Genomic DNA, 144,179 nt, shown 5'->3' on the forward strand with positions numbered 1-144,179 from the left:
AGTTGCTAACGATTTCTAGCAGGTTTTTAGATGATTTTTTTGTGATTCTCTAGGTATGTCATCTGCAAAGAGTGAGAGCTTTGTCTCTTCCTTCCCAATTCTTATTCGTTCAATTTATTTTTCTTCTCTTATTGCTGAAGCTAACATTTCTAATGCAATATTGAATAGTAGTGGTGATAATGGGCCTCCTTGTTTCACCCCTGATCTTACTGGGAATGTCTATAACGTATCACCATTGCATATAATGCTTTTTTTTTTAGATTTTGACAGGCAATGGGGTTAAGTGGCTTGCCCAAGGCCACATGGCTACATATGCTTTTTGATGATTTCAGATAGATAATGAATATTATTCTAAGGAACAATCCATTTATTCCTACACTCTCTCGTGTTTTAGTATGATTACTGTATTTTGTCAAAAGCTTCTTCAGCATGCTTTGATATAATCATATTATTTCTGATAGGTTTTTTTATTGATTAATTATACAATCAGTTTTCCTAATATTGAAACAATTCTGCATTCCTGGGTCAAATCCTGTTTGATCATAGTGTATTATCCTAGGGACTACTTGCTGTAATCACATTACTAAGATTATATTTAAGATATTTATATTCATACTCATTAGGGACATTGGTCTATAATTTTCTTTCTCTGTTTTGAGTCTTCCAGGTTAAGGTACCAACACTAGAATGGTGTCATAGAAGGAGTTGGATAGAGTTCCTCCTTCACCTATTTTCCCAAAGGGGTTATATAGAAATGGAACAAATTATTCCTTAAATATTTGATAGAATTCACTTGTGAATCCATCTGGCCCTGGAGATTTTTCTTAGGAAGTTCAAGAATTACTTGTTGAATTTCTTTTTATGAGATAGGGTTGGTTAGGTATTTAATTTCCTCTTTATTTAACTTGGGCAATTTTGTATTCTTCTAAATATTCATAAATTTCACTCAGATTTTCAAATTTATTGGCATAGAATTGGGCTAAATAATCCAAAATTGTGACTTCAATCTCCTCCTTATTGGTGGTGAGTTCACTTTTTTTCATTTATAATCTAGCAATATGGTTTTCTATTTTCTTTTCGTTCAGTCAATTTTATAAGAGGTTTATCAATTTTATTGGTTCTTTTCATAAAACCAACTCTTGGTTTTATTTATTAGTTCAATAGTTTTCTTGATTACAATTTCAGTAATTTATCCTTTAATTTTTAGAACTTCTAATCTAGCACTTATCTAAGGGTTTTCAATTTGTTCTTTCTCTAACATTTTTAGTTGCATATTTATAGGTCAATGATTTCCTCTTTCTCTAACTTATTCATATAAGCATATAAAGATATAATATATCCCCTGACAGCTACCTTGAGTTAATTCCATAGGTTTTTGTATGTTGTTTCATTATTGTCACTATGTAGAATGAAATAATTAATTCTTTCTATAATTTGATGCATGATCCTATCATTTTTTAAAATGAGGTTATAAAGTTTCCAATCAGTTTTGTGTCATTATCTCCCTGTCCCAATATTGCATATGATTTTAATGCAGTAAGATCTTAGAAAGATGTATTCACTATTTCTTCCTTTGTGCAATTGATTATTAGGTTTTTATCCCCTAGTACATGGTGCCATGTACCGCAGAAAAAAGTATATTCCTTTCTATCCCCATTCAAAATTTTCTTCATAAGTCTATCATATCTAGGTTTTCTAGTAATTTATTTACCTCCTTAACTTCCTTCATGTTTATGTTATGATTACATTTATCTAAAACTCAGAGTGGGTGGTTGAGGTCTCCCACTAGTAGAGTTTTGCTGTCTATGTCTTCCTGTAGCTCTTTCAACTTCTCTAAGAATTTGGGTGCTATACCATTGGGTGCATTAATATTTAGTATTGAAATTACTTTATTATCTATGGTACCTTCATTATCTCTTTTTAATGCTATCTATTTTGCAACTGCTTTGTCTGAGATAAGGATTGCTACCCCTGCTTTTTTCACTTCAGTGGAAGCAAAATATATTTTTCACCAACCTTTTACCTTTGCTTGGTAGGTATCTCTCTGCTTCAAATGAGTTTCTTGTAAGCAGCATATTGTCGGATTCTGTTTTTTAATCCACTCTGCAACTTGCTTGTTTTAAGGGAGAGTTCATCCCATTCACATTCAAAGTTATAATTACTAACTCTTTTTTTTGCCCTCCATGATATCTTCCCTCTGTTTGTATTTTCTTGATTTTTCACTTTATCCATTTTCCACAATATTGTGTTTCTAAATACTACCACCTTCAGTGTGCTTGCCTTCTTATACCTTCACCCCTCCCCTTTCTTTCCCCTTTCCTTTTTCCCCTACTTCCTTCCCTTTCTTCTATTAGTTCCCCTTTGTCTTCCCTCTCCCCCTCCTCTTTTTCCCTTTTAATACTTGAAGGAAAAGATAAGTTTCTTAACTGACTGTGTGGGTAAATCAAATTTAAGCTAAGACTGATTTGAGGAAGATTCACCTGCTACCTTCTTCACCTCTGTTACAATAGGACTTCTGTACCTCTTAATATAATGAGATTAACCCCATTCAATCTTGTCCATCCTCTCTTCTTATTGTCCCCCTTTTTAAGAAAGTATTGCTTTTAAATCATTCTTTCTGAGGCACAGAAAAGCCATGAGTGTCCATCACTTCTGGCTAAGTATATTCTCTCTACTAGAATTTTATTTATTGAGAGTTATTAGAGTCTTTCTCTCAAGTGAGGATATAGCCAGTTTCATCTTAATGGAAAGCAGTTTCTCAAATAAGAAATGCATGTCCATCAGTTCCAACTTAATAAGTTCTCTCTAATAGAGTTACGATTCTCAAGAGTTATGAGAATCTTTCTCCTGGTTGGGGATATAGCTAATTTCATCTTATTGGATAGTAGTATTTTTCTTTACCCTTTCTTTTTTTATCTTTTCATATGTCTCTTGAGCATCCTGTTTGATGTCCAAGTTTTCTATTGAGTTCTGGTCTATTCATCAGGAATGTTGGAAGTTTCACATTTCATTAAATGTCTATCTTTGCCCGGGGAAGAGAAGCCTCAGCTTTGCTGAGTAGTGGATTCTTGTCTGCATTTCAAACTCCCTTGCTCTTTGGAATTTCTCATTCCAGGCCCTTTTATCCCTTAATGTTAATGCAGTCAGGACCTGCATAATCTTTGCAGTGGCTCCTTGTTATCTAAATTTTTTTCTTTCTGGATGCTTGCAGGATTTTCTCTTTTTTCTGATAGTTCTGGAATTTGACCACAACATTCCTTGGTGTTTTCATTTTAGGATCTCCATCCAGAGGGGACTGATGTATTATTTCAATAAATATTTTGCCCTGTTTCCATAATATCACTGCATTTTCCATCACTTAATCCTGTAATATTACATCCAGGCTTTTTTTTTCCTCTTCAATATTTTCAGGAAGACCTATAATTCCCAATTAGTCCCTTCTCAATTCACTCTTGAGGGCATTGGTTTTGCTGATGAGGCATTTTGCATTTTCTTCTACTTTTAATTTTTTGGTTTTGTTTAATAGGCTCTTGCTTTCTCATGACATCATTGGTTTTCACAGACCTCATATTTTTAGAAAAGAAATTTCTTCATTTACCTTTTACAACTCCTTTTCTAATTAATCAATTCTATTTTTAAAAGTTTTCCATTTGACCAATTGAGGTTTTGAGAGAATTATTCCCTTTTTGCATTTGTTCAATTTTATTTTTGCAAGGTTTTCTTTTTGCAAGGTGCTAATTTTCTATCCCAAATTTTCCTATTGATTTTTAAACTCCTTCCTGATTTCTTCAAGGAAGACTTTCTGTGCTAGAGACCAGATCATACTCTCCTGAGAGGTTCTAGGTCTCTCTGAGTTAGAGTCTTTTCTTTCTAGAAATTTTTCTACGGACCCTCCATTTTGCTGGCCCTTTTCATTTTCCTAAAACCTTGTGTTGGGGAGGGGCTGGTTCACAGAGGTTTGGTGTTGAGATCCCTAGAGGCTTTAATCACTGGGTTTTGTAACTCCAAGTGGACCAACCAGTGGGCTGTGTTGGTTGCTTTCTCTAGAATGTCTGTGACCTTGATTTGAAGCCCTCTCCCTTGGCCTAGAGGGAGTGGTTGAAACTGCTGCATTCTTTTATCTTTGAACAATGGTGGGCTTCACCCTAGGGCAAGGTAATTGCTCTCCCTATTCACAGCTGAGGGAGCTCTGCAGCTCACACCTGAACCTGGAGCAGAGGTGGGGTGTAATTGTGTTTGTTCTAGGAAGAGGCTTCAGCTGAAATGAAGGTATGGACTCTGAGGTCCTCTAGACCCAGAGAAACCCAGGGATTGATGCCTGCAACTCTCCCACACTATAACTCACTCTCCAGCCCTTCTGGAAAGCTCTAAACTTTCAATGCCACAACAAATGCCTCCACTCCCCAGTTGGCTCATATCTCTGCAGTTGGTCAGGCTAATCCTGCTCTCAGGCTCACAGGCTCCCACCCTGTCCTGTGTTCCTAGCAGAGTCTGTTCTCTGAGCCTGGGTTCACTCATGATTCTAGAAGACAAACTTTGAGGTAGATATTCTTCTCCTAGCTTCTCTTTCTTTGTTTTGTCAGTCAGATTTCTATTAAGAGATTTTGTTTTGTACTATATATGAGGGCGACTTTAGCAAAGTGCCTGTCTTCTCTCTGCTATCTTAACTGGAAGTTCCAACTCCATTATTGATGGAATAAATTTTTCTTGTTGATCTACAAATTTGACTTGGACTAGAAAATTGTTTCACCCAATCTTTCTGTGGATTATGCCCCTCTAAAATTTGGTTAGAGTTATGATTTTATGACTTCTGGAGTTTTTAATGTGAGAATTTCTCAGAATTCCTGCATTCTCACTTCCATCTTGCCTTTGCCCCCTTTATTGATACTTTTGAACTTTAGAAATTTGCCCTGTTCATTTAAAGGAATTGGAAGTAGTGTCAGCAACATGCTTAAAAGCATGTAGAAAATATGTGACTGTGATTTGACTTGAAACCTGATCTCTTACTCTAAAGTCAATTTTTCATCCACTATTCTATGCTACATCTCTTGTGATAGAATTGTGATGGATTTGTACAAAATATTCTGAAGACAAAGATTAATATTCTTGAAAACAATGAACAATGGAAAAAGTTTTGATGTTTATTTAAAAGTATGATCTTATTAATCAGTTTGTGCATTCCCACCTATATTCTTTGGTATTAGAAGATAATTAAATGAATATAATATGAAGGGAGTGGGGAGAACTGAGAAATACAGGGACTTCCAGGGTGGAGTCAAGATGTCAGACTGAAGCTAGGATGCTCACAGTGCTTTTCCCTACTCAACACAATATGAAGCCTCTGCACAGAAATTGCAGCTACAGATCACACCCCAAAAAGAAAAAGACTGAAAGAAGTTTTCAACTCTAGAAATTGTGGAGGATCTTCAATGCAGGTCTGTCTTTTGGGGTAAAAAGGGAAAGTAAAGCCCAGCTATACAGGAGAATGGAAATGCCAGTGGGAGGATTTTAGCCACAGTGTAATACAGGTTCCCAACAGTTTGAAACAAGCATAGGTTCCAAGAGCTATATAGCAATCCATCAGTGAGAATCCCAACCTCAAATGAAGTCTGAGCCCTGGGAACACTGGTGTAAAAGATAGGACAGAATTGGAAACAAACCACTGCATAGGTAGAACCTGGATATAAAGGATGAAACAAACCTGCAAAAGCAATGCTTAGACAGCATAAGCAACATCTTTGTCAACAACAAGCCAGGGATCAGACCCCAGTCTAATATAAAAAATTATACTCCCTATGCCATAGGCACAGAACTCAAATAATCAAGATGAGCAAAAATACTAAAAGAACTTTTGCCACAGTGAGCTACTATGCAGATAAAGATAATCAAAATCCCACTTCAGAAGAAGAAAGCAATGAAAAATTATCCACAGGTGAAGTCTCAAAATAGTCTATGAATTGGACTGAAATCCAAATGGTTATAGAAGAGCTTTAAAAGAATTTAAAAACCAAAGGATTCCTCAATTGATAAAGGATGAAAGGATATGAAGAGAGAGAGTTTTCAAATGAAGAAATAAAAACAATTTATAATATATAAAAATATACTCCAAATCATTATTGATTAGAGAAATGAACATTAAAACAACAATGAGGTATCATCTCACACCTATTAGATTAGCCAAGATGAGAAAAAGGGAAGATGATCAATGTTGGAGAGGTTCTGGGAGGACTGAGTTGCAGACATCAGTCCCTGGGTTTCTCTGGGTCTAGAGGACCTCAGAGTCCATACCTTCATTTCAGCTTAAGGCTCTTCCTAGAACAAACACAATTACAGCCCACCTCTGCCCCAGGTTCAGGTGTGAGCAGCAGAACTCCCTCAGCTGTGAATAAGGTGAGCAATTACCTTGCCCTAGGGTGAGGCCCACCATTGTTCAAAGAAAAAAGAATTCAGCAGCTTCAACCACCCCCTCTAGGCCAAGGGAGAGGGCTTCAAATCAAGGTCACAGACATTCCAGAAAAAGCAACCAACACAGCCCACTGGCTGGCCCACTTGGGGTTACTTAACCCAGTGATTAAACAGATTCAACATTTATGGAGAGCAATATGGAATTATGCCCAAAGAGCAATAAAACTTTTCATATGCTTGGACCCAGCAAATCCAATTCTAGGTCTATATCCAGAAGAAATTATAAAAAAAGAGAAATGTCCTACATGTTCCAAAATATTCCTAGCAACTCTTTTTGTTCTGACCAAGAATTGGAAAGTGGGGGGATGTCCATTAATTGGGGAATGACTATACAAGTTATGGTACATGAATACTATGGAATACTATTGTTCTATAAGAAATCATAAATGATCAGACTCTAGAGAATCATAGAATGACTTATGAGACCTGATGCTGAGGAAAGGGAGTGAAACCAAGAAAACAATGTACACATTAATAACAACATTATAAGATGAACAACCTTGATGGAAGCAGCTCCTCTCAGCAGTCCAGAAAGCTAGGACAACTGTGTTTGACTGGCTATGGACTATATTATTCCTGTGCAGAGACAGAAATACAAAACAAAACACACACAACAAAAACAACTTTTCCTAATCTGATGAACCCTTTATGAATATTATCGCTTATGAATCTCTTTCCCTTGATCCTAATTCTTCATACCAAAAAAAAAATACTAATTTTGAAATATGTTTATCAAAATATGTATGTACAATGCTAACCTGACTGTTTGCCACTGAGGGAGGGTGATGACAAGGGAGGATGGAAAGAAATTTTGCAATTTAAAAAATATATATGGGTAAATGGATGAAAATAACTAAATTTAAAAAAAGAACAAAGGTGAGAAGAGAGGAAGAAAAAATGGAAAAAAAACAAATGTGAGTCATGCAGGAAACATGAAAAAATTGATCAAACAAAATCAACTCCTTTTTAAAAAATATTTTGTTTGACAATTGTATATAATAGTAGTTTTCCATGCTATGCATTGATTGAAATTGAATGTGTTGAGAGAGAAATTGAGGAGAAAATAAAGTATTAGAGATAGGAAAATTATATAGTACATAAGGCACTTTTAAAAATATGAATGTCTTTGGTCTTTGCTCATACTCCACAGTTCATTTTCTGGATACAGATGGTATTTTCCAACACAGATACTCTAAAATTGTCCCAGATTATTGCATTTATGGAATGAACAAATTCATTAAGGTTGATTATCACCCTCATGTTGCTTTTACAGTGTAAAGTATTCCTTTGGTTCTGTACATCCTCCTCAATATCAGTTAATGAAAGTCTTTCCAGGCTTCTCTGAAATTCCATCCCTCTTGGTTTCTAATACAAAAATCATGTACTGTAACATATAATTTGTTCAGCCATTCCCCAATTGATAGACATTCACTGGATTTTCAGTTTATTGCTACCAAACAGGGCTACTATGAATATTTTTGTACAAGTAAAGTTTTACCCTTTTTCATGATCTCAGTCAGAGTGTAGACCCAGCAGTGGTATTGCTGGATCAAAGTATATGCACATTTTTATTGCCCTATGGGCATAATTCCAAATTACTCTCTTAGGAAAATATGGATGAATTCACAGCTCCACAAACAATGCATTAGTGTCCCAGAATTTCCACATCCCTTCCAACATTGAACATTGTCATTTCTGGTACTACTGGCCAATCTGATAGGTATGAGATGGTACCTCAGAGATGCTTTAATTTGCATTTCTCTAATGATAAAAAGCAGTTTTTCATATGGCAATAGATATCTTTGATTTTATTATTCGTAAATTGCCTTTGCATATCTTTTGACAGTTTGTCATTTGGGGAATGGCTTTATTTTTTATAAATTTGACTCAGTTCACTATATATTTTAGAAATGAGTCCTTTGTCAGTAATACTAGTTGTAAAAATTGTTTCCCAAATTACTACATTTCTTTTGATCCTTACAGTGTTTTTGTTAGTGCAAAAACTTTTTTAATTAATGTAATCAAAATTATTTGTTTTTAATGATGTTCTCCATCTCTTCCTTGGTCATAAACTGCTGCACTTTCCATAGGTCTGACAGGTAAACTACTCCTTGATCTCCTAGATTGCTTATAATATTGTCTTTTATGTCTAAATCCTGCACCCATTTTGATCTTACTTTGGAATAGGGTGTGAGATGTTGGCCTAATCCAAGTTTCTACATACTAAATTCTAATTTTCACAACAATTTTTATTGAAGAGAAAGTTCTTATCCCACAAGCAGAACTCTTTGGGTTTATCAAACAAATGATTACTATAATTGTTTCCTACTGTCACTATTGCACCTAATCTACTCCACTAATACACCAATACCAGTCAGTTTTTATGACTGATGCTTTCTAGTATCATTTTAGGACTGGTAAAGCTAAGTCACTTTCTTTTGAATTTTTTTTTCATTAAATCCCTAGATATTCTTGGATTTTTGTAGCCCTACATGAATTTAGTTACAATTTTATCCAGTTCATTAAAGTCATTTTTTTGGAAGTTTGATTGCTAAGGCATGACATAAGTAGTTTATTTAGGTGGAATTGTCATTTTTATTGTATTAGCTCAGCCAATCCATGAACAGTTTCTATTTGCCCATTTATTTAAATCTGATTTTCGTTGACTGAAAAGTGTTTTATAGTTGTTTTCATAGAGCTTCTGAGTCTGTTGGCAGGCAGAATCCCAAGTATTTTATATTGTCTGTAGTTATATTAAAAGGGAATTCTCTTTCTAGTTCTTGCTGCTGTATCTTGCAAGTAATATGTAGAAATGGTGAGGACTTATGTGGATTTATATTATATACTGCAACTTGGATAGAGTTGTTAATTGTTTCTATTACTGTTTAGATGATTTGTTTTTAGGATTTTCTAGGTATAACATCATGTCAGCTGCAGAGTTAGAATTTTATTTCTTCCTTCTGAATTCTAATTCTTTCTATTTCTTTTTCTTCTCTTCTTTCTGGAGCTAACATTTCTAACACAATATTGAATAGTAGTGATGATAACGGGCTTCATTTTTTTCACACCTGATTTTAATGGAAATGCCTTTAGCTTATTCCTATTGAATATAATGCTTGTTGAAGGTTTCAGATAGATAGTGGTTATCATTCTAAAGAACAATCCATGTATAGCTATGCTTTCTAGTAGGAATGGGTGCTGTATTTTGTCAAAGTCTTGTTCAGCATCTATTAAGATAATGTATGATTTCTGTTAGGTTTGTTATTGATATATTGTTATTATTAATTGATTGTCAATTATACTGACAGTTTTCCTAATAATGAACCAACCCTACAAAAATGGAATGAATTGTGCTTGATCATAGTATATTATCCGAGGAATAACTTACTGTAATTGGTTTGCTAAGATTTTATTTAAGATTTTTGCATCCATATTCATTAGGGGAATTGGTCTATAATTTTCTTTCTCTGTTTTGACTCTTCGTGGTTTAGGTATCAGCACCATAATGGTGTCATAGAAGGAGTTAAGCAGATTTCCATCTTCACCTATTTTTGCAAAGAGTTTATATAGAATTGGAACCAATTATTCCTTAAATGTTTGAGAGAATTCATCTGGCCCTGGAGATTTTTTCCTAGAGAGTTCAATGATAGCATGTTGAATCTCTTTTTCTGAGATAAAGTTTTTTATATATTTAATTTCATCTTCATTTAACATGGGAAATTTATATTTTGTAATTATTCATCCATTTCACTTAGATTATCAAATTTAGTGGCATATAGATTGACAAAATTATTCCAAGTTATTATTTTAATTTCTTCCTCATTGCTGGTGAGTTCACTTTTTTAATTTGTGGTGCTAATGATTTGGTTTTCTTCTTTCTTCTTTTTTTAAATCAAATTAACCAGAGCTTTATCAGCTTTAATGTTTTTATTTCATAAAACCAACTCTTGGATTTATTTCTCAGTTCAACAGCTTTCTTTCTTTGGATTTTATTAATATCGCTTTTAATTTATAGAATTTTTAATTTGTCATTTAATTGGGGGGTTTTAATTTGTTATTTCTCTAATTTTTTTAGTTGCATACTTAGTTCCTTGATTTTCTCTTTCTCTATTTTATTAATGTATGCAGTTGAAGATATAATACATACCATAATAACTGCCTTGGCTGTATCCCATAAGTTTTGATATGTCATCTTGTTACTGTCATTATCTAACATGAAATCATTACTTCTATTCACAATTTGTTCTTTGACCCACTCATTCTTTAATATCAGGTTATCTAGTTTCCAATTAGTTTTATATCTGTCTCTGCATGGCCCATTATTTCATGTGATTTTTATTGCATTATGATCTGAGAAGAAAGCAATCATTATTTTTGTCTTTCTGCCCTAGTACTTGGTCAATTTTTTTCTAAGTACCATGAACAAAACACATATTACTTTCTATCCACATTAAATTTTCTCCAAGAGTCTGTCATATCTAGGGTTTCCAACATTCTATTTACCTTCTTAAATACCTTCTTTTTTTATTTTATAGTTAGACTTATCTATAAGTGAGAGAGGGAGGTTAAGATCTCCCGTCAGTAGAGTTTTGCTCTCTATGTCTTCCTGTAACTCATTCAGCTTCTCCTCTAAGAAATTTGAATACCATACCACATGGTGCATTCATATTTAGTACTGAACTTACTTCATTGTCTAGGGTACCTTTTAAGAAGATAAAGTTTGCTTCCTTATCTCTTTTAATGAGATCTATTTTAGCAGCTGATCTGTCTCAAGTAAGGATTGCTACCCTTCGCTTTTTCACTTCAACTGAAGCAAAATATATTGTACTTTGATCTTTCTATACGTATCTCACTTCTTAAAATGAGTTTCTTGTAAGTAGTATGTTGTAGAATTCTGGTTTTTAATCTACTGTGCTATCTGTTTACATTTTATTGGAGAGTTCATCTCATTCACATTCAGAATTATAATTACTAACTTTTTATTGCTCTTCATGATAATTTACCTCTGTTTGTATATTCCCCTTTTCCCACTTTATCCACATTCCCCTGTATTTTACTTCTGAGTACCCCCTCCTTCAGTGTGTTTGCCCTCCTATATCCATCCACTCTGCTATCTTTCCCTTTTTCCTTTGTCCCTTCTTCTATCTCTATTTCTGTAGTTTCCTTTTTTCCTCCCTTCTCCCCTTTTCCCCTTTTAATATTTGAAAGGTAAGATAAGTTTCTTATCTTAACTGAGTATGCATAGGTTAATCCTTCACTGAGCCAAATATGATGACCGTAATATTCAGGTTCAGATTCCCTCTATTGCAATAAGTCTTTTGTACCTCTTCATGTAATGCGAATTTATCCCATTCAATCTCCTCCACCTTCTCATTTCTTTAGTGTCCCTCCCTTTTAAGGAGATATTGTTTCTAAATAATTCAATCAGAGTTATTGGCTAAATACATAAATATCTGGCTAAATACATTCTCTCTAATAGTTACAATCTTTGAGAATCATGTGAATCTCTCCCAGGTGGGAATATAGCTAGTTTCATCTTTTTGAATAGCAATTTTTTTCTTTCCACTTTTGTACTTTTCCTGTGTCTCTTGAGTCTCCTGTATGAAGGGCAATTTTTTTATTTAGCTCTGGTCTTTTTGTCAGGAAAATTTGGAAGTCTCTTATTTCATTAAGTGTCCATCTTTCCCCTTGGAGTAAAGGCTCAATTATGCAGGAGAGTGAATTCTTAGCTGCATTTCAATCTCCCTTGCTCTTCAGAATGTCATATTCTAGGTCCTTCCATCCCTTAATGTTGATTCATCCTGGTCATGTGTGATCCTTACTGTGGCTCCTTACCATTCAAATTGTTTCTTTCTGAACTACTTGCAGGATTTTCACTTTTATTGGACAGTTCTGGAATTTACAATCTACCTTGTTATTTTCATTTTTGAATCCCTTTCAGGAAGGGATCAATTAATTCTTTCAATAACTACTTTACCCATTTGGTTCAATGATATCAGGCCAATTTTCCTTCCATAGTTCCAGAAAAATTGAGTCCAGGCTTCCCCCCCCAAATATTTTTAGGAAGCCCAATGATTCTTATGTTGACTCTCCTGGATCTATTATCTAGGTCAATAGGTTTGCCAAAGAAGTATTTTATGTTTTCTTCAATTTTTTTGGTTTTGTTTAACAGTTTCCTGTTGTCTCATGAGGTCGATGGTTTCCATGAATTCCATTCTTTTATCCAACTGATAATTTATAGTTTTGAAACAGTTTTCCATTTGCCCAATTGTGGTTTTGAGAGAATAGTTTTCTTTTTGCACTTCTCCAATTGAAATTCCCAGAGTTTTGTTTATGTGTTGCAAGGTACTAACTTTCTCTTCAAGGTGTTAAATTCCTCTTTGATGTCTTTTCCAATTGCTTTTTAAACTCCTTTCTGATCTCTTCTAAGGAGCATTTCCGGACTGAAGATCAATGCATATTATCCTCAGAAGTTCTAGCTCTCTCTGAGTTACGGTCATTGTCTTGCAGGTAGTTTTCCATGGACACCGCCCCCCCCTTTCCAGTGGCCTTTCTTCATTTAACTAGGTTCTTGTGGGATAGTCTGGTACAATGACCTTTCATTTTGAAATCCCTAGTGGCTTTGCCCACTGGGCTTATTATCTCCAAGTGGGTAGGGCAGTGGGGGTGCTATGGCTTTTCTCTGGAGTGTCTATTACTTTAATTTGTATCCCACTCCCTAGGTCAGGGGGGTGCACCAGGGTCTGGATTAGCCTAGGCCAATATGGGTAAGACCCTTGGTCTATATTGTTAATCTCCTTAGTCTACTGAGAGAGATCCATTGCCTACACCAGAGTGGGAGAGGGGAGGTGGGAGGAGGGAGTCATATAGTTGTTAATGTCTGTCTTTTGGGAAGAGTCACTTTCTCCCACAGGGATTGGGGGGAGGGGACTCAACTGGAAAAATGGGGACTCTGCTGAAAATTTGGGCTTGTGGCCATGGTCTTCTAGGCCAGCAAATCTGATGAGATTAATATCTAGCCACTGCACTGGAGCTCCCCTGCCCCCTGCAATGGAACTCTCTTTCTAACCTTGCGAGAACTCTCCTGTCCACTCACAAACCAAAGCTTCCATGTCTTTTCTCAGATTTGTGCCAGATCTCACCACACTGACTCTGTGCTGACTTTTTGCTCTTTGCCCCTGGTTCATCCATGTTCCCCTGAGACAGACTTTGTTGGTAGATATTCTTCTCCTTTGTTCTTCTCTGCATTTTGTGGATCTGAATTCTGCTAAGAGGAGGGATTCATATTATTTCAGAGTGGAAAGCCAGTGCCTGGATTCTCTCTGCCATATTGGCTGGAAATTGAGATCAATCAGCTCCTTGATTCCAGTTTCTGACAGGTGGAAAAAGAATGAAACTCTTCAAAATATAAAATTGGCCTACTAGAAAAGGAAGGCAACTCAACTAAACCACATATCAGCCAATTATAAGGGGAATGTAACTCAGCAAATAGTAAAATTAACCTACTGGATAATGAAACAAAAATGCTAACTGAAGAAAATAAACCCCCCAAATTACAATTGAACACATAGAAATCAATGAATCTATGAGACTACAAGATTCCATCAAAGTGAAAAATCCTTAAAAGATTGAAGAAAAGATAAAAAACAAACAAACAAACATCCAGGAAAATAGATCCAGAAGAAATAATTTATAAACCATTGGACTACTACAAAGTCAAAATCAAAAAATATCTTTCAGGAAATTAACAGGGAAAACTGTCCAAACCCAATGACATCATGAGACAACAAGAATCTGTTCAACAAAACTAAAAAAAAATGAAGAAAAGGTAAAATATCATTTTGGCAAAACCAATGACATCCAGAAGAGATCCAGAAGAGACAGCATAAGAATCATTGGGTTTTCTAAACATATTTGGGGGGGGGGGGCGGCGGAAGCCTGGACTCAAAATTTCTGGATCTATTGAAGGAATTTGCCCTGATATCATGGAAGTAAGAAGACAAAAATAACCATTGAACAAATAAATAGAATTCCTCTAGAAAGAGATATCAAAAGCAAAATTCCAAGGGCTGTCATAATTAAACTCCAGAATTCTCAAATAAAGGAGAAAATACTACAAGCAGGAAAAATGAAACAATTTAAATACAAAAAAAATCACAATCAACCTTACATGGGACTTATTTGCTTCAACATTGAAGTACTGGAGGACCTGGGAAACCATGCCAGAATGTACTACCCTTCAAAATTAAGAAAATTATGTTGAGGAAGATTAATGTTCAACAAAATAGAGGCCCTCCAACATTTCCGGACAAGAGACCAGAACTGTACAAAGAATTCAATCTCCTAGTAAAATACCCTAGAGATGCATTAAAAAAGTAAATAAAAGGGAGGGGAAAAAACAAAAACAAATGTTAGTCAAGAACATTAAATTGTATGCAACCCTATAAGGGTGGTAAATCTTGAGAATTCTCTTAAGATAGTAAAAGAGTTGAATATGTTTGAAGTAATTGGATTTGATTGGTTCTTGTCTTTCCATTGAAGAGTACCAAGATGAATCACTATATATAAGACATACAGTCCCATTGAAAAGTTTACGTGTCTTCTCTAAAGTTATGTGTCTCAGTTTCTTTTGATTTACTTTAATTCTATCTTGCTTATAGAATTGACCACTTTCTTTGATGAGGGCATCTTATGCTGGGTATAATCAGGTATAAAGGGCTTAAGACAGACCTTCAGAGTGTCCCAGTACTTAGAGAACATAAACATTCTATAATTCAATTGGAAGAGATAGTAGGGGGGTAGATGGTGGGAACATACTTGGAAGGGTTGGCTATAAAGAGAATAGGAAGTTATCTTATCTTAACCCATAATCAGTAAACAAGGTTTTAAGTGCCATGGTTGTAGCAGAACTAAGGGGGGGGGGGATGGCAGTGTGAGAATGAAAATGCTTAGGGTGAGGGGTAGAACACAAAACATTCATAAAATGATTTGACTTTATTTGATGCTTTTGGTTCATGAGGATTACATATATATATATATATATATATATATATATATATATATATATATATATACATACATACATATTTACATTTGGTTCATGAAGAGGGAACTTGAAAAGGAGGTAATGCATAAAGTGATTATAGTCTGTTGTGATTCATGACACTTGAGTAGTATATTTATAATAATGGAGAAGAGGGGAGGGTATTTAGTGATTATGAGGCAATGTTCCCTATCAATTAGTCAAGCAATCAATCAATCAATCTCCAAATGATGGTACTTTGACTGATAGTATCTGGTAGATACTACTTTAGATAAACAACACCAGGTTAAGAGGCACATAGATCTATTATAGTAGATGGAAAAAATGGAGGGTGAGAACATTGAGTAAATCCTATTTCCAGAGAGGGAATAAGATACATATCCACTTGAGTTTAAAGGTCTTTCAAACTCTGCAGGGAAGTGTTGGGCAGTGGGGGAGGAAAGAAAAGGGAAGACTGATAAAAGGGAAGGGGAAGATATGAGTGAAAAAATTGAAAGTTAAAATTTAAAAGAAAGTTAAAGGGGAAAGGGAGTAAAACTTTTGTGAAGAAAAATAAGAGAAACGAAAAGAGAAAAATATAAATGGGGAAAGATAGCATGGAGGGAAAGAAATATAGAATTAGTAATTTTAACAGTAAATGTGGGGGGGGGTGGCTAGGTGGTGCAGTGGATAAAACACTGTCCCTGGAGTCAGGAGTACCTGGGTTCAAATCTGGTCTCAGACACTTAGTAATTACCTAGCTGTGTGGCCTTGGGCCAGCCACTTATCCCCATTGCCTTGAAAAAAACCTTAAAAAAAAAAAAAACAGTAAATGTGAATGGGATGAATTCTTTCATCAAATAAAATCAAAGAGTATAATTGATTAAAAACAGAATCCTACAATATATTGTTTAAAAGAATCATATCTGAATCTGAGAGATACACACAGAATAAAGGAAAAAGGCAGGATCAAAATATATTATGCTTCAGCTAAAGTAAAAAAAAAAAATCAACAAAAAGAAGTCTCATTATGAAGGATAAGAAAGGAAACTATCTTTTTAAAAGGCACTATAGGGTAATGAAGCTATATCATTCTTAAATATGTATGCACCTAATGGTAGAGCATCCAGAATCCTAGAGAAAAAATTGAGTGAAATTACAAAGAGACATCAACAGCAAAACATTACTAATAGGGGACCTCTAACTCACTCATAAGCAGATGAATATAACCACAAAATAAACAAGAAGAAAGTTAAGAAGATGAATAAAATACTAGAAAAATTAGATACGATAAATTTTAGGAGAAAAATGAATGGGGATAGATAAAAATATACCTTTTTCTTTCCAGTATATGGAACCTATACCAAAATTGACCATGAATTAAGGCAGGAAAACTTTCCAATTAGAAGCAGAAAGGAGAAATAATAAATGCATACTTTTTAGATCCTTATGCAATCAAGATTACATATAATGAAGGGTCATTGAAACACAAACCAAAAACAATTGGAAACTAAATTACTTAATTTTAAAAAACAAGTGGATCAAACAACAAATTATGGAAATAAACAATATTTTCATCCAAGAAAATGGTGACAATGTGACAGCATACCAAAATTTATGGAAGGCAGCCAAGGCAGTTTTTAGGAGAAAATTATATGTTCATAAGAATAAAATAGATAAATAAGAAATCAATGAATTAGGTATGTAACCAAAAAAACTAGGAAAAAAAACAAATTAAAGACCCCCCAATTAAATACCAAATCAGAAATTCTGAAAATCTGTGCAGCAAGGTGGTGTAGTGGATAGAGCACCATCCCTGGTTTCAAAAGGACCTAATTTCAAATCCAGCCTCAGAAATTTAATAATTACCTAGTTGTGACCTTGGGCAAGTCACTTAACCACACTGCTTTGCAAAAAAACAAAAAGAAAATAAAAGAAATTCTGAAAATCAATGGAGAGATTAATAAAAACAGAAAGTAAGAAAGCTATTAACCTAATAAATAAAACTATTTGGTTGATAAAAAATTAAATTGCTTAAGGAAAAAAAGAAGATAATCAAAATACAAGTATCAAAAATGAAAAGAATGAAATAAAAAACAATAAGTAGGAAATTAGTGATCCTTCAGAGACATTTTGTTGAACTCTATGCCAATAATTATGATAACCTGAGTGAAATGGATGAATAGTAACAAAAATACAAACTGTCCAGATTAACAGAAGAGGAAATAAAATGCTTATATAATCCCATTTCAGAAAAAAAAGCAATGAAGGAAACCATCAATAAACTTCCTAATAAAAACTCTCCATATTCAGACAGATTTACAAGTGAATTCTACTAAACATTTAAGGATCAATTAATTCCAATTTTTATAGACTATTTTAAAAAAACAGGAGAAGAGAGAATTCTGCCAAATTACTTTTGTGACACCAATATGGTGCTGATAAATAAACCAGGAAGAATAAAAACAAAGAAAATTATAGATCAATCTCCCTCATGAACAAGATGTAAAAATCTTAAATAAAATTTTAGCAGAGATTTCAGAAAATTTTTACTAGGCTACTAACTAAGGAATAAGATACATTCTCACTTGAGTTTAAAAATCTTTATATGATCACCATGATCAGGTAGGATCTATACCAGTTAAGTAGAGATGGCTTAATAGTAGGAAAACACTCAACATAATTGAACATATCAATAACAAAACCAACAGAAATCATATGAATATCTCAATAGATGCTGAAAATGGTTCTGACAAACCACAACATTCATTTCTAATAAAAAACTAGGATGTAGTTTTTCTTAAAATAATAACCAGTATCTATCTAAAATAATTGATAAATATTACATGTAATGGTGATAAACAAAGAACATTTCCCATAAGAACAGGTGGAAAAAAGGATGCCCATTATCACCAATACTATTCATTATAGTACTAGAAATGCTAGTTTTAGCAATAAGAAAATAAACTTAAGAAATCAGAATTGACAATGAGAAAGCATAGCTTTGACTCTCTGCAGATGAAACAATGGCATATCTACAGAACCAGAGAAAATCAACTAAAAAAATAACATGAAAAAATTAACAAACTCCTTAAAGTAGCAGGATATAAAATGAACCCACATAAATCACTAATATTTCTATATCATCCAAGAGGAAAGGATACAAAGAGGAATTTTACTTAATGAAACTGTAAGTAACATTAAAAACTTGGACTCTACCTCCCAAGACAAACCAGAAACTGAAATAACACAATTACAAAATACTTTTTTTGTTTTTATTTGTGTTTATTTGTTTTTTCTTGTGTTTTTTTATTAAAGATATTATTTGAGTTTTACAAATTTCTTCCCAATGTTACTTCCCTCAGCCACCCCCCCCACAGAAAGCAATCTGTCAGTCTTTACTTTGTTTCCATGTTGTACACTGATCCAAATTGAATGTATATACATACATCATATCCTTAAGGAAGAGAAAAGAAGTCTAAGAGGTAACAAGATCAGACAATGAGATATCTGAGCTTTTTTTCTAAATTAAAGGGAAGAGTTCTTGAACTTTGTTCAGACTCCATGGCTCTTTATCTGGATACAGATTGCACTCTCCTTTGCAGACAGCCCAAAATTGTTCCCAACTGTTGCACTGATAGAATGAGCGAGTCCTTCAAGGTTGAACATCACCCCCATGTTGCTGTTAGTGTATCCAGTGCTTTTTTTGGCTCTGCTCATCTCACTCAGCATCGGTTCATGCAAATATGTCCAGGCTTCCCTGAAATCCTGTCCCTCCTGTTTTCTAATAGAACAAGAGTGTTCCATTACATACATATACCACAGTTTGCTAAGCCATTTCCCAATTGAAGGACATTTACTTGATTTCCAATTCTTTGCCACCACAAACAGGGCTGCTATAAATATTTTTTGTACAAGTGATGTTTTTACCTTTTTTCATCATCTCTTCAGGGTACATACCCAGTAGTGGTATTGCTGGGTCAAAGGGTATGCACAATGGCTCTCCAAAAAGGTTGGATGAGTTCACAGCTCCATCAACAGTGTAATAGTGTCCCAGATTTCACACAACCCTTCCAACAATGATCATTATCCTTTCTGGTCACATTGGACAATCTGAGAGGTGTACAGTGGTACCTCAGAGAAGCTTTAATTTGCATTTCTCTAATAATTAATGATTTACTGACCAGATTTTTTCTTCCAGGGCCAGCCAGCCTTACCTTTCCCAGGTCTTCAGTACACATCCAGACACAACCAATGTGTTCTACAAAGAGAGTCACAGGCCAGAGGAGAAGCAAACAGGCAGCTTTTTTATTCTAACTTCAATGATTACATCTCTGAATCCCCTCTCCATCCCTCCTGCTCCCCATAATTATACTCTTGGCTATCAGCAAAAGCCATGTGAAATAGCAACAGTTTCCAGTCAAGGAACAGCAAACCCACATGAAATAGGAAAAGTTTTCAATATAGGAACAGCAAACAACTCATGATTCAAGCATGCGCCAATTAGAAAAATGCTCATCACTGTCCTGTTGCATGCCAGAAGAATGCAAAAGATGTTAGACCACCAAGAGGAAGACTGGAGCTCACTTCCTGAACCAAGAGCACACACCCGACAAGCCTATGTGCAGAACATGCTATACTTCCCTGTCCCTGTGTTTCAAAGCATAATGACAAAGGTCGTTTACATATCCCTCAGCAAGTCCTCAGGGTCTCATGCTATTCCAGAGGAAGTACACAGTCAGCCTCTAGTCTCCCAACATGTTCCCCTTCTTGTTTGGTGCAAAGCACAATGACAAAACTTCATAAGCACCAGCAAAATTTCATCTTGAGGGAAAGGTTTTCTGGGCGGTGAGGCATAAAGAGAAGTGAGGGTGCCCTTAACCAGATGGGCCATAAAACTACCAAACAAGGCAAGCATATACAAAGTAACATGATTACAGTACCGAAAAGAATGACAGGGAGGAATTTTTCTAAGACACCAGGTATGGGACTTTTGAAGAATGAAAGTATCTGATCAGCAACCTTATCAGGGCAAAGGTCTGAATCAGCAACCAAATCAAAGTCCTGAGCAATTTGTGCCAATCTACTTAACTCAAGTGTAATATTTTATAAATTTAACCCATGCAATTAAGTTCTAATTGACTCCCATTCCATTTGAGTTTCTTTGTATATAGCTTTGGTTAAACAATATTGATTGAACCTATAATCACTTTGCAGTTTCTGTTTTCAACTGTCCATTCAAACCCACCATATTGGAACATGTGTGACAAGTTTCCATGTAAGATGAATGGTGGCATTGTATCAGTCTTGGTTAAGACTTTTAACCAAGGAGGGTATGGAATAAAGGCCCATCTCCTCGTGTCACTGTTGGCACTAGATGCAGATGTCGAGAACAATGTTAGAAGAGTCATTAGCTTCAATATGTTCTTCATTTCTCTGCTCCTCTTGGATTTCACACTTCCTCATCATCCTCGTCTCCTCCTCCTCCTTTATTCTGGTTTCCACATTCGTGTGTGCATTGCTGGAAACCACTGGTCTCTGTTTCCTGTTGAGATAGAAAAAGAACCTAGACCCCACATTAGTACTTTATATGGACCTAACCATGCCTGTTTTGCTTCTGAGGTCCATTGATGTGGGGATGTAAAAGCAGAGTCACCTTTCAATAGTTCATATAAAGTTCTCATCAGGGTCAGAGGAATGAGGATGCAAGCCAATTTTGGAAATCATTCAAGGTTTATCTTTTGCCAATTTATCTGCAAAAGCCATTGAGTAATATGAGAAGCATTCACAATGAAGCCAAGATAGGAAAAAGGGGGTTGTGTTTGAATTTTATTAGGGGCTACGAGCAGGCCTAGTTTTTTTTTTTCAATTCTAAAATAACTGCTTTACTAATTTCTTGTAAAATTACCTAAGAGTGTGCTGCTAATATATCATCCATATAATGACAAATATATGCCTCCGGCCACATTTTTCTAGGATATTGTAATGCTTGAGCCACATACAATTGACACAAAGTAGGACTATTAGCCATTCCTTGTGGGAGAAACTTCCATTGGTATTTTAACATGGGGATATTGTTATTAAACTGAGGTACAGAAAAAGCAAATTTCTCTTTATCTTTGTCCTTCAGGGGTATGCTAAAGAAGCAGCCTTGTATGTCTATAATCCATATGGTGAGCGCCACAGGAGCACTGCGGGGAGGGGAAGACGGCCACCCAAAAGAGTCCTTTCCCCAAGCCCCACACCACATGCCCTCTCGGCAGGAGGATGCCTTTCCTCTCTGCCCTGCCCTCACTGGGTTTTTTCCCAAAGCTTTTCCCCACTATCTGCACTTTGGGGGACGGAGGGCCCCAAACATAGGCAACTGTCCTTGGCCCAGCCTGGACAGGCACTCTGACCAACCCTAAGGGTGAGCTATTTATTTTACTTTCAGTTTGGCTAGCCCATATTTCCTTCTATTCTGGTCTGAAACTAGGAATATTAATCCCCATCTTCTCACCTGACAACTGACAATGTCAGCGAGGAACTGTCAGTGTCTTCCTGCAATTATTGCAGGGTCTTGGTCCTTTCCTGCCCCTAATTCAAGTGACTGTTTGGGTGCCATTTGCCTGCATTTTTTCCTCCAGGGGCAGCCAAGCCTTACCTTTCCCAGGTCTTGTGTGCATCCGGACAAAAACGTCGTGTTCTACAAAAAGAGTCACAGGTCAGAGGAGAAGCAAACAGGCAGCTTTATTGTTCTAACTTAAATGATTACATCTACGAATCCTCTCTCCATCCCTCCAGCTCCCTGCAATTATACTCTTGGCTATCAGCAAAAGCCAGGTGAGATAGCAACAGTTTCCAATCAGGGACCAGAAAACCCACGTGAAATAGCAACAGTTTCCAGTCCAGGAACTGTTGCATGCCAGAAGAAGGCAAACAATATTAGAGCATCAAGAGGGAGATTGGAGCTCACTTCCTGAAACAAGAGCACACACTGGAGATGCCTACATGCAGAACATGCTATATTTCCCTGTCCCTGTGTTTCAAAACACAAGGAATAAGGTCATTCACATATCCCTCAACAAGTCCCCAGGGTCTTATCGTTATTCAAGAGGAACTACACAGTCAACCTCTAGTCTCCCAACAATGTAGAGCAATTTTTCATGTGGCTATGGATTGCTTTGATCTCTTCATCTGTAAATTGCCTTTGCATATCCTTTGTGGCTTTTTGTTCTGAAAATATGACTCAGTTCTCTGTATATTTTAGAAATGAGTCCTTTGTCAGAATTATTAGTTGTAAAGATTGTTTCCCACTTTGCTACATTTCTTTTGATCTTGGTTACAGTGGTTTTATCTGTGCAAAAGCTTTTCAATTTAATGTAATCAAAATCATCTAATTGGTTTGTGATGTTCTCCAACTCTTCCTGAGTCATAAATTGCTCCCCTTTCCATAGATCTGACAGGTAAACTAGTGATTGATCTTCTAATTTGATTATAGTATTGTTTTTTATGTCTAAATCCTGCAACCATTTGGATCTTATCTTGACAAAGGGTGTTAGGTGTTGGTCTAATCTAAGTTACTTCCATACTAACTTCCAATTATCCCATCAGTTTTTATCAAAGAGGGAGTTTTTATACCAATAGCTGGACTCTTTGGGTTTATCAAACAGCAGATTACTAAATCGTCTCCTGCTTTTGTACCTAGTCTATTCCACTGGTCTACCACTCTATTTTGTAGCCTATACCAAACAGTTTTGATGACTGATGCCTTATAATATAATTTTAGCTCAGGTAGGGCTAAGCCAACTTCATCTGCACTTTTTTTGCATTAAGCTCCTGGAAATTCTTGACATTTTATTTCTCCATATGGATTTACTTACAATATTTTCTAACTCATTAAAATATTTTTTTTGGAATTTTGATTGGTAGGGCACTAAACAGGTAGTTTAGTTTTGGTAGAATTGTCATTTTTATTATATTATCTCTACCTATCCAAGAGCAGTTGATATTTGCCCAGTTATTTAAATCTGATGTAATTTGTGTGAAAAGTGTTTTATAATTGTTTCCAAAAAGTTTCTCAGTCAGTCTTGGCAAATAGACTCCCAGGTATTTTATATTGACTGAGGTTACTTTGAATGGGATTTCTCTTTCTATCTATTCCTGCTGTATCTTGCTAAACATATATAGAAAAGTTGAGGATTTATGAGGGCTTATTTTATAACCTGCAACTTTGCTAAAATTGCTAATTGTTTCCAGTAGTTTTTTGGATGATTTCTTGGGATTCTCTAGGTAGACCATCATGTCATCTACAAAGAATGAGAGTTTTGTCATTTCCTTCCACATTCTAATTCCTTCAATTTCTTTTTCTTCTATGATTTCTGATGCTAACATTTCTAATACAATATTGAATAATAGTGGTGACAATGGGCACCGTTGTTTCACCCCTGATCTTATTGGAAATGCCTCTGGACTCTCCCAATTGAATATATTGCTTGTTGATGGTTTCAGATAGATACTGCTAATTATTCTGTGGAACAGTCCATTTATTCCTACACTCCCTAGTGTTTTTAGTAGGAGTGGATGCTGTATTTTGCAATAGCTTTTTCAGCATCTATTGATATGATCATATAATTTCTGATGGGCTTGTTGTTGATATAATTGAGCATACTAACAGTTTTCCTAGTATTGAACCAACCCTGCATTCCTGTGATAAATCCTACTTGCTCATAATGTATGATCCTAGTGCTAACTTGTAATCGTTTTCGTAAGATTTTCTTTAAGATTTTTGCATCTATATTCATCAGGGAGATAGGTCTATAATTTCCTTTCCCTGTTTAAACTCTTCCTGGTTTAGGTAACATCACTATATTGGTTTCATAAAAAGAGTTAGGCAGAGTTCTTTCTTTCCCTATTTTACCAAAGATTTTATATAGAATTGGATTCAATTGTTCCTTAAATGTTTGGTAGAATTCACTTGTGAATCCATCAGGCCTTGGAGAGTTTTTCTTAGGGAGTTCAGTGATGGCTTGTTGAATTTCTTTTTATGAGATAGGGTTGTTAAGGTATTTAATCTCCTCTTCATTTTACTTGGGCAACTTACATTTTTGTAAAGATTCATCTATTTCACTTAAATTATCAAATTTACTGGCATAGAGTTGGGCAAAAAAATTTTGAATTATTAGTTTAATTTCCTCCTCATTGGTGGTGAGTTCACCTTTTTCATTTATGATACTTCTTTCTTTTTTTTAATCAAATTGACCAGAGGTTTATCAATTTTATTGGTTTTTTCATAATACCAGCTTTTGGCTTTATTTATTAATTCAATTTTGTCCTTTCAATTTTATTAATTTTATTAATTCAATTTTATTAATTTCTCCTTTAATTTTTAGAATTTCTAATATGGTATTTAATTGGGAATTTTAAATTTGTTCTTTCTCTAATTTTTTTAGTTGCATGTTTAGTTCATTGATTTACTCTTTCTCCAATTTATTCAAGTAAGCATTTAAAGCTATAATATGTCCCCTGAAAGAGACACTTTGAGTAAATCTTATGGGTTTTGGTATATTGTTTCATTATTATCATTATCTAGGATAAAATGGTTAATTCTTTCTATAATTTTTTTTGGTCCACTCATTTTTAAAATGAGGCTATTCAGTTTCCAATTGGCTCTGGGTATATATCTCCTTGGCCCAATATTGTATATGCCTTTTTTTGCATTGTGATCTGAGAAAGATGTATTCACTATTTCTGCCCTTCTGCAGTTGTTCATTAGGTTTTTATGTCCTAGTACATGGTCAATTTTTGTATAAGTTCCATGTACTGCAGAGAAAAAGGTATATTCCTTTCTATCCCCATTCACTTTCCTCCATAGGTCTACCATATCTAGTTTTTCTAACAATCTATTTAGCTCCTTAACTTCTTTCTTGTTTATTTTATGATTTGATTTATCTATATCTGAGAGCAGGAGGTTGAGTTTGCCCACTAGTAGAGTGTTGCTGTCTATGTCGTACTATAGTTCTTTCAGCTTCTCCTCTAGGAATTTGGATGCTCTCCTATTGGGTGTACAAAATACTTTTCAAACAAATAAAGTCAGATCTAAATAATTGAGAAAATGTTAATTGCTCACTGTTAGGGTTAGCTAATATAATAAAAATGACAATTCTACCCAAATTAAATTATTTATTCAATGTGATACTAAACTACCAAATAACTATTTTACCAAGCTAGAAAAAAATGGAAACAAAATTCATCTGACACACAAAAGGTCAAGAATGCCAAGGGAATTGATGAAAAACAAAATGCAATGGAAGGTGTCCTAGATAAAACAGATCTACAACTATACTATAAAGTAACAGTCATCAAAATTTCCTGGTAATGTTAAGGAAATAGAGTAATGGATCAGTGGATTGTAATAAATTCAAAAGGAACAGTAGTAAATTGCTACAATAACCTGCTGTTTGGCACACTCAAAGACATTAGACTTTGGGATACTAGTTGAAAAATATTGGGCTAATGGGAAAATAGTAAGGCAAAAACTAGCCATAGACCCACATCTTACATCACATCACAAAATGAGGTCAAACTGGGAACAGGATTTAAGCATAACAAGCGACACAGTAGATAAATTAATAGACCTAAAAATACTCTATCTGTCAGATATGTATGGAACTGAGAGGAATTTAAGACAAAGCAAGAAACAGAGTACATTTATGTTGCAAAATTGATGATTTTGACTACATTAAATTTGAAAGTTTTTGCACTAATCAGACCAATGTTACCAAAATTAGAAGAAAAACAGAAACTTGGGAATCAATGTCACTTCAAGGGGTTCTCATTAAGCTCTCATTTCTAAAATTTATAGAGAATTGCATCAAATTTATAAAGTTTCAAGTCATTTCCTAACTGATAAATGATCAAACTATATGAATAGACAGTTGTCAAATGGGGAAATTAAAACTATATATATATATATATATATATATATATATATATGTGTGTGTGTGTGTGTGTGTGTGTGTGTGTGTGTGTGTGTGTGTATGTATGTATGTATTCATATGAGGACAAACTCCAAATAATCACTGATTAGAAAAATGCAAATTAACATGACTATGAAGTTGCACCTCACACATATCTGATTAGTTAAGATGACAAATAAGCACAATGATCTATGTTGGAGAGGTTGTGGGAAGATTGGGATATTAATGTATTGCTGGTGGAGTTTTAAGCTGATCCAACTACTCTGAAGAGCAATATGGAACTAGGCCAAAAGAGCAACAAAATTGATCTTACCCTTTGAAACAGCAATACCAATGTCATGTATATATCCAGAAGAAATCATAAAAATGGGGAAAATTCCACATATTCCAAAACATTCATAGCAGTTCTTTTTTGTAGTGTCAGAGAATTGGAAATATAGGGGATGAATATCAATTGGTGAATCACTGAGCAAGTTATTTTATATGAATATTATTAATACAATTGTGTTATAAATAACTATGACTGGTCAGACTCTAAAGGAGCATGGAATGAGTTACAGGAACTGAGTCTGAGTAAAGGGAGCACTGTATACATTATCAGCAACACTTTGAGTTGATTGACCATGATGAATGGAACTCCTCTCAGCATTTCAGTGATCTAGGACAACCCAAGGAAACCACCTATGGACAATGCTATCCGTATTCAAAGGATGAAAAACAAAACTAAACTAAGACAAATCTTAAATAATCTGAATGAACACCATATTCTCTTTTTAAAAACTTTCTTTTATGTATTTCTTTCCTATCTCTCATTTTTCTTACTTTTCCTTTAATCTTTATTCCTTATATCAAAAATGACTAATCTGTAAACATGTTAAACACAAATGTGTATGTATAATATCAATCTGACTGTTTGCTGCTGAGGGGAGGGGACAGGGAAGGGACAGTGGAAGGAAATTGTAATATAATTTAAAAATTTTTTAAATTTAAAAAGAGATATGAGATGGTTGAAGGAAGAAAGAATTCATTATCACAAACTCCTTTTTCTGCTATTCTCCTTTGTTGGAAGCAGTTAATCTGTCAACAAGCATTTGTTAAGGGCTTATGTTGTGCCAGATACAATGCTAAGCACTGGGGATGCAAATAAAAGCAGTCTAACACCATAGTGGAATAACTATTTAAAACATTCACAAAATGGTAGAGCTGGAAGAGATTTTAGTGTTCATATAATCCACGCTCTATGATTATTGAAATGCAGGAAGTAGAGGGCAAAGAAATAAAATTATATAATCAATATCACACAATTAACTATGGGCAAAACTGAAATCAGAAGCTACAACCCATGCCTTCCACCCCAATTTTTTTTTACTTCATTCACTTTTTCTGCTTATTTTTTCAGCATTTCAAAATATTTATGCAAATTTGAGGATTTCCTAGATAACAGGCTCCAAAATCAGGAAGTGCATTGGGCAAATAAATTAAGATAAAAGCAATTATTTGACAAGTGGTGGACATCAGATTCTTCAAGATTACAATAAACTGAGAAGTCGTTTAGACCAGAAAGATTTATCTGGGATTCTGGTCCTACTAATTGGTTTCTAATCAGTCCTCATTTTAAAATTCCATATTAGAAAATTGAGCTCTTAAAAATAATCATGAAATAAAAAAATGAATCTGAATATGTATGTGGTGTGTGAGTGCCATTTAGGTTTTAAACACTAAACAATATTATTTTTTGATATAATCAATTGAGTCAAATTGGGATAACAACAGAAATAATCCTTCCCAATGCTCCTTGATCACAAAACATCAGATGGGTTACCAAGTTTTGCCAGGGTCATGGAACAGAAAAACTTTCCTGTGGATAGTGAGGTCCTTTAGATGTTCTTGTTGGTAGGTAACATGATGCTGATATCATCAAGCCCCAGAACACTGTAGGTGCCTATAGTAGGGTTGCAATCACTCAAAGGAGTTTCACCAATCCATCTATATTTACTCTTTCATTTGTTTGCCTAAGTTTCTTCTTCTGTAAAAAGAAAATGAACACTTGTCCTTTAGAGTTATTGTGAAGATCAAATGGCACAATATCTGTAAATGTCTGACAATTAATAAATACTACCTATAAATTTTAACTAGAATTTAGCTAGAAATGTTAGGGGAAAAGAAAATGAATGAAGAAAGTCTCTTGTATTTCACCATACATTTAGATGAGCCCTCTAATTCAACAGTTACTTAGACATTTACTTTCTGTGTGACACTGGACAAGTAATTTCACCTTTGATCACTTCACTGTACTCATACAAAAATAGGGATATTAGTAGCACCAAAATTTCCAGAAGTGTTGTGAGGATAAAATGATATAATATTTACATTGTAATTTACAAACCTCAAAATATTACCTATTATCATATATTATCATTTAGAATTCCATTTTAATGTTCAAGACCTAAAATCAAAGTCTATAGTAAAAAAAATTAATTCTGATGTCAAGATAGATAATTATGTGTATATATGTATATGCATACAAACAACACACTCATTTAGATATTATAATTATTATAATTATTATTATTATTATTATTATTGACAGTAACTTTGCAAGGTAATTAAAACAGGCAATTTATACAGTAAAAAACTGAATTTAGGGAGTTTAAATTACTTCTTCAAGATCATTCATAAGTAAATTTGAGAACAAATTGAAGATAGTTCATTGCTATACCATTGACTTGTCTGCCCATCCCTTATTTAAGTTTATAACTGCACTCAGATTTTGTAACATACATTGTTTATGCTTATGCAAACACCTCCACAATATTATGTCATATAAATGACATATATATCTGTTATGTTTGTGGGACCAGGTGAAGGAGAGGGAGGAAAATAAAGGAAAAATAGACATATGAGGAAGAGGAGGAAGAAAAGTGAATGGTTGCTGAGAGGATTTTTAATCATAACTTCAACATGAGGTTCAGATCTGATGTCTGATCTATGACCTTGTGCATGTTAATCAAACTCTCTAGGCTCAATAATATTATAAAATCTTTGTCATACACATTTCACAGAGTTGTTGTAAAAATGTAATTTGGTAATATAAATGCAAGTGACCTGAAAACTATAAAATGCCTTACTAATATGAGAAGTAGGATGCAAGTACTTACTTAGTTTGGAAGAAAGGGATACATGTAGATGGGAAATGCTAAAATGAATGATGAATGAAGGAGTTGGTACTTGCCACCAAAGGAAATATATAACTTTGTATACACTCTGATGTACTTTGTTCATAATTGCTTTATTCAAAAGATTCTGGAATCTATATATCACAAAGACTAATATATTTGTAAAATGTTCCATACTCTTTGGCTATCTTCTTCAATAAAAACCCACAAACCCAGGTCTGCATGAGGTGCTCTAAATTAAACTGATTTATAGAATCTACTGTGTAAACTGTAATTATAATATTCTATGTCATTTAACTTGTTAATTTATAATCCAAAACAAGACCAAAATTACACCTATGTTCAATTCAAGTCCATAAACACCTGATATGTGCTAGGCACTGTGGTTGGTACTGATGGTAATAATGCAAAAATAAAGTTCCAATCCTCATGGAAATTAAAATCTAATGGGAGAAGGCAAGACATAAAAGGAAGTTTGGAGGGAAGCAGCAGAGGGTAATAAGTTTCTTGGTACAACTGTTTCCATTGAGCTGAAAACAAGCAGAGCTGCAAGATGTAAAGTGGAGAGTGATTAAAAATCGAAGCTGCCCTCTATAAAGGAATGTTTTAGGAGCAGTTTAGAGCTCCACCTTCCAAATCTCCAAAGAGAGGGAAGAGGAAACTTAAGGAAGTTTGACTTAGAAACATGGGGATAATATTGAGAATGGTCAACTTAACTTGGGAGGTGTATCTTATTCAGTGGAGTCTAAAGTGGGAAAAAAGGGATGTAACCCATGTGTGTGATGAATCACAAGCATGTGTTTCCTTGCATTATTTTTGTTGTAGTACATTTTTTTTATTTGGTTTATAAGATATCAATAAATTATAGTGATGTCATGGGTAGCTGTGACTTTATTTTGATTCCATGATATCTACAACTAGACTAATAAAGGTTATTATTATTTCAAAATTCTTGAAATATTAAATTTTTCAATCATATCAGAGTTCATTTAATTTTAAAATAAATAATGTATGTGTTCTTACAGAATGTGCTGATAAAAAGGGAAACCAGAAGCTCCTATTCATCTTTAACAAAGGTCAATTTTTTGTCAGCTACTATAAAGAAAATAATTTTCCCTGCTATCTTGAGAATATTTTAGGCTCTTTATTATACTTGTCAATCACTAATTTTAAACATTCATCTGTTAAGTTAACTGCATCTTGAAAGAAGTTTGAAACTGACCAAAAAGTAAAAAAGCAAATTACATTGATAATTCCATATGCAACCCAACATATCCTGAGACCAAACAGGTTTTAGATTATCATTAAGAAAGCATGGAATAGGGGTAGCTAGGTGGCATAGTGGATAAAGCACCGGCCTTGGAGTCAGGAGTACCTGGGTTCAAATCTGGTCTCAGACACTTAAAAATTACCTAGCTGTGTGGCCTTGGACAAGCCATTTAACCCCATTTGCCTGAACGAATTCTGGTAGGTATTTGATCAGAAGATTGATTTATGTCCCTTGATAATGTTCTAAGCTGTCCCTAGTCAGGGCAAGTAACTAATTTTTTTCTCAGGCTGTGTCAATGCTTTTGCACTTAAGTTTGAACTTTTTCATAATACAGAAATTTTTGAAGGTTGAAGGGTAGTTTATGGAAATAGATGACCATAATTATTTCCAGTTACGTAAGTAATTTATAAAAATTTAAAAGAGAAAAAATATAATAGCTTGAAGTCAGCATGGCTTCACCAACAAAAAATACATATTACTTATATTAATGGTTTTGATGACAGAGTTGCTAAACTAGAAATCTACCAAATTCACAGATACAGCATGTCTAGATTTATTAAACTATCTCTTAATATCCTTTTGGACAATAGAAATGTGTTCTAGATTTATAAATGTTTGAATAAACAATATGGAAGTTGGGCAACTTAGGTAATGTAGTGCTTAGAGTACTGGACCTGAAGTCAGAAGGACTCACCTTTCTGAGTTCAAATCCAGTCTCAGAGACTTAATACCTGTGTGAACCTGGACAAAATCATAACCTCATCTGTAAAATTAATTGGAGAAGGAAATGGCAAATAATGCTCCTGTATTTACCAAGAAAATGAGCTCATGAATGTTCAGAGATTAATAAAATGAATGAACATTTATCAGATTCCTTTGACGTCTGACTGTCAGGATCCTACATAACTGATACAGGCATCTAAAAAAGGATGTTTACACCTTATCAATGTTATTAAGAATCAAGATTCTGTCCATTTAGATACATTTTTAATCATAAACTTTTCTCTGTAGGAGATATATATGCCCAACTCAAATGCAACAAACAGCACAATCATAGATAAGCGTAATATCTTTGAAAGACATATACTGCTACTCCCCCCAACTTCCACTCTCAGGGAGGTAGTCAACAGAACACAATTTAAATGAGAAAATGAACTCAACACCCCAAAGTTTATTCTAAAATATTTTATCTAGTTCATCCTTTGATTCATTAATTTACACAAGTTTGCTAATAAAGAAATAAATAGGCCAACTTTTTCAAAACACAGCAGTCCCACAATGCAAATGTAATCTACCCTATTCCCTTCCCTTAAATAACCTGGTATCTAAAATCCAGGGGGAGGAAGATGCCAAATAAATAAAACGGAAAATATACTTCAAACCCTGTTGTCTGACATCCTAAAATAGAAATATCTGATACTATTTTTCATTTCATAGAACCTATTATAGTTCTCCCATCTTATTCATCCACTGTGCTTCTCTGTAACACTTCAATGACTGTATTTTGGTAAACAGCACTAGGATGTAAAATTAACTTGCTTGTCTAAAATATTAACCTGAAAACAACAGGTTACAATTAAGTATGGGGAAACACAAATCTTACATTTAAATTTGGGAGGGAAAATGTTCTAATTGCAGAATAGGACTGACCTTTCATGTGAGAAACTCCTGGGTTGGCAGAAGTTGGTTAACTAAAATGTTGAATGTGACATTGTTAAATAAATCAATTAAATCCAAGCTGGTATTAATAGACAATGTTGTCTAGTTCCAGGAATGTAAAGGTAGATCTGGCCTGCTCTGCAATTCTTCCCCATGTGGAATATTGTGTTCAATTATGAGTACAAGACATTGAAAAGGTAACATTTAATCAAACTTGAGTATCCAAAGAAAGAATATTAGAGAAGAAAGGATATAGAAATTGTCATATAAAGAAGAATTAATTAGGGATCTACGAATGCTCAAACCTGAAGAAGATAAATGAAACATACCTATGTATATAAATACATAAAGATATCTTGTGGAAGGCTAAAAGATTTATGGTGGATGATGTCAATAGGAAAAATTAGATTTAATGAATAGAAGTTATTTCAGGTAGAAAATTTCAGTACCGGTAAGGAAATATTTGCTAATAACGATCAAAAACATGAAACAATTGATCATCATTTGGATAAGATGACATAGAAATTAGGAAAACATCTGTCAAAAATTTTGTAATAATCATTACAAGTGACTGACCAAGTTCGCAGAGTAAAGCCAGGAACTGTTATAAGATCTACTGGCTTTCCCTCAGAACTAACATGAACTAAGCCTCTTAACAGATTTTGTATCCACAGAATTCAGAGAAGAAGCAAGGGGAGCATCTTTCAGCAAGTTCTGTCATAGGGCAGTGTGGGCATGCTGGGTGCAGTGAGCAGAGACCCAGTACAGGGAAGGCAGGCTGAGACCAGAAGCTAACCTAAGAACAGCAACATAAGGTTTTGCTCTTTGTATGGCAGGAGGCAGAGCTCCAGCTCAGTGGCCAGGCATATATCCAGTCAATTTGGCTGATCTGGAAGACTCAGTTTACAATACCCTGTGCTTTCAGATGAGCCCTACCACCCCCTTGATCCTGTGGAAAGCCTTGACTTTCTCCACAACAAACATTGTAACACACTAGATGTTAGCACCCTGACCCCAATACCAAGTATGTGCAGTGGTGATTGCTGATTAAGTTGATTAATATTCTAGGTGGGGGGCTCAGTCCAGAATGTGCTGGACAGATACTGCCTCAGGTTTAAGGAGTTGGTCATTAAACAGCAACACAGACAATCCACAGAAAGCTTCTGGCATCCCTTATTTGCTGCACTACTGAGGAACCCCCAGAGTTTCTAACCCTAGGGAGCAAGGCCTCTAGGAATCTCAAAACCAAGGGTCTGTGACCCAGATCCTCCCCAACAAAATACCCTAGGGAAAGTACTCAAAAATAAAGGCCAATGCAAAGTAGAGTCCATTGAATGTTACCTTGAAGTAAGGATACCAGCTCAGGGGAGAATATGAATTGGTGGCCAACCCAAAAAGATTTCCTAGAAGAGATCAGAATGGAGTATAAATATCAAATGGAAAAATTGAGAAAGGAAAAACAAAATAAAATGAACACTATGCAAGAGAAAATTAGCATCTTACAGCAAGAAAACAAATCTTTTGAAAACCCAATTATGCAACTGAAAAATATAAAAATTCCTTCAAAAATAGAATTGACCAATTGGAAAAGGAGATGCAAAAAGACAAATGAAGAAAACTCTTCTCTAAAAAAAATAAATGAATCTCTGGAAACTAATGACTTCATGAAATAGCATGTTAAACAATTTTTTTTTAAAAATGGAAGAAATAGAAGAAAATGTAAAATCTCAGTAGCAAAGCAATTGAATGGGAAAATCAATCCAGGGTAGGCAGTTTAAGAATCATAGGACTTCTAGAAAACCTTGAAGAAAAAAAAAACCTGGTTCCATACTTCAGGATAGAGTGAACGAGAAATGCCCTATCCTGGAACCAGAGAGCAAAGTGGTCATTGAAAGAATATAATCATCCCCCTCCTGAAAAGGATCCCACAATGAAAACATCAAGGAATATTATGACCAAACCACATAAATAACAGATCAAGGAGAAAATCCTGAAAGCAGTCAGAAAGAAATAATTGAAATATCAATTAGTAATAATCAGGCTGCATCAACATTAAGGGATTGAAGGGCCTAGAATATGATATTATATGGAACAAGGGAACTTAGAATGCATTCAGGAATTAACTATCTAGAAAAACAGTCTTCTCTTTCAGGGGAAAAGATGGACATTTAATGAAATAGGAGACTTTCAGCTTTTCCTGAAGAAAAGACCAAAGAAAAAGAGAAAATTTGGCCTTCAAACAGATGATTCAGGAGATACACGAAAAGGGAAAAAGAGGACAAGGGAAAAATCTGTTACTCAATAAGATGAAACTGGTTATATCCACACCTGGGAGAAAGATTCTCATAACTCTTGAAAAATGTAACTCTATTAGAGGGAATATACTTAGCCAGCAGTATTGGACATTAATGAGTTGTCCAAGCTTATGGAGTTAAAGAAAAATGATAACCCCTTAAAAAGGGAGGAGGATGGGCAGCTAGGTGGCACAGCAGATAGAGCATGGGCCCTGGAGTCTGGACTACCTGAGTTCAAATCCAGCCTCAGACACTTAAAAATTATCTAGCTGTGTGGACTTGGGCAAGCCACTTAACCACATTTGCCTTGCAAAAAAACTAAAAAATCAAACAAACAAAAACAAACAAAAAGGAGGAGGACAGTAAAGAGACAGGAGTAAGGAGGAGACTGAATGGGGTAAATGACATCACATGGAGAGGTTCAAAGGACCCTGCAATAGAAGGGAAGAAGGGAGGAGGTGAAAAATGCCTGAATCTTATTCTCATCAGATTTGGCTCAAAAGAGGGCTTAACACACTCACTAAGTTGAGTTTAGAAATTCAATTTCCCTTTCAAGTATTAAGAAGGATAGAGTGAGCGGGGAGGAAATGTGGGACTGACAGAAGTAAGGGAAGAAAGTAGGGGAAAGGGAAAGGGAAAATAAAGGGGAGGGGTTGGGTAGAAAGGGGTAAATAAACTGATGGAAATGATATTCAGAAGCAAAATATTGGGGAGTAGAGATAAGGTGAAAAAGGAGAAAATTCAAATGGAGGGAAGATAGCATGTAATTATAATTTATATTATATATTATATATTATTTTATATATTATATATATTATCATTGTAATTAGTAATTATAACTTTGAATGTGAATGGGATGAACTCTTCCAGAAAATTGAAACAGAAAGAAGAGTGGATTAAAAAACAGAATCCTATAAAATGTTGTTTACATGAAACACATTTGAAGTAGAGAAATAAATAGAGAGTAAAGTTAAAAGACTGGAGTTCAGTTGAAGTGAAGAAGGTAGGGATTGCAATCCTTATCTCAGACCAAGCATCTACAAAAATAGATCTCATTAAAAGAGACCAGAAAGGAAAGTATATACACCTATAAAACTTTCTATAGACTCTGAAATAATTTCAATTCTAAATACGCATGCACGAAGCAATTTAGCAACCGAATTCTTAAAGGACAAGCTGAATGAGTTACAGGAAGACACAGAAAGTAAAACTCTACTGGTAGGTGACCTCATCCTCCCTAACTCAGAATTAGATAAATCTAACCATAAAATAAACAAGAAGGAAGTAAAAGAGATAAATAGAATGTTAGTAAAACCTAAACATGATAGACCTTTAGAAAAAATTGATTTGGGATGGATAGAAATATACCCTTTTCCTGCAGTACATGGCAGCTACACAAAAATTAACCAGTACAAAGACATAAAAACTTCATAGTCAAATGTAGAAAGTCAGAAATATTAAAAGCATCATTCTCTGACCATGATGCAATAAAAGTCACAAGCAATAAAGGCCCATAGAGAGATAGGCCTAAAACTAGTTGGAAACTAGAGAACCTCATTTTAAAGAATAAGTAGATCAAATAAGAAATCATATAAAATAATAAATGATTTCATCTAAGTCAATGACAATAATGAGGCAACATAGCAAAACGTATGGGATAAAGTTGAAGCAGTTACTACAGGATATATTATATCTCTAAAGGATTAGATGAATAAAAAAGAGAAAAAAGGAAATCAAATCATTGAGCATGAACTAAAGTTGGAGAAAGATCAAATTAAAATTTTACAATTAAATACCAAATTTACACATTATAAAAATTAAAAGAGAAATTAATAAATTAGAAAGCAAGAAACCTTTTGAACTAATGAAGAAAACTAAGACTTGGTTTTATGAAAACCTAATCAAATAGATAAACCTTTGGTTAATTTGATTAAAAAAATACCAAATTGCTAATAACATAAATGAAAAAAAAGTTAATTCACCACCAATGGGGAGGAAATTAAAGCAATAATTCAGAACTATTTTGCCCAACTATATGCCAATAAATTTGATAATCTAGGTGAAATGGATGAATATTTACAAAAATATAAATTGTCCAGGTTAAATGAAGGAGAAATTTAGTATTTGAAGAATGTTATCTCAGACAAAAAAAATTCACCAAGCCAACAATGAACTCCCTAAAAAAAAATCTCCAGGGTCAGATGGATTCTATCAAACATTCAAGTAATAATTTGTTCTAATGCTCTATAAATTATTTTCAAAAAAACATGTTTAGATGTCACCCTAATTCCTTCTATGAAACTAAGATGGTGCTGATACTTAAACGCAGAAGAGTCAAAACAAAGAAGAAAAATTATAGACAAATCAATTAACGAATATGGATGCAAAAATCTTAAATGAAATATTAGCAAAGCAATTAGAGCAAATTTTCACTAGTATAATACGATAACCAAGCAGGATTCATTCTAGGAATGCAGGGTTGTTTCTGTACTATGAAAACTATCATCATACTTGACTATATCAATAGCAAACCTATCAGAAATAGTATGATGATATCAGTCATTGTTGAAAAAGTCTTTGACAAAAAGCAACATCTTTTCCTACTAAAATAGAGAAAGTAGGAATAATAAGGATTGCAATCCCTACCTTAAAATAAGTGGTACCTATCTGAAACCATAAATAGGCATTATATAAATGAGGATAAGCTAGAAGCATTGCCAATCAGATAAGGGGTGAAACAAAGATGTCCTTTATCACCAATATGTTACTTTTTTAATAGGGGCATGAAAGTTCATCCCGTATTACTGTGGCTTAAAATGAACAAGTGAAGTAGTTAGTCAATTAAATAGTAAAAATAGCTAGATCTCTTTATTTATTTATTTATTTATTTAGTATTGATTTTCATTCATATACACATGTACATTTTTAAGTTACAAAATTTTCTTCCACCCTTCCTTCCCAACCCCTTCCCCTCAGTGGTGAACAATATTGTATTACAAATGTTACCTTTAGCAATAAGAGAAGAAGAAAAAATAGAAGGAATTAGAACTGAGAAGGAAGAAAGAAAACTCTCACTCTTTGCTGATAATAGAATGGCATAACTAGAGAACCCTAAAATCATCTAAAAACTCCTTGAATCAATTAGCAACTTTAGCAAAGTTGCAGGATACAAAATAAAGCCACATAAATCCATCAATTTTATTTATTACTAACAAGATATAGCTGCAAGATTAAGAATGAGAAATCAGACAATATAAAATACTTGGAAGTCTAACTGCCATAGTAGACTCAGAAAACTATGAAAACAATTATAAAATATTTTTCACACAAAAGGAAATCTGATTTAAATAGCTGTGCACATATCAACTGTTCATGAATGTGCCAAGCTAATATAACAAAATTGGCAATTCTACCTAAATTAAACTATTAATTTAGTGTCATACCAATCAAACTTCCAAAACATTACTTTAGTGAGCTAAAAAATTGTAACTAAACTTATATGGAGAAACAGTGATGAATATCAAGGAATTTAATGGAAAAAAAAAGCAAACGAAGCTGGTTTAGCCATACCAGATCTAAAATTATAAAAGAGACACCAGTTCTCAAAATTGTCTAGCACTGGCTAAAAAATAGAGTGGTAGATCAGTGGAATAGATTAAGTGCAAAAGAGATAGAAGGAAATGATTAGTGTAATCAATTCTTTGAGAACCCCAAAGGGTCCACTTTCTGGTATAAGTACTCACTCTTTCATGTACACCAAAATTGGCCATGTACTAGGGCACAAAATCCTTATAATCAAATGCAGAAAGGCAGAAACAATAAATACAAATTCCTCAGACCATGATGAAATGAAAATTTCATGTAATAAAGGGGCATGGAAAGATAAACCAAAAACTAATTGGAAATTAATTATTTTTTTCTTAAATAATGGGTGGATCAAAGAGCCAATAATAGAAATAATCAATAATTATATCTGAGAAAATGATAATAGTGAGACAAAATACCAAAATTTTGGGGGTATACTCAAGGCAGTTTTGAGGGAAAAATTTATATCTATATAAATAAAATGAAGAAAGATATCAATGAATTGGGTATGCAAGTAAAATAGTTTGAAAAAGAACAAAGTGATGATTCCCTAATTAAAATACAAATTAGAAATTCTGAAAATCAAGGAAGATATTAATAAAATTGAAAGTAAGAAAACTATTGATCTCATAAATAAGACTTGCAATTGATTTCATGAAAAAAGCTGAGAAAAAAGACAAAACTTTGTTAAATTTGCTCAAAAGAAAGAAAGAACATAACCAAATTACCAGTATCAAAAATGAAAAGGGTTAACCACCAATTAACCACCAATGAGGAGGAAATTAAATAGATAATTTGTAGCTCCTTATGCCAATAAATTGGACAAACTGAGTGAAATGGTTGAATATTTACAAAAGTACAAACTGCCCAGATTAATAGAAGAGAAAATTAATTACTTGAATAACCACATTTTAGAGAAATGAATTGAAGAAACCATCAAGAAAGTCCCTAAGAAAAAAGTATCCAGGTTCAGATGGATTTACAAGTGAATTCTACCAAACATTTAAGGAATATGATTCCTATTATACATATATTATTTTTTTAAAATGAGAGAGGAAGGGCGTCTGCCAAACTCCTTTTATGACAACAACATCATGCTGATATCTAAACCAGGAAGAACCAGAACAAAGAAAATTATACACCAATATCCCTAATGAAAATTGATGTAAAAATCTTAAGTAAAATTATAGCAATGAGACTAGAGCAATTTATTGCTAGGATAGTACACCACGAACAGGTCAGATTTATACCAGGTAGACAGGGATGGTTCAACATTAGGAAAACACTCAACATAATTAAACATATCAATAGCAAAACCAACAGAAATCATATGATTATCTCAATAGATACTGAAAAATCCTTTGATAAAATACAACATACATTCCTTTTAAAAACACTAGAAAGTTTAGGAATAAAAGTTTTCCTTAAAATAATAAAGAGTATCTCTCATCTAGAAACATCAATGAACATTATATATAATGGGAATAAACTCAGAGCATTTATAATAAAATCAGGGATGAAACAAGGATGCCACTACCACCATTACTGCTCAATATATAGAATTAGAAATGCTAGCTATAGCCTTGAGAAGGAAAAGAAATTGAAGCAAGCAATCAAAATTGGCAATGAAGAAGCAAAATTTTTACTCTTTGCAGATGATATGAAGCTATACTTACAAAACATGAGAAAATCATCTAAAAACTCCTTGAAACAATTTACAAATTCAGCAAAGCAGCAGGATATAAAATAAATCCACATAAATCATTAGCATTTCTATATATAAACAACAAAGCCCAAGACCAAGAGATAGAAAAAGAAATGTCATTTAAAATAACCATAGACAACATAAAATATTTGGGATTCTACCTCCCAAGAAAAACCCAGAAAACTGTATGAACATAAATAAATAAAAAATAAAGCACTTCTCACTCCAATAAAGTCAGATCTAAATATTTGGGAAAATGTCAATTGTTCATGGTTAGGTCAAGCTAATATAATAAAGATGACAATTCTATCAAAATTATATTAAACTATCAAATAACTACTTTACTGAGCCAGAAAAAATAGTAACAAAATTCTTCTGGAGCAAAAAGAGGGCAAGAATAGCAAGGGAACTGATGGAAAAAAAATGTAAAGGAACATGGTCTAGATCTACCAGATCTAAATCTGGTACTGGTTATGAAATAGAGTAATGAATCAGTGGATTAGGATAGATCAAAAGAAGTTGCAATAATACAGCTATCTGACATTTGAGAAACCCAAAGGCATCAGTCTCTGTGATAAGAACTCAGTATTTGACAAATATTGTTGGAAAAACTGGAAAAATATACTGACAAAAATTAGGCATAGATTCACATCTCACACCCTATTCCAAAATAAGGCCAAAATGGCTCCAGGAAAGAGTGACACCACAGATAAATTAAGACATCAAGAAATACTCTATCTATCAGAACTATGGAAAAGGGTAAATTTATGACCAAAAAAGAATTAAAGAACATTTCAAACTGCAAAATGAATGATTTTACTATTTTAAATTAATTTTTTTCACTAATAAAAATAGTAATAAATCAATATTGCCAAAATTAGAAGAAAACGGAAAGCTAACAAACAATCTTCAAAATTTGGAATTTTGATAAAGGTATCATTTCGAAAATATATAGAGAATTGCATCAAATTTAATAGTTACAAGTCATTCCCCAATTGATAAATGGTCAAAGAATATGAACAGATTTTTAATGAAGAAATAGAAGCTAAATGTAAAATCATAGGGAAAATGCACCAAATCACTTTTGATTAGAGAGATGCAAATTAAAACAACAATGAGGTATCACCTCATACCTATCAGATTGAGCAAAATAAGAAAATGGGAAATTGATCAATATAGGAAAGGTTGTGGAAGGATTGGGGCATTGGTGTATTGCTGGTAGAATTGTGAATGGATTCAAGCTTTCAGGAGAGTAATATGGAATTATGCCCAAAGAGCAACAAAACTCTTCATACCCTTTGACCTAGCAATTCCATTGATAGGCCAATATCCAGAAGAAATTATAAAGAAAGGAGAAACTCCTACATGTTCCAAATTATTTACAGTAGCCCTTTTTGTACTGGCAAGGAATTGAAAATTGAGTGGATGTCTATCAATTGGGTAATGACTAAATAAGTTATGGTACATGAACACTGTGGAATATTATTGCTCTACAAGAAACCATAAATTGTCTGACTCCAGAGAAGCACAGAATGTCTTAGGAGATCTGATGCTGAGGGAATAGAATAGAACCAAGATAAAAATGTGTTCATCAACAACAACATTGTGAGATGAATAAACTTGATGGACACAGCTCCGCTCAGCAGGTCAGAGGACTAGGACAACTGTATTAGACCAGATATGAACTATGTTAAATCCATCCAGAGGAAGACAAACAAAACAAAACAAAAAATACACACACACACACACACACACACACACACACACACACATACATATACACAAACCTCCAACATCTGATGAACATTTTAAAAAAATTATCTGTAATGTATCTCTTTCCCTTAAATCTAATTCTTCATACTAAAAATAACTAATATTAATCTGTAAACAAGTTCATCAAAATATATATGTACAATTCTTTGTTCAATTTAATTTATTAATTTATTTTGAATTTCATACTTTTTGCCCCAATCACACTTCCCTCCCCGCCACCCCCTACAGAAGGTAGTCTCATAGTCTTTACATTGTTTCCATGGACTACAATGATCGAAAGTGAATGTGTTGACATAGAAAATATATCCTTAAGGAAAAAAATAAAGTAGAAGAGATAGCAAAATTAATTATAAGATAACAGATTTTATTAAAGATAATAGTCTTTGGTGATCTTTGTTCAAACTCTACAATTATTTCTTTGAATACAGATGGTATTCTTCATCTCAGATACCCAAAAATTGGCCCTGTTTGTTGCACTTATGGAATGAACAAGTCTATGAAGGTTGATCATCACCCCCATGTTGCTGTTAGGGTGTACAATATTCTTCTGGTTCTGCTCATCTTGCTCAGTATCATTTAAAGCAAATCCTTCCAGGTTTCCCTGAATTCCCATCCCTATTGGTTTCTAATAGAACAATAGTGATCTATAATGTACATAAACCACAATTTGTTCATCCATTCCACAATTGATGGACATTCATTCAGTTTTCAATTCTTTACCACCACAAACAAGGCTGCTATGAATATTTTTGTACAAGTAATGTTTTTACCATTTATTTTTCATGATCTCTTCAGGGTATAGACCTAGTAGTGGTATTGATGGATCAAAGGGTTTGCACAATTTTATTGCCCTTTGGATATATTTCAACATTGATCTCCAGAAAGGTTAGATGAGTTCACAGATCCACCAACAATGTATGTGTCCCAGATTTCCCACATCCCTTCCATCATTGTCCTTTCTTGTCATATTGTTCAATCTGAGAGATGTGAAGTTGTATCTCAGAGATGCTTTAATTTGCATTTGTGTAATAAGTAGTGATTTAGAACAATTTTTCATATGACTATGGATCATTTTGATTTCCTCATCTGCAAATTGCCTTTGCATATCCCTTGACATTTAGTCAATTGAAGAATGGCTTGTTTTTTAAGAAAAAATGATTCAGTTCTCTGTATATTTTAGAAATGCTTCCTTTGTCACAAATTCTAGTTATAAAAATTGTTTCCCAATTTACTACATTTTTTGTCTTGTTACAGTGGTTTTGTCTGTGCAAAATCTTTTTAATTTAATGTAATCAAAATTACCTAATTTGTTTTTAATGTTGTTCTCTTCCTTTGTCATAAACTATTTCCCTTTCCATACATCTGACAAGTAAACTATTACTTGAGCTCCTGATTTACCTATATTTTTTAATGTCTAAATTCTATATCCATTTTGATCTTATCTCGGTCTAGAGTGGGAAGAGTTGGTGTAATCCAAGTTTCTCCAATACTAACTTCTAATTTTCCCCAACAGTTTTTATCAAAGAGAAAGTTATTATCCCAAAAACTGAACTCTTTGGGTTTATGAAACAGCAAATTACCATAATCATTTCCTGCTATTGCATCTGGTCTATTCCACTGATCCACCACTCTATTTCTTAACCAGTATCACACAGTTTTGGTGACTGATGCCTTATAATATAATTTTAGATCTGGTAAGGCTAAGTCACCTTCCTTTACATTTTTTTCATTAAATCCCTGGAAATTTTTTTATTTTTTTGGTTTTCCATATTAAGTACTTACAATTTTTTCCAACTCATTAAAGTATTTTTTGACTGGTAGGGCACTAAATGTATGTACAATTCTAACCTATTTGCTGCTGAAAGGAGGAGTATGGGAAGGGAGGGTAGAAGGAAATTTTATAACTTAAAAATATATATGTGCATATGTATGAAAAACATTAATAAATTTGAAAATCTAAAATAAATGAAAATATTAATTTAAATAAAGAAATCATGAAGGATTAGATTTTAGAAAAACATGGAATGACTTGTGAGAGTTGATGCTGGATCAGATGTACAGAAACCATAGAACATTATGTAGCTTAACAACTACATGGAATGATGAACAAACTTGAATGACATGCTGACTCCATCATTACAAAAATCAGGGATAATTTTAGAGGAACTCTAATAGAGAATGCCATCTATAGCCCGAGAGGGAATTGTGAGTTTAAGCATAGACTAAAGAGTATTATCTTCAATTTTTAAAATGGTGTCTTATGATACTTGCTTTGGCAGCACATATACTAAAATTGGAATGATACAAAGAAGATTAGCATGGCCCTACACAATTATGACATACAAACTCTTGAATTGTTCCAGAAAGTTTTGTTCCAGAAATTTTTTCTATCTCCAATATTGCCTTTCTGCCTTTTAGATCTGTTCATTCTCTCAATACTGATCTATGCATATTATAGAAACAAATGTAAAAACTATATCAGATTGCTTTTTGTTGCACAGGAGGGAGTGGTAAGGAAGGGAAGGGGGAAAACTGTAAAATTCAAAACCTTGCAAAATAATTGATAGAAACTACCATAGTATATAATTGGAAAACAAATAATTATTTATATAATTTTTAAAAAGAGAGACTGAGAATAAAAACAATAAAAATAAGATCAAAATTCACAAATAATTAGGACTTTGTCCGATTTATAACTCTATAATTCATTACCTAATTGATAAATGTTCAAAGGATATAAACAGGAAGTTTTCTGATGAAGAAATCCAAATATTAAATGTCAGATAAAAATGTTCTAAATCATTGCCATTTAGAGAAATGCAGATTAAAACAACCTAAAGTTTTCATTTAATACGAGATTAACTAAAATAAAAGAAAGTAGAAAGTGACAAATTTTGTACGCAGAAAATTTTATACACTAATGCCTTTTTTGTCAAATTATAAAATGATCCAACCATTTTGGAGAGCAAACTGGAATTATATCCAAAGAGTTCTTAAACTACATCTACCCTTTGGGCATAATAAAAAGAATATTGTATACAGTAATAGCAATATTGTTTTAAGAAAAACTTTGAGTTAATAAGCTATTTTATCTATTTAAATATTTTATTTAATAAATAAATGAACTATAAAGGACATATGAAGAAAGATCGTATCTGCACCCAGAGGAAAAAAATAATAAATAGAAGTACTTATAAAACAATTTAACTTTTATACATATGTGTATGTTTATTATATTCTATATGTACGTTTGCAGATGTAAATATGTGTGTATACTCACATGCAACTATTTGTGTCTAGTGGTAGCCACCTCTGGAATGGGGGTAGAGGAAAAATTTTATTTTTAAAATTACACAAATTTTGTTGTATATTTGAAAGTAATAGCATGTTGTGCATAGAAAATTTGCAGTGTCTTTTAAATCTTCTTTTTATTGTACTGTACTATGGAAATTTTTGTTTTATTCCATAAATTAAAAATAAAAGAAGAAAAAAATCATATTAACACAAATAATTGTAATAATAGCTAACATTTTTATAGTGTCTATTATGTGTCAAGCATTGTATTAAATACATTATAAATATTATCTCATGTTATCCTAAAAAGAACCCTAGGAATTAGGTGCTATTATAACTTCTATTTTATATATGAGGGAGCTGAGAAGGAACAAGAATAAGTTTTATAATTTTATTTCATCCTTTATTGTCTCTACTGTCATCTCAGTATTTATGTCTTGTATTATCTTCCATGTTGCACATGATCCCCCATAGCACCTGTTTGACTCTACTGTCAATTCTCCGATCTTGAGCACAATGGACTTCTCTCTCTCTCTCTCTCTCTCTCTCTCTCTCTCTCTCTCTCTCTCTCTCTCTCTTCTCTTTAGGTGATTTATCTTCTGTCTGTTCATAGGATATCCCCCCCCATGAATTCAAAAAAGAATCACCATTGCACATCAAAGAACAAAATAAAAAAGTTTAAAAGAGAGATGACAGAGAATAAAGATAATTCTTAAAATGAAATATATCAATCATATTCTTTTTCCTCAGTATAACAAAGAAATTATCTTCACTATAGCTCTATTTTAGTTGGAACACTAATGATATTATATTTACCCCAGTCATTAGTAGTATTCAGAGACATCCTCCCCTAGACATAATAAAGAGATTTTGCACAGTTATAATAAGTTTGATTTGAAACAATAGTTAAGATAAGTCAGTTTAATGAGTTTTGTTACTCAAAAAAAAACATTTATTTTGGAAAAAAACTTTACAATTCGGTAAAGTATGATTTCATTTTTTTTAAATATATATATTTTAAAAAGGGATTTTTTTCTGTATTTCAAGTTTATGTTATGCTTACCATTTTGCACACAGAAGTAGGTACTGGAAGATTAGGAGGTAAAATATCAAACTGAACAAAAAATTCATATTTATAATTTGGAGTATATTTCTGTCACAAAGTTCTGAGGACAAAATCTATCATAAAAGTTGATAGATATTTTTATTTAGTGAAAATAAACAGACAGACTAGCAGATAAGATTTGGTCTTTGATTCAGAAATAACTTGGTTCATACTCTATTTCTAACACATACAAAATGATTGAACCTTGGAAAATTATTTAATCTTTTGGACCCTCAGTCTGCTTTCAAAGAATTTCACTTGAAAAACAAGTTTCAAACAAAACCATTAAAAGGAATTTCTTCACCAGGAATTCCCTCTTTTAAAAAAAATTTAAGATCCATCCCAAAGAAAAAATTGAACAATTGAAGTTTCCACTTGTATATTATATAGGATTATCCTAGACCTGTTACTGAACTTGGGAATCATATTATTCAGTCCTTTTATTTTACAGTTGATGAAACTCAGCCAAAGAGGTGCATATATATGGTTCAAAATTTTAGAATTAAATGATTTGAATAAAAACTTTCATAAACACTATCTCCCAGATAATAATGCCTTTCCCCTTAAATACTTAATATTTACTACATCTATATAAATATATATGTGAAAGTAAAGTTGCTAAAGCAGTAGATACAATTTTAATTTATGTTTATATCCTCAGTTCTTAATACAGAGTCTGTTATATGAAAGGTGCTTAATAGATGCTTGTTGATATTGATAGATATTAAATGTAAAGAAGTTGTTGAAGAAATACAAGTTATTTGAATAATATGAATTGAGTTCTCTACTATTAAAGGAACTGCTGGGGGGCAGTGAGGTGGTGCAGTGAATAGATTACCTACTCTGGTGTCAAGAGGACCTGAGTTCAAATTTGGCCTCAGACACTTAATAATTTCCTATCTGTGTGACCTTGGGCAAATCACTTAAACCCATTACCTTAAATGAATAAAATAAAAGAAATAAAAGAATTACAAGTTATAATTGTTAATCTATAGTCAGAAACATTATCAAGATTATTCAGGATGAAAGAAATATGGCACAATTGAACAAAGGCAAATGGTGTAGATTTTTTTTTTAAAAAGAGATCAAGAGAGATTAGAAAGAGTGTGCTCAAGGAAGACAATTGCCTTTTGGTTTTTTTAGAAATATTTTATTTACTTTGAGTTTTACAATTTTCCCCCTAATCTTGCTTCCCTTCCTCCACACCCACAGAAGGCAGTCTGTTAGTCTTTCCATTGTTTCATGGTATACATTGATCTAAGTTGAATGCTATGATAGAGAAATCATATCCTTAAGGAAGAAAAATAAAGTGTAAGAGATAGCAGAATTACATAATAAGATAACAGGTTTGTTCCTAAGTTAAAGGTAAAGGTAATAGTCTTTTGACTTTGTTTAAACTCCACAGTTTCCATCCTTGATAATGACCAATGAAACAACATACCAAAACCTATGGGATACACTCAAGGCTTCTGTCAGGGGATATATTATTTCTTTAAATATTTACACAAATAAATTAGACAAAGAAGAACTCAATGAATTAAATATGCAACTAAAATTAGAGAAAGAACAAATTAAAAACTCCTAATTAAATACTAAATTAGAAATTCTAAAAATTAAACAAGGAATTAATGAAATCGAAAGCAAGAGAACTTCTGAACTAATAAATAAAACCAAGAGCTGGTTTATGAAAAAAAAACAATACAATTGATAAACCTCTAGTCAATGTGATCAAAAAAAAAGAAAACTAAATGGCTAATATCATAAATGAAAAAGGTGAACTCACTACCAATGAGGAGGAAATTAAAGTAATAATTTGGAATTATTATGCTAATCTCTACCAGCAATGTCTCTGCTCCCCAGTTGCCCCACGCCCCTGAAGCAAATCAGGCAAGTTCTGTTCTCAGGCTCTCACCCTGTCCTGTGCTCCCAGCAGAGTCCACCCTTTGTGCCCAGGCTCACCCATGATCCCAGATGACAAACTTTGCGGTAGATGTTCTTCTCCTAGCTTCTTTTTCTGGGTTTTGCCTATCATATTTCTGTTAAGAGGTTTGTTTCATATCATTAATGACGGAAGATCAGGAGACTTTCTCTCTGCCATCTTGGCTGGAAGTTAGTAAGTACCTTTTTTGTGAGGACTTTTGAACCCCTTTCAGAACTGCTTTAAACCTTTGATGTCTACCTGAGCTACCTAATTCTCACCTGTGGCTCCAAGAAACTGAAGTATGCATAGAGGTCACTCTTCAGTAAACCCTTTGGGAAAATGGACTAAACCATGTTGAGGGTAACTGAGGGAAGTCTCAAACTCAACACTGAGTTGTGTGGAGGTGCCTATGCCAAACATATCAAATGTCCCACTGTTGGAATGATAGATGAGAACTATTTGTTCCAAGGACAATAAAGGCATTATGGAGAACTTAGAGCTTGATTAGACATTGAAGATGCCAAGGGCATTTGCTGCATCTAGTATCTTTACTCTGTCTTGCCAATGATCCGTGATGACTTTGAAAGAGAAAGTGAGGCTATCGACTTTGGGCAACTCTGTCTTTCTTAAATACAATTTATACAGGAATCAAAAAAACATCAATCATACAATTTTATCATCCCTATTTCAAAGTTCTATAGTAATACGTAAGTAATTAAACAATAGATGCAGATCTGTAGTGACTACAGATCAACAACCTTTAACTCAGGCAGCACAGGCCATAGGGTTGGTTGCCTCCTCACTAGAAGCAGCTGTGGGATTCAGCTGCCTGCTCAGTGTTTGGGCAGCCTTTTAAGGATTCTCTCCTCCTGGTGTGAGGAAAGGGTCTAGTATGCTTATAGAACCCTGGTCTGATTGCCACAGTAGGTGAGGATCCCTATCAGTATTGTATCACAATTTCATGATGGCATGCTTGACCAGTTTCTGGATAGTGAAAGATGCACTCATGATTTCCCAGTCATCATTGGAGTGAAACAAGACTGTGTCCATACTCCTATGTTTTTTAGCATGATGTTTTCAGTCATGTTATCAACTCCCTTTGAGGATGCACATGATATTAAGATCAGCTACCCTACTTCCAGTAAATTATTCAAACTGAAAAGGTTCCAAGTCAAGATGAAACTGGAAAGTGATGGTTCATGGGTTTCTTTTTGCAAATTATTGTGTCCTTAATGCAGTCTCTGAAGCTGAGATGCAAGGAAACATGAATTGATTCTCTGCTGCTTGTTCTAATTGTAGCTGAACAATAATCAACAAGAAATCATAAGTGCTCCATCAGTCATCATCTCATCATCCATATGTGGAACCATCAATTATGGCAATTGGAGAAGTTTTGAATCCTGAGGATAAGTTCAATTACTGTGGCAGTGTACTTTCCAGAGAGGTACACATTGATAAAGATATTGACACACCATTGCCAGACCTAGCTCAATATTTGCAAGACTCCAAAAGAAAGTATGATGGAGAAAAAGTATTAGACTGACTACCAAACTGAAGGTCTGTGGAGTCATTGTGCTCACTTCATTGCTGTTTGTTTGTATAAGCTGAACAATCTAACAGAATCTTGAACAGAAACTGAATCACTTCTATTTAAGTTTTCTTAGGAAGATTCTGATTATCAGTTGGCAGGAGAAGATGCAGACACAGGTCCTTTCTCCAACTCAGCTGCTAAGCCTTCAAACATTGCTATAGAGCTCACAACTACAATGAAATGGTCACATTATTCAAATGCCAAAAAGACTATTTTATAGAGAATTCATGCAGGGGAAGTGCTCACAGAGGGGTCAGAAGAAGTAGTACAGGGACACCATGAAGGTCTACCTTAATAAGTTTGGAATTGGTTGTGCAACATGGGAGACACTGGCACAGGATTGCCTAGCTTGGTAAGCCCTCATCAGAAATGATGTTATACTCTATGAGCAAGACAGAATTTAAGTAACTCAAAGGAAATGTGAGATAGCCAAGTTTAGAATAACTACTCCATGTGTTCATATGGCCTATTTGGGACTGGCCCATGAAAGAGTATCCCATGCTTGTGTTGATTTGATCAGCCCTAGTTGGATACACTGTAACTTGTCTCTAATATAATGGCATCATTTTGGACTTCTTCAATAACAAAGACAAGAAAAAAACTGGGCAACATAAAGTACTTTCCAAGATAAACACAGAAACTATAATAACAGAGTTACAAACCACACCCAAATAAAGTCAATTCTAAATTATTGGGAAAATATCAATTATTTAAAGGCCAAGTTAATATAATAAAAATGACAATTTTACCTAAATTAAATTCTTTATTCAGTGCAATATTAATCAGACTACCAAAAATCTTATAGTGAAAATAATAATAAAATTCATCTGGAACAAAAAGGTCAAGAATATAAGTTAATGAAAATAATAAAGTCATAACATAAAATAACAGTCATCAAAACTGTCTGGTATTGTCTTAGAAATAGAATGCAGGATCGATGGAATAGATTAGGTATAAAGGAAGCAGTAGCAAATTATTTTAGTAATCTGCTATTTGAAAAAGACAAGACATTAGTTTCTGGGATAAGAACTAACTATTTGACAAAAACTGCTAGAAAGGTGGAAAATTGTATAACAGAAACTAAGCACAGAGCAACATCTCAAACCCAATGCCCAGAAAAGATCAAAATGGGTACTGGATTTAGACATTGAGTGATACCATAAACCAGTTAGGAAATGAAGGAATAGATTAACTGTCAGATATATGGAGAGGGGAGGAGTTTATGACCAAAATGAGATAAATAACATTATAAATTGTTAAATGGATCATTTTGATTTTGTTAAATTTAAAAATTTGGAGAAATAAATCCATTGCAATTAAGATTAAAAAGACTGCAGAAAGTTGTAAAACAATTTTCATAGTTAGTATTTCTGATAAAGGACTTTTTCCTAAAATAGATAACAGAGTGAAATTTATAAGAATACAAATTATTCTCCAATTTATAGTCAAATGATATGAACAGGCAGTTTTCAGATGAAAAAATTAAAGATATATACATATACATATATATAGTCATATGAAAAATGCCCTGAATTATTATTGATAAAAAAATTAAAACAACTCTGATGTATGAATTTATACATCTCAGATTAGCTAATTTGACAAAAAAAAAAGGAAAATGATTAATATTGGAGGGAATGTGAGAAAATCAGGACACTAATGCATTGCTGGTGGAATTGCAAACTGATCCAACCATTCTGGAGAGCAATTTGGCATTATGCCCAAAGGGTTATAAAAAATTGATCCAAAAATACCACTACTAGGTCTATATCCCAAAGAGATCACATGGATAAATATATTTATGGCAGATCTTTTTGTAGTGGCAAGGAATTTGAAATTGAAGGATATACCTTGAACAAAAGGGGAGAGGAAAAGAATGGATAAAATTATCTCCTATAAAAGAGATGCATGAGAAAGTTCTTTTTATAATGAAGTGAAACTGGCAGAGGGAACCTTCATTACAAGCTCAACCTCATCTACACTGGATCCAAGTGGAAGAATATATACACACCCTTATTTTTATAAAAATCTATCTTATCCAATGTGGAATTAATGAAATTGACAGTAGTAAATGACCATAGAAATTTAGTGTTTGATAAATGCACAGTGCCAAGTATTGAAGGTCAGAACCCAACATCTAACAAAAATTACCAGAGGGAAAATACGGAAAGCAGTTTGGCAGAAACTAGGCACAGACTGATATCTCATGTCAGCTACAAAGATAAGCTCAAAATGGATTAAATTATTTATACACTAAGATTGTTATAAAAAATTAGAATAGCATAGAAAAATGTAACTGGCATATCTATGAAGAATGGAATATTTTATGACCAAAGAAGAGATAGGAATGTAATATGATATGAATTTTACATGTAAAATCATTCAAAATATATTTTCATATTACAAAATATACATGCAAAAACAAAATAATAATAAAGGTTGAAGAAGTATGCTTTAAACCATTCTCAGATTGCATTAGTCCTTTCTAGAGGTGGATAACATTAAAAATTATAGGTTCTTTGAACTATCTGGGATCCTTTTTATTATCAGAGTAGGTAGATCTTTCAGTTGATAATACCTACAATTTCGCTGTTGCTGTGTACAATGTTCTTCTGGTTCTGCTCATTTCACTTGGCATCAGTTCATGTTTTTCCAGATTTTTAAGAGAGAATTCCACTAATTATTTCTATAGTTCATTAATATTCCATTACAGTATCATACCACAACTCATTTAGTCATTCTCTAATTGATGGCTATCCCCTCAATTGCCAATTCTTTGCCACCAGAAAGAGATTGTCCTACAAGTAAGTATTTTAATCATTTTGGGGTTTTAAAATCTCTTTGAAATAGAGAACTATTAATGGTATTGCTGGCTCAAAGGGTATGCACAGTTTTATATACTTTTGTGCATAGTTTCAGATTATTCTCCAGAATAGTTGGAGATGTTTACAATTCAACCACCAGTGCATTAATGTGCATTTTCCCATATCCCATCCAACATTTTCATTTTTCTTTTCAGTCAATTATATTACCCAATCTGACAGGTGTTATGTATTATCTCAGGTTTCAATTTGGATTTCTCAATTTAAGCATGATTTAAAACATTTTTTCAATACACTATTAAAAGCTCTGATTTCTTCTCCTGAAAACTACCTGTTCATATCCACTAACCACTTGTCTATTAGAAAATAGTTTTTGTTTTAATAATTTTGGCTTAATTCCCTCAATAATTGAGAAATTAAAGCCTTTCTAGATAAACTTGCTGTAAATTCTGTCTCTAATCAATCTCCTGTTTTCCTTCTAATTTTGTTTACATTAGTTTTGTCTGAGCAAAACCTTTTTAATTTATGTAATAAAATTATCTGTTTTGATTGATATATTCCTTCCTATTTCTTCTGGTCATAAGCTATTCCATTCTTCATAGATATGCCAGTTACATTTTTCTATGGTATTGTAATTTTTTATATCAACCTTTATGTGTAAATAACTTTATTAAATTTGTGCTTATCTTTGAATCTGACATGAGATATAATAACCCTTTGCCTAGTTTCTGCCAAACTGCAATCCATATTTTCCCTGGTAATTTTTGTCAAATATTCCTTTCTTACCTTCAAAACTTGGATCTGTGGGTTTATCAAACACTAAATTGCTATGGTCATTTACTATGAGTTATTTAATCTATTCCATTAGCAGATAAGATAGATTTTTATACAAATTAGGGTGTGTATGAATTCTTCCTTTTGGAACCAATTTAAGTGATTTTGAGCTTGAAGATCTACCAAATGAAACTGAGGAATGGTCAGAAATTTAGGGTGAGAACAAGAATAGAACAGTGATCCAAAAATATATAGAGAAGAGAGAATCTATAGGAGATGAGGGTGCCAACAGTGTCAAAGGAAACAGACAAGACAGAAAGTATGAGAAACAAGAAAAGACCATTCAATTAAGAAATCATTAGGGAGAGCAATTTCAGTTGAATGATAAAGTCAGTAGCCAGAATGCAAATAGGTTCGGTGAGATTCAAAGGAGTGGAAATGAAAGGAAAGCATCAATTATATCTAATTAGGATTATTCTATCCCATGGTGAATTTTTAATCAGGAAATGTATTTCACTGAAATGTCAGCAGGTCAGATTTCACTAATTTAGAATCTGATAGAACTGTAGTACAGGATATATTGGCTCGTAGTTTTGTTTTCTGCTATGTTTGGGAAAAGAGGAGAAATTTGAATAAGCAAATTGATGGTATTAGTAAAACCTTGTGGGGGTAAATTTAAGTACTAATGAAAGCTAGATCTTCATACTCCTTTAGAAAAACAACCTTCTTCCAATTACTTTTAATTCTTCTTTATCATTGAATCAGATCACGAAAAATGAATTCTTCAAAATATTAGTAGACTAGATACCATTATTATCCATAGTCATAAAATACAATTATATGTTAATATATGCTATTTCATCAAGGTTTATAAAAATTTAATGTAGGTTATTCCATTTACTTCAAATTAATGATCTCATATAGAAAAATACTTGAAATCATCATAGCTCAATCAAATATCTTCTTTAAAAAGACTAAATTTATTTTCTACCATAAGTTTAACAAGAATAAATTGACCACACAGAAATGTATACTTTCTCTTCCATGAAGAAATCACAGACCATTTTAGTCTGGCACAAATATTCCACAGTTCTAAATTAGGCCCTCAGGTTATGACATCTGTTTCTTATACTACCACAACAAAATCATCAAAGACTGACTGTTTTGGCATGACTTTGACATCATTATTTATGTGCCTTTTTTATATGCCTTATTTTTGGAGTTTGAAATTAGCCATCATTCTGAATTATCTTTATCCATAATTTAGCAATTGACACTGTTTTTATGAAGATATAATTGAAAGGATATAGTATCAAAAGTCAGACAACACATTTTCTATTTTTTGATGTTCTTCAATTAGTATTCTTTTTTGGAGGCAGCTAGATGGCACAGTGAATAAAGCGCCAGCCCTAGAGTCAGGAAGACCTGAGTTCTAATTCGAGCTCAAACACTTAATAATTACCTAGCTGTGTGACCTTGGGCAAGCAAGTCACTTAATCCCATTTCCTTGCCAAAAAAAGCATTCTTTTTACTCTGAATTTTTATTATTTACTTAAATGCTAGAAAATCACATATTCAATTCTAGAAGAAATATTTAGAAAAGTATATATGAAACATTGTACTCTGTGTGTTAAGAAATATAAGAAATTCTTTGTTTCCTTCTCTTTCACATAATTTCTTTCATATGTGTAAAATAATGAATATAATTAGGTGAATTATGCCATTAGAACTTTATCAGATCTCCTGCCACTTATATTCCCAATTTTTAGTATTTTATTTCTTTTCAGTAATGAATGAAAAAGGAAAGATAAATGGGTTACTTACAGGACAAAATAAAAGATGACTGAAGAAAATGAACCCAAATGAAACTTATTATCCACCTTCAAAGAGAAGAAAATCAGGAAAATAAAAAGAGAATAGTTTTATATCCTTGAAGAAAGGATGAGGAACAATTCAATGTAATAAAAGTTATATGTCTGAATGTAATTTCATTGAAGGAAATCTACAGAGATATACGACCCACTAGAAATTATCACCCCCAACTATATTTCCAGTGACCATGATTAATAGATTTCTATTACTTGTTGCCAGTTAAATAGATAAATGGATAAGTGAGTAGATAAATGGATAGATAGATAGACAGACAGAACATAGATAGATAGATAGACAGAGGCAGACAGATAGGCAGGCAGGCAAAAAGACAGACAGATAGCCATTAAATAACTATTTACTATTGCTAAACCATTCTAACCGCTTGGTATGCTACCACATGCAGATAAGATAAGCATTGCTCTTGAGGTTCTATCTTTCAGCGAACTTGAATTTTTAAAGCAAAGATGGATATAGAAAGGATAGAAAACAAGGCAACCATGAAGGAAGAGGAGGAAAAGAAGCCCTGAGAGTGATTCCAGGTATTTTTGAGGTGAAGAATGTTCGGGATTCCTTCCTGAAATAGTTACCCTAGAGTGGAAGAGAGTAAGAGGAGAGGAGGGTCTCAAGGTGAAGAGTTCTCCAGAGTGAGTGAGTAGGAAGAGAAAAGAGTAAGGTCAGGGATGAAGTACTATAATAAAAAGAAGTGTAACAAAGGCAAAAATAATATTTCACATGAATTCAATCAGAAATATGACTATAAAGAGGTGTCAAATGACATGCAGACTCAGTTGAGTTTATAATAGTAATGCAGGACCAGGTTCATGTAACAAAAATACACATAAAGTTCTTGCTAAATCAATTCATACTTTTTTTGATTAATAGAGATTATGCAAGCATATGGTAGAAATTATGCAAAATATCAATACAACTGGCAAAAGTGTGGTACTAAATAAATAATAAATAAAAATAAAGTGATGTCCAGAATTATACATGATAAATTATCTACCCTTTATAAACTAACATATCACAGAACAGTACAAGAATTATAGTGCACAGTGTATGCTTGAAAATTCAACAAATTGCCATATTACATGGTCAATTTTTGTGTAAGTGCCATGGATTGTAGAAAAATAAATATATTCCTTTCTATCCCCACTCAGGTTCCTCCAAAGGTCTATCATGTCTATGTTTTCTAACAATCTATTTACCTCCTTAACTTCCTTCTTGTTTATTTTATTGTTAGATTTATCTAAGTCTGAGAGCAGGAGGTTGAGATCTCCCACCAGTAGAGTTTTAAAGTCTATGTCTTCCTGTAACTCCTTCAACTTCTCTTCTAAGAATTTGAATGCTTATATCATTTTGTGCATACATATTTAATATTGAAATTACTTTATTGCCTCTGGTGTCTTTTGGGAGGATATAATTTCCTTCCTTATCTCTTTTAAAGATATTTATTTTTTCAGCTGTTTTGCCTGAGATAAGGATTGCTACACATGTTTTTTTTTCACTTCAACTGAAGCAAAATATATTTTGTTCCAACCTTTTACCTTTCTTCTATATGTACCTCTCTGCATCAAATGAGTTTCTTGTAAGGAGCATATTGTAGGATTCTGGTTTTTCATTCACAATACTATTCACTTACCTTTTAAGGAAGAGTTTATCCCATTTACATACAAAGTTATAATTACATATAATTACAAAGTTACATTTAAAGTTATTGCCCTCCATGCTATCTTACCTCTGTTTGTATTTTCCCCTTTTATCACTTTATCCATACTCCCCAGTATTTTGTTTCTGAATACTACCACCTACAGTGTATTTGCCCTCCTATATCCAACCTCCATCCCCTTTATTTTCCTTTTTCCTTCATCTCTTTTTCCTTTCCTTCTTTCTGTTAGATCCCCTTTTCTTCTCCCTCCCTTTCCCCCCTTTTAATACTTGAAAGGTAAGATAAGTTTCTTAACTGAATGTATATATGTTAATGTCAAGCTAAAGTTCATCAGAGTAAGATTCAGGAGGTTCTCACCTACTCCATTCTTCCCCTTTATTGCAGTAAATCCTTTGTAACTTTTCATTACGTGAGATTTAACCCATTCAATCACCTCCACTGTCCCATCTTTTTACTATCCCTCTTTTTAAGGAGAAGTTGTTTTTCAGTTAAACAATCAGAATCATGGTTAAGTCATGATTATCCATAATTTTGGCTAAGTATGTTTTCTCTAATGGAGTTACAATTCTCAAGAGTTATGGGAGTCTTTCTTCCAGGTAGGAGTATAGTCAGTTTCATCTTATTGGATAGCAGTTTTTTTCTTTTACCTTTCTTTTAATATTTTCATGTGTCTCTTGCATCTCCTGTTTGAAGTGCACATTTTTTTATTATTCTCTGGTCTTTTCATCAGGAAAAGTTGGAAGTCTCCTATTTCATTAAATGTTCATCATTTCCTCTGGAAGAGAAGGCTCAGTTTTCCAGATAGTGAATTCTTGGCTGTATGCCAAGCTCCCTTGCTCTTTGGAATATCACATTCAAGGCCCTTTGATCCCTTAATGTTGAAGCAGCAGGTCCTGTGTAATGCTCAAAGTGACTCATTATTATGGAAATTGTTTCATTTTGGCAGCTTACAGGATTTTCTCTTTTATCTGATAGTTCTGTAATTTCACCACAATAATCATTGGTGTTTTCATTTGTGGGTCCCTCTCAGGAGGTGAATGATGTACTTTTTCAATAACTATTTTTTCCCTCTTGGTCCATAATGTCAGTGCTATTTTCCATCTTAAATCCTTAATATTAAGTCCAGGCTTTTTTTTTTTTTGATTCAACATTTTCAGGGAGTCCAATGATTCTTATGTTGTCTCTCATGGATCTATTCTCAAGATCAGTGGTTTTGCTGATGAGGTATTTTGAATTTTCTATTTTTTTATTTTTTTTTGGTTTGTTTAAAAAATCTTTGTTGTCTCTTAAAGCCATTAGCTTCCACAGACTCCATTCATTTTTTAATAGAAGAATTTTCTTCATTTACCTTTTGCAACTCATTTTCAAATTGGTCAATTCTATTTTTGAAGGAGTTTTTCATTTGATCAATTGAGGTTGTGAGAGGAATTATTTTCATTTTGCATTTTTCCAATTGCAGTTTCCAAGAATTACTTTTCTTGTTACAAGGTATTAATTTTCTCTCCCAAATTTTCCAATTGATTCAAACATCTTCCTGATTTCTTCAAGGAAGGCCTTTTGGGCTGAAGACCAAATCAAATTCTCCTCAGAGGTTCTAGATCTTTCTGAATTGGGTCGTTGCATTATAGGTAGCTTTCAATGATATGCCCTTTTTTGCTGGCATTTCTTTATTTTCCTAAGCTCTTGTGTTGGTGCGGGGGATGGTTCACAGAGATTCAATGGGTTTATTAACCACAGGTTGGGTGACCAGCAGAGTGTGCTGCTTACTTTCTCTGGACACCATGACTTGAGGAAATCTCCTAAGACCTGGAGGGGGTGGGAGAAACTGCTGTATACTATAATCTTTAACTATGTGGGTTGAGTCCTTGGGGAGCTAGTTAAACTCTATATTCAGCTGAGGGAGCCCTGCTGCTCACCCCTCAGGCTGGGAGGAGGTTGGCTGTTACTGTTTCTTCTGGGAAGAGGAATCAGATAGATTATGATAATAATTAAAGAACATACCAAAACTTGTGGGATACAGCCAAGGCAAGTTGCCAGGAGATATATTATATCTTTAAATGCTTACATGAATAAATTAGAGAAAGAGGAAATCAATAAACTAAACATGTAAATAAGAAAGTTAGAGAAAGAACAACTTAAAAATCTCAATTAAATTCCAAATTAGAAATTCTAAAAATTAATGGAGAAATGAATAAAATGGAATGCAAGAAAATTATTCAACTAATAAATAAAACCAAGATATGATTGTATGAAAAACCAATAAAATTGATAAACCTCTGGTTAATTTTATTAGAAAAGAGAAAGAAGAAAACTAAATTGCTAGTAGCATAAATGAAAGAGGTGAACTCACTACCAATGAAGAGAAAATTAACACAAAAATTTAGGAATTATTTTGATAAACTCTGTTCCAATAAATTTGATAATCGAAGTGAAATGAATGAATATTTACAAAAATTTAAGTTGCCCAGCTTAAATGAAGAGGAAATTAAATATCTAAATAATCCTATCTCAGAAAAAGAAATTCAACAAGACATTGTTGAACTCTTAAAGAAAAAAATCTCCAGGCAGGGCTAGATGGATTCACAAGTGAATTTTATCAAACATTTAATGAAAAATTGGCTAAAATTCCTTATAAACTCTTTGGGAAAATAAGTGAAGATGGAATTCTGCCTGACTCCTTCTATGATACCAATATGGTGCTTTCCCCAAACCAAGAAGAGTCAAAACAGAGAAATTACATGATTTTGACAAAGCTTTTGACAAAGTACAGCACCCATTCATACTGAAAATATGAAAGAGTGTAAGAATAAATGAATTGTTCCTTAGAATGATAAGCAGTATCTGTCTGAAACTATCAACAAGCATTATATGTAATCGGGATAGGCTAGAGGCATTCCCAATAAGATCACGGCAAAACAAGTATACCTACTATCACTACTACTATTCAATTATTGTATTAGAAATGTTAGCTTCAGGAATAAGAGAAGAAAAAGAAATTGAAGGAATTTGAATTGGAAAGGAAGAAACAAAACTCTCACTCTTTGAAGATTAAAAATCCCCCCAAATCATCTAAAAGGCTAGTAGATACCTCTGAAATCATCCAAACTTTCTTGAGAGCAATTTGGAATTATGCCCAAAGGGCAACAGCAATGTGAATACCTTTTGATCCAGGAATACCACTACTGTGTCTATACCCTGAATTGATTATGAAAAGGTAGAAACATCACTTGTACAAAAATATTCATAGCAGCTCTGTTTTGTGACAAAGAATTGGAAATTAAGTAAATGTCCTTCAATTGGGGAATGGTTTAACACACTGTGGTATATATCTATATGTATCTATATGGATATGTATGGATATAGATATAGATATATATATACATAGATCTATATCTCTCTCTCTCTAGATATATATACATATATATGTATATATATACATATATATGTGTGTGTGTGTGTGTGTGTGTGTGTGTGTGTGTGTGATGAAGCAATATTGTTGTAATAGAAACCAGGAAGTATGGAAATTCAGAGAAGCTTGTAAGGATTTTCATGAACTGATTCTCCATGAGATGAGCAGAACCAGAAAAACAATGTACACCATAACAGCAACATGGGATTGATTATTGACTTTAATGGACTTGCTGATTCTATCAGTGCAATTATCAGGTACAATTTTGGGGTATCTGCGATGGAGAATACCATCTGTATCCAGAGAAAGAATTGTGTAATTTGAAAAAAAGACTAAAGATTAATATAATTAACTTTTCTAAAAAGTTATATTATTAGGTATTTTTGTTATCTTTTATTCTGCATTTTTTCCCTTAAGTCTATGATTTCTCATCACATTCAACTTAGATCAGTGTATAGCATTGAAGCAATGTAAAGACTATTAGACTGTCTTCTGTGTGGGAGGGTGGAGGGAAGTGAGGGGAGGGAAATTGTAAAACTCAAAAAAATTGGAAATTAAATAAAAATACTAAATTTCATAAATACATACATCTAATAAAAAATAAAATTCAACAAACTGTACAAGAACAGGAGTCTTAAGATAGAAAAAACAGTGGTGATTGTCTAAATAAAGCATTGATCCACAAAGATTTAAGAATGATGGCTATAATAGATGTTGCCCTATAGAATGAAAAACTTTTAAAATATAGTCAGGTGTAGAGATGTAGGAATAGCATCCTGCTATTTTCAATCATATTTCATTCTTCATTACATTATCTGACCTGTTTTCAACAGAGACACTAGAGTGGTTTGCCATTACCTTCTCCAGTTTTTCTTCAAGTGAAGAAATTGAAGCAAACAAGATTAAATGACTTACCCAAAGTCAAACACTTAATGAGTGTCTGAGATCAAATTTGAGTACCTAAAGATGACTCTTCCTGACTACATGTCAAGTAGCCCATTCACTGTGCCATCTAGCTCCCATTTGAAATGGGATAAGATGCATACAATTACTGTATCCTATCTGTTCTGGATGAAATTCTTAAGATATCTATACAACATGAATTTACAGCCCCAAAAATTTACTTAAATTTTAAAGACAGATATTTATCAAATTGTTCTATTTTATCCACTGCTTTGCAGAGCACTAAATATTAAAAAGTAATAAACAAGATGTCCTAAAATAATTTTTGTATAACTACAAAGAAAAAAATGAGAATGAAATATTATTAGATCACTTCAATTTGTGTTCCTTCAAATGAAATACAGATTAAAAAAAGAACATGTCAATCCATAAGCATTTATATAGTGCCTGTTCTGTGCCACTGACACTGCTAGAAATTGAGACCATAAACACAAGGAAAGAATATCTATTTTCAAGAAGTTGGGAGTTTAATACTGGGGATAAGAAGTGCATATAGAAATATATAGATTCTGATAAGAGATTAGCTTATGATATTCACAATCCCAAAAGTGCATCCTGGTACCTTCAGCAGGAAAATAAATCCTTGAAACAGCGCTACAGACTCATCTTTGAGTGTCAGAGTCAGAACAAAGCTCCTCAGAATTTATTTGGGCTATAAGACAATCTATAATAAGGGTACATTTTTGTCTTTTATATCACATTATTGAATCCTATTTAGCTTACAGTGAACTAAACACAACATATCTCTTTTAAAGACTATATCTTATATTTTGTCTTTCCTACATTATCTGAAGTTGATTTTTTGAATCCATTAATAAACTTTATATTAACTCCTATTAAATTTATTTTTAAAGGTATGCATCCACCCTCTATAATTGGCATCTTCGAACTAAATATGATTGTTTTGAATCTTAAGTATACTTTTGCATTTATATGGAGAAATATATAAGCTGAAGTGTATTTATGTAATAACAGTAAATGCTACTTACAAGTAATTTTTCCTGGTTGTCTTTATAATCTGTACATAAGAATACATTATTAATGATAACTATGAAGGTAACCAATGTATAAAAAGTATTAGTCATTTTAAACTGTAATATTTGGAAAATTATTTATTTGACTTTAATATGTTCAAAGGAGGAAATAAAGACACAAAGAAAGAAGATATGTGAGTTATCTAGCCTAAAACTAATATCTCTAAAATATTACAAAAATCACATGAAATATAAAACTTTTTTAACAAAAAATAGAAAATTCATTTATAACATAGAAACTACATTCTGCTGCCGAATAGCCTTATAGAATAGAAACTACATTAGTAAAAATGAAGTATTTTTCTCAGTTATACAGATTCATCACAAATAACATAGCAAAATTTAAATAGATTTAGTTCTATTGGGAAAGGTCACTTTTTATGGTAATTTCACACACTAGGATAAAAAGGTATAAAACTCTATTCCAATGATCCATTTAAAAAGAGGAATGTTTATAGGTTTTGTTGGAAAGTTCCTCAAAATTTTATCATATTTTAAATGAATAAATGGGCAATATAAATGTTTTATGAAAATTCAACTTATTTGTGTTTAAAATAATCATCTTAAATATGTAGCTAGACAGTAATCTGAATATTCTTTTGTATTAGGTATATATTCCTAGATGTGGCATTCCTTTAGACAAGTAATATAATCAATTTTCTCAGATTAATATAATGATGACTGCAATTATAGTAGATGTAGCAATAACAGTAATAGTCATAATTTAATGATTCTGAAGAGGTGATTAAAATAATATAAATATCATATATATGTATATATATATATATATACATATATATAACCCCTCATCTTCAATCATCTAAGGAAGTTATACTGAGGATGCTTACATTGTACCTAGAAGATGAGTGTTTAATTTAATATTTTTTATTCAGTGACCAAATTTTAAACAATTATTTATTGAATCTGATTACAAAAACAATTGCTTTATCCATCTGAGTATGATTGATATAACATTTAATGTCAAGTAATAATATCAAAATTGTAAGTTGTCACCCAACCATTTTTACCTGAAAATCATAAAAGAAGCAGAGAAAGAAATGTTGGTCTTAGATGAAATGATCTCTCAAAATTCAACTTCTCATTCAAATCATAGGCAATGGGAAATTTAAAAAGTGAAATACCACTTGTGGCACTAAAAAGCAAAGAGTTCTAATAAACTCAGATATATGGTGGCTGTGAAAACGTGTAAAGAACTCTAATATGCTCATGAATTTGAATTAGAGAATACCACTATTCAGATTAACACTTTCTCTGTATAATGCAATTGTTTCTAAGAGTTAAAGAAATAAAATTCGCAGCTGACATTATTTAAAACATCAATGATCTGCTTATTATACCCAACAGCAAATTAATGAAGATATTGAGAATTATGGTAACATTATTAAAGCTACATCAACATATTAGACAGCCAATATCCAACCTTCTGCAAATGCCCATAAGTATGACTCTCTCGGAAAGACACAGAAAGGGTACATGTGAAATGAACTCAAAACAGCATGTCCTTCTGATACATAATTAAAGATGCACAACAACATTAGAAACATAATTCAGCAATTATCCTTTGTCAATAATATTCTAAGAACCAAGTCACAGAACAACATGTTGTCCACCAGTATTGGACAATTAAAAGAAAAAGTCCTTCATTCTTAATCCTAGATTATAAAAATAAGAGGAAAAAATTCAAGGGCTACTGAAATCTGAAGGAAAGGAAGTTGAAAATCATGTATTCAATAAAAATTTTCTTGGCACAGACTATAAACTTGTGCTACATAAAAGTGAATATGAAAACCAGTGTTAATATTTCAAATTATTTTGAAAATGAGATGGAAATACACAGGGTGAAATATTTTTGTTTTGTGTTGAACAAGTAAAATGCAACAAGAAGATCATTTATGGCAAAATAGAGAAATTCCAAAAAAGTTTGTAAATTGTATAACAAATATGAATTGGATATATTTTCTCCATTACATTTTGCAGAAAGTGTAAAAAAAAAAAACTTCAATACCTGAAGACAAAATTATATGTAGCACTTGCAGTCAATGCAAGAACCTTTGAGGAAAAATAAAACTATCAAAATGTACCCCACTAAGAATATATATCCAACATGATCATGGAAGGAGCAGTTTGTGAAAACTATTGAAGATCAATGGAAAGGCATTGAGAGAAAACATCTATATGCAGATTTTGCATGTATTAGCCAACTTAAATGCCATGTCCAGTTAAAGGCAAAAAAAATGAGAGGAAAAGAAAAGCATATCTGAAATTCTAGGTTCTCTCTTTAATCAACAATTGAAAGAAAAAATCATAGCATGAAAGACATAAAAGAAATTGAAGTATAAAGAAAATCAATTCAACATTAATCAATATCTTCATTAAAGTGTTTTATAAGGTTTAAAAATTAAAGGAAATCTCCAATGAAGGCAAATACTGAAAAGCTTTGGTCATTTATAAAATCCAAAATAACAAAAACCCAAGATAAAATGAGAAAGAGAATATTTGACTTAAATGAAAGAAAAAGTTATGTCAAGGCTGAAAACTAATACTACTTTCTCTGTAATTTTTAATTTTTTTTCATTTATTTAAGGCAATGGGGTTAAGTGACTTGTCCAAAGTCACAAAGCTAGGCAATTATTAAGTGTCTGAGGTCAGATTTGAACTCAGACTCCAGGGCCAATATTCTATCCACAGCGTCTGCCCCCTTTGTATGTAAATTTTGAAAATAAAAGAAGCACATAAGCTACATGATTATCAGCTTATGTAGAGAAAGTTTTACTAACAAATTACTTAGCTAGTTTCTTCTGAGACAAAAGTTAAAGTATCTTTTTTTAGAAAGATTTTATATAATTTGAGTTTTACAATTTCCCCCATTCTTGCTTACCTCCCCCACCCCCCATGGAAGGCATTCTGTTAGTCTTTACATTGTTTAAATGGTATACACTGATCTCAGTTTACTGTGATAAGTGAGAAATCATATCTTTAAGAAAGACAACTAAAGAATAAGAGATAGAAAAATTACATAAGATAACTTTTTTTTCCCAAAGATTGTAATTTTTTTCTAAATTTCTAAATTTATTCAAAGTCCACAATCCTTTCTCTGGATATAGACGATATTCTCCATTGCAGATAGTCCAAAATTGTCCCTGGTTGTTGTACTGATTTATTGTACTAATTATTTTAACAAAAGCAATCAGATAACTATTACCAAATTCAAGAACAGTGAGGCAATTTAATACTATTGGGGTTCAGTGTGCCCTTAAGTCACTCTCATATCTCCTCATTAACTATTTATGGCTTCTGAAATAAAGATGTACTCAAACTAAAGCATATTGTTTCACTTAATTTACACATATGACACTAAACTATGTTAGTCCACTGGGAAAATAAATATAATAAGGTAAAATATTTCTGAAACTCTGCTTCATTTTATGAAACCCAACAATATATATTGTGTGCTTATGTTTTTAGGGATTAATGTATTGCAGTGAAAGATAAATTTGAAAGGTAAAGCTATTTGAAAAATAAACTTGAATCCAGACATTAATGGAAACCACACTGAACACTTCTAGGCAAAAAATCAAATATAAAAACTTAAACTGGATTAGTTAAAAGACTTATTGGAATCCAAAAATCAATGATAAATTAAAAAAAAAATTTAAACTAGTTGATTCATGGGCAATTTACATTTTAATGGATGCCATCAGAACTGTTCAAAGGACCATTACAATTTTGAAAACTAATCTTACCATAATCTATAGAATACTAGAAAAGGACTGTCTATCATCCTAACACAACTATAAACAGATACACAATAAATGTTCAGAGGGGAAGAAAAATAATTAATATAAATTCTTAGAACATGTAATAAATAAGGCTCAAGAGACACAGGAAAAGGTTAAAAAGGGTAAAGAAAAAACTGCTATCCAAATATATATATAACCACTTGGGAGAAAGAGTCTCCTAACTCTTGAGAATTGCAGTTCTACTACAGAGAATATACTTAGCCAGAAGTGAAGAACACTCATAAATTTTCTGTGACTCAGAATGATTTAAAAGCAATATCCCCTTAAAAAGGGAACAGTAAGGAGATGGGAGGATGGGGTAGACTGAATGAGGTAAATCTCATTACATCAAGAGGTATAAAAGACCTATTGTAATTGAAGGGGAAGAAGGAAGGAGATGAGAACCACCTGAATCTTCATCAGACTTGGCTTAAAGTTAACTTAGACACATTCAGTTAAATTAAGAAACTTCCCTTGAATTTCTAGCATTAAAAGGGTGAGGAGGGAAGGGGGGAAGGGGAGGGGGAGGAAAAGGGGAACTAAAAGAAGGAAGGGAAGAAGGAGGAAAGGGAAAGGAGAAACAAAGGGGGGGTTGATATAAGAGGTCAAGCACACAGAAGGTGGTGGTATTCAGAAACAAAACACTGGGGAATATGGATAAAGAGAAAAAAGGGGAAAAATACAAAGAGGGAAGGTAGCATGGAGGGCAATAAAGAGTTAGGACTTACAACTTTGAATGTGAATGGATTGAACTCTCCCTTAAAACATAAGCGAATAGCAGCATGGATTAAAAAAACAGAATCCTACAATATGCTCCTTACAAGAAACTAATTTGAAGCAGAATGATACATATAAAGGTCAAAGGTTGGAGGAAAATATATTTTGCTTCAGCTTAAGTGAAAAAATCAAGAGTAGCAAACCTTATCTCAGACAAAGTAGATGCAAAAATAGATAGCCTTAAAAGTGATAAGGAAGGAAAATATATTCTTCTGAAAGGTAGCAGAGACAATAAAGTAATTTTAATACTAAATATGTATGCACCCAAAGCATCCAAATTCTTATAGAAGTTGAAAGAGCTACAGGAAGACATAGACAGCCAAACTCTACTAGTGAGAGACCTCAAGGTCCTGCTCTCAAATTTAGATAAATCTAACCATAAAATAAACAAGAAGTAAGTTAAGGAGGTAAATAGATTGTTAAAAAAATAGATATGATAAACCTATGGAGGAAATTGAATGGGGACAGAAAGGAATATACTTTTTTTCTGCAGGACATGGCACTTACTCCAAAACTGACCATGAGCTAAAACATAAAAACCTAATGATCAACTGCAGAAAGGCAGAAATAGTGAATACATCTTTCTCAGATCATAAAGCAATAAAAATCCTATGCAATACAGGGCCAGGGAGATATAGACCCAGAACTAACTAGAAACTTAATAACCTCATTTTAAAGATTGAGTGGATCAAACAACAAATTATAGAAAGAATTAATTATTTTATCCTAGATAATGACAATAATGAAAAAAACATACTAAAACCTATGGGTTTCCCTCAAAGCGGCTGTCAGGGGATATATTATATCTTTAAATACTTATGTGAATAAATTAGAGAAAGAGGAAATCAATGAACTAAATATGCAACTAAAAAATTAGAGAAAGAACAAATGAAAACCTCCAATTAAATATCAAATTAGAAATTTTAAAAATTAAAGGATAAATTAATAAAATCTAATGCTAGAAAATTATTGAAATAATCAATAAAACTGAGAGTGGGTTTTATGAAAATAACAATAAAATGTATAAACCTCTGCTCAATTCAAATAAAAAAAAGAAAGAAGAAAACCAAATTACTAATATCATAAAGGAAAACTGTGAACTCACCACCAATGAGGAGGAAATAGAAGTAATAATTTGCTATTATTTTGCCCAACTCTATGCCAATAAATTTGACAACATAAGTGAAATGGATGAATGTTTACAAAAATATAAGTTGCCCAGATTAAATGAAGAGGAAATTAAAAACCTAAAAAAACCTATCTCAGCAAAAGAAATCTGACAAGGCATTATTGAATTCCCTATGAAAAAATCTCCAGGGCCAGATGGATTCACAAGTGAATTCTATCAAACATTTAATGAACGATTCATTCCAGTTCTATCAAAACTATTTGGAAAAATAGGTGAAGACAAAAATCTGACTACCTCTTTCTATGACACCAATATGGTGCTGATACCTAAACCAGGAAGAGTTAAAACAGAGAAAGAAAATAATAGACCTATTTACCTGATGAATATAGATGTAAAAATCTTAAATAAAGTCTTAGAAAAATGATTACAAGTTATCACTAGAATAATACATTATGATCAAGTAGGATTTAACCCAGGAATGCAGTATTGGTTCAATATTAGGAAAACTGTTAGTATAATTAATGATATCAATTACCTAAAAGAAATCATATGTTTTTATCAATAGATGTTGAAAAAGCTTGTGAGAAATATAACACCTATTCCTACTAAAAACACTTGAGAGTGCAGGAATAAATGGATTGTTCCTCAGAATAATAACTAGTATCCATCTGAAACCATAAAAAAGCATTAGATGCAATGGGGATAGGCTAGATGTATTCCCAATAAGATCAGGGGTGAAAAAAGGATGTCCATTTTCACCACTACTGTACAATATTGTATTAGAAATATTAGCTTCAGCAATAAGAGAATAAAAAGAAATTGAAATAATTAGAATTGGAAAGGAAGAGACAAAACTCACTATTTGCAGATGATATGATGGTATAACATGGTATATCATCTAAAAAACTACTAGGAAAAATGTAACAACTTTAGCAAAGTAGCAAGACATATAATAAACCTTTATAAATCCTCAACATTTCTATATATGACTAGCAAGATACAGCAGAAAAAGCTAGAAAGAGGCAGCTAGGTGGCACATTGCATAAAGCACTGGCCCTCGAGTCAGGAGTACCTGGGTTCAAATCCAGTCTCAGACACTTAATAATTACCTAGCTGTGTGGCCTTGGGCAAGCCACTTAACCCCATAGCTTTGCAGAAACCTAAAGAAAAAGCTAGAAAGAGAAATCCCATTCAAAGTAACCTCGGACAATATAAAATAACTGGGAGTCTACCTGCCAAGGCAGACTCAAAAACTTTTTGAAAACAATTACAAAACACTTTTCACAAAAGTAAAAGCAAATTTAAATAACTGGGCAAAAATCAACTATTCATGCATAGGTTGAGATAATATAATAAAAATGATAATGTTACCAAAAATGAACTATGCATTTAGTGCCCTACAAATCAAAAAAACAAAAAAAATTAATGAGTTAGAAAAAGTTGTAAGTAAATTTATATGGGGAAACAAAAATTCTAGAATTTCCATGGATTCAATGAAAAAAAGTGCAAAAGAAGGTGTCTTAGCCTTACCAGATCTAAAATTTTTTTATAAAGCATCATTCATCAAAACTGTGTTATTGGTTAAGAAATAGTGGTGGATCAGTGGATTTGAGTAGGTGCAATAGCAGGAAATGATTATAATAATTTGCTGTTTGATAAACCCAAAGATTCCAGCCATTGGGATAAAAACTCTCTCTTCAATTAAAAAATGTTGTGAAAATTGGAAGTTAGTATTGAAGAAACAGATTAGACCAACACCTCACACCCTATACCAAGATAAAATCAAAATGGATACAGGATTAGAAATAAAAAACAATATCATAAACAAACCAGAAAATCAAAGAGTAGTTTACCTGTCACATCTTTGGAAAGGGAAGCAGTTTATGACCAAGGAAGATATGTAGAACATCATTAAAAACAAACTAGATAATTTTGATTACATTAAATAAAAAAAAAAAAACTTTTGCACAGACAAAACCACTGTAACCAAGATCAAAAGAAATGTAGTAAGTTGGGAAACATATTTTGCTAGTAGTATTTCTGACAGAGGAGTCATTTCAAAAATATACTGAGAGCTCAGTCAAATTTTCCAAAAAAAAGTCATTCCCCAATTGACAAAAGTTGAAATGATTTACAGAGACAATTTACAGCTGAGGAAATCAAAGCAAACTATTGTCATATGAAAAATTGCTCCAAATCATTACTTATTAGAGAAATGAAAATTAAAGCATATCTAAGATACCACCTCACATCTCCCTGGCTAATATGACCACAAAGGACAATGATCAGTGTTTTAAGGGACATGGGAAATCTGGGATACTAATACATTGTTGGTTGAGCTGTGAATTCATCCAACCTTTCTGGAGAACAATTTAGAATTATACCAAAAGGGCAACAAAACTTGCATTCCCTCTGATCCAACAGTGCCACTTACTAGGTCTATACCCTGAAAAGATTATGAAAAAGGGTAAAAACATCACTTGTACAAAAATATTCTTAGTGGCTCTGTTTATGATGGCAAAGTATTCAAAATTAAGTCATTGTCCTTCAATTGGGGAATGGTTTAACAAATTGTGGTATATGTATGTCATGAAACATTATTGTTCTGTTAGAAACCAGGAGGAATAGGAATTCAGGGAAGTCTGCAAGGATTTGCATGAATGGATGCTGAATGAGAAGAGCAGAACCAGAAGAACATTCTACACCCTATCAGCAACATGAGCGTGATGATCAACCCTGATGGACTTGCTCACTCCATCAGTGCAACAACCATGGACAATTTTGCCATCCACCATCTGTATCCAGAGAAAGAATTGTGAAGTTTCAACAAAGACCAAAGACTATTACCTTGAATTTAGGAAAAAATCTGCTATTTATTATGTAATTTTGTTATCTTATACTTTATTTGCTATCTCATACTTCCTTAAGTTTATGATTTCTCTCTCATCACATTGAACTGACATCAATGTATGCCATGGAAACAATGTAAAGACTAACAGAATGCCTTCTGTGGGGGTGGAGGGAGGGAAGCAAAATGGGGGGAAATTATAAAACTCAAAAATAAAATCTTTCTGAAAAATAAACAATAAAATCTACAGCAATATTTTTGGTGCAAGCAAATATCATCTCAATGAAAGGTAGTAAAAGCTGATAATATGCCACGAATTAAGTCTTTTATCTCCAGATGAAGCCCATGACATGGGGAAGTTCCAAGCAACCAAAAGACTCCCCAAAGTGACAGCCACATGAAGTCAACCAACAAAATGTTAAAAAAAAATGTTTTACAAAAGACTTAATCAAGTTAATTTGGGAGGTATTATCATGCCTATTTTGGAAAAGGTAACACATCAGAATTACTAAAGACTTATTTTTCAAAGTCAGGATTTCTTGAAGAATATATATTATAGGGGCAGCTAGGAGGCGCAATGGATAGAGCACCGGCCCTGGAGTCAGGAATACCTGAGTTCAAATTTGACCTCAGATACTTAATAATTACTTAGCTGTGTGGCCTTGGGCAAGCCACTCTACCCCACTGACTTGCAAAAAAAAGACCTAAAAAAACCCCAATACATATTATACAAAAGAAATGGAAAACACGCTAAGACACATCAATTAAATTGTCTAAATTTAACATCTGCTTAATACCTAATTGGAAATTCTCTGACAACTAGAATTAAATATCAAATGTTTTTGATTTTTTAAGGATTGAAGATGATGACACATTCCTATCTTACTTATGTGGAGTTCAAAATATTCTTCAGAAATCAGTCAATAAGCAGTTTTGAAATTATACCATAATAACAAACCGAGCATTCATCCATGTTATTCAGATTCAAAACCGATCATCAGAAAAAAAAACACATTTTAATCAATATAACAATACAAAAATTCATATTCTCCAAGGAACAGGGAATGAAAGAAAACCTTTGAAAAAGGCAGACCTTTTAGAGGAGAATCAAGATCTGTAAGAGAAGGACAAAAAAAATAGCATTTCTTTGTCCTAAATGCTACTGAAGTTTTACCAAAGATATTTTAAGTTCAATAATGGAAGATTAATTTATATGAGACAAATTTTTTTAGCTTCACAAAAAGTCAGTATATCCACTTTTATACTAAATAATAGAACATTAAATTAAAAAAAATAGTGGAATATTTTCCCCATAACTTTCTAGCTGTACCTTTTGGAGAAGATAAGAACAATAAGTAAAAAAATTATCTAATATTTATATAATACTTTAATATTTAAATCACAGTTTCATAATTTCATTATTCTCTGGAACATGTTATACTTATATCCCCATTATACATATAAGAAAAGTCAAACTGAATAAGTTTAAATGCCTTTCACAGGGTTACACAGAAAATATTCAAATTCAGACTTGAACCAAGATTTTCCTAACTATGAGTTTGGCAATCTATCTAACATGACCTATTTTATATTAATAGTACCTTTTGAGAATATTGTACACATTTTTTTCCTATTGCATATGATTTGTGAGAGTTCAAGAAAATCCAAACGGTATTTGTGGATCCAAAAATTTCTTTTATATAATAAGAATCATATCTTTGTAACATTTAGGAAGTACATGTACATAATGTAATAATCAGTTATTTGTTAAAATATTAGATTGTAGGAAAATTGGTCCAGTTTTATTTGTGAATAACAAATGTCCTTCAAAATCATCTACATTTATCAAGTATTTTTATTTTGCTAAACAATGGAAACCAGAAGGGATATACGCATGATGAGAAAACAATTTATTCTTATTTTCATTGCTACACATTGGTCACAAAAGGTTCAATTTGTTCTTGGTGGATCCATAATTTTGTAATAAAATAGTAAAGGAACTGTTGCCATAAATCAACAGTAGAAGTACAAGCACAACAGTGGGCATATTTTTCTATTTGCATGTATAGTAATAGAGTGATGGGCAGTTTATACTGATGAATAGGTATAGAATGGAAAAAAATCAAGCTTTTCAAAACCAAAGGCAACATTTTGCTATTCATTTGTTGAATACTTTTTCCCCAAAAAGAATAAAGTAGAAGTCAAATCTAAAGCTCCTTTGTTCTGCAGAGACCAGTCTCATTTAATCACAGCCCATATGATATGGTATCCACAGTATTTTAGGCCTATTGGAAACTGAGAGAAATATTTGATTGGCAAATAAGATGGGATTTCATTTGAAAACCAGAACACAAACAGGCTTTATGAGACAATTAGTTTCTCCCAATTCTTATTTACATTTTACCTTCATTTATTATCCATGCTATTAAAATTGGAGTCCTCTGCAAATTTTATGATTTTGTTCTATAGACGTTTTTGGCAGGTAATATTAGCCATGTCACACCTGGCTAATTACTGCAAACATTTGGAATTTTTGCAATCAATTTTTGATTTACATGTTCATTTTTCCCAGCCCTATGTTTCTCAGGCCAGATATAAAACCTGTTATCCTTTTCCCCATATAATCCCATTTTTCCTATACTGTTCCAATTCTTTAATGATATTCACAGTTTCCAATAGTACTTTGAGAATTGCTATGTCTCTGAACTCTAAAGTTGATCTTAGTTTTGGTAATGTGAGGTTCCTTTTTTCTGGTATTACTGTCCAATGAATTAAAAGAAATCACAATTAGCAGCACTCTTCTGGAAAAAATATGAAATAGAAGCCAAACTTAAACAGATTTTATATAAGAAATAATTTTTATATGTCAGAAACTTCTTTTTGTTAAATCCTCAGCTGGTTGTTCAGTTCATTTACAACTTTATTTCTTCTATGCAACATTTCTTTTTGTAAAAATATTTGTTTGAATCAAAAAAATCTACAATCTGCATTTTCCTAGGTCAGTCAGTTTTCTGGTGCCATTATCTCACCTGTCATTACAAAGCCTTGGGTGAGAATTTGTTCAGCAAAGGAACTAATTACATTTTCTTTTGCCCTTTTGAAAGTATTTACATTTCATCTTTATTCAAAGGATAAGAGTAATTTATAGAATAATAAATTTTAATTCATTGTTATCCTCATGCAGACCTATTATAAATTCTTTGCCCAATATTTTATGAACCCGTATGACAACATGAGAGGTAACATTGTCAGTCATTTATTGTTTAGATAGAGGAAACTAGGGTTTGTGAGGAGAGGGTAGGAATCAACATTTTTCCAAAGGACAGGAATAATAATAAAATAAATGTCAGAATACATGAAGGAATATTGAAAATGGCTGGGAGAGAAGAATAAATCAGGATAAATTGCTCCCAATAATTGCTCCTGATATTGACTTTATTAGCTCAGTTTCATAATAAAACTTCCCCTTTACCCTAAGCCTTGCCTTTATGAAATTTGTTTTTTTCTAATTTCTAGGGAACTAGATCTCTGGCAGTTATGATCAACAATTTTAGTAGCTTTGTTACAGCTAGAATACTAAAATTCTATAAATCTCACAACTGGTTTTTTTTTACCAGCTTTCTGACTATGTTTCTCTTCCATTTCTCTGAAACTTGTTTCTCCTTGATCTCAGGAATTTAGGATTTTTACTGAGTTCTGAGTCCAATTCAATAAGAATTTACTAAAACTTTACCCTAAGGTTATAGATTAAAAAAATGTTATTTCCTTTGAGGAGTTTACATTCTCCTAGGGTATTATAGTATATCAACAATTATATCCATTGCACTTTGATAAGGGTGGGACAACCAATAGCTAGGGATCAATAAATTAGGGGGAAAATTATTTAGTGTTTATCATGTGGAAAGTATTATACTAATTGGTATTCAAAGTCAACATTAAAACTAATGTTTGTATTCAAAGAGTTTGTATTCTAAATATCAGTGAGGCAACATAAATACAGATATATGTAAATATATCTGTATATATAAATGACACATGCAAAATTTTAGGAAGGGATTAAACTGGAAGAAGAGAATATGAAGAACAATTATTTTAGGAGGCAGCTCATAAGTAAAATATTTAAGGAAGCTAGGGTTGAAAGAGACTGAAGTAGGGAAGTGGCGCAGTGGATAGAGCACCTGCCCTGGGCCCTGGAGTCAGGAATACCTAAGTTCAAATCCAGCCTCAGACACTTAATAATTACCTAGCTGTGTGGCTTTTGGCAAATCACTTACCCCCATTTTCCTTGCAAAAACCTAAAAGAAGAGAGACTGAAGTAAGAAGGTAGTATATTTCAGGCATTGAAGACAACATGGAAAGATACAGAAAAGGTGAAATACCAATTTTGAAAAACAAAATATAGATCATAGTGTTAGGTGAATTTTTTTCTATTATCTCTATCTATAAACTACTTTTTCTGAATGGTCATTATATTCATTCTTAATCCTGTGGTCATACACTTCAATGGTTCCCTACTATTTAATTCTGAACCCTGGTTACCAGTTTGATTTTTTATTATTTCCAACCCAAGTAGTTACTCATTAATTTATTTTTCCTCCACATGTCTATTTGAACTGACATTAAGAGAAATTTTTTGGAGGCAAGAGATGAATGAAAGAATTTCCATAGGGCAAGGAGGGTCTAAATTACTCAATATTATATACCAGTTTTAGAAATTACCAGTTTTCTGAAAGGGCCAGAAAAATACTTCTGCATTCTTAAAAAGGAAAGAAACAAGCATGGGAAGGATTTAAGGCAATGTGACTTTTAGAAATGGAAATTTGGGGGGCTGAAGGAGGTAAATAAAAGTTATTTTTAATTAAAAACTGCAAAAATCTCTAAAGAAGAATACAATTTTCAAAGAAGACATAAGTAGCATGACTTTGAAAAGGGGCAGAAAATGGACTTTCATATAAAAATATTTAAATCATCTTATAATTAATATAAAATGATAAACAGTTTTATTTATTAAAAAGATTAAAATGAAAGTGAAAAGAATTACTTTTGAAGTCAAGGAATGTTAAAGCTACAAAATGTCTGACATGAGGGCATTATGTTTTTTTACCCTTGTGAATATAATTTTTTTAGACTTGAGAGACTAAAAACTCACAAAGTTATTGCTTGGAAATTAGGAGGTGATGAACTTTTGTTTTAATAATTAGTGAAAAAGAGGAGTTTGTGAGTTTGTGCATAATTAAGGAAAGTAAGCCTCTGAGAAGTAGGAGACCGATCTGACTAATTAAAAAGAGTGAAGAACCTCCCTGAAATGGTTAAGAACACTTCAGAGAGAACAACAGAGTAGAGACTCAAATTGGATTGGAAAATCTATATCTAATAAATCTGCTTGAAACAATCAGAAGTATAAGGTGAATCAATCATCAGGAAAACTCTGGAAGACAGTGGTGTGAAGCTTAAAAGTTCCCAGAGCTATTCTTGAAACAACTTTAAATAAGGCTTCTACAAAAACCCTAAAGCTACAGATCCCACCAAAAAAAAAAGAAAAAAGGAAAAGAATGAAATAAATTATCAACTGAGGATATCATGAAAGAAACTCAGTACAAGTCTGTCTCTTATAGATGAAGAGGGATTATAACTCAGCATAGGCAATAGAGATGAAAAGCTGGTGGTAGACAAATCCACAGTGCAACTCAGGTTCCAGTTCATTAAGCAAGCCTAGCAGATCAGAAGTAAGGATCTGAATCCCAACTCAGAGGACTTAGTTTAATACCCTGGAAGGACTGGTGCAAAAGACAAGACTAGGTTGGGCTACCCTAACACAGGTAGCTAACTGATGCATAAGTGATGACTTGGTAAGTGGGAAACAAAGGATACTCTAAAGGAGTCAATAGCATAGGTAATGCCTAGGCAACAAAAAAGCCAGGGCCATCTTAAAGGAGAGAACAAACCTCTCTGCTTAGGCACCACCTTGGCAAGCAATATGCTAGGAACAAGATCACAAACCCATTCAAAAAAGTTTGGGACTATACTTGCTGTGCCCCAGAAGCAGAGTTCAAATATTAAAATGAACAAAAATAATCAAATTAAAAAAAAAAAACACCAGCCATATCTAGATTAAAAAATCCTGAAAAGGATGAGAAAAACTTCATCTCAAAAGAGGAAAGCCATGATAAAATGTCGATAGAAAAAGAGACAGAGAGATAGAAAGATGAATAGCTAGCTAGCTAGCTAGCTAGCTAGATAGATAGATAGATAGATGATAGATAGATAGATAGATAGACATATAGATTATGTAGGCACACACACACATATTTATATCCTCAGAGGAGCTCATGAATTGGCCTCAAATACAAAAAGACCTCTTAGGAGAACTCAAAAACATTTTTAAAAACCAAAGGAGAGAAAGAAAAGAAATGAGAGAAATTGATAAATTGAAGAAATCAACTCCTTTAAAAGTAAAATTGACCAATTAGAGAAAGAGTGAAAATCTTCAAACAGTAAAACTGACCAACTGTAAAAGTAATATAACTCAACAAAAAGTAAAATTAATCAAACAGAACGGGAAAACAACTCATCTGAAAGCAAAATTAATCAAGTGGAAAAGTAAACACAAAAAGCTAAGCGAAGGAAACAAAGCTCTAAACATTAGAGTTAGATCAATGAAAACCAAAGACTTTACGAGATGCAATGATCCCATCAAAAAACGATCAAAACAGTAGAAGAAAATGTAAAGTACCTATTAGGAAAAACAACCAAACTGGAAACTATATCCAAGAGAGATAATCTATTCATTATTGGTCTACCTGAAATCCTTTATCAAAAAAGAGCCTGGAAAATATATTTCAGGAAATTATCACAGAAGGTTTTCTAATATCCTGGAAGAAGGAAAAAGACACACTAACCTTTGAAAGAATCAATCACCTCCAGAAAGAGATTTCAGAATAAAAAACTACAAAGAATATTATAGCCAAATTTCAGAATTCTGAGGTAAAGGAGAAAATACTGTAAGCAGCCAAAATGAAGCAATTTAAATCCCAAGGAACTACAATCAGGATTATGGAAAATTTATCAGTTTCAAAATTAAATAAACCAAGTGTTTAGAAAATGATATCACAAAGGACAAAGGAGCATAGATTACAATCAATAACCAACGGTCCTTCAAAATTCAGCATTTTACTTCAGTGGAAAATATGAACTTTCAATGAAATAGAGGGATTTCAGAATAATCTGATAAAAAGACTAGAACTAAACAGAAAATTTGATTTTCAAATGCAAGATTCAAGAGATGGTTAAAAAGGTAAACTGGAAGGGGAAAAAATTAGTCAATAACATTAAACTGTATACAACCCTACCTGGGAAAACAATATTTGTAACTATTGAGAATTATATTTCTCTTAGGATAGTTTAAAAAAACCAAACTCAGAGAAAGGGTATGGGTATAAATAGATCATGAAAATGAAGATGATTTAATTGATGTTTTAGCTCATAAGGATTGAATATAGTGAGAGGGAGGGTACTTAGAGGCTGTGAGAATAAATAGATCTTGAAGTAAATTTTCATTACATGATACTTTAGTTCATGAGGGTTGGATTTCTATTGGGACAGAGAGAGGGGAAGTGTATTTAGAGGGTCAATAGATAAATATACCATGAAGTGATTTTGCTTTAATTGATGTGTTAGTTTCAATTGGAAGGGGTATACTTGGAGGGGATGGGTATAAATGGTTCATTAAGGAACACTATACTTGATACTTTAAATAATGAAGATTGCATTTCTTCAAAGGGTATTTGGAAAGGGTGCAGTAAAAGTTGACAATAATTTGATGATATTTATGGCCCTTGGAAATTTAATATCTTTATTTATTTAGTTAGTTAGTTGTTTGTTTATTTATTTATTTAGAATTTTACAATTTTCCCCTTAACCTTGCTTCCCTCTCCCCACCCCACACAGAAGGCAGTCTGTTAGTCTTTACATCATTTCCATGGTATACATTGATCTAATCTGAATGTGATCAGAGAGAGAAATCATATCCTTAAGGAAGAAAAATAAGGTATTAGAGATAGTGAAATTACATAATAATAAAACAGTTTTTTTTTAAAATTAAAGGTAATAGCTTTTGGTCTTTGTTAAAACTCCACATTTCTTTGTCTGGATACAGATGGTAAACTCCATTGCAGATCCAAAAATAGTTACAATGACGGAATGAGCAATGTTTGCAATGACAGAATGAGCAAGTCAATTAAGGTTGATGATCATTCCCATGTTGCTGTTAGGGTGGACATTGTTCTTCCAGTTCTACTCATCTCACTCAGCATTGGTTCATACAAATACTTCTAGGCTTCCCTGAATTCCTAACCCATTTCTATTAGAACAATAATGTTGCATCACATACATATAACACAGTTTATTAAACAATTCCCCAACTGTTGGACATTCACTCAATTTCTAATTCTTTGCCACCACAAACAGGGCTGCTATGAATAAGTTTTTACAAGTGATATTTTTACCCCTTTCCATGATCACTTCAGGGTATAGATCCTGTAGTGATATAGCTGGATCAAAGGGTATGGACAGTTTTTTTTGCCCTTTGGGCATAATTCTGAATAGCTCTCCAGAAAGATTGGATGAGTTCAAAGCTCCACCAACATTATATTAGTGTCTCAGATTTATGACATCCCTTCCAACATTGATCATTGTCCTTTCTGGTCATATTGATCAGTCTGAGAGGTGTGAGGTGGTACTTCAGAGATGCTTTAGTTTGCATCTCTCTAATAAGTAATTATTTAAAACAATTTTTCAAATGACTATGAATTGCTTTGATTTTCTCATTTGTAAATTGCCTTTCCATATGCTTTGACTATTTTTCAATTGGAGGATGGCTTGGATCTTTTCAATAAATTTGACACAGTTCTCCATATATTTAGAAATGAGTCCTTTGTCAGAAATACTAGTTGCAAAAATTGTTTCCCAATTTACTATATTTCTTTTGATCTTGGTTATAGTGGTTTAGTCTGTGTAAAAGCCTTTTAATTTAATGTAATGGAAATTATCTAGTTTGTTTTAATGATGTTCTCTGTGTCTTCCTTGGTAATAAACTCTTCCCTTTTCTATACATCTGACAAGCAAACTACTCCTTGATCTTCTAGTACATTTTATAATATTATTTTTTATGTCTAAATCCTGTATCCATTTTGATCTTATCTTGGTATAGGGTGTGGGGTGTCTGTATAATCCAAGTTTCTGCCTTACTAATTTCAAATTTTCCCAATAGTTTTTATCAAAGAGAGAGTTATTATCCCTCAAGCTGAACTCTTTGTGTTTATCAAACAGCAGATTACTATAACCATCTCTTGCTATTGCACCTAATCTATTCCACTGATTCACCACTCTATTTCTTAGCCAATACCAGTTTTTTTTTAGTTTTTTTAGCAGGCAATGGGGTTAAGTGGCTTGCCCAAGGCCACACAGCTACCTCATTATTAAGTGTCTGAGGCCAAATTTGAACTCAGGTACTCCTGACTCCAGGGCCGGTGCTCTATCCATTGCTACCTAGCCGCTCCCCAATAGCAGTGTTGGTGACAGATGCTTTTCATATAATTTTAGATCTGGTGAAGTTATGTCACTTTCTTTTGGACTTTTTTACCTTTACTTATGAGTATTTCTCTACTTCAAAAGAGTTTCTTGTTAGCAGTATATTGTAGAATTCTAGTTTTTAATCTACTCTGTTATTCCCTTAATTTTCAAGGGAGAGTTCAATCTATTCACATCCAAAGTTATAAATACTAACTATTGCCCTTCATATTATCTTCCCTCTGTTTGTATTTCCCCCATTTTCCCCTTTATCCATATTGCCAAGTATTTTTTTTCTGAATACCTCCACCTTTAGTGTGTTTGCTCTGCTATATCCAAACTCCCTCCCCTTTCTTTACCCTTTCTCTATGCCAATTCTTTCTTCTGTTGGCTCCCCTTTTCCTTCCCCCTCCCCTTTTCCCCTTTTAATACTTCAAAGGTAAGATAAGTTTCTTAAATTAACTATATGTTAACTTTCAGCCAAATCTGATGAAAGTAAGATTTAGGTGGTTCTCACCTCCTCCCTTCTTCCCATCTATTGGGATAGGTACTTTTTTACATCTTCATATAATGTGATTTATGCAATTCAATTTCCTCCATCCACATGAGTGTCCATCATTTCTGGTTAAGTATATGCTCTCTAATAGTTACAATTCTCAAGAGTTATTAAAGTCTTTCTCCCAAGTAGGAATATAGGCAGTTTAAACTTAGAAGCAGTATTTTTTTCCTTTACTCCTTTTTATTTTACCTTTTCATGTGTCCCTTGAGTCTCCTGTTTGAAGTCTCTGGCCTTTCATCAGGAAAAGTTGGAAGTCTCCTATTTCATTAAATGTTCATCATTTCCCCTGGAAGAGAAGGCTCAGTTTTGCTGGATAGTGAATTCTTGGCTGCATTTCAATCTTCCTTGTTTTTTCAGAATATCACATTCCAGGTACTTTGATCCTTTTATGTTGATGCAGCCAACTCCTGTATAATCCTTACTGTGATTCCTTTCTTTCTGACTGCTGGAAAGATTTTTTCTTTTATCTGATAGTTCTAGAATTTTGCCACAATATACCTTTCATTTTCATTTTGGGATCCCTTTCTGGAGGTGTTAGATATATTATTTCAATAACTCTGTTGTCTTCTGGTTCCATGATGTCAGGGGAATTTTCCATCACTAATATTTTCCATCACTTAATATTAAATCCAGACTTTTTTTTTCTCTTCAATATTTTCAGGGAGACCAATGATTCTTAAGTTGGCTCTGCTACTTCTATTCTCTAGGTCAGTAGTTTTTTCAATGAGGTATTTTTCATTTTCTTCTATTTTTTCAATTTTTGGTTTTAACAGATTTTTGTTGTCTCATGAAGTCATTAGTTTCCACAGACTCCATTCTTTTTTTTAGAGAAGAATTTTCTTGATTTACCTTTTGCAACTTCTTTTTTAATTGGTCAATTCTATTTTTGAAAGAGTTTTCCATTTGAGCAATTGATGTTTTGAGAGAAGTATTTTCTTTTTATATTTGTCCAATTGTATTTTCCAAGGATTTGTTTTCTTGTTGCAAGGTATTAATTTTCTTTCCGAAAGTTTCCAATTGATTTTTAACCTCCTTCCTGATTTCTCCAAGGATTTTTTTCTGGGATAAAGACCAAAGCATATTGTCTTGAGAGGCTCTAGATCTCTCTGAGTTAGAGTATTTACTTCTAGATATTTTTCTAGGAATCCCCACTTTCTTCTGGCCTTTCTTCATTTTCCTAAGAACTTAGTTGTGGGAGGGGCTGATTCATAGAGGTTTAGAGTTGGGATCCCTAGTGGTTTTGCTCCTTTGACTTAGTAGCTCCAAGTGGGCTGGCCAGTAGGGACTGCTCATTGCTTTCTCTATATTGCCTTTGACCTTTCACTTGGCCTGGAGGGGGTGGATGGGGCTATACTACTGGATACAATTATCCTTGAACAATGTGGACTGCACATTGGGGCAAGGTAATTACTATCTCAATGCATAGTTGAAGGAATTCTACTGCTCACACCTAAGCTTGCAGGTGGGGTGGGTTGTTTCTGTGTTTGTTCTGGGAAGAGCATTCAGCTGAAGTGAAGGTATAGAATCTGCTGTCCTCCAGACCAGAGAAGCCCAGATATTGATGTCTGCAACTCTCCACACTGGAACTCACCCTCCAGCCCTGCCGGAGTACCCCAGACCATCAGTCACACAGTCAAAGGCACCAAGCCCCAGTCAGCTCTTGGACTGTAGCTTCCATGGTCAAAGCCTCCACAACTGAACCTAGCTTAGTCTAGCTTTCTGTTCTTTGTGTCTGGCTCACCCATAATCCCTGAAGAAAAACTTTGATGTAGATGTTCTTTTCCTTGCTTCTTTTTTCTGGGTTTTTTTTTTTTATCAAATTTCTGTTAGGAAGTTGGTTTCATATTATATATGTATAGAGATAGAGATAGAGATAGATTGATAGATTGATAGATAGATAGATAGATAGATAGATAGATAGATAGATAGATATGAGGGAAGATAAGGAGACCTTAACACAGTACCTGTCTTCTCTATATCATCTTGGCCAGAAGTCCAGGAATTTAATTTCTAATTGGACAGTTGAAAGGATGTGTACTTGGACAGAGGCTGTGGGTATGAAGTGATTACAAGGTAATGATACTTATAAATCAATCAGTTTTTGATAATTATACTTCTATCTTGAAAGATAAGAGGAATATATATATATATATATATATATATTGACAGAGGTTGTGAATACAAATCAGTTTTAAAATAATTTGACAGGGCAGCTAGGTGGCGCAGTGGGGCAGCTAGGTGGTGCAACAGAAAGAGCACTGGCCCTGGAGTCAGGAGTACCTGAGTTCAAATCCAGCTTCAGACACTTAATAATTACCTAACTGTGTGGCCTTGGGTAAGCCACTTAACCCCATTTGCCTTGCAAAAAAATCCTAAAACAAAAACACAATTTGACATGAAATGGTTTGTTCTAGGAGATAAGACATTAGAGGATAAATAGCAATACATAAAGCAACACAATGTCCTATCATAGTAGAATGAAAAAAGGTAGGGTGTGAGTACTGAGTAAATTTTACATTTAACTGATTTGACTCAAAGAAGGAATAACATATTCCCAATTATGTTTGTTTACAAGACAAATGGGGTTAAGTGGCTTGCCCAGGGCCACACAGCTAGGTAATCATTAAGTGTCTGAGACCGGATTTGAACCCAGGTACTCCTGACTCCAAGGCCAGTGCTTTATCCACTACACCACCTAACCACTCCCCCAATTATGTTTAAAAAAAAAATTGTCCTACCCTGAGATTTCCATCCAAGATGGTAGAGAAAAGCCAGGAAATTATTTAAATTCTCCTGGGTTTCCCCTCACAAACAACATTATTCAAATCACAGATATTGTAGTGGCAGCACCCACACAAGAACAGAGTAAAACATCTTCTAGCAAAGTCTGTCATGGCAAGGTTGGGGAGATGCATGAGGGTACTTAGCACAAGGAAGGGAAAATCATAAAGGGTATGGAGTGATTCAGGGACTAACTGAAAGTCTTACCTGTGGGAAAGATGTCCAGAAGAAATCCTTGAAATGTAGACTTGGTAAGTCAATGACACATCAGGCAAGTGTGAGAAACATAACATTCAGGTGCCCTGGACCCCATTTCATTCATTGAGACTGAACTGCATGATACAACTCAAAGGGCTAACCCTTAGCATTCCCCACCTGGATGTCCAGAGAGTAAGCTACTGGAATTTCTGCACAGTCCAGAGAACGAACCACGAGCTTTTCCACCATTCCCAATGGGAACAGCATAGGAAGTAAGCAGCTGACATCCCCAAAGCAAAAAGTCCAGATAGCAAGTGCTGATAGTACTAATGAATAGGTCCAATGAGCAACAATTTGTAATTCCTAATGTCAGTGTCTTCAGGCCAGTGAGCAAGACTCTAGGATTCTTAAAACTGAAGGTCTACAATCCCCTTCCCCAAAACAAGAACTGAGATAGTGCTCAATAACAAAACTCATAGTGAGTAAGAAAGGTGAGAGCAGGGTCTCAGAAAAGGATGACAGAAGGGATATTACATGTGAAGCTGCAAAGAAATTATGAATTGTCTCCAATTCAGAAAGATGTCTTAGAAGAACTCAGGATTTTTTAAAATTGAGTCGAAAAATTAGGGAAAGAAATGCAAGAGAAATTCAACATCTTGAGAAAGTAAACACAAAACAAAGAATAAAACAAATGCTATAAAAATACAATTGAGCAAATGAAAGATGAAATGTATCAATGGAAAAGAGATGCAAAAGCTAACTGAAGAAAATAATTACTTGAAGAATATTTGACTGAGTCTAGTGGACTCTAGTGATTTATTGAGACATCAAAAAGCAGTTAAACTACATTTAAAAAATGAAAAACTAGACTTCCAGTCCAGATGGTGAAGAGGAGCCAGGCACTGTTCTAAGGTCTCCTGGATTTCCCTCAGAATCAATATGAATTAAGCCAATTAACAGAATTCAAATCCACAGAATCCAGAAAGAGCGAAGGAGAAGAACATCTTCCAACAAGGTTTGTTGCAAGGGAGTGTGGGTGATTTGGGGGGGGCAGAGAGTAGAGAGCCAGCCCAGAGGTGGCAGGCTGAGACTCAGGATTAAAGGTCAAAATTTATGTAAAAATAAAGATAAGAGGAAGAACCAATGGCTTTTATTATTTACTAAGTCCTATCACAAGAGTTTTAAAATTATTTTATTATTTGATACAGCAACACTGAGAGGTAGTTGCTATTTTTTTTTTAGATTTTTGCAAGGCAAGTGCTAGGTAATTATTAAGTGTCTGAGACCAGATTTGAACCCAGGTGCTCCTGACTCCAGGGCTGGTGCTTTATCCACTGTGCCACCTAGCCACCCAGGTAGTTGCTATTATTATCCAAACTACAGTTGGAAAAACTGAAGCAGACTATTGTCAATTTGCACAGGGTCATATAGCAAGGAAGTGTTTGAGGACATATTTGAATTCAGGTTTTTCTAATTCCAGGTCCAGTGGTTTATGTATTGTGCCAACGTGATTTACATGATCATACATCTTTCAAACATCTGGTAGATATCAGATTCAAGTGACCTAAAGTCATAAAGTTCTTGCCTCTTCAGTAAATTAGGTGTTTCATTTGCAGTCTGAGCTACTTAGGTATCACCTTTCAGTAATTTCTTCTGGCAATGATCTGATTCTGGATCACAATAAATCCTTCTGTTTCTATAAACAAATGTCCATGACTCAGCTATTTGTTTGATGCTTTTGTTAATATATATTTAATCAATTTCAAAAGGATTTTACCTATGTAGTGAATTTTGATTCTAGCATATGATCTTAGTTATTTCATAGACTCCCTCTGGAATTAAAACATGTTTGGTTGCAGTCAATAACTTTATTAATTTTGTCAGTACTAGCTAATGTTTCATTAATAAAGGTCAGTTTCTTGTAAAATTATTTTTGTAGGTTTTCACCTGTTATTGTATGTTGTGAGAGCATAGATCAGTCTTTTTTATTTTGATATGAAGATGATAATTAATCTTTTTGTAACTCTTTTCTCTTGGTAAGTCCCATATTTCATTAGCATTGAAAAGTTCTTGATTAGATATATTTTAGCTTCAGTCATCAATTTTTCCTTGTCAAATATGTTTTAACATTAGCATTTCAATTAAGTTAATGGTTTCAAATGTGCAATTCCCATTAATTTTTCCTTTATGCTGACAGTCAATACTCTAATATAGATAGATTCAACTTTCTCCTTTGGCCATATTTTTGATGTATATCACTTAGAGTAGACCCTAAATCCCTAAATATTGCAATGAACTTTTGGTTCAAATTGAATTCTGAATTCAAACCTAGGAGGTGGAACAGAATAAAGGAAGTACTAATCAGAGCTCTCTCCCAAAATGCATCCAAATACCTTTAAATTATGACTCTATACAAATTCTAGGGTGGCATATTGATGCTTGTCCTTCATATTCAAAGACATGACATCAGGGAGGTGATGCCATGACAATCACATGAATTGGATTTGAGCAAGGGGGTACTGTTCTTAAGTCCCTCAGACTTACTTTCTCCTCCAGAGTCATTTGGGTTCAGTGCCCAGAAATAAATTAAGCAGGACTACAGGAGATGGTCCTGGATGTGAGGCCATCAGGGCTAAATGACTTGCCCAAGGTCACACAGCTAGTAAGAGTCAAGTGTCTGAGGTAAGATTTAAACTTCTGTCCTCTTGCTTCCAAAGTCAGTGCTCTGTCCCCTGTGCCACAAAATAATGGAGTGAAAATTTTTCCAGTCCTAAACTACTTAAAAGGTTATCAGGAAAGGTCTGCTGCACCAGAGTGAGAGTGGAATGCAATTCCACCCAGGCCTCAATAGCTCAGACCCAATCCTAGTAAATCAGGAACAATGGAAATCACTGAATAAGCAACTACAGTAGCTGCTTCCAGAACTATCAGTCTGCAGATGGTAAGGAGGTCAAACAATTGGTCAGAAGGAGATTACAAGGGTCTCTTGGCTATCCCTGAGGCAGGACTCTGTTATTTCTTAAAATTGATCTGAAATATATATAGTTATATCATTTAGAATGGACAATATCATTGATAAAAATCAACCATTTCTTGAATGTCTAAATTCTCATCTAGAACTGGTAATTTCAGTTTCCAAATCTATTATGACATAGCAGAGGCAGATTATAAAAACATACAAATCTTTAATTTGAGTTGATGATACACCCATTTTAGTGCTAAGTACAATTTGCAGGAAGCATACTTAGTAAGATTTCAATATTTTGACGTTTTTTGCTTTTTTAAACTGTATTTTGCCGTCTTATCTCATGAGAACACAAAGAAATGTTATTTGTTTTGATATTCTTATGTAAAGCTGCTTATGTAAGAATTTTGAAGGTCTGTGTGTATATCCTAACTCTTACATCTATTTCTTGTTTTACAATGTTAACATAATTGACAATTTCATCAAAACTCAATCAGGTTTAGATACATTATATCCCTTTTACTAAGTAAGGAAGTTTCCTCCCCCCCTAAAACTACAAATAATTAATACACAAAAGTTTATTCAAATATTCTCTGAAAAGTATGATCAATCATAGATAATAATCTGACTGCTGCTTCAATTTAGGAATAGGAGTTTCATAATTACTTTGTTGTATTTGTTAGATAACATTTAGCAAGATCATTGATCATATATTCATATGAAAAATAAAATCTATTCTTGAAGTCAATTTGACTGAAATTATCCTTTTCTTTTGGCAAAACACAGAAAGTTACAGAATTTCTGAATCGATGCAAAATAAAAATTCACCATAAATAAAATCTAATTAAGGGCTCAGTTGCATACCTAGTCAGTTGCAAAAAGTCTCTCAAGTGTACCTGTTATGCTTTGTAATATATGATCTTTTCTTTATAAAATGATTAATCAAAATAAAATGTCAAAGTACAGAGAACATAGTGGACTTAATCCTGTTCTACGCATAGGAACGTTAATCATTAAGTGCCAAATTAAATTAGATGTTTTTTAACTAATTCATATACATGTAATTATTTCAGTTCCACTTTAGGACATTTCATTATCCCTGACTTTGTATTTCCATACCCTAGCACTGTGCCTGCTATATAGTAACTGCTTAATAAGTTGCATTAGTGGTTTGAAATAAAATGTTGAAGCTATTATTTATAGCTGTCACTCACCTCTTATAACTCAACCCAAAAGTTTGGATGTGGATCAAGGGTAAATGGAAGCAGAACCACCATCTAGTTGGTACTCCTTTTCCCCTCTCTAGGTTTTATCATAATATCACATGTGATATTATGGAAAACTACCAAGAAAACTTTTAACCCTTCCTTGGAATAGAATATAGAAAGAAAAAGTGGAAGTCAAATTAAGCAAGGGGATAGAAACTAAGTGTAGAAGAAAAAGTAGAAGCCATAACAAACAGATGGAAGGGCCCAGGTAACTGTGTGGAGTTCTGCCCAAAGGGATAAAAAAATAATGCAATCATCACAAGTCCTAAAAGACTGCTCCAGTCCAGGATAAATTGTTTACCTTTATCCTATCCTCCCTGTGGAGACTACATACTATATTTGAGAATACTGGTTACTTTGTTTCTAATGGAAAGATTGAGAAAAGAGGAAAGACATCTGGAAGGAAATCATATTTAATGTTTAGGTTTCATGAACCTAAAATGGCTTTTGCCACTGCAAACTAACTAGTGGTTCAAAGTGCAATTTTAATTACTGTGCATTAGAAGAAAGAGATATTCAGAGCCAGATTTCCACAGAAAATTAAGGAAGCAATTAAGGTTGTTCCCTTTCTTATCAAGGATGCCTAGCAGGAACCCTTCATTCAGATGGACCTTAAAAACAGGTCATGTTCTTCCCCAAAAAGGAAGAGGAAGTGACTTTCACAAGAAAGATTAGTTGTAGCTTTTCTATATTAGTCTAGGTGGTTCAGCTTGCTTTGCTCACTAGAACCACCTGATTACATAAATTAAACAAATAAAAACAAATAAAGTATTCAGAGGGTTATCTAATTAAACTTTTTTTATTCTCTCTTATACCTTGCTACAAGGGTCATAATTATTGCATAACAGAAAAGAGAAAGGAGTATTTTGAAATTGAAGATGATACAATAATAAAACATATCAATAAATAGTTTTTAAAAACTAAGCTTGACCAATCAAATCAATAATCCAGAGGCAAATTTCTACTTGCTGTATCACAATGCATGTGACTGAGTCACTTTGTGAGACTAATTCCCATACATCCCATACATTCCCATACAAGAATTCTCTCTTTTCAGTATTTCATAGAAAGATGTCTATTTATATCACAGAGGCAGCCAGGGCCCTTCGCTCAATAAGTTAGGCATAACTTTGTATATGATTAACTGTGTCTTTGTTATATCTCTTCCACCCTCAGACACCCCACACTCCAAATAATTTCCTTGAAGGCAAGTATAAAGATCTTCTAAATCTCCCAAAGTGACTAGTATAAAAAGTGCATAATTAATCATTGTTGAGTTTTCAGATATGGTGAAACACAGAGATTCTGATATGTGTTTAATTCTATTCAGAGACAAAAGTTGGGCTGAGCAACCATAACTTTGTCCAAAAGTATGAATTTAGAAGTTATTCCTAGCATTTTAATCCTTTTAGTGGTATAAAATAAGCTCAAGTGAACGCTTTCCCAAAACAGTCCCATCCTAGTCTTCCTTCAAATGACTCTGTTTTGAGGTCTCTGTCATTCTCCTTCTTGTCTTCACTAAATATATTTTTGAATGTTCTTTTGAGGGTGTATTTCCTGCTGCTTGTCCTGGATATATTTTGTGAGGTGTGTGTACACAAAGGCAAAAATTTCTAATTATGACTCTATCTATAGCAAAATCTCAGAGAAAACTTTCTAGATACCTGAAATCAAATATTTTGATGATGTGTTCATGTATTTTCATCCTATTCAGGCCATAAATAAAGCCAGAGACCTAGAAACATAATAGTTGGAAAAAAGGAAAGTAGAAAGCTCAGCATTGAGACTATTGCCTTATCCCAGTCTCAGTTTCTTCATTTACAAAATGAAAGTATTGTCATAGTGAATGTCTAAGGTCCCTCAGAGCATTACATTTTTGTGTTTCTCTGATTCCAATTCTGGGCACGTCAAAAGAAAGTCTGAGACTAGTCCCAAGGACAAGAAAATGTCAGTTTTCTCTATTTTGAAAGTCAGGTCACCCAACTTCTGATGAATAATTAGGTTGTTCAGGCTACTATTATTCAATATTTGCTCTTTAGCCATATATAATTTCCTTAGTTTCACCATTCATTTTGCAATGGCAAGTGTGTAATCACAGAAAAATCCATTTTTTGACAGTCCATGGGATTATAGCACTCTATAGTGGTGACATGATATATTTTCCACATTACTATGAGGGCTTACAGTTCAAGTTTTTAGAAAGAAAATATGATTTTTCAAAAAAGTTATAATAAATCAATACATTACTTACTGTCTTGAGACACAGCATGGCATAGAGAAAAAGTCTCTCTTTTTGGAATAAGATGACCTACATTCACATTTTGACTTGTTTACTATCTGTATGACCTTGGGCAAATAATTTCTCTATAGTTCAGTTTCCTTGCCTGCAAAAAAACAGAAACTGGATTAAAGACTTCTAAGGTTTCTCCTAGCTCTTTAGAGCACCTGTCAAAGATGACATGCTTCCATGATTTACCAGAATTAAAACACTGTTTTATATCATTTTAAATGACCCAGTCAATTTACATTTCAGTAATTCAAACCCATGTTCAGTAAGTTAACAAAATGTTCTTACCATCTAGTACTGCAATCCATCATTGCTAGGCACAATAAAAAAGTAATCAAGTTTCAAATGACAATGTTCATATTTTGCAATAGAATCAGTAAGGAAGCAAAAGATGATATTTAGGTCCAAGAATCTCAAAAGAAAGCTATCATATTCAAAATAAAAATACAAGTAATAATTGTTTAGAAACAGAAATTAAATATGCTATGTTATTTTCGATGTTTAAGTTGCTGAAGTTACACTGTAAAGCCACCATATGTACTAATATGTGTAGAACTGAAAATTCTGGAGATGCCCCTCAGTATGTGAATGGTAGAACAAGTTGTGGCATACAATTATGATGGAATACTACTATTCTGTAAGAAATATAAGCTCAAATATTTTAGTAAAATATGAAACGAATGAATGAATGAAAGACTGAAGAGAGAAATGAGAAAGCAAAACTTTGTATGCAAATGTCAGCAATATTGTTTTAAGAAAAACTTTGAGTGGGTAAGATATTTTATCTTTTATAAATACCCAAATTAACTATCAAGGAAATAAGAAGAAGCTGTCTGCATCCAAATAAATAAAAATATGTAGAAAATAATTTTACATTGTATATAATATATATGTGTAATATGTCTATTTGGTCTAATGGTAATCTCTTGGGGAGTGGGAGGAAGAAAAAAGACATTTACATGATAATCTTGTGTTTTTGAAGGAAATAGCAAGTTATGCATAGTAAATTTGCAGTTTCTTGTATAATCATCTTTTTATTGTACTATGATACTGAAATGTTTGCTTATTTGACAAATTAAAAAAAAATTAAAAATTGTGAAATCATTGGTCAACTATAAATACCTATTCTTCCATCCATTTAGGAAGGCCATTCTTTTTTTGTTGTTGTTGTTTTGGTTTTTTTTTTTTGCGAGGCAATGGGGTTAAGTTGCTTGCCCAAGGCCACACAGCTAGGTAATTATTAAGTGTCTGAAACGGATTTGAACCCAGGTACTCCTGACTCCAGGGCTGGTGCTTTATCCACTGTGCCACCTAGCCACCCCAAGATGTAAGGTAAGGCCATTCTTTTTTTTTTAAGAGAGATTTTATTTATTTTGAGTTTTACAATTTTTTCCTCCATTCTTACTTCCCTTAAAAAAGAAACATAAAGTAAAAGAGATAGCAAAATCAGACAATAAGATATCAGTTTTTTCCTAAATTAAAGGTATTAGACCTTGGTCTTTATTCTAACTCTACCATTCTTTCTCTGGATACAGATGGTGATCTCCATCACAGACAGCCCAAAATTGTCCCTGGCTGTTGCACTGATGGAATGAGCAAGTCCATCAAAGTTGATCATTAGCCCCATGCTGCTGTTAAGGTGTACAGTGTTCTTCTCTTTCTGCCAATCTCACTCAGCATCAGTTCACACAAATCCTTCCAGGCTTCCCTGAATTCAATCCCTCCTGGCTTCTAATAGAACAATAGTGTTCTATGACATACATATACCACAGTTCATTAATCCATGCCCCAAATGAAGGACATTCACTTAATTTGCAGTTCTTTGCCACCACAAACAGGGCTTCTATGAATATTTTTGTACAAGTGATGTCTTTGCCCTCTTTCAGGATCTCCTCAGGGTATAGACCCAGTAGTGGTACTGCAGGAACAAAGGGTATGAACCTTTTTATTGCCTTTTGTTTGTAATTCCAAATTGCTCTCCAGAAAGGTTGGATGACTTCACAGCTCCGCCAACAAGGTTTTAGTGTCCCAGATATACCCTATCCCTTACAACATTGATCATTTTTCTTTCTGGTACTATTGGCCAGTCTTAGCATTGTGAGGTGGCATCTCAGAGATACTTTAATTTACATTTCTCTTATAAGTAATGATTTGGAGCAATTTTTCATATGACTATGAATTGCTTTGGTTTTTTTCATCTGTAAATTTATTTGCATATCTTTGAGCATTTGTCAATTGGGCAATGGCTTGTTTTTTTTTTTTAATTTGTCTCAGTTCTCTGGATATTTTTAGAAATTAGTCCTTTGTCAGAAATAGTAGTTGCAAAAATTGTTTCCCAATTTACTACATTTTTTTGATCTTGGTTACAGTGGTTTTGTCTGTGCAAAAGCCTTTTAAGTAATCAAAATAGTCTACTTTGCATTTAATGATGTTCTCCAGTTCTTCCTTGGTCATAAACTGCTTCCCTTTCCATAGATCTGACAGGTCAACTACTACTTGATCTTCTAGTTTGCTTGTAATATTGTGTTTTATCTCTAAAACCTGTATCCATTTTGATCTTATCTTGATATAGGGTGTGAGGTGTTGGTCTAATCTAAGTTTCTTCCATACTAACTTCCAATTTTCCCAGCAGTTTTTATCAAAGATAGCATTTTTAGCCCAATAGATGCACTCTTTAGGTTTATCAAACAGCAGTTGACTATAATGATTTCCTGATATTTGCACTGTCTATTCCACTGATCCACCACTCTATTTCTTAGCAAATACCAGACAGTTTTGATGACTGATGCTTTATAATATAATTTTAGATCTGGTAAAGCTTCTTTTGCACTTTTTTCATTGAATCCCTGGAAATTCTTTATTTTTTATTTCTCCACATAAATTTACTTATAACTTTTTCTAACTCATTAATATTTGGGGGGGGGTTATTGGTAGGGCACTAAACAGGTAGTTTATTTTTGGTAACATGATCATTTTCATTATATTATCTTGACCTATCCATGAATAGTTGATCTTTGCCCACTTACTTAAATCTGCTTTTATTTGTGTGAGAAGTGTTTTGTAATTGTTTTCAAAAAGTTCTTGAGTCTGCCTTGGCAGGTAGACTCCCAAGTAATTTTATATTGTCTGAGGTTTCTTTGAATGGAATTTCTCTTTCTGGCTTTTTTCTGCTTTGTTTTGCTAGTCATATATAGAAATGTTGAGGATTTATAAGGGATTATTTTATATCCTGCTACTTTGCTAAAGTTGCTAATTTTTTCCCAATAGTTTTTTTAGATGAATTGTTTTTGTGTGATTCTCTAGGTATACCATCATGTCATCTGCAAAGAGTGAGATTTTTGTCTCTTCCTTCCCAATTCTAATTACTTCAATTTCTTTTTCTTCTCTTATTGCTAATACCATTTCTAATACAATATGGAATAGTAGTGGTGATAATGGGCATCCTTGTTTGGAGGGCCAGTCTTTTACACATTCCTAATGGATTCATTACACCACCCCTCACAGAAGCATTTATAGACATTTTTAGCCCTCTTTCTCTCTCAGCTGAAAACATTTCTTTATATTCACTGAAAAAAATGAGGCCATTTCCAAAGAGTACTTTCTTCTTCCCTGCTCCTTCTCTTTTTATTGCTCTATTGTCTTCTTTACCCCACTATTATGTCCTTCAGTCCAATTTATATGAAGATGTGACCCTTTTCTTTGAAACGTTATTCTCTCTATGTGTAACTTTGTTCTTATTCCATCTTTTCCTCTCCCAAAGATTGCTTTTTCCATGATGCCCTGTCATTATTCTTCAATCTCTCCCTGTCTACTATGATCTTGCTGCCTAGTAACATGTGCATATTACTTTCATCCTTAAAAAAATATCATTTGACCTATCAGCCCCTGCTGGCTATTAACACCTCTCTCCTTGAAAGAACTTACTTTAATGATGAACTTATAGAGAAACACAGACCTAGATGAGTTTCATTCTCAATACTTTTGAAGGAAAATCCAAGTCAATATTATTAGAGATCCATTTTAATATTGTGAGAATTTATAATTTTTCAGGGAATCAATATAATAATGAATTTATTAAAAATTATTTGGTATTTCCTCTGTGTCAGATTGTTGTACTAAGCTCTAGATATATTATTACAACCAAGCAAAACAGTCTCTTCCCTCAAAGAGTTTATATTCAATAATGTAAAAAGACACATAAAATGGGGTGGGAAGAAGCATAGTTTTATGATCTAGAAATATTCTCAAAATGATGGTCAAAAAGACTTGTTCTGGTTAAGGTAATGTGAAAGTTGACCTTTCAGAACCCAGAGTGGTAAGAGTAAAGTCCAGGTAAGCCTTTTCTGCATTCTCTCATGTTTGTAAAATGTTTTACATGTATTAATTTTTTGATTTCCACAAACCTCTAAGGTAAATGCTGAAACTGAATAGCTAGATTGTGCAGAGGACAGAATAGCAAATCTGGAGTCAGAAAGATTCTTCTGCCTTTTTTCCAATTGACTTACAATAGCCTATCCACAAGTTTTTCAGAATAGATCTGGTTAAATCAGAGGTTTGAAGCTTTGGGTTATCATTTCTAAGTTATAAAGAAAAATAAGCAGTCTATCTAATGCTGCAATACAATAATCAAAGCCAACTTTAAAAGACTTGTGATGGAAAATACCACAGGTATCCAAAGAAGGAACTGTGGAGTTTAAATGAAGAACAAAGATCATTATCTTTAATGTTTTAAAGAGGCTTTATGTAATCTTTTTTTTACATTTTTGCAAGGCAAAAGGGGTTAAGTGGCTTGCCTAAGGCCACACAGCTAGCTAATTATTAAGTGTCTGAGGTTGGATTTGAACCTGGGTACTTCTGACTCCAGGGTCAGTGCTCTATCCACGGTGCCAACTAACTGCCCCTGAATTTATGTATTCTTGTCATATTTTTTCTCTCTAATGTTTCCATTTTTTCCATTTGGATCTGAATTTTCTGTCATAACATGATCACTGTGGATCTATGTTTATCATGTTTATAAAGGTGGAGCCTGTATCAGATTGCTTTCTGTTGGGAGGGGAAAGGAGGGAGAGAGGGAGAAAAATTATAAAACTCTACCTAATGCTACTCATGTTAAATTTATTTGCAAGTTTTTGATATAATAGTGCTTATGTTCTCTTTTAGTGCAGTCTCCTTTCATACTCACACTTCTTTGTTAGAGATAATTTCACTAAGGCACTATTCCCAAACTAACTCTCAAAATACCTGCTTAGGAAGCAACAATAAAAATGGCAACATTATTAACAGCAATACAATCAACTTAAACTTTATATAGTCTTTTACTAAAATATATTATCTCATTTACAACTGGTAGCTTACCTTTAAGTTGTTCTTTAAGATGTACAAAGTGGTTCTCATAAATTATCACATTTGATCATAACAACAATCCTAAGATGTATGTAATATTGTTAACAATTTTAGATGAAGAAAATGAAGCTGAAAATGGGTAAATGACTTGCCCTCACTCATACATTTAGTATCCATGAAAGGATGTAAATCCATGTGTATGGATTTACATATATTTTCAAGTAGCCCCATTTCGAATGAATTGTAAATTGAATGGTACAATTCATTTTTCTTCATCCATTCTTTTTCATTGTCATTTATAGGCTTGTTAGTCAAATAATACTGTATTATAAATATAACTTCCAATTGCTAACGAATTCAAGAATTATATTATGTTAAACATCTGAAAAATTTTTAATCATATCTCAAATGATAGGTTGTTCTTGAAGCCAATCTCATGATATGACCAGGATCTTTTTGCTAGATACATTTTGAAATTAGTTTACATTCAATTCAGGTTCAGAAATGAATTGTTTTGTAATATTCATCTCATATGTGTTATATATTATAAGAACTCATGTTCTCTCTCTCTCTCTCTCTCTCTCTCTCTCTCTCTCTATATATATATATATATATATATATATATATATATTTATGTGAATATATAATATATAGTAAACTACAATCTTCTGCATAGAAATCAAATATACTCAAATATTCTCTATTATAAACATTATCAAATGTCTCTTAAAAAGTGCTCTCTTTAGACAACCAATTAATTTTTTTTCAATAAAATTGGATTTCATTGAGGACCGTCTAGAAAGAAGAAAATATGCTTGACAGGAGGATCTGATGATATCTGGGGACAGTTAAGGTGGCACATATATGTTGCTATTTAATTTGTATTTATGTGTGACTTTACTGTGCATCAGAGGAAAAAGTCTCCCTCTGATACTAACCATTACTTATGTGACCTTGAGGAAGTCACTGAACCAAGCCCTAATTTCCTCATCCAAAAACCAGCTTAGCAAGATGGCCTAGAGAAGACAGGCACAGTTCTAAAGTCTCCTGATCTCTTTCCCATCTATCACATGAAACAAACCTCTTAAAAGAAATCCGACCCACAAAACCCAGAATGAAAAGCCAGGAGAAAGAACATCTACCTCAAGATTTGTCTCCAGCAGCGGCTTTGGCGGAATTCAGGCAGGCCCAGGTGTGTGAGCAGAACCAGCCCAGCCCACCATTGATTGAAGGCAAAGGAATTCAATAGTTCCAACTCCTCCCTTCCCACAAAGGGAGAAGACCTCTCAACCAAGGTCACAGACACTCCAGAGAGGGCAAGCAGCACCTCCTACCGGCCAGCCCGAGAAACTGCACTCAGTAAAGCCTTTAGCGATCCTAAGCCCAGGTGAACCATCCCCCCCACCAACTCAAGGTCTTAACATAATGAAGAAGGGTCAGTGGAAAGGTGGATCCATAGAAAAATTCCTGGAAGGGAAAAACCCCAACTCAGAGAGACCTGGAACCTCTGAGGAGAATACAATCTGGTCTCCAGCACAGAAAGGCTCCCTTGAAGAAATAAGGAAGGAGCTTAAAAATTTGGGAGAGACAATTAATAGCTTGCAACAAGAAAACAAAACCTTAGAAAGTATAATTGGACAAACACAAAAGGAGAATAAATCTCTCAGACCATAAATTGGACAAATACAAAATGAGAATAATTCTCTCATATCCTCAAATGAACAAATGCAAAAAGAAATTAATTCTCTCAAAACCTCAATTGGTCAAATGGAAAGCTCTTTCTAAAGTAGAATTGACAAATTGGAAAAGGAGTTGCAAAAGGTTAATGAAGAAAACTCCTCCCCCCAAAAAATAATGGAGTCTACAGAAACTAATGACTCCAGGAGACAGCAAGAGTCAGTTAAACAAAATCAAAAAAACAGAAAAAATAGAAGCAAATGTAAAATACCTCATCAACAAAACCACTGACCTTGAGAATAGATTTGAGGAGGGGCAACCTGAAAATTATAGGACTTCCTGAAAACATCGAAGAGAAAAAAAGCCTAGACTTAATATTACAGGATCTAGTGATGGAAAACTGCCCTGATATCATGGAATTGGAGGGCAAAGTAATTATTGATAGAGTACATCGATCCCCACCAGAAAAAGATCCTAAAATGAAAACACCAAGGAATGTGGCCAAACTGCAGAACTATCAGATAAAAGAGAAAATCCTGCAAGCAGCCAGAGAGAAACAATTTAAATTTCAAGGAGCCACAGTAAGGATCACTCAGGAACTGGCTGCATCAACTTTAAGGGATCAAAGGGCCTGGAACAAGATATTTCAAAGAGCATGGGAGCTTGCAATGCAGCCAATAATCTACTTTCCTGCAAAGCTGAGCCTTCGCTTCCAGGGAAAAATAGGAACATTTAACAAAAATGGAAGAATTCCAAAAATTTCTGATGAAAAGAAGAGAGCTAAATAGAAAATTTGGACATCAAACAGGAGGTTCAAGAGAGACATGAAAAGGTTAAAAAAAGGGGGGGAGGGGCAGTAAAAGAAAAAAAAATGCAATCCAGTAAAATGAAACAGGCTATATCCCAGCATGGGGGTAAAAAAAAAAAAAAAAGATTCTCATAAACCTTGAGAAATGTAACTCTAACAGAGAGAATACACCTAGTCGGAAATGATGGACATTCATGACCTATCCATGAGACTACTATCTAATGAATATAACTGGCTTTAACCCCACTTGGGAGAAAGACTCTAATAACTCTCAGCAATTTTGACTCTATTCGATAGAATATACAAAACTAGAAGGGACAAACACTCAGAATTTTTTATGACTTAGAAAGAATGATCTAAAAAAAACACTACTGCCCTAAAAAGGGGGACAGGAAAGAGATGGGAGGAGGGAGGGCATTGAATGGGGTAAATCTCATTACACTAAGAGGCACAAAAAACCTATGGTAATAGTGGGGAAGAAGGGAGCAGAGGAGAAACACCTGAATCTTCTTCTCATCAGACTTGGCTTAAAGTCAGCCTACACATACTCAGTTAACTTATAAAACATCTAACCTTTCAAGTATTAAAAGGGGAAAAGGGGAGGGGGGACAGAGAAAGGGAAGGGGAGTAGGGGAAATAAGGGGAAATAACAAAAGGAAGGGAAGGGAAAAGGGAAAAAGGGAAAGGGGGAAAGAAAGGGGAAGGTGTAATATAGGAGGGCAAACACACTGAATGTGGTGGTTTTCAGAAACAAAAGACTGGGAAATATGGATAAAAGGGGGGGGAAGGGGGCAAATACAGAGGAAAGATAGCAGGGAGGTCAGTAAAGAATTAGTAATCATAACCTTGAATGTGAATGGGATGAACTCTCCCTTAAAACATACGCAAATAGCAGAGTGGATTAAAAAACAGAATCCTACAATATGCTGCTTACAAGAAACTCATCTGAAGCACAGAGATACATATAGAGTAAAGGTAAAAGGTTGGAGCAAAATATATTTTGCTTCAGCTGAAGTAAAAAAAGCAGGGGTAGCAATCCTTATCTCAGACAAAGCAGCAGCAAAAATAGATAGCTTTAAAAGAGATAAGGAAGGAAACTTTATCCTCCTAAAAGATACCATAGGCAATAGTCATTTCATTAGTGAATATATATATGCACCCAGTGGGACAGCACCCAAATTCTTAGAGGAGAAGCTGAAAGAATTAGAGGAAGACATAGACAGCAAAACTCTACTAATGGGAGACCTCAACCTCCCTCTATCAGATCTAGATAAATCGAATCATAAAACAAACAAGAAAGAAATTAGGGAGGTAAATAGATTGTTAGAAAAATTATATATGGTAGACTTATGGAGGAAACTGAATGGGGATAGAAAGGAATATACCTTTTTCTCTGCAGTACATGGAACTTGTACAAAAATTGACCATGTACTAGTACATAAAAACCTAATGATCAACTGCAGAAAGACAGAAATAGTGAATACATCTTTCTCAGATCACAATGTAATACAAGTCCCAGAACAAATTCGAAACTGAATAACCTCATTTTAAAAAATGAGTGGACCAAAAAACAAATTATAGAAAGAATTAACCATTTTATCCTAGATAATGATAATAATGAAACAACATACCAAAACCTATGGTATTCATTCAAAGCAACTTTCAAGGGATATATTATAGCTCTAAATGCTTATATGAATAAATTGGAGAAAGAGGAAATCAATGAACTAAACATGCAACTAAAAAAATTAGAGAAAGAACAAATCATAAATCCCCAATTAAGTACAAAATTAGAACTACTAAAAATTAAAGGAGAATTTAATAAAATTTAAAGGAAAAAAACTATTGAATTAATAAATAAAAACAAAAGTTGGTATTATGAAAAAAATAAAATTGATAAACCTCTAGTCTATTTGATTAAAAAAAGAAAGAAGAAAATCAAATTGCTAGTATCATAAATGAAAAAGGTGAACTCACCACCAATGAGGAGGAAATTAAAGTAATAATTCAAAATTATTTTGCCCAACTCTATGCCAATAAATTTGATAATCTAAGTGAAATGGATGAATATTTACAAAAATATAAGTGGCCCAGGTTAAATGAAGAAGAGATTAATTACCTAAACAACCCTATCTCAGAAAAAGAAATTCAACAAGCCATTACTGAATGCCCTTAAAAAAATCTCCAGGGTCTGATGGATTCACAAGTGAATTCTACCAAGCATTTAAGGAACAATTGGTTTCAATCCTATATAAACTCTTTGGAAAAATAGGGAAAGATGGAACTCTGCCTAACTTTCTATGAAACCAATATGGTATTGTTACCTAAACCAGGAAGAGGTAAAACAGAGAAAGAAAATTATAGACCTATCTCACTAATGAATATAGATGCAAAAATCCTAAATAAAATCTTAGCAAAACGATTACAATAAGTCATCACTAAGATAATACATTGTGATCAAGTAGGATTTATTCCAGGAATGTGGGGTTGGTTCCATATTAGGAAAACTGTTAGTATACTCAATTATATCAACAACAAACCTATCAGAAATCATATGATCATATCAATAGATGCTGAAAAAGCTTTTGAAAAAATACAGCATCCATTCCTATTAAAAACACTAGAGAGTGTAGGAACAAATGGATTGTTCCTTAAAATAATTAGCAGTAGCTATCTGAAACCATCAACAAGCATTATACACAATGGGGAGAGGCTAGAGGCATTCCCAATAAGATCAGGAGTGAAACAAGGGTGCCCATTATCACCAATACTATTCAATATTGTATTAGAAATGTTAGCATCAGCAATTAGAGAAGAAAAAGGAATTAAAGGAATAAGAATTGGGAAGGAAGAGACAAAACTCTCACTCTTTGCAGATGACATGATGGTCTACCTAGAGAATCCCAAGAAATCATCTAAAAAACTACTGGAAACAATTAGCAATTTTAGCAAATTTGCAGGTTATAAAATAAACCCTCATAAATCCTCGACTTTTCTATATATGTCTAGCAAGAAACAGCAGGAAGAGCTAGAAAGATAAATCCCATTCAAAGTAACCTCAGACAATATAAAATTTGGGGGAGTCTATTTCCCAAGACAGACTCAGAATCTTTTTGAAAACAATTATAAAACACTTCTCACACAAATTAAATTAGATTTAAATAACTGGGCAAATATCAACTGCTCGTAGATAGGTAGAGCTAATATAATAAAAATGACAATTCTACCAAAACTAAACTGTTTAGTGCCCTACCAATCAAAATTCCAAAAAATTACTTTAACGAGTTAGAAAAAATTGTAAGTAAATTCATATGGAGAAATAAAAAGTCAAGAATTTCCAGCAGCTTAATGAAAAAAAAAGTGCAAAAGAAGGTGGCTTAGCCCTACCCGATCTAAAATTATATTATAAAGCATCAGTCATCAAAACTGTTTGGTATTGGCTAAGAAATAGAGTGGTGGACCAGTGGAATAGACTAGGTGTAAAAGCAGGAGATGATTACAGTAATCTACTGTTTTTAAAAACCCAAAGAGTCTGGCCATTGGGATAAAAACTCCCTCTTTGATAAAAATTGCTGGGAAAATTGGAAGTTAGTATGGAAGAAACTCAGATTAGACCAACACCTCACACCCTTTACCAAGATAAGATCCAAATGGTTACAGGACATAGACATAAAAAACAATACTATAAGCAAGATTAGAAGATCAAGGACTAGTCTACCTGTCAGATCTATGGAAAGGGGAGCAGTTTATGACTAAGGAAGAGTTGGAGAACATCACCAAAAACCAATTAGATGACTTCAATTACATTAAATTAAAAATCTTTTGCACAGATAAAACCAATGTAACCAAGATCAAAAGAAATGTAGTAAATTGGGAAACAATCTTTACAACTAATGATTCTAACAAAGGACTCATTTCTAAAATATACAGAGAATTGAGTCATATTTTTAAAACAAAAAGCCATTCCCCAATTGACAAATGGTCAAAGGATATGCAAAGGCAATTTACAGATGAGGAGATCTAAGTAATCCATAGCCATATAAAAAAATGCTCTAAATCATTAATTATTAGAGAAATGCAAATTAAAGCTTCTCTGAGGTACCACCTCACACCTCTCAGATTGGCCAGTACAACCAGGAAGGATAATGATCATTGTTGGAAGGGATATGGGAAATCTTGGACACTATTACACTGTTGGTGGAGCTGTGAACTCATCCAACCCTTCTGGAGAGCTATTTGGAACTATGCCCAAAGGGCAACAAAAATGTGAATACCCTTTGACCCAGCAATACCACTACTTGGTCTATACCCTGAAGAGATGATGTAAAAGGGTAAAAACATTACTTGTACAAAAATATTTATAGTAGCCCTGATTGTGGTCGTAAAGAATTGGAAATCCAGTAAATGTATTTCAGTTGGGGAATGGCTTAGCAAACTGTGGTATATGTATGCCATGGAACACTATTGTTCTATTAGAAACCAGGAGGGATGGGATTTCAGGGAAACCTGGAGGGATTTGCATGAACTGATGCTGAGTGAGATGAGCAGAACCAGAAAAACACTGTGCACCCTAACAGCACCATGGGAGTGATGTTCAACCTTGAAGGACTTGCTCATTCCATCAGTGCAACAATTGGGAACAATTTTGGGCTGTCTGCAAAGGAGAATACCATCTGTGTCCAGATAAGGAGAGGTGGAGTTTGAACAAAGTGCAAGGACTATTCCCTTTAATTTAGAACAAAATCAGATAGCTTATTGTCTGATCTTGTTACCTCTTAGACTTCTCTTCTCTTTAAGGATATGATTTCTTTCCTCATCACACCCAATTTGGATCAAGGTACAACATGGAAACAAAGTAAAGCCTGACAGAGTGCTTTCTGTTTGGGGGGAGGGGCGAGGGAAGCAAGATAGGGGGGGAAAATGTAAAACTCAAATAATACCTTTAATAAAAATAAATTTAAATAAAAAAAAACAAAGAGGAGCTTAGAATAGTTGGCCATGAAATCCTGACTGTGACCTTATATAATAAATTATCCTATTCTGTAAAATTTACTGTCAGCTAAGCAACTTGGTCATTTCCTTTTTCTTTATTTAAATTTAATTTTACTTTTTCCAATTATATGCAAAGGTAATTTAAAATATTCATCCATTTGCAAGTTTATGGAGCATATTTTCATAAGACTATAGATAGCTTTAATTTCTTCATTCTCATGGCAGTGAACAATCCAGTAAAATCTGTATGTGTACAATTTTGTTTTACATAATTCCATATTTAGAACTAAGGCAAAAAAAGAGTAGCAAAAATAAAAGACATTTTAAAAAGTGAGCATAATATGCTTTGTTTTACATTCAAACTTCATAGTTTGTACTCTGCATATGATTGACATGTTCCATAACAGTTTTCTCAGGATTTTTCTTCATCACTGAACCGCTGAGAGGAACCTCATCCATTATAGTTGATCATCTTGCAATGCTGTTGTTAACATATACAATGTTCTCTTGGTTTTGTTCATTTCACTCTGCATCAGTTCATGCAAGTCTTTCAATATTTTTCCAAAATCTAATCATTCATAGTTTCTTTTTTTTAGGTTTTTTGCAATGCAAATAGACTTAAGTGGCTTGCCCAAGACCACACAGCTAGGTTATTATTGTGTCTGAGACCAGATTTGAACCCAGCCACCCCCATTCATGATTTCTTACAGAAAAGTAGTGCTATATGACATTCATAGCATATTGCTTATTCAACCATTCCCTAACTGATGAGCATCACCTCAATTTCCAATTCTTCTAGATTAAGGGTTGCTATAAATATTTGTTGTAATGTGGAACTTTTCAATTTTTTTTGTTTTTTTATATCATCTGTTAACTAGTTATGGTATTGCTGAATCAAAGGATTTGCATAGTTTTACTGATCTTTGAACATCATTCCAAATTGCTCTCTAGAGTGACTGGAACAGTTCACAATTCCATCAACAATGCATTTACCACAAATAAGCAAAGATGAGCAACAAAGTAGCACACAACTTGCTGTAGCACAATTTAACAACCTGTATAGGAGGTTCTGGATGGAACCCAGTGAAAATGCAGAAAGCTTTCAGAACTTGAGCTGCAGATCATTCTGATGAACTGTGATAACCAAAAGGATAAATGTTTCTCTGGCATGGTCAGACTCAAATCCATACTCCAACTTAAATTTTCTGTGTAAATCCTGGGATACCAGCATCACTGTGATGAGACAAGGCTATAGCAATTCCCCATATGGATACTGAGGCCCTGAAGAAGTTGAATAAAAACAAGTAGTCAAGAAACTGGCTAAAAGTATAATGTCTTTTTGGCCTCTGTGTTCTTGATCAAGCAAATCCCTGGAATTCTGGGTCCTGATCTGAACTAAGCTAGCAAGGTTCCATCTCTGTTCACCCACAATGAGAAGGTAGTGGCAAAGTTTGATGGGATTAAATCTGCTTTCAAGTTCCAGATGAAGAAATTTCTGTGTCTGCCAGTGGCTGTTGGCCACAGAAAGATGACAGATAATTAACTTGCCTATAACACGCATCTGACTGTCAATTTCCTCATTTCTCTTTTAAAGAAAAACTGGAAAAATGTGAGGGCATTGTATATAAGAAGCACCATGAGCAAACCCCAGTAGTTTTATTAAATCAACATGGTGTTAATAAATGTCAGAAATTGTTAATGATTTAATAAGTATCAGAAGCTGCTAATAAAAAAAAAAAACAATGCCTTAGGGTCCCAATCCTCCTACATCCTGTCCAACATTGCTTTTTTGCTCTTTTAACTTAGCCAATCTGATTTGTGTGAAGTGGTATTTAGAGTTGTTTTAATTTGCATTTCTCTGATTGGTAATGATTTGGAACATTTTTTCATAAGAATATAAATAGTTTTAATTTCATAATCTGAAAACTACTTATTCATATCCTTTGGCTACTTATCAATTTAAGAATGATTTGTAATCTTATAAATTTGATTCAATTATCTATCTGTTTTAGAAATGAGTGCTTTATCAGAAATATCAGCTATGAAAATTATTTTCAAGCTTTTTTTCATTCCTTCTAATCTTGACTGCATTGATTTTATTCATACAAAGACTTTTAAATTTAATATAGTCAAAATCATCCATTTTGCAACTTATAATGGTCCCTGTATCTGGTTTGGTCATAAACTTCTCCTCTCTCCATAGATTCAACTAAGAAAGTATTTCTTTTACTGTCAAATGATTTATGATATCATCTATCATGCCTAAATCATATGTATATATATATATATATATATATATATATATATATATATATATATATATATATCTTGACCTTATGATGGTACATAATGTAAAATATTGTTCTATGATTGGCTTTTACCATACTATTTTCAGGTTTCACTGCAGTTTTTTTGTCAGATAACAAGTTATTATTCCAGAAGCTGGAGTCTTTAGGTTTATCAAGAAATAGATTATTATAGTAATTTAATGTTCTTTCTTTTGTACCTGATCAAATTCACTGAAGAATTTCTCTATTTCTTAGTCAGTACCAGACAGTGATGATGCCTGCTGCTTTATTACATAGAAGTGGTGTAATCTAGGCCACCTTCCTTTGAATTTTTTTGATTTTAGTGATAATTCTTGACCTGTGATGACTCCAGATGAATTTTGTTACTATTTTTCTAAAATAGTTTGTTCATAATTTGGTTGCTATGGCACTGAAAAAGTAATTTAATTTGGGTAGAATTTTCATTATTATTAGTTTAGCCTAACTATGAGCAATTAAAATTTTACCAGTTATTTATGTGAAAAGCATTTTGTAATTGCATTAATATAATTTTGGGGTTTGTCTTGAAAGGTAAATTCCTGAGTATTTAATGTTGTCTACAGTTACTTTAAATGGAATCCTCTTTCCATCTCTTGTGCTTAGGTTTTATTGATCATTTATAGAAATACCGATGATTTTTTGTGGGTTTATTTTATATCCTGCTATTTTTCTAAAGTTGTTAATTATTTCAAGTAGTTTTTATTTGATTTTCAGTGGTTCTCTAAGTATACCATAAACATCATCTAAAAAGATTGAAAAATTGGGTTTCCTCATTATCTATTCTAATTACTTTATTTTTTTAGTTTCTAATTTCTAAAGCCAATATTTCTAATCAATATAGAATAGTACTGATGATAATAGTTATTCTTGTTTCATCCCTGATCATATGGGAAATGTTGCTAGTTTATCCATATCACAAATAATACTTAATAATTTTAAGGAAAAATTCTATTCCTACCTTCTCTAGTGATTTTTAACACTTTTTAATTTAAATTTTTATTTATTTAAACATTACTAAAATACTCTTGTTGCAAGACTAAACATAATCTCCCTTCCCCCACAAAAATAAAAAAAAGACCTAATAAGAAACAAAGTGAAAGAAAGAGAGAAAAAAATGTGTTTCAGTCTGTGTTCCAATACCATCAGCTCTGTCTCTGGAGTGGATCATGGATCATATTCTTTATCAAAAGTCTATCAGAGAAGTTACTTTCATATTTTTCCACAGTTTCTGTTGCTGATTGTAATTCCTTTCCTCCATTTCTCCCCCCAACCATTTATTATATTTTCTCTCTCCTTTCATTCTGTCCCTCTTCAAAAGTGTGTTATAGGCCAGCCATGTGGCACAGTGGACAGAATATCAGCCCTGGGACCAAGGGGCCCCAGGCCTACATTCCACTCCATAGACCAGTAACCACCCAGCCCCATGGTCCTGGACATGGCACCCAATTGCATTACCTTGCAAAAATTAAAAAGAGAAAATGTGTTCTGTTTGACTATCCTCTCTCATTATCTCCCTTCCCCCCTATTGCCTTTCTCCCATCCCCTTTCTCTGCTTTTTTCTTCTAAATTTCTATGCCCTATTAATTGTGTATGCTGTTTCCTTTCTGGAACATTTCTGATGAGAATGAAGGCTCCCTCATTCCTCCTCAACTTACCCCCCTACCATACCATTAAAAAGCTATTTCCTGACTCTTACATAAAATATCTTAGTCTATTCTACCTCTCCTTTCCCTTTCTCCCAGTACATTCCCTTTTCACCCATTGACTCCAATTAAAAATATATATTATACCTTCAAATTCAGCTCCTCCTATGTCTTATCTATAAGAATTCCTTCTAACTAATCTAATAAATGAGAAGGTTCATATGAGTCTTATCAGTATTATCTTCCTATGCCGGAATACATATATCATCATTATATCCAACATAATTTACCCTTCTCATCTACTCACACTATGCTTTACCTGAGTCCATTAATTGAAGATCAGGCTTTCTGTTCAGCTCTGGTCATTTCAACAGGGACATTTGAAATTTCCTTTTTTCATAGAATGTCCATCTTTTCTCCTGTAGGATGATGCTCATTTTTGCTGGTAGTTGATTCTTGTTTGCATTCCAAGCTCTTTTGCCTTCCAGTATATCATATTCCAAGTCCTATGAGCCCTTAATGTGGATGTTGCTAAGTCCTGTGTAATACTGACTATATTTGAATTAGAATTTGAAATTGAATTTGAATTTGAATATTTAAATTATTTCTTTCTGGCTGCTTGCAGTATTTTCCCTTTTACTTAGGAGTTCTGGAATTGGGCTATAATATTCCTGGGTGTTATTTGTTGGATCTCTTTCGGGAGGTGATTGGCGGATTCTCTCAAATTATTTTTCCCTCTACTTCTAGAACATCAGGGCAATTTTCTTGTAGAAATTCTTTAAAAATGAAGTCAAAGATCTTTTCCTGATCATGATTTTCAAGTAACCCATTAATTTTAAAATTGTCTCTTCAGGATCTGTTTTCCAAATCAGTTGGTTTTTTTAAGAGATATTTCACATTTTCTTTAAGTTTTTAATTCTTTTGATACTGTTTTATTATTTCTTGATTCCTTGCAAAGTCATTGGCTTCCTTTAGCTCAATTCTACATTTGAAGGAGTTGTTGTTTTCTTCAGTGAGCTCTCCTTTTCCTTCTGGCCAATTCTGTTTTTTAAGGTATGATTCACCTCATTACCTTTTTAACTGCTTTTTCCATTTGACCTAAATTGTTTTTTAACATGTTATTTTCTTCAGCAATTTTTGGATCTCCTTTACCAAGGTGCTGACTTGGTTTTCATGTTTTTCCTGCAACTCCCTCAATTTTCTTCCCAATTTTTCCTCCACTTCCCTCACTTGATTCTCAAAATATTTTGAGTTTTATCATAGTCTGAGACCAACTTCTATATTTCATGGAGGCTTTGGTTATAGAAGTTTTGACCTTTTCATCTTCTGAGTGTGTGTTTTGATCCTCCATGGAACCAAAGTAATTGTCAGGTTCCTTTTTTCTGCTTAATCATATCCCCAATCTGTGCCCTGGTTTTGACATGATTCCCAAGCTTTTGAGGCTATTGGGGCACGCCCACAGTTCCTTCAAGGTCTTATGAGAGGCTCTGGTTGCTCTCCTGCCTGTGTTTTGGCCTGTGGATGACCAAAGACCCTCCCCTCTGCCCTGGAGCTGTGAGGAGGGGACTTGCTCTGCTATGGCAAAGAGGGGTGGGGGAAAGACTATGACCTGGATCTGAATGTGGACAAAGCGCCAGAGACCTGATCTTTATCTTTAGACTCTGAGTAGAGGCTTCATTTAAAATTGTATCAGGAAAAGCTCTGGGGGCTTCTTAGTTTTGCACTACAATAATTGCTACACTCAAATGTCTCTTTAACCATTTTCTGGTAGAATTATTTTGTTAGTTTTTGCAAGGCAATAGGGTTAAGTGACTTTCCCAAAGTCACACAGCTAAGTCAGTATTAAATCTTTGATGTCAGATTTGAACTCAAGTCTTCATGTTTCTAGGGGTGATGCTCTATAGACTTCACCACTTTGCTGCCTCTTCTGGTAGAATTAATTTTTTAAAGTAGCAATAATAGATTCCAATTTATTTTCCCATTATAGGAATCCTTTTCATTTACCACTTCATATTTTACTACTCCATTCACTCAAGTAAAGTTAACTCTGATTTATATATCTATTATTTGTTTATCTACTGAATTAACCCTAAGAGCTTTCAACTGTCTCAGACAACACAATTGTATTAATTTTACTTTTACTAAGAATCATCAAAGGGTGCAAAATTAAGGATACATCATGCAAAATTAGATCCAATAATAATAATAATAATTGTCAATGGAAGGAGTTCCCTGTTGTTTCACTATCAATGAGTCCCAAAATAACTCTTCTCATATCCCCATAAGAGCAGCCCAACTTAGGTGAGAGACTTATTCAATCAAAAAAGTAATGACTTCCTCACTGTGACTACTTGTACTCCAAAAATTCAGATATAGTGTCAGGCTTGATATCCCTGAAATAATTGTTACATCATGAACCTCGTGATTTGCATCCTTGTGCCTCTGCCAACTTACTCCTAGCTCTATTTTGCAACTTCATTTTTCTATATTTTCCTTCATTTTAGTGCTGCTTTATTCCCCCACCTAATAAAATTCTTACTAGACTCACCACTGGACATATTTCCTCTTTCTGGATCTAAGAACTATTCCTTAGCTGTTGTCATTTATGTAATTTAACCTTGATAGAGATTGTAAACAGGATCTAGTTTGAGTTTTCTCTAACCATTTATACATTTGTTGTTCCTTTAATTATCATGATAATATAATGACAAACACATGAATTACATTTGAGTGATAAGGTTCTGTGCTAAGTCCCCAGCTTATCTTTTCCTCTAGAGTCATCTGGGTTCAGTGCCAGATATGAATCAGAATGACTGGAAATGACCCTGTATGTGACACAAATAGGGTTAAGTTACTTGCTCAAGGTCACACAGCTAGTGAGTATCAATCATCTGAGTCTGAATTCGTACTCCCATCCTCCTGACTCTAAGGCCAGTGCACTATCCACTGAATTATCTAACTATAACATATAACCCTTGAGGAAAAAAGAATGTTTCATCTTTATCTTCATTTTACCTGCATTTAACATTGTAGCTGACACATGGTAGGTACTTAATAAGAACTTCTTAGTTTTATTTATTCCCTACAGCTTTACCTATTTTAGTTAACTATCTAGTGAATTGTAGTTGAGGATGTATTGTGAGAGCTCTTAATAGACATTACCTCTCAGGAAAGAAATGAAGTAAATGGCTATGTTATCTGTTTAAAAAGAGTTTAAGAGTAATACATAGAAGAGCAGTATATACATATTTCTTCCTTCTAGCATGACCCTCAGGAGGCAAGACTCTTTTTATGACATTCTGTTCACTTTTAAGGATGTTCTTATTATTTAAGTTCCCAGAAAATTATATACAACAGATTCAAGATGTTCTAATATTCTATATAATCATGACTGAAGTTCTTAGGAAAGTCTATCAATTTTTTGTTATTGTTTATTTCTATTTATATTTTTTGTAGGGAAGGGGAAGAATCAATAGAGGAAGCTCTAATTAATTTATAGAAAGAAAAAGGAATTGGCTCAAATGTTTTGTGCTTTTTCAATAGTAGCTTATTATGGGACAGCTAGGTGGTGCAGTGGATAGACCACCAGCCCTGAAGTCAGAAGGACCTGAGTTCAAATCTGGAATCAGACACTTAATAATTACCTAGGTGTGTGACCTTGGGTAAGTCACTTAATACCATTTCCTTGTCAATTAATATATAATATCTTCTTTATAATATCATTACATGATGATACAGTTTAGCCCCCCAAAAGTCCTTTCATGATCCATGAAAATAAGCAAAGCCATATATTCTATAATTTTCAAAATGTTATGAAATTAAAAGTTTGTTATTTGAAATTCAAAAAGTCTGAAGTCTATATGGATAGAGACAGGGCTAAGCAGTTTGCAAATATTGCCTCATTCTTCTTCATTACAATTATGTAAACATTCTGTGATCCAAATCTGTGAGTTATTTTTCTCATTTTACAGTTGAGAAAACTAATAGAAACAGAGGTCAACTGGCTTGCCGAGATCACATAGAAAGTCAGTGACTGAGATGAGATTTGAACTCAGATTTTCCTGATTCCAGGTTCAGTGCTCTATCCATGAAGCATCTATTTGCCTCAAAGTAATGTGGACATTTAAGTTAATTCAACAAACATTTCAGAAGCAGAGATAAAGCAAGGATACGTTGCAGCAAACTCTATTTCAAAATATGGAGGTCAGCTTTTATAAATGGTATCTGCCTCAAAAAAAAAATCTTTTTGAAATTTTATTTTTCTATAACTGGAACCCTAAATATAATTGAGTAGGTATATTCATGTTAGGCTTAATTCCCATCTAATGATTTTACCTAACACTTTCTAATTTAAAGTGATTTTGACAAGGGAACACAGAAACAAAATTGATCAGTAATCCTACTTTGCCTCTATTATCTAATAGCCCATCATCTGCCTCAAACAAAAGACTCATTTCTTTTTTAAAAATGTATATCTTGCAATGAATGTAGCTAAAAATCTTTTTTGCCTTAATTTCATCATAAGATAATTTAATAATGTGGAAGTTTGGCTTGGTCAATAACATGCAATGTTTAAAAATAAAGCAACAGGCAATTATGAGCCATAAAACAGAGATAAAATCCACTTTAATAATTTAACATTAAAAGTACATAAACCAAGAATAAAGGGGATGCCAAGACATTTCCTCTTCCCACCATCAGATAGAAGTCAAGGAAGTAACCTGATGCCAGCTGGAGCTCAGAAACTTTTCCCTTCTTCCTCCTCTTATATGTCCTTTCTTGCTTCTTCAAGACACCAGGTATGTTAAGTTCCAGGAAGAATCTTAGTAAAGGATCTATACTAATTCCCCTAATCACAGTAACCATAACAGCCCAAGGAGCCAGTCCATATTCTTCCACCTAAGTTATAAGTTATAGAGTTGTAATGGACTTTAGAAAGAAGGAAGCTGAAATCTGTGAAGTTTCAGTCAACAGTCTAAAGGACTTCAAACTCCAAATCTTATCCTCCTTGAATTTCACAAACTAATAATAACTTATTGTAAAGAGGAAGCTATTTGAAGATATCAGTTATTCTCACTAATGCATTTTGAGTAGGATCAATACAAAACAAAACTGTAATTGAAAAAAAAATTAAAAATTGAAGCCAGATTTTACAATGAATTGAAAGTAGAATTTACCAGACTGGATTTAAGAGTCTATTTATTTTTCAGAGTACTGCATTTTATTGAAATAAAATTTAGCCATTTAACTACAACTGAATAGCAGAGATTCATTTTCCCTTCATGGGAAAATATTAAAGTTTAAAGCATGATGTGAACATATTTGCAGATGACATTGCAACACAAAGACAAATATATAAAACAAGGAGTTATCATTTTAAAATGCTTTAACTGTTATAAAAGCAAGACAAACACTTAAGAATTCTAAATACCATAATTTGCATAAGATATGTATATACACATGTACAAAGTACCTTGAACATTTTTTATTGAAATTGATGCCTACAATGAACTACAATATATCTGACAAAAAAAATGTTAAGAATACTCTACAGAACATTTAATTTTGCAATAATAATCTTCCAAATTAGAAAAACTAGTTAGACTTTTGAGTTCTGTTGAAAGCATTTAATAGCCTTTAACTAAAGATATAACTTTAGAATTGAACTGCAAACACAAGAGGGGAAAGCACTTTTATATCTTTTAAAATTTAATGAGTCTCAAGGGATCCCTCAGCCTCTATATAAGTAGGAGTAAGATAAACATCTTTGTTTTTCTCAGAGATTCACTGTAGTGACTGTACCAAAAGTCACTGAATTTTCTTCTCATAGTAAATACAAAAATCAATCTCTTTAACACATTAGCCATTTAAAAAGACATTTAATCAATACCATGTTATATAAGCACTTAACACACTAAGGAAGGGATCCAATTGATCTAAGTCTTTTTTTGAAAAGCCTCTTAAACTATATTTTTCATTATTTTTAATAGACTCCTACTTGTGTTAGAAGTATAGATCCATTAAATCAAACTTTGGAGCCAATGGAAGTAGCTATGAGTGCATGAAGCTGAGCAGACTACAGGGTTTAGCAGTTTCATGGCCAGAGGATTCTCCTTTTTGTAAATCGTTATCTTTTAAGTCAGAGCTTCAAACATAATCAATGTGATATACACACGCTCAAAGAATCTAGAACATTCAGAAAATTCTTTTGTAGCTAATAAAAATGCTGTATTTCTATGTTTCTATTATAAGTGGACTACATCATTGAGATTAAGGGAGAAAGGAGAGCTCATGTCTGAACTGTGCTGCCTATTGCTCAGGAATATAGTGCTCCATAAATGAATTTTTTCCAACAATATAGATAAAAAATAGTAAGACCCTATTTGACAGCCTCTTCCTTATTATAATACTAAATAAAACATGTGTCATACATGTGAAGGGAAACATAGTTAAGAATTTCAATTGCCAGATGACAGAGTAAAGACAGGGACTAACTTGAATTATCTCCCAAAACTATACAAATATCTTTAAATAATTATTTTTAAAAATGCTAGATTTACAGAACCCATAAAAAGATAAAGTAAAATAATTTTCCAATCCAAGACAATTTAGAAGGTTGGCAGGAAAGGTCTGATACCAGAGAAGCATGGTGCAACACAAGCCATGTCAGCAGAACCTGGCCTCCAGCAGGCCAGGACCAGTCAGCATGATGGCTGAATCAGTGATGGGACTGGTAGCTTCCAGACCTCTTAGTCCTTGACTGCAAAGACAAATTAGCAGGTCAATAGAAACTGTCTGTCACATCAGTGTGAGAGTGGAGTACAGTCCAGTGCAAGTTATGGCAACAGAGTCCTGGTCCCAGAAGACCAGGAGCAGACCTTGAGAGATCTGCTGAATTAGCAGTTGGCAGCTGCTTCTGGAGCTCACAAATGGTAAGGAGTGTCAGAAGGAGATTATAGAAGTCTCTTTGCCATCTTTGAAGCAGGACTCTTTTGCTTTGCCCACATTCGGATCTGGGTCAAAATCTTGGATCACAGTCCCAAGGAAAGGAGTAGTAGAATAGCATAGCTTGCTGCCACAGGGGACTAGAAAAACTCCTCACAGTTTAGAGGATATAAAAAAGAGTTTTAGGTCACTAACAAACAGCCCACAGCACAAGTTGGAGAGTAACAAATCCTTTCCTTAAATCATTCCACCATGGAAGAACTGAAAGCTTGCTGGTCATTAGAATGAAAACAGTCACACAAAACCCAAGAATCTTGGGACAATGTGCCCTCCATCCTAGTATATAGCCCTACTTTAACAAAGAATTAAAATCAAATCCTGCATTGGAAAAATGAGCAAAAATAAAAACCCAACACCTATGACCATAAAAGTTACTAAGGTAATAAGGAGGATCTAAATACACACACAAAGAAGATGACAAAGTCAAAAGTTATGATTTCAAAAGGCTCCAAGAAAAATATGAATTGGTCATAAGATATGAGGGAGTTCAAAAACAATTTTTAATGTCAAGTATGAGAGGTAGAGGAAATTGGGAAGAAAAATGAGAGAGATGCAAGAAAACCACAAAAAAAGGATTCAGATGTGAAAAAATACAGAAGAAAATAGCATTAGGTGAAATAGGCTATGTCAAGTGGTAAAAGATGTCCAAATCAAATGAGAAAAATGCATAAAAATGCAGAATTGACCCCATGGAAAAATAGACAGTAAAATTCACTGAACGAAAAAAGAAAACTTAATACATAGCATTGGCTAAGTGGAAAAAGAGGTGCAAATGATCACTGGAGAAACTAATTATTGGGACAGCTAGATGGCGCAGTGGATAAAGCACCAGTCCTGGAGTCAGGAGTCTCAAACACTTAATAATTACCTAGCTGTGTGGCCGTGGGCAAGCCACTTAACCCCATTTGACATGCAAAAATATAAAAAATATATAATTATTAAAAAAGAGAATTGAGTAAATAGAAGTTGATGACTCTATGAAAAATCAAGAAAAATTAAACAAAACCAAAAGAATGAAAAACTAAAAGATAATGTGAACTATCCCATAGGAAAAACAAGTTACCTGGAACATAAATCCAAGAGAGATAATTTTAAAAGTATTGTACTCCCTGAAAACCATGATCAACAAAAGAGCCTAGAATCAACTTTAAAGAAATTATCAAGGAAAGCTTCCCTGATATTCTAAAAATCAGAAAGCAGAAAAAAAGAGAAATTGAAAGAATTCACTGATCATCTGAAAAAGATCCCAAAATGAAAATCACAGGAATGTTCTAGCCAAAATAGAAAACTAAAGAAAACCCTGCAAGTGGTCAGAAAGAAATAATTCAAATACCAAGAACCTACATTCTGGATTATACACAACCTGGCTGCATCAACATTAAGGGAGAACAAAGGAGCTTAAATTACAGCCATAAACCCATTATCCAGCAAAACTTGGCCTTCACTTTCAGTGGAAAAGATGGGCAGTCAACACAACAGGTGACTTTCAATCTTATATGATTAAAAGAACACAGAGCTACAAAAATAATTTAATCTCCAAACATGAGATTCAAACAATACCTAAAAAGGAAATCAGGGTAAAGGGGGGAAAAAAACTATTATCCAATACGATTAAACTGGTTACATCCCCACCCAGGAGTAAGGATTCTCAAAATTCTTTAGAATTGTATAGAGGGAATATATTTAGGTTCAATATATGGACATTCATGTTATGTCCATGACTTTATTGTTATTTATTTTTAATTTGCATTTTTATTTATTTACCTGTTACTAAAATAGTTTCGTTGTAAGAATAAACATAATATCCCCTTCCCCCATAAAAATAAAAACCTCATAAGAAAGAAAGTAAAAGGAAGAAAAAAATGTGATTCAGTCTGCGTTCAGATACCATTAGCTCTGTCTCTGGGATGGATTGCATTCTTATTTATAAGTCCATCAAAGAAATTACTTAAATATTTTTTCTTACAGTTGCTATTGTTGATTGTAATTCCCTCCACCAAATTTCCCCACTCCCATTAATTCTATTTTCTCTCTCCTTTCATTCTGTCCCTCTTCAAAACTCGGCTATGGGGTAGCCAAGTGGCAAAGCAGACAGAGCACCAGCCTAGGGGGCAGGAGGCCCCAAGGCCACATCCCATCCCAGAGAACCAGCAACCAACCAGCCTTGTGGTCACAGGCAGGCCACAAAATCCCACCACCTTGCAAAAAACAAAAAAAAAAACAAAACTGTGTTGTATCTGACTACTCTCTCCCATGATTTATCCACTCTTCTATGACTTATTCCCCTCTCACTTTCCACATCCCCTTTCTCTTGTCCCTTTCCTCCCCTTTTACCTGTAGAGTAAATGATTTCTATATCCTATTAAGTGTGTATATGTTGTTTTTCTCTCTCTAAGCCATTTCCAATAAGAATAAAGGCTCACTCATTACCCCCTCATCTCCGCTCTCCATTCCACTCCATTGCAAAAGCCTTTTCTTGATTATTTTACATGAAATATCGTAGTTTATTCTACCTCTCCTTTTCCTTCTCCTAGTATATTCCTTTTATGCCCATTGACACCATCTTTATAAGATTTTATTTTCAAATCCAATTCCTTCCTGGATATATGCTCCATCTAACTGTTCTATTAAATGAGAAAATTCATATGAGAATTATTAGTATCTTATCAAGCAGGAACACAAGGAGGTCAGCATCATTAAATGGCTCATAATTTACCCTTCTCATTCACCTTCTCTATGCTTCACTTGAGCTCTGTACTTGATCAAATTTTCTGTTAAGCTCTGGCCATTTCAACAGTGACATTTGAAATACCCTATTTCATTGAATGTACATCTTTCCCCCCTGGAAGAGGATGTTCAGTTTTTCTGGGGAATTGATTCTCAGTTTCATTCCAAGTTCTTTTGCCTTCTAGTATATCATATTCCAAGCCCTGTGAGCCCTTAATGTGCATGTTGCTAAATCTTCTGTAATCCTGATTATAACTCCACACTATTTGAATTGTTCCCTTCTGGCTGCTTGTAATATTTTCTCTTTGCCTAGAGAGTTTTGAAATTAGGCTATAATATTCCTGGAGCAATTGGTGGATTCTCTCAATTTCTATATTACCCTCTTATGCTAGGATAGCAGGGCAATTTTACTATACAAATTCTTGAAAAATAAAGTAAAGACTTTTCCTGATCTTGACTTTGAGATAGCCCAATAATTCCTGAGTTGTCTTTTCTGGATCTCTTTTCCACAACATATCTCTTTTCAATGAGATATTTCACATTTTCTTCTCTTTTTCATCTCTGGGTATGTTTTTATTGTTTCTTGATTCCTTTCAAAGTCATTGACTTCCTTTAGCTCCATTCTACATTTGAAGGAGTTATTTTTTTTCAGAGACCGTTCTTATCTCTTTTTCCATCTGACCAATTCTGCTTTTTGAGGTATTCTCTTCATTAACTTTTTTGGACTATTTTTTTCCATTTGACCTAAACTGGTTTTTAACATGTTATTTTATTCAGCATTTTTTGGTATATTCTTGACTAAGCTGCTGACTTGGTTTTCATGTTTTTTCCTGCATTGCTCTTATTTCTCTTCCCACTTTTTCCTCTACCTCCTTTACTTGATTTTCAAAATCTTTTTTGAGCTCTGTCGAAGCCTAAGCCCAAGGCCTAGTTTTCTTGGAGACTTTGGAAACAGAACCTTGCAATTTTTCATCTTCTGAGTGTATGTTTTGATCCTCCATGGAACCAAACAAATTGTCTATAGTCAGGTTCTTTTTTTCTGAGTATTCATGTCCCCAGCCTGTACCCTGGTTTTGGAGCACTTCCTGAGCTTTTAAGTATTACTGGAATACCCCTTCCAAGGACCTCAGTAACTTCAAGGTTTTATGAGAGCCTCTGATGGTTCTCCTTGCCTATGCTTTGGTCTGTGGATGAACAAAAGAACTCCCCTATGTGCTGCAACTGTGAGGAGGGTCCCTGCTCCTCTCTGGTAGTATGGAGATCCAGACTGGGACCTGGATCTGACAACAGACAAAGTACTAGAGCCCTATTCCAGCATACAGCTAGAGAAAGAACAAATTAAAAATATTCAATTAAATATCAAATTAGAATTTCTTAAAATTAAAGGTAAAATTAATAAAATTCAAAAGTAAGAAAATTATTGAACTAATAAATAAAACCAAGAGTTGGATTTATGAAAAAATAATAACATAGTAACTTCTGTCAAATTTGACTAAGAAAAATAAAGAAGAAAACCAAATTGCTAAATTAAAAATGAAAAAAAGGTGAATTAATCACCAAAGAGGAGGAAATTAAAGCGATATTTCAGAAGTATTTTGCCCAACTGTATGCCAATAAGTTTGATAATCTTAACTGACTTAATGAATATTTACAAAAAAATATATAAATTGCCCTGGTTAAAAGGAAATAACAATCCTATCTCAGGAAAAGACATTAAACAAATCATCAAATGAACTCCCTAAGAAAATTACCTCCATGGCCAGGTGTATTCACAAATGAATGCTATCAAACATTCAAGGAATAATTAGCTCCGATTCTATAGGAACTATCTGAAAAAATAGGTAAATGAGGAACACTGCCAAATTCCTTCTATGACATCAATGTGGTGCAGATGTCTAAACCAAGACAAGTCAAATCAGAGAAAGAAAATTATTTTCCAATTTCCCTAATGAACAAGAAAGTAAACATTTTAAATAAAATATTAGCAAAGTGATTACAGCAAGTTATCACTAGGATAATACATTATGACAAAGTCATATTTAAACCATGAATGAAAGGTTGGTTAAATATTAAGAAAACTATCACAGATTTCTGGCCAAGAAGAGGGAGAGAATACAGGCACTATTTTAAGTGCTCCTGCTTCCCCTCAAACATAACATGAAAGAAGCCTCTTAATAGAAATTCAAGTGATAAAACCCAGAAAGAGAAGCTAGGAGAAGAATACCTACCAAAAAGATCTGTCTCAGGGGATGGTGGGTAAACCAGAAGTGGAGACCAGAAAGCCAGTGCAGATACAGCAGCTGGGGGAAGCAAGAGGACTGGCCTCAGCTGGAGAGGGTTTGGTGAGTGGCATGTCTGATGACCAAATTTAGCAGGGGAATCTTTGGCAGAGAGGAGAGGAGGTCTTGTAAGCCCCAGTCAATGGAAGGGTGAATTCCAGCACAAAGAATCATAAATCATGCCTGGAAAATGACCAGCTGGGCAAGAGACCTGAGCTCCATACTTTCAACAGAACCCTCTTCCCAGAAGGAAAGATAATGACCCCCCAACCCCTCAGGCTCAGATGTGGGCAACAGTGTTTTCTCAGCTGGAAAGGAGATTAACTACCTTCCTCAGGGTCCAGGCCATTTTTCAAGGTCAACTCAGACCCTGCTACTGAGGGCATCAAAGAAAGCACCCAGTGCCCCCTACTGGTTGGCCCTTGCAATTGCTAAACCATGTGAACAAAACCTAAAGGGTTTTCAAAAGCAAACCTCTGAGAGTCAGCCCCCCCCAACAAAAGAGCCTAGGAAGAAAAGGGAACCCATGGAGAAATAAATAGAAGAAATATATTCTAACTCAAAGAGATCTAGCACTTATGAGGAGAATATGAATTGGTCTCCAGCACAGAAAGCCTTCCTTAAAGAAATCATGAAGGAGTTTAAATATCAAGTGGGAAAATTGGGAAAAGAAACTCAAGAGAAAATTAATACATTGCAAGAGACAATTAAAATCTCACAACAAGAAAACAAATCCTTGGAAAATGCAACTGAACAAATACAAAATGAGACTAATACTCTCAGATCCTAAATTGGACAAATACAAAAAGAAAATAATTCTCTCAAATGTTCAATTGGGAAAATGCAAAAAGAAAATAATTATCTCAAAACTACACTTGGGCAAATGGAAAACTCCTTCAAAAATTAAATTGACCAAATGGAAAAAGTTGCAAAGGTAAATGAAGAAAATTATTCTCTAAAAAAAGAATGGAACTGGTGAAAACTAATGTCATGAGACAACAAGATTCTGTAAGAGAAAACCAAAAGATTGAAAAAATAAAAGAAAAATGTAAAATACCTCATTAGCAAAACCACTGAACTGAAAAATAGATGAAGAAGAGACAACCTGAGAATAATAGGCCTTCCTGAAAACATCGAAAAGAAAAAAAGCCTGGACTTAATATTACAGGATTTAATGATAGAAATTTGCCCTCATAACAAGGAAACAGAGAGCAAAATGCTTATTAAAAGCATACATCAATCCCCTCCTGAAAGCAATACAAAAATGAAAATATCAAGGAATTTTGTAGCGAAATTCAAGAACTATGACATAAAAGTGAAAATCCTGCAAGCAGCCAGAAAGAAACAATTTAAATTCCAAGGAGTCACAGTAAGGATTACACAGAACCTGGTTGCATCAACATTAATGTATCAAAGGGCCAGGAATGAGATATTCTGAAGAGCAATGGAACTTGGAATGCAGCCAAGAATTCACTAACCAGCCTTCTCTTTGAAGGGAAAAGATGGGCATTTAATGAAATGGAATATTTCCAACATTTCCTGATGAAAAGACCAGAAGTTAATAGAAAATTTGGACATCAAACAGGAGACTCAAGAGACAAAACAAAAGGTAAAAAATTGTGCAGAACAAACAAATTTCTAAGCAATAAGATGAAACTGGCTATATCCCTACCTGGGAGAAAGATTCTCATAACTCTTGAGAATTGTAACTCTATTAGAGAGAATATACTTAGCCAGAAGTGATGGACACTCATAACTTTTCTGTGACTCACATACAATGATTTGAAAACAATACCTCTTAAAAAGGGGAACAGTAAAGAGACAAGAGGATGATGGAGAGTGAATGGGGTAAATCTCATTACATTAAGAGGTACAAAAGACCTATTCTAATAGAAGGGAAGAAGGGAGGAGGTGAGAACCACCTGAATCTTCATCTCATCAGACTTGGCTTACACACGTTCAGTTAAATTAAGAAACTTATCTCACATTTCAAGTATTAAAAGAGGAAAAGGGGATGGGGACAGGGAAGGGGAGAGAAAAGTGGAACTAACAGAAGGAAGGGAAGGAAGAAGGGGAAACGGAAAGGGGAAAGTAAGGGGAAGAGGGTTGAAATAGGAGGGCGAATGTACTGAAGGTGACAGTATTCAGAAACAAAATACTGGGGAATATGAATAAAGGGAAAAAAGGAGAAGAATACAAGCAGAGGTAATATAGCATAGAGGGAAAAAATAGTTAGTAATTATAACTTTGACTGTGAATAGGATGAACTCTCCATTAAAAATTAAGCAATAGCAGAGTGGATTAAAAACCAGAATCCTACAATATGATGCTTATAAGAAACTAATCTGAAGCAGAGATATACCTATAGCATAAAAGGTAAAAGACTGGAACAAAATATATTTTACTTTAGTTGAAGTGTAAAAAAACAAGGGTAGCAATCCTATCTCAGACAAAGCAGCTGGAAAAATAGATGGGGTTAGACAAGATAATGAAAGAAAGTATATCCTCCTAAAAAGTACCATAGATAATAAAGTAATTTCAATACTAAATAAGTATGCACCTAATTGGACACTATCCAAATTCTTAGAGGAGAAGTTGAAAGAGCTGCAGGAATACATAGATAGCAAAACTCTACTAGTGGGAGATCTCATCTTCCCACTCTCAGATGTAGACAAATCTAATTACAAAATAAACAAGAATGAATTTAAGGAAGTAAACAAATTTTTAAATAATCTAAATATGATAAACTTATGGAAGAAATTGAATGGGGATAGAAAGGAATATACTTTCATTTTTCTGCAGTACATGGCACTTATGCAAAACTTAACAATGTACTAGGGCATAAAAGACTAATGATCAATTGCAGAAATCCAGAAATAGTGAATACATCTTTCTAAGATCATACTGCAATAAAAACAATATGCAATATTGGGCCAGAGAGAGATGTAGACCCAGAACTAATTGGAAACTAAATAACCTCATTTTAAAGAATGAGTGGATCAAACAACAAATTATAGAAAGATTTAATTTATTTCATTCAAGGTAATGACAATAATGAAACCACATACTAAAACCTATGGGAAACACTCAAGGCAACTGTCAGGGGATATATTATATTTTTAAATGTTTACATGAATAAGTTAAAGAAAGTGGATATCAATGAACTAAACATGCAACTAAAAATTTTAGGGAAAGAATAAATTTAAAAACCACAATTATATAACAAATTAGAAATTCTAAAAATTTAAGGAGAAATTAATAAAATCAAAAGCAAGAAAACTATTGTGTTAATAAATAAAACCAAGAGTGGGTTTTATGAAAAAACAATAAAATTGATAAACCTCTGTTCAATTTGAGTAAAAAAAAAAGAAGAAAACCAAATTGCTAGTATCATAAATAAAAAGGTGAACTCACCAACAATGAGGAAGAAATTAAAGTAATAATTCAAAATTACTTTTCCCAGTTCTATGCCAGTAAATTCGGTAATCTAAGTGAAAGGATGAATATTTATAAAAATATAGGTTGCCCACATAAAATGAGGAGGAAATTAAAAATATAAATAACCCTATCTCAGAAAAAAGAAATTCAAAAATCCATGATTGAATTCCCAAAGAATGTATCTCTAGGGTCAGATGGATTCACAAGTGAATTCTATCAAACATTTAAGGAACAATTAATGCCAATTCTATAAAAACCCTTTGGAAAAAGTAGGTGAAGACAGAAATTCTCTTTCATTGACACATATATGGTTCAATATTTAGAAACCTGCTAGTATAATTAATTATATCAATATTAAACCTATCAGAAATCATATGAGGATATCATATGTGCCGAAAGAGCTTTTGACAAAATACAGGACCCATTCCTAGTAAAAAGATTAGAGAATGTTGGAATAAATGGATTGTTCCGCAGAATACTAAGCAGTATCTATGTAACCATCAAGAAAGCATTATATGCTATACAGATAGGCTAGAGGCATTCCCAATAAGATCAGGGATGAAACAAGGATGTCCATTATCACCACTATTATTCAATATTGTATTGAAAATTTTAGCTTCAGCAATAAGAAGAAAAATAGTGGAAGGAATTAGAATTGGGAAGAAAGAGACAAAACTCCCACTCTTTGCAGATGACATGATGGAATACCTAGAGAATCCCAAATATAATCTAAAAAGTATGAGAAATAATTAGAAACTTTAGCACAATCACAGTATATAAAATAAATCCTTATACATCCTCAACAGTTATATATATATATATATATATATATATATATATATATATATATATATATATATATATGACAAGCAAGATACAGGAGAAAGGGGTAGAAAGAGAAATGCCATTCAAAGTCAAACAATATAAAATAACTGGGAGTCTAGTGCCCAAGGCAGAATCAAAAACTTTTTGAAAACAATTACAAAACACTTCTCACACAAATAAAACCAGATTAAATAACTGGGCAAACATCAACTGCTCATAGATAGGTCAAGCTAATATAATAAAAATGATAATGCTGCTGAAAGTAAACTACCTGTTTAGGGCCCTACCTATCAAAATTCCAAAAAAAATTACTTTGAGTTAGAAAAAACTGTAAGTAAATTCATATGCAGAAATAAAAAGTCAAGAATTTCCAGATATTCAATGATAAAAAGTCCAAAAGAAGGAGACAGTCTTACTAGACCTAAAATTATATTATAAAGCCTCAGTCATCAAAACTGTCTTGTATTTGTTAATGAGCAGAGTGGTAGACCAGAGGAATATAATAGGTACAATAGAAGGAAATGATTATAGTAATCTGTTTTTTTGATAAACCCAAAGAGGGCAGCTATTGGGATAAAAACTCTCTCTTTGATAAAAACCTGTTGGGAAAATTGGAAGTTAGTACTGAAGAAACTTGGATTAGACCAACACCTCACATCCTATACCAAGATAAAATCCAAATGAATTCAGGATTTAGACATAAAAACAATACTATAAGCAAATTAGAAGATCAAGGACTAGTTTACCTGTCAGATCTATGTAAAGGGGAGCAGTTTATGACTAAGGAAGAGATGGAGAACATCACTAACAACAAAATAGATGATTTTGATTACATTAAATTAAAAAAGCTTTTGCACAGACAAAACCACTGTAACCAAGTTCAAAAGAAATGAAATCAATTAGGAAACAATCTTTATTACAAGTATTTCTGACAAGAGACTCATTTCTAAAATATACAGAGAACTGAGTCAATTTTTTTAAAAAGCCATTCCCCAATGCAAAATTAATTTACAGATGAGGAGATCAAAGAGATACATAGTCATATGAAAAATTGCTCTAAATCATTATTTATTAGAGTAATACAAATTAAAGCATCTCTGAGGTACCACCTCATACCTCTCAGACAGGCCAATATGACCGGAATGAACAATGATAAATGTTGGTAGGGGAGGTGTGGGAAATCTGGAACCCTAATGCATTGTGGGTGGAGCTCTGAAATCATCCAACCTTTCTGCAGAGCAATTTGGAATTATGCCCAAAGGGAAACATTAATGTGCATACCCTTTGTTCCAGCCAGACCACTACTGGGTCTATATGCTGAAGCGATCATGAAAAAGGTAAAGGCACAACTTATACAAAAAATCTTCATAACAGGGGTATCTAGGTGGTGTAGTGGATAGAGCACCAGCCCTGGAGTCAGAAGTACCTGACTTCAAATCCGGTCTCAGACACTTAATAATTACCTAGCTGTGTGGTCTTGGGAAAGCCACTTAACCCTCATTGCCTTGCAAAAACTAAAAAAAAAATAATCTTTATAGCAGCACTCTTTGTGGTCACAAAGAATTGGAAATTAAGTGAATTTCTTTCAATTGCTGAATGGCTTAACAAACTGTGGTATGTGTAAGTCATGGAACACTATTGTTCTATTAGAAATCAGGAGAGATGGGAATTCAGGGAAACCTGTAAAGATTTGCAAGAACTGATGCTGAAGGAGATGAGCAGAACCAGAAAAACACTGTATACCCTAACAGCAACATTGGGGTGATGATCAACCTTGATGGCCTTGCTCATTCCATCAGTAAAATGATCAGGGGCAATTTTGGATTGTTGACAATGGAGAATAAAATTTTTAAAAAGCACATTATCTTACTATGCAATTATTCTATCTCTTCTACTTTATTTTTCTTCCTTAAGGAAATGATTTCTCTCTCATAATATTCAAGTTAGATCAATATCTATCATGGAAACAATGTAAAGACTTACAGATTGCCATCTTTAGGGGTGGGGGAGGGAAGCAATAATAGGGTTAAAATTGTAAAACTCAAAATAAATAAAATCTTTCTTTAAAAATGGTAGGGAAGTGGTGAGAGACTTCTGAGGGCTGTTTTCTAAACCTCGAACAGAACTCTGGAGCTCTGACCGCATTCAGATCCTGATTGTAGTCTAGGCCTTCCAAAGAACAGCAACCCCCCCGCCACCTCAGCCTCGTGGCAAAAGGGTGGAAGACAGAACTTCACACACTGAGATCCTTCTGTTGGGGGGGGGAGTGAACCAATAATACTCAAAAACTCAAGAAGTACACCAAAACCAGGCACAGGCTGGGGAAATGAGGAAACAGAGGAAAAAAGAAGAACACCATTGAGAAATACATTGTCTATGATCCTAAGAAGGATCAAAATACTCAATTTGAAGATGAGGAAGTACAAGCTTCTGTATCTAAAGATTCCAAGAAAAATGGAAATTGGTCTCAGACTATGATAGAGCCTAAAAAAGATTTTGAAATTCAAGTAAGAGAGATAGAAGAAAAACTGGGAAAAGAAATGAAAGATGCAGGAAAAACATGAAAAAGTAGTCAGCAGCTTAGTCAAGGAGATCCAAAAATATGCTGAAGAAAATAACATGTTAAAAGCCAGCATAAATAAAATGGATAAAACAGTTCAAAAAGTCATTGAGGAGAAGAATGCATTAAAAAAGCAGAATTGGACAGATGGAAAAAAATATAAGAAAGCTCTCTGATGAAAACATATCCTTCAGAAGTAGAATTGAACAAAAGGAAGCTGCTGACTTTATGAGAAGTCAAGACACAATACTTCAAAACCAAAAGAATGAAAAATTAGAAGAAAATGCAAAACATCTCATTAACAAAACAACTGATCTGGAAAATTGATTCACGAAAGATAATTAAAAAATTATTGGAATACCTGTAAGTCATGATAAGGAAAATAGCCTTGACATCATTTTCAAAGGATTCCTACAGGAAAATTGCCCAGATATCCTAGAAGCAGAGAGCAAAATAGAAATTGAGAGAATCCACCATCTCCCCCAGAAAGAGATAAAAAAAATCAACCTCCTGGAATATCATAGCCAAGTTCCAGAACTCCCAAGTCAAAGAGAAAATATTACAAGCAGCCAGAAGTACACAATTCAAATATCATGGAGCTACAGTCAGGATCACACAGGACTTAGCAGCAACTACATTAAAAGCTCGTAGGACTTGTAATATAATATTCCAGAAGACAAAATAGCTTGTAATGCAACCGAGAATCAATTACCCAGCAAAATTATGCATCCTTTTCCAGGGAAAAAGATGGACATTCAGTGAACCAGGCGAATTTCAAATGTTCCTGTTGAAATGGCCAGAGCCGAACAGAAAGCTTGATCTTCAAATATAGGACTTAGGTAAAGCATCGAGAGTGGAGGAGAAAGGTAAAATATGAGGGACTTAATGATGATGAACTACATGTGTTCCTGAATAAAAAAATGATACTGATAATTCTCATGAAAACTTCTCATTTAATAGAGCAGGTAGAAGGAGCTTTTATAGATGAAGCACAGGAGAGACCTGAATTTGAAGATATAATATATTTTTAAAATGGAGCCAATGGCTAAAAGGGAAATGTAATGGGAATAAGAGAAAGGAGAAGTGGAATAGGCTAAGATAATTCATATAATAAGATTTTTTTATTATTGCAATGAGCTCTTGCAATGATATGGAAGGGGGGAAGATGAGAGGGAATGAGGGAACATTCGCTATCATAAGAGGTGGCTCAGAAATGAAACAACATATATACTCAATATGGTATAGATATCTAGAGTAGAAAGGAAAGAAGGGGAGGGATGTGAGTGATGGAGGAGATGGTGGACCATGGGGGAGAGTGGTGAGATACAACACATTTTCTTTTTTACTTCTCGCAAGGGGCTGGGATTAGATGACCGGTCCAGGACCACAGGACTGGGTGGTTGCTGGGTCTAAGGGGAGGTATGTGGGCTCGTGGCTTCTTGGTACCATGGCCGGTGATCAGTCTGCTGTGCCACTGAGCTACCTTACAGCACATTTAAGAAGAGGGACAGAGTGAAAGGAGAGAGAAAATATTGTTTATGGTAGTGGGGAATTACTAATGGAGGGAGTTGTGATCATCAATAGCAATGGTGGAAAAATATGGAAGTAGCTTTTGTGATGGATTTATCATAAAGAATGTGATCCACCCACAACAGTGCTGGTGGTGTTGGGACACAGAATGAAGCACATTTTTTATTTTTTTTTTAATTTTTATTTTTTTCTCTTTCTTTTACTTTATTGCTTATGAGTGTTTATAGTTTAAGGGTGGAGGGGGTATTATGTTTGCTCTTAAAGAAGACTATTTTAGTAAAGTATAAAAATTATTTGTACAAAAATAAAAAATAAATATATATTAAGAAAAAAGTGTCACTATATCCATAACAAACAAACAAAAATCATATGTTTGCCTCAATAGATGCTGAAAAAGTCTTTGACAAAATACAGCATCCATTCCTTACAAAAAACCTTAGAGAATATAGGAGGTGTTCCTTATGAGTTGTTCCTTAAAATGACAAGTAGTATCCATTTGAAATCAACAGCAAACATTTTATATATTGGGTATAACCTAGAAGTATTCTCAATAAGATCATAGGTGAAGCAAGGATGCCAATTATCATCATTATTCAATATTGTAGTAGAAATGTTAGCTTTAGCAATAAAGAAAGAAAAAGAAATTGAAGCAAATAGAATTGGGAAGGAAGGAACAAATTTCTCACTCTTTTCAGAGTATGATAGTATAAATAGAGTACCCCAAAAATCATCTTTAAAAGCTATTGAATTCAATTAGCAAATTTACAGGATATAAAATAAACTCACATTAATCCTCACCATTTCTGTATATTACTAACAAACACAGCAGCAAGAAATAGAAATTTAAAATAGTTTCAAACAATATGAAATACTAGGTTGTCTACCTGCCAAGGCAGATTCAAAAACACTATGAAAACAACTACAAAATACTTATACCACAAATAAAATCAGATCTAAATAACTAGACAAATAACAATTGCTTATGGAAAGGCCAAGCTAATACTGTAGAAATGGTAATTATCTAAATTAAATCATTCATTTAGTGCCATATCAATCAAACTGAGAACACAAAGTCAAGTATATCAAGTGGATTAATGAAAGAAATGCACGGTAAGGTAACCTAGCCATACCAGATCTAAAATTATATTTTAAAGCATCCATCATCAAAACCATCTGGTACTGACAAAAAATAGAGCAATAGATCAGTGGAATAGATTAGGTACAAAAGAGGCAGCAGAAAATGACTATAGTAATTGAAGACTGATTAACCCCAAAGATTCCAGCTTCTGGGATAAGAACTCACTCCCATAAAAAAACTATTGGGAAAGCTAGAAGATAGCATGCCAGAAACTAGGAATAGACTAACATCTCTCACCTATACAAAGTTAAAGAGAAAACGGTTTTCAGGTTTTAGACATAAAAGAAAATATTATGAGTCAATTAGGAAAACAAGGAATAGTTTACCTGTCAAATCTATGGAGAGGGGAGAGGTTTATCACCAAAAAAGAAATAGAGAACATTCTAAAAACAAACTAGATAATTTGATGTACTTCAAATTAAAAGATTTTACACAAACAGAACCACTGCAACCAATATTAAAAGGAATGTAATAAATTGGGAAGAAATTTTTACAACTTGTGTTTCTGACAAAGGACTCATTTCTATAATATATAAAGAACTGAGTCATATTTATTTTAAAAAATGCATCATTCCCCAGTTGATAAATAGTCAAAGGATATGGAAAGGTAATTCTCAGACAGAGAAATCAAAGCTATCTCATCATTCTTGATTAGAGAAATACAAATTAAAGCAACTCTGAGGTACCCCTTCAGACCTCTCAGATTGGCCAATATGTCTCAAAAGGATAAATGGTCCATCTTGAAGGGGATGTGAGAAAACTGGGATACTAATATATTGTTGGTAGAGTTGTGTACTGATCCAGCCTTTCTAGAGAGTAATTTGTAATTATCCCCAAAGAGCAAGAAAAAATGTGCAATTGATCAAGTAATACCTCTACTGGATCTGTATCTTGAAGAAATAATGAAAAAGAGTAAAAACCCCACATATACAAAAATATTCATAGCACTTATATTTGTGTGGCAAATAATTGAAAATTGAGGACATGCCCCAAAATTGAGGAATGGCTGAACAAATCGTGGTATATGTATGTTCTAGAAAACTATTTTTCTATAAGAAATCACAAGGGATGAGATTTCAGAAAAGCCTCGAAAGGCTTGTACAAATTGTTAAAAGTGACATAAGCAGAACCAAACATTATACACACTAATAACACATTTCATCAATACCATAATCAAAGACAATTTTAAGACCTGTGAGGGAAAATACCATCAATATCCAGAGAAAGGACTGTGGAGTTTAAATGAAGCTCAAAACTTATTATCTTCGATTATTAAAACTAGTCTTATGTATTAGTTATTAGTAAATGTGTTACCTCTAATGCTTTCTTTCTTCCATTTGGATCTGATTCTTCTCTCACAACACATTCAATTTCAAGCTATGTTTACCATAGATATAAATCTAAAACCTGTATCACCCTGTCAGGGGAGGGGTAAGGGAAAGAAGGGAGGGAGGGAGTAAAATTTTAAAACTCAAAGTCTTGCAAAAATATAACTGACAAAATCTACCATTACATGCAGTTTTTAATATTTAATATTTATTAAAAAAGAAGGTGGATTATTACTTATGAAATGGAAGAAAATAACATATTAAGATTGTCTTTTCTGCTCTAGTTCTGAGGACTTCAAAAAGAGGGGAAAATGTGTTCAGTTGAAGAGGATAACCAAAATAAATCTAATCCAATTAATGAGATAATATATTTATCTTTATTAGAATTTTAACATCAGAGGAATTTCATAAAAATATTTATTTCTACGATTGTTTAATTAATTTGTTTATAAATAAAATCATAGTTTAATGTGATTTCAGAATTTTAGATGAAAGCTAATGAAAACTTGATATTGTGATGAAAAGTTATGATAGCCTAAAGAAGTCATCTAATTTCATCTATATTCCATTAACTCAAATGGTGATTACTAAATTCTATTTTTACTCTGAATATGACCTTCTTTTCTACCAAAAGTTATCAATTAATCAACTAGTCACCAAATGAAAGGTTATTTATTTCCCTTTATTGCTCTGCTGCATTTGATAATGGGGACTTCTCCTACTTCGTACAATGCTCTATTCCCTTAATTTCCAAAACATTACACTGTTCTACTTTTATTCAAAACTGTCTTCCCTCTCCCACCGCTAAGTGTGGAATGTCCTCAAAATTCAATCCTCAATCTTTTACTATCTTTTCTTTAAATTTTTCTTTTCTTATATAATATCTATCTATCTATCTATCTATCTATCTATCTATCTTTCTATCTATCTATATACACACATATATATCTCATGATTGAAGTTACAATAGCGAATGACCTTTAGAAATTCTTATTCTTATACTCTTGAAGTTTGCCCAAACTTAATGACTCTGGGCTTTCCTGTCTCCACAATAGAAATTCAACTCCCAATGCTTTGATTCCACCTCCACCCTAGATTCTTGATCAAAAATCTATTTTGAGGAATAGCTAGGTGGTGCAGTGGATAGAGAACTAGCCCAGGAATAAGAAGGACCTAAGTTCAAATCCAGCCTCAGACACTTAATAATTACCTAAGTGTGTCCTTCAGCAAGTCACTTAACCCCATTGCCTTGCAAAAACTAAAACTAAAATTAAATAAAATAAAAAAATAAAAATCTATTTTGGCCTTTAGTCTATGAGGTCCTTCCCTGGGGGAAAGGTGATTTAAAAATACCAAGAGCAAGAATCAAATATGCAGTAGTTTTATTTCCCCCCAAAAAAATAATATAAATGTGAAGCAATGAAACATAATTGAATGATTATAATACATATAATAACATATTTTTAAACCTTGTTAAGAGATTTACAAAACAACTTCTTTCAACAACTCGCTTATTAGCTATTTCTCATTTCACGTCCTCTGAGAACATTCTTATCAATACTAAGAAAGTGGAAACTATCTGCCACTGTGAATGCTTCCAATATGCCACTGCCCAGGAAAGAGAGAGAAGGTACTGTTTTTCAGGATCTCACAAAGCTTTGTACCAAATTAAAATAGATAGTATATAACCACATCTCAGACAAAGGCTTGTCTTAGAGGTCATAGCTTATGACATGTCCTAGTGAGAGGAAGTGTTTCCCCAATTCTGTTCCTCTGAATCTCAAGAGAGTCATTCTTATGTCTTCTGACTAATAGCAGCAAGAGTTTTATGGAGAAAAGCCCCTTTATTATATCCTTTATTATACAAAGGCAGGTATAATGTAGTGGTTAGAGTTCTGACTCAAGAGTCAGCAGGAACTGATTTCAAATTTAGTATATACTTCATAACCACTGCCAAATGTTGGCTGTATTCAATTGTTCATATTTGTGTATATATGTAAAGATTTTTTTCATCTAATTAGATTATAACATTCTGAGTGTAGGGATCATGATGTATATTTTATAATTTGAAAAAATACTATATGTTTGTATATATATATATATGTGTGTGTGTGTTTATATGTGAATATATGTATATGCATTTTATATATTTACACATATATAAGTATATAGATTAGATAAGTTGATTGTCCCTTGAACTAATTTTTTTATGTTCTGACATATCATCAATGAAAGAAATTAATACAATATAAAAATTTCACTTAAAATTTTACAAAATTTTTCAACTGATTTGAACTGAGCTGTGATATGCATTTACTAATGCTATATGGTACTTTATATTCATCTTTCCTTAGAGAAAATAAAGTACTAGAAAACAAAATAATCCACCTGTTTTTAAAGGACATGTCGGTGTCTTTTATTTAAAGTTGCTAAAACTGTCAGCAGCATCTTTTAAAGACAACTATACATGACTTCTCTTATTTTGTTTCTTTTTCCCACCAGCTCTTTTATTTCTTAGTCTTCAAAGTTACACTGATTTTCTTTTTTTCTTATATCTTTCCTCAATTCTTTCCCACTTTTTTTCTCACAGAATAAAATGAAAATTTTTTTTTAAATGTGTGCCCTAGGCCCCGACAGAATCAGAACAAAAATATATGTTACCATAAGCAGCATATAAAAAGAGATGTTGAGATGCTATATCTAGGATATATTATTTTCCCTAGGATTTTGTATTTGAGAGGATAGTGGAAATAATATTGTTTAATTCCATAACTTTCCCTAGGAGGAAACTGAGTCCAGAGAGGATCAAGTACATTGTTAAGGTTATATACTTAAATATAAATAGCAGAGGTAGAATTCCCATTAGGAACCTGTGATTCTAAGTCCTAGTATTCTTTAATGGTTCCACATTGGCCCGCAATATTTAAAACTTTTAACTCGCATGGTATATGTGAAAAATAATTCTTATGCATTTATTTATGTGAGAATCTGCATTTAATTTCAAGAACTAGAAAAAAAGAATAAAAAAGATATTCTCAAGGAGCTGAAGAAATATTAGACTAAGTGGCAGAGGGAATGACATACAAAATGGTAAGTACAAATGATGAAGAAAGGGAAAGGAAAGATCCACAAAAACTGAAATAAAAATATTTTTATGTGACAAAAGAAAGCTTTAGCTTGAAGACTGACAGAAAAGTGAAGCGGGGCAGGATTATTAGGACAAATATCTTGATTTAAAATTTCAAATTGAATTAAAAGTGCACTTTGATTAAAAGTTGCGTCTTTTATTAGTCATTTATTTTTTTCCCTACTCTGACTATCAGGATCTAATTTTTTATATGAGTTTGGAAAGGCATCTTGAAAAATAAATTAAAGGAATCAGAATAGGCAATGAGTTAATAAAAATATAACTTTTTTGCAAATGATATGATGATATACTTAGGAAATCCCAAAGACTCAACAAAAAATTAATCAAAATAATTAAAATTTCAGCAAAGTATCAATATATAAAGTAATCCCACTTAAGTCATCAGCCTTGCAATATATCACCAACAGAATTTTTAGGATGAGATAAATAGAGATACCCTACTTGAAATAACTCTAGATAGAATACAATACCTGGGAATACTCCTACTAAAACAAACCCAGGATCTATATAAGCAAAACCATAAAAAAAAAAAAAATTCTGTACACAAATAAAATAAGCTTCACACAATTGGAGAAATATTAACTGTCCAGGGTAAACAGGGTCAATAAAATAAAAATTACAATTTTAATAAATTAATTTACATATTCAATGTCATTCCAGTGAAAATGCCACAAATTATTGTGTTTGAAAAAAAATAATAAAATTAATTTGGAAGAGCAAAAGGTCAAGAATAGCACAAAATTTATGAAAAAAAACATAAAGGAGGTTTAGTACCAGATCATTCACTGTATTATAAGGAAATAATTATCAAAACTATCTGATATTGGCTAGGAAAAAAATGCAGGTCGGTGGAATAGAGAAGATAGGCAATCTACAACAGCAAACCAGGATAGTAACCTAGTATTTTAACAAGTGTAAAGGCAAGTTTGGGGAATAAGAATTCATTATTTGATAAAAAAAAAATTTGGGAAAGTTAACAGTCTGCCAAAAACTGGGCATGAAACATTTGGTAATAAATCTTATGCCATTATTATGATTAGGCCAAAATGGATACATGACATAGATTAAATGAACATATTACAAGAAAATTTGACAACTGTAGAACACGTTATCTATTAGACTTCTGACAAGTGGATGATTTATGAGTAAGAGGCAGAGCATTGTAAGATGTAAAATAGCTAATTTGTATTATGATCAATCTATTTTTTACAAATAAAAAAGATATACAAGATAAGGAGAAGCAGAAAACTGCAATAAATTATTTTTATACACAGTTTCCTTAGATAAACATTTCATATCACAAATCTATAAAAATCATGTAAAATCCATAAGAATGTGAGTTATTCCCTAGTTGTTAAATAGTCATAGAATGTGAATAGGCAGTTTTCAATGAAGAAATTTAAATAATATAAAGTATATGAACAAATGTTCTGCATCAAAATTGATTAGAGAAATGCAAATAAAAACTTTAATATATCATTTTACATCAATCAGATTGACTAAACTGATAAAGGCTAAAAAGGCAAATGATGGAGGATATATGGAAAAATTAATTTTGGAGAGAAATTATGACCCAAATATTATTAAACTGCATATAACCCAGTTATAATTTTATTAGGGTTGTTATCCAAAGGGATTATGGAAAATTAAAATAGCATATATATTCTAAATTATACCAGTTTTTTGGTGGAGGGAACAAAGAACTGGAAATTATGAGGATGCCTTTCAATATATGTCCATGATGGAATATTACTCTACGTAGACACATATATGCTCAATCAGTTTGGAAATGCATTTGAAGGACCTTCATGAAATTATACAGGGCAGAATGAGCAGAATCAAGAAAAGATGTACAGAAACAGCAGTATCATTTTAAGAACAACTTTGAGGGACCAATTCATTCTATTATAATTATCCAAATTAATTGCAAAGTTCCCACAAAAGATGATGCTGTTTCCTCTCAAGTCCATCTTAGTATAAAACTGTGCATAGTCTTTGGTCCAGCAATACCACTTCTAAGTCTGTATTCCAAAGAGATCATAAAAATGGAAAAGAATTCACAAGTACTAAGATATTTATAGCAGCTCTTTTTGTGGTAGCAAATGGGAAATAGAAGGGATGTTCATCAATTGGGGAACTGTCTGAACAAGTTGGTATATGGTTATAATGGAATATTATTGTTCTAGAAGAATTGATGATCAAACAGATTTCAAAAAGATTTTCATGAACTGATGCTGAGTGAACTGACAAGAATCAGAACACTATACAAACAAACAGTAACATTTGATGATGATTAATTATGAAAGAGTTAACTCTTCTTGGCAATATGGTGATAAAAAACAATTACAAAAGACTTGTATTGGAAAATGCTATTTATAAATCCAGGACAAAGAACTATGGATTCTGAAAGTAGATCAAAGCATATTATTTTCACTGTTTAACATTTGAGAGTTCTTGTGTTTTTTTTTCTTTCTCATGGTTTTCCCTTTTGCTAAGATTCTTTTACAACATAACTAATATAAAAATATGTTTAACATGGCTATACATGTATAATATGCATAATATAATATCAGATTGTTGTTTTGAGGAAGGAAGAGGGAAGTTAGAGGAGGAAAATTTGGAACTCAAAGGTTTGCAAAACTGAATGTTGAAAACTGTCTTTACATATAATTGGAAAAATAATATACTAATAAAAATTTGTCTTAGTTCATAAGACAAATTTTTATACTGATTCATTGTTATTATTTTATTTATTGCAAGTATTAATTAGCTTTAAGTATGCTTTGATCCATCTATTAATTAGAATAAAGTAACTAGCCTGCATTTTTATTTTTTTCAAATTTGATTTATTAAATTCAACTTTTTATATTATGCTATATGACAAGTACATGTTTCACTTTATACACATTTTTATTTATTTATGAGTTATGTCCCAAATGGTAAAACTGCCATATAAGCAAGACTTGTCTGTCCAAAAGAGGTATCCAAAAGTGAATTGCTTTACAATCTAGAACTTTTTTGCTGTTTAGCTAATTTTATTTATTTAGATTATGGTTAATTCATATATATCTATATCTATATCTATCTATATCTATATCTATCTATATATATAAATTATTGTATTACCTGTGTTAGCGTTCAGAATAATGAAGTTTTCCTATCTTTTCTGACAGATCACTTTGTGTTGCAGTGTTATCTGATAACGTATTTTAATTCTTACATTTTGTATTCAGATAAGGCATGATAAACTCAATTCAGTTGACCAATATAAAGGAATAAACTATATTGTAGTTTATGTAACTATCCTTCCCCAATTATCTGGTTTATAAACTGGTATAATATGATATTGGATGGACAGACAACAGGTCCCAATACTTAGAGTAGGCATAGTATCCACTCTTTAGTACCCTTTTTTTTTAGGTTTTTGCAAGGCAATGGGGTTAAGTGACTTGCCCAAGGCCACACAGCTAGGTAATTATTAAGTGTCTGAGGCCGGATTTGAACTCAGATACTCCTGACTCCTGGGCTGGTGCTCTATCCACTGCACCACCTAGCCGCCCCCACTCTTTAGTATTAATACTCATGGAGACATGGTAAACCAAAATTTGTGATGGAGGGACTATTAATCTGAATCAGAGAATACATAGAGATCTTCTATCTCCTAACAACTTATAAAATAATGAAAAACCTTGAAATTGCCTTTGAAGCCAGAACTGAGTGTATATATAAAAGGCTTCAACAGACAAAAGTCTTTCCCTTTTCTGTGATAGTGAGTAATGTAAGAACTGCTGAGCTTCTTTGTGGGGGAAGGTCTCTTTCTTATGCAGTCACTTCATAGCCATGAACTCAGCTAGTCTATCTCTGTTGTATTCATTCTTTGTCAGATCTTATATGAAAGATTATCAGAGACATAAAAACCAGGTAAAAGTATTGTGAGCCTTAAAATGTCAAAAGAGAGAGAGCAGATGCTCAGCAAAAAGTATTTATACTGTGTCCTGCAAGACAAGAAATGGCTATAATATTGTCAGAAATAAAATTAGTGGACAAATGTTTGGTAGTCCACATTTTAAGTTTAAATTCTTTCTTCCCAAGTACCAAAATGTCAAGTGGAGTGTGTGTTCAGGACAGATGTTTTTGTATTACAGTTCTTACTGTATTTTCTTCTCAGTAAATATTCCTTTCTAAAGTCCAATTTTTATTTGTCAATGCCAAGAGAAGATTATTAACCAAATGATGTTAGGAAAATATGGACTTGCAGTTGATATTATGGAGAACATATTGGGAGCTAATAAATATTAAAAAGATTTCTCTAGAATGCTCTAAGGAAAGTGCTAGACTTACTCTGGGGGATAGACCTATTTGTCTAGGGCTAGGTTAAGATAGTAGTTCCATAACATATCAGCTACACTGTTCTTGGTTTTTTTTTAAACTGTGGGTACATTTATATTTATTTAATCATTATGTATTAACTAAGATTTGGCATGGTGCTGTGACTAGAATGTTACTGAGTCAAGAAGAATTAGGTTTAAGTTTTGCTTCTGACACATAATTTCCGGGTTAAATTCTGGCAAATCGTTTAATCTCTGAATACCTAAGGCAATTCTCTGAGACAATAAATAGAAGATAAGTTTTCAATCTTTATCATACGAGGGGACAAGCAAAGTAAATTTTCACATTGGGCACATTGAAAAATATGTGACTTGTACATATTTGGTCTATTGATTCTTCGTTAGGTGATAGCATTTGTCATCACCAGTTCTCTAGAATCATAGCTGATCACTGCTTCAAAGTACATAAGTCTTTCAAACATTGCATTTTTACAGTGTTGTTATAAAATTTTTAATGCATATCTAGTTCTTTCAGAGTATTTTTCTCTCACTCTTTATTAGTATAAATATATCCACAGGTTTCACTCAAACAGTTTGCAATATGATTACTTTATTACTGAATGTAGCTATGGCAAAATAGTAATACATTACATTTATATGCCATACTTTCTTTAGTCATTCACCAATTGATATTCATCCCGTTAGTTTGCAGTTTTTTAAATATGTAAAAATAAGGGGCAGCTAGGTGGCATAGCAGCTAAAGCACTGGCCCTGGAGGCAGGAGGACCTAAATTCAAATCTGTCCTCAGACACTTAATAATTGCCTAGTTGTGTGACCTAAGGGCAAGTCACTCTTAGCTCCATTGCCTTAAAGTGAATTAAAGAAAAATTTAAAAAAAAGAAAACTTTAAAAAATATCTGTAAAATCAAAATCTGATATAAAGCATTTTTCTATCTTAAGACCATTACATCTTTTTCTGATCTTGAATGACTGTATTTTTCTCTACTGTGTCCCTTTCTAATGCATAAAAGTATGTTAACTTTTTAGCATTAGAGAAATTCACTAAGCATTATGCAATTTTGTAACATTCATAAAACAGCTGTATGTGTCACAAACAAGATTTGAACCCAGCTTTTCCTTACATCAAGGTCAACTCTCTAATCACTCTGCCATGCTTCCTCCCACATTATACATAGAAAAATAATTATTGATAAAGGATCTAAAAGAGGAGAAACTAAGAAATGTGAGTTTTAGAAGTCACTGCCAATTAAAGACCAATTAGAATTAAAACCAAAACATCACTGAAATTCTGTAAATCAATGCACTTGTGTTTTTTTTTCTTATTTAGCAATATAGAAGCTAGTTGCTTCTTTTCAGAAGCCCCAAATGCTGCAAATGTGAGACATATTTGTAGTAGTGTTGAGCACCTACTGTTCCATTCTGGATCTTAAATCTGAAATGTTGAAATGTTCTGTACTAATATTTGGAAGAGTCTGTGTACTCACAGCAATACCATTCTATAACTCAACTAGAAGACACAAGGATACTTGAGGGGAGAAAAAGAAGAAAAGAAAAGGAGCAGGAGTCATGTAGGGCCTTGAAGCTGTCAAGAGACACTTCAATACAAGTTGTACTTTTCAGTCAGTATAGGTCCATTGCCAAGAATTCTCATTTGTGAAACCAGGGATCGGGGTTATGACCTCAGCTCTTTGATTTAACTCTTTAGGTGACCTGGGAAAGCAAGTTCACCAATCTCTATCAATACTGAATGGAGAATAAGACACTTGAAGGAGAGAATACAGGAAGGAACTTAAATTATACAAAGGCTAAAATGCAGCCATAGTAGTAGGATTATAGAAAATAGCTTTCATTGGAATCAGAACAACATATTGTTCTGTGTGCATTCCCCATGTTGAATCCAAAGAAGGTGGCCTGAAATCTCTACCATGATTCTTCAGTATAGTAACAGGAACCTACTCCCAAGATTATTTAAAGAGGAAAGTATTCAAGGTGAAATTCCCTCTGATGAGTAAATGAAATTACTGGATAGGATAATGTATATAAATTTGGAAAACACTTAGCCTATCCCTATATGTTTGTTAAATTAATCAAGTATTTATTAAGTGTCTATATTGCATGAGGCACTGAAGCTGGTCCTAGAAACAGAAAGAAAAACATATAATCATCCTGGCCTTCAAGGAACTGACTTTATAATAGGCACAACATGCAAATAACTATTAATATAAAATATTCATAGTCAATGGTTTTTAGAGTTCATGTTTCACTCCCTTCTTTCTTTACTCTACAAGAGTATTACTCCTGTTAACTTTCCTTCTCTTCATTCCCTTAAAACTCTTGAAATAAAATCAATATATTCCTATGACCTTTCATTTTTTATTTATCCCTGAATATCCTTTGAAAACTTAAAAAAACCTTTATATTTCTTCTGGCTCAGTAGAATATAGAAAGAAAAATAAAGAATATAATAAATAAAAATAAAGAAGGCACTACCAGTACAGAGAAACTTTGAATGGAATCCTCTATTTATTTTCCTAAAATATCCAGTCTATCACCCACCCCTTAATCCCCAACAAACCCCAGTAGTTCCCAATTACTTCCAAGAGAATCAGTTCTAAAATCCTTGATTCAAAAAATGCTTCACAACTTGGATCTCTTCTCCTTTTCCAGTCTTCCTCTTTCCTCCTGTCTTGTGTTTACTCTGATCCAGTTTGATCCAGTCACAATAATATTTGAAACCCTCAATTTTAATTATTCAATCACAAATATATGTCACAGGGTCAAGGGAGAAATCTTTTCAGCATAAAAGAACATATGGGATATACAGAATAAGTCTGTAATACCAGGGTAGGCATAATTCTGGAGTGAAGCAGGAACATGAGTGAAGTAGCAATACCAGCAACAACATGATGATAGTAGCATAAATATCTTTAAGAGCTATCAGCCTAAAGATGGTAAGGAGATCAGAAAACTTATCAGAAAGAGATATCAGGAGTCCCTTTACTGGCACTGGGTGCAACTGGTGATGATTGGCAACTTTATTGCCTATGAGCAGCTCTGGGTTTCAGTTCTAGGGATGAGAGAATTGCCAACACTTGCAGGTGCAAGATAACAAGATACCTGGTCAAAATTCTAGGGTTAAAAGAAACACTAGTACTTGTGATTGTAGGGAAGTAGGGGCCTTTTCAAGATAAAAACTGAAGCACAATTCAGAAGAGAAGTGACCACTGTTCTACTACCTTGGAAGAGCAGAATACCTGTAGACTCCCAGAATTAGTTCTAATAATAGCATCATGAAAAATCCTGAAGCTTGGCACAGTGTCTCTTCCATCCCCCAGATTTGCAGATGCCGACTTTAACATAAAGTTCAAAGAATAAGAAAGAGGCTGGGAAAATGAGAGAACAATAAAAAAAAAACACCAAGCAGAGGCAGGGAAGATCAGCACATAAACTGAGAAGATAGCAGTATGAAAACAGCTACAAGAAAAGTCTCAAAGAAAGTGTTTAATTGAACAAAAGGTCACCAAATATTCCTTGAAGAGTTAAAGAAGAGATAAAAGTGGTAGAGGAAAATATGGGGAAAATAATGAGAGTGAAGAAAGACAATTATGAAAACTTAATTATCACCTTGATAAAAGAAACATCAAAAATACTAATGAATATAGAATTTCTGATGGTAAATAATTTAATTACTACTTCTCCCCTCAACTTCTCTTTGTTCACATTTCTTGAGAGAATCTCTAAAGGTCTCTTTTAGGAATTCATCTACTATAATGCCTACATATAGCATTGAGATGAGTAAAAGTAACTTTTCCTTAGAATAACTAAGGTTATTTTCCTTGGTAATTACACAAATAAATACCATATCATTCACTCTAAAATATTGCAAAGAATCTGGAGAAATGTGAGAAGTTGATGCCAACTGAATCAGTAAACAAGACTCAGAATACAACTTTATATCTAGGTAGGATAAAGAGCTATGGATTTGTTCTCTTGATCCGAGTTTTCACCAGTATGGTGAAACAAGGGAAAGTGGTCTGAAATCCACTGTCTAACAGACTTCTGCATTACTGAATATGTTATGATTTTCTTAAGTGAAATATTCACATTAATATAAATATATATATATATATATAAATTTAAATTTTAATAATCAAAGGAAACTGGCCTATGCTGCTGATATTGGCAATTATTATTATTTTTAATTGCATGCAGAGAAGTTGAACAATAAACCTGGGATCTCAATTTTCAAATATTCCAAAGTTAATTTCCAAATCTAAAGATTTAAACATTTGCTTGATCCATCTGCCAAGTCATAACTGACAGATAAATATATATGTGTATATATATATATATATATATATATATATATATATATATATATATATATATATGAGTGTTTAAAATGGGATTGTCTGGTTACAACTAGAGCTTAATATCAGCAGCTGAAGGGGATACTGTGTGCTAAATCTTGCTGTCTCAGCACACTGTAGCTTAACTAGCAAAGCTTGCCAAAAATACTGATTTTTTTAAAGGCAGCTAAATGTTTTTGAGGATTGAAATGGATTTGTAAAATGTCTACAGCCTTCTTTCATTTGAATTATATAGCTTTATATACAAACAACATTTTAAATACATTCCCAAATTAGAGTCACTTTATATTTTAAGCACTTCCTGCTTCAGCCTAAAGGGACAGTGCAATGAATTTTAGAAAACAGCTTGTACATCTTCTCCACTGTTTTCTTCAAATACAGAGTTCCAATTTGTGCCCAAAAGCAAGCACTGAATCAAGGAGATAAATGGCCTCATTTCCCATTTTCAAGGGTCATTTAAGGGTACCAAATAAGAAAAGTGAAAAGAACACAGTCATGTTTGCAATATGTTAGTCAAAGACTTAGTAAAGAAATTTGGGGTCACAAGAAAGTTTGCCCACACACAGTTAGACAATGACATTGTTAAATTTGCCTCCAAAGAGAATAAAAATAAGCACTTCAAGGTGGTATATTTTTTTTGTTTGCTTGTTTTGTTTAGTTTTGTTTTTTGGTAGGGAGTTTGATGTAGAACAGAAAGTATATTTGGGAAAAAACAGCAGCAAATCATGGTCAATGTCACCCATTCAGCAGCCACAAATTTACATTGCAAATCAATTATTTGGAAACTGAAGATTTAGAACTTAGCTATTATCAAATGAACATGATCCATTTTACAAATGAGAAAGTAAAGAGCCAGACAAATTAAATTATTTGCCAAAGGTTATTATAATCTGTCAAATAAATGGCAGAGCAAAGTTTCAAACCTTAGTCTTTTGACTCTAAACTGTCTCCTAGTGGAAAAGAAGAAAAGATTTTTCCTTAAAGATAATATCAAATAACTCCCTAAATTGTCACTCTCAAAATTATTGGGACGACTAGGTAGCACAGTGGACAGAGCACCGGCTCTGGAGGCAGGAGTACCTGAGTTCAAACCCAGCCTCAGACACTTTCTGATTAGCCACTTATCCTCATTGCCTTGCACAATCCTATAAAAAAATTTATCCTATACTATCAGAAACTATGAAATTCATTTGAAATAACATGAATTGATTTTCCAGTGTTTTAAAATAAGAGCTCATATAGAAAATGTATATAAGTTATATAATGATAGTAAAAAAAAATCGAGGCAATATCCATGGGTCATTCATGTTGCATTAGGAAAATTTCACTTTTTGAAAAGTATCTTCATCACTAGGTGCCATCCTCTATAAAAGCAATACAACATCATCTCACATGTACAATGATGGGGTAGAATTTGAAAATATAGCCAAAAACCAATTTTGGTTTTCAAAAGACAATCTTGAAAAAAAGTGAAAGAAAACATCCATGGAAAACATCTATAAAGTATATCAAGAATCCATGCCAACCCTTCTTCTAAAGCAATTCCCTTGACATTTGATATTTTTTCAAAATACATTTAACATAAAAAAGTCTTTCTAGCGAAATTACAAATCCAACTCATTATACTTCTGCAATAACCATTGTATCCTTTATATTCCAACTGTCCCAAACCCAGAAAAATATTCATTATTGCCAGTCCAGAATATTTAATACTCTCCTAAATGTTATTTCCACCACTATTCCTTTTTCTAATCAATTCTTCATGCTTCTGCTATTATAATCTGGCTTTTGTTCAGTCATTTTCCAGTCATGTTCAACTTTTTTGTGACTCCATTTGGGATTTTCTTGCCACAGATACTGCAGTGATTTGCCATTACAGATGATAAAACTGAGGCAAATTGGATTTAAGTGACTAGACTAGGGCCACACAACTAGCAAGTATATGAGATCAGATTTGAACTCAGGAAGATTAGGGTTCCTCATTCCAGAACTGTATTCTATCCCCTGAGATACCTATCTGACCCAACTATTACCTCTAAAGTCAGACACCATTGCATTCACAACCCTGTATAATTTGGCAGCACTCTGGCTTTTCAAATTTCTTTCACATTGCTTCCCTCCACCAACTCTTTCCAGCTCTTTGCCTTCCTT

General features: G+C 33.3%; 1 non-coding gene and 1 pseudogene across 1 annotated transcript; both read left to right on the forward strand.

The window, feature by feature from the left end:
- The first annotated feature begins 21,621 nt into the window (after window positions 1-21,621).
- Window positions 21,622-105,014, forward strand: LOC141506177 (large ribosomal subunit protein uL1 pseudogene; annotated as a pseudogene).
- On the forward strand, window positions 44,175-44,276 carry LOC141510550 (U6 spliceosomal RNA). The gene has a single exon (XR_012475018.1). It is a non-coding gene; the product is annotated as a U6 spliceosomal RNA (small nuclear RNA).
- Window positions 105,015-144,179: the final 39,165 nt, after the last annotated feature.

Source organism: Macrotis lagotis, chromosome 1, assembly GCF_037893015.1.
Source record: "Macrotis lagotis isolate mMagLag1 chromosome 1, bilby.v1.9.chrom.fasta, whole genome shotgun sequence".
Lineage (NCBI taxonomy): Eukaryota > Metazoa > Chordata > Mammalia > Peramelemorphia > Peramelidae > Macrotis > Macrotis lagotis.